This window comes from Phaethon aethereus (genome assembly GCF_964289735.1).
Source record: "Phaethon aethereus genome assembly, chromosome: 8".
NCBI classification, from domain to species: domain Eukaryota; kingdom Metazoa; phylum Chordata; class Aves; order Phaethontiformes; family Phaethontidae; genus Phaethon; species Phaethon aethereus.
In genome coordinates this window covers 17,141,054-17,285,232 of record NC_138584.1, presented here as the reverse complement: position 1 = coordinate 17,285,232, position 144,179 = coordinate 17,141,054, and the positions used below count along the sequence as shown (strand labels likewise).

At 40.8% G+C, this 144,179-nt stretch overlaps 1 protein-coding gene across 1 annotated transcript; it reads right to left on the bottom strand.

The window, feature by feature from the left end:
- Positions 1 to 39,174: 39,174 nt before the first annotated feature.
- TGFBR3 (transforming growth factor beta receptor 3) lies at positions 39,175 to 143,909 on the bottom strand. Its single transcript, XM_082003126.1, has 16 exons — positions 143,427 to 143,909; positions 108,898 to 109,082; positions 88,776 to 88,913; positions 74,328 to 74,511; positions 67,974 to 68,142; positions 65,459 to 65,606; positions 60,601 to 60,790; positions 58,990 to 59,315; positions 58,159 to 58,308; positions 56,210 to 56,341; positions 55,789 to 55,956; positions 53,026 to 53,325; positions 52,073 to 52,190; positions 47,991 to 48,026; positions 45,776 to 45,883; positions 39,175 to 39,416 (listed from the first exon to the last, which is right to left on the bottom strand). The coding sequence occupies exons 1-16, from the start codon at positions 143,485 to 143,487 to the stop codon at positions 39,298 to 39,300; spliced, it is 2,532 nt and encodes an 843-aa protein (XP_081859252.1). The 5' UTR covers positions 143,488 to 143,909; the 3' UTR covers positions 39,175 to 39,297.
- Positions 143,910 to 144,179: the final 270 nt, after the last annotated feature.

Genomic DNA, 144,179 nt, shown 5'->3' with positions numbered 1-144,179 from the left:
CTACTGTCTCAGAGATAGAAAAAAATCAGAGAGGGAGATTTTTACTTCTCTAGACATTTTCTTGCACTTCCAAAGCTGAAATCAAATAGATGTTCTGAGTTTACCAAGTCTATCTATTTCTTTAAGATACCAATAAAAAGGAGGAAAACCCAAACTCCTTCAGTATCACACTTCCATCTGTGTGCAGGCTAAATCAAATTTATCCAACAACCTCCTGACTGGGTGGAGGCAGTGGGAAATACTGTTTTTGTTCCTGACAACGGTTGCCCTGATGGAAAGTGATGTCATACTACAGAGAGAATTGTGGGTATTTTTGTGTAGGAAAAACCCCACAGAAATATAATATTTTTTCAGTACTTGGTGTTTCTAAATCTAAATTAAACAACAACAACAACAATTTAGATATTAAAAACTAGGACCTGGGCTTGTAAGCTTTTGAATATCTTTACTTCATTGGGGACTGAGGCAGTCACAGAACAAGCTTTTATTTCTATTCAACTTTGCCAGTCACTTAAAGTTAGTTTTTAAAGCACAGTATATTTGGTCATGCTTTTATTAAAAAAAACCAAAAAAGTGCAGGCCGTAGAAGAAACATGCAGAGATATTCAGACCAGAGCAGAAGCTGCACAGATTAGCCATCTCCTTCACTAGTGTAATTAAAACTATTTTGATCTAGATTAAATAGGATACCAGCATACATTAGGGAACCCATTTTGCCCATTTCTACGTGCTAGCAGCTACCACGGGAGGAACAGTCTCTATTTCCCCATTCCCCTCACAGTGACCAGCCTCCTTTACCCCATCTATAGGATGTATATAACACATGGACATTCGTCACAGAAGCCCCATCTTGCCAAAGGTGTTGTGTACAACCAGAAGACTTCAGAGGTGCAAAAATCCAGGACCACTGTCCAAACTCCACAATGCACTCTCTAAGGCCACTGAACCTGCAGTTCAGTCCAAGTTTCCTGGGCTAGGTACAGTCTCCCATATGCAAGCCATCTCCTCTTTGATGATAAAGAAGAGTCATAAGCAAAGATTTTCTGAATAAAAATCTTTCTTTGAACAAGATATTTAGGGTTTGGACATGTCAAAGCACATAGAAATCCAGCCATCATAAAGTAGTATTGCCTGACAGGACTTTTTTGATGCGAAGAACAAAGCAACAACACAACCTTCCACAAAGCGATCAGTTCCTGGCTTTGTGGGGCAACGCTGACTCCAGCATTGACTCACTTGTGCCTTCTGCTGTTGCTGCTATTAATGTATTTCTATAACTGTGCACAGTTTCATAATTCAGATGTTCCCCTTTGCAATTTCTCTATTACATATAAGGCAATATCCTCCTGGCAAGCTGGCATGACTAATCTCTTAATTTCTTTGCTCTGAAATTCTTGAATAGACTTGACTGAGCTATTTGTGGTCCTCAACAGCAGTACAGTTTCAAGTTCAAACTTAAATAAACTAGGAATTGAAAGATAATCTCTACATCCGAGGGAGAAATGCCATAGACCCTTATAGCCAGAATACAGCACATGGTTTTAAGTGAGTTTCCTCATATCACTCGTAGGATCACATAAAAAAAAAAAAAATGGTATGGACAATTGTAGGTTTTGCTACATTTTACCTTCTACATTGTGATAGTAATCTACAGACTTTAGATGCAATGCCTGAAGGATGCAGCGATAATACCTTTCCTCCAGAAACACTTGGTTTTAGAGGACCCCTCCTGCAGAGGAGCATTCCCTGTGCTCTTCATCCCCCTTCCTTTCACACTGGAACAGCTTCTTTTTTGACCTTGCTGCAAAGTGAACTGTTGAAACAAAGGAGCTCCATACTGGTGTAGAAACTTTAGTGCGTCACTTCCGAGAGGCAGATCAGCACATAACTGCACCAACAATTGCAAAAGCACAACCAAAGGGATAGTGAACTATAATGAGAGCACAGGGGGGATGAAGGGACGAGGGAATGGGAGAGCCAGGAATTTTTTCTAATAGGCTTTGCTGGAAGAGCAAAAGTATCAAGCTGTACTTTCAAGTTCATTTAATCTGAAATCACAGATAACACACAGCCATTGAAAAGGGCACATCAAAATCCCAGCCCATGCCTATATAGCACATATTTCTATGACAGTCCTAAAGTCCTGTTCGTAAATTAAAAAAAAAACAACAGATTATCTCTTCTGCTCTGCTCAATGCTTTTGAAGTCATGCTTTGCTGGAAATTTTTGTTTTGCTGGTACTACAACTGTGTTAGTGTAGAAGTTCAGATCAGAAATAGTTGATTAACAGTTTGACTTTCAGGTAACGTAACAACATTGCCAAGGTGGTTTAAAAGCAGCTCACTTTCCCATCCATGCTCACCTTTGAAAAGATAGCAAAGCAGTTTTACCTAGATCATAAAGTAAGGATTTCCCCATAAAAGTAAATACGCCAGGAGCATCTCCTCCATTGTAGGGCACAAACACGCCTAGAGTTGCTCTACTTTTTCCTGTTTGTTTCAGGCTTTTCCATCTCTGTATTTCCCTAGTATCTGTGATTTCTATCAATTTAAAATTAAAAAAGGGCATGCTGTCTCAATTCCAAATAAAGAACATAGGTTTTAGCGTGCTGCTTTGGCGTGTTTCTGCAATTTTTTGTCAAAACATATTGTGTGCCCATCAAATATTTGCATTCGTGTCCAGTAGAACACTGGGTGCAGAGGACTAATAGAACATAGAAATCAATGCTGTCTAAATAGTTTATTTATAGTGAATATTCTGGAATTTGCTTCATCGAATAGAAGTTGCTGGAGCAAATCTAGATTAAAGTAATTTGGCTGATGCTATTCTTCCCACTATTTCATTCAAGTCAGCAGATGAGCATGCTCTCTTGAGAATTTCTCTGCTTCGCAGAAATTCTGACGCTATTGTCTGGCACTTCGAGTGTTACAATCAAATGAGTCCCAGGCGTTCATTCCCCCGTCCAACATGTTCTCTCACTCAACACACCCTTTGGTTAAACAACTGATACATTTCTCCTTGCATTAATAAGTAGGCTTTGCTTTTTAGTCTGGTCTCCTACAGTAAGGAGGTTTTAGTGATTGTACTGTTTGTACAACTATCACTTGTTTACCTCCTCACAAAACCACTTTTGACCTTTTCTACAAAATCTGCTAAAGCGTAGAAGTCTTTGAGATTTGTTAATAGCTGGCCTACAGATAGAAAAGAGACCGAAATTTGTTGCCCATGAGGGGACCATCTCCAGCATGTAGGCAACTACCACATAAGACAGCAAGAAATCCCCCACGAGCACACTAGGAAACCTGTGAGCAGAAAGCCTGAAGCATTGTATCAGCGCCCAGATGGATTTCCACATGCACAACCTCAACTATTTGAGAATACCTACAGGTATAAGGCACTTTCATGCTTTAAAATTTGCTGAAGTACAGCCATATAGTACATAGTACTGGCAAACTCCCAAGCCCTTGAAATACATTAACAGAAGTGCACAATCTGGCCAGTCACTTTCTTTCCTGTTGCCTATTTTCATTTTTTTCTCCTAATTTTTCAAATATTGTAAGTTTACTACTATTGCCTGTCTCTCTCCTACTAAAAAGACAGTTCACTTTGGCATTATATTTCACACAGCATTAGCACTGGAATCACCTTTCATACAAACAGTGTCACTGGTTAAAGATTGCCATTTAATCATGATTGATTGTTCTGCAGCCGTTTGCAGAGGAAAGATCCTGTGTGATCTGTTTGCATCAGCAGTATTTTGTGTGTAAAGCACAAACTGCTAATGCTTTGAATTTTCTTTCATTGAAATGTTTTAAATGTAGAATGCATTTCATTCACAGAATTATCTATTCCCATCTTTTTACGTTGCTTGTTTGAACTGCACTGCTTTCTGCTGTATTCCTCCATAAATGGCATGGTTTACAGCAGAAAATACTGAAACTGCCTTTATCTTTTATTCTCCAACCCTTTGCATTACTTAGTTCTATTTCCAGTTAATACTAGCTTATTGTAGCCAGCAACACTGACTGTTGCTATGGTTTTGTACCCCTTATGTTTGTTTCCATTTGTACTGGTCCTTTTTCAGCTGTCTGACATGTTTTTAGTTGCTTCATCTACGGTTAATCTCTTTATTGCCTCACTTGCTTAGGTATCATTTGGACTCAAATCATCTGATCACATATCTGGAATACTTCCAGGCTTCTAAAGCAGTATTACAGGAGATTATGCTTAGAGTTAGATGGCAGTCGAGCTCTTAGCTAGCCTCATTTTCCTAATGGGTGACTGCAACACATTTTAGGAATGTAGTATGTTCCACATTTTTTATGGCCATATCAATAATCTTTTTGGTCTTCAACTGAAAATAATTTTATATCCTATTACTCCCTATGATGTGCACACAGGCAGGACTTCAGGATGGAGCCCTTTGTAAAATAAAATGAGCAGCCAGCTTTTTATTTCATGATTCTAGCTTCAGGTGGCTTGCAGCTGGGACTCCGGTTGGTTTTCTGACCTTGCCAGGGGACCACAGAGGTAGATCCTTTCTTGGACTAAGTCACTTCCGCTAGTTCCAGCACTTGCTGTGGAGTCTTGTATCCAAATCCCTTCAGAGTAGGCCATTTTTGCATCAAGAAAGAAATTAATGTCTCTATACTTGTGATTAATGTCTCAGTACAATATGCACCTACTTCCTATAGATGCTTCAAGCAAGGTTGGACAAAAATAGGAAAACTAGAAATTAGAAGTTGATAGTGTTGGTAAATCTTATACCCACGTCCACTCCAACCAGAGCCAAAGAAATGACCCACATAAATGCTCACCATCACAACTACAGATTACACAATCAGAATCCTAAAAATAGCGCAAAACTTACACAGACATAGTACTATTCTCACATCTGCAGCCAGACAGTTCAGCCTTCAAGATTTCAGGCCAAATTGCTTTTCATACACAGACATTGCTGAGTCTGTTTTAACCTCTCTCCAACATAATCCAACCTTTTTCATGTGACATTTTCTACCATAAGTAACCCTCCATTCAGCTAAGATGCACCACAGTTGCTAAACCTTGAGGTATACTACGCAGAAGACAACCAAGAAGATTTGGGTTAACCTTCTATTGAACAATCATTGCCTAACCTGTTAATCAGGGATGCTTTCTGAACCCCATCCATTCATACTTGGTAACATTTACCACTTTCCCATCCCATTTGTACTTAAAATGGATATGGGGTGTTAACATCCACGGCACTTAGACCTAATCAAGTAATTTTGCTCTTTCCCATATATTAAGAAGTGTCCAGGCTGTAATTACACTTTACTTTTCACTTTATAAGGGTTTCAATTTCCTTATGCAGGACTTCTACATTATGAGAGAGTAATTTGTATTTTCTAACTCCTTTTTGCCTTTTTCGTTTTTTAAAGGAGCTGTTGTGAATTGTACGTAACATGACTGAGCAAGCCACCAGAACAGGCACCCCCACTTCTGCGAGATCAGGGAGGCCGAAAACATGCACATTTGCTTTGACAAGTCACTCTCAATATTCATGTTGCTTTATCTTATGTATATTCTCTAATACTACCTTTTAAAATTAAATCTTTTTTGTTCTGGACATATTCTGCTCTGAAAAATAAAAGCATGCACAGACAACGTGTTTGGGCAAAAAACTGCAAGCTTTCTCTTCCACAACATTCCCCCTCCTCCCTGCATTTCTAAGTACTTTCTTATCAGGAATTCAGAACTTGCTGATTACAAGTTGCTGTACAGAAACAAAATATCTAGTCAAATCCCACAAATGGCAAAATCCTTTCTAATTAAATATTTATTTAGTGGTAAAGTTCATGTATGGAGTGTTTATAACATATCTCGTAATTTACTAACTAGTATGCTTTCTATCAAATTTTTATAGGGAAATCTAATTTGCCAGTAAAAAACATTACTTCTTTTTTACTAGTGAAAAATCACAATGGAAATCCTACTATTAAAAAAACCCTTATAAACACTATCAAAGAATCATACCAAATAAGGTTTGTAAGGATCTTTTATTTAAATAAGTAACAAACTATTTATACTTTCACAAGAATCTGTCCTATTTTAGCAAACATTTGGCAAAGTTTTTGATTAAGAGAGCAACCTGACCTCATTTAACATGATTATTTGCCATAACTTAATCTTTCATCATTTCAGCTTAACTACACAAATAATTTTTTGATATCTTTAGGTTAAGTAATACTTTTGCATAGCTTGCTTAAGACTGTATTTGCTGAGATAAGTGAACAGGGATCTTTGAAAAAAACCCTCTATACAGACATCTTAAAGCTGAAATCACTCTCAGCGACTTAGTGGTAAGTGCTACATGGAGAACAGCATGGTCACTTCTTGTTTGATCACTAGGTGCATCTTTGATTCCCATACCAAGGCTTGCTTTAGAGGTTCTTTTTTGATCTCTGAAAGCTTTTTAGAAGTTGCGATTTCTGTTCTCTGTTCCCACATTGAAGAGCACCTCGTCCCCATGGCATGCTACCTAATGTAGTGTCTCAAAGCAACTTGTACATATCAAAATCAAAGGAGAATGTCGCTCTAGTGCTGCAGAGGTGTGAGGCAATGAGGCACGATAATGCATCCTGCAGTTGTCCACGTGCTGTCTTCTGGGATTTACCAGTCAGCAGTACCTGGGCATAATGTACTCCACATTGCCCACGCTTGGGTCAGCGTAAGGCAAGCGTAAAACCACTGCCCAAACCTGCGAGAGTTTGGTGTGTGCAGCAGCAGCTGTGTGCAGCGCTTACAGATTGACTCCAGTTCCTACCACACAGCACCACTTTGCTCTCTGATATCTGGCATGGCTACAATACACCACCTAGCCATTAACATTTCTAGCTTGACTTTTCTGAAGGAATTTTAAATCGATTTCTATAGAGAGCTTCTCTTTGTAAGAATGGAAACTCAGTTCCTTGTTCTTTGCGCACGAAAATACTAGTTTCAGTGAGAACAGTGGATGCACAAGAAATGCAGCATTAGCTTTACAGCTGATTTTTGGATGGCTTGTAATGTCAAATAAGCTCGGATAAGTAAAACTGGTAGTAAGCATTAAACCCTGCACATATGGCACATCCAAAAGAACTTGGTCAGAGAATATTGAACTCTAACAAGAGCCTATGCCAGTCCATCCATATGAAATGTGGTTCATTATATTTCATGCTAATGTGGTTTCTTTTTTCAGAGTGTACAGTGGCAACCATATTACAAAATAATTTCATAAATTTGTGCTACAGTAAGAGTTGGTTCACACTGCAAACAGTGTAGTCAAGAAACTCTGCTACAACACAATTCACGTAGACAAGCTTCAGCCTTATCAAGATCCTGTTGTGATGGACTAGGCATGCTCTGCAATCATTTATGAATGCTCAATGTTTACACAGTAAACTGAAATGTTTATTTTATAAATAGATGAGGGGAAGGCAGGGTATGGTCTTCTCTGCGAACACTTGAATGCCAATAAGAGACAATTAGACCTGATGGTCCATGCATATTGGAGGTCAAAAGGATTACAGTAACTTGAAATGGACTTTCTCAAAGGAAGAAACAAACAAAGGAGCACTTGGAAAGAAGGAGAAGGAGCAGACTGACACATGACCCTGTTTCAATGCCTGTGGAAGTTAGGTCTACCATGCTACAATAGACTTAGAAGCCTTCAGATAAATAACAATGTGTGTAGACTTCAACAACCAGTCATCTCCACATCCCAAGATCTTTCCTCCTCCTGATGAACTACCTGATTTTAGGAATCCTATTTAGGAAGCTCATTACAGCTTCCAGAAAGGGATATCATATTTTCAGGACTCATTCAGGTTGCAGCAATCAGGCTTTTGTAAGTATCTGTTCATAATTTCATCTCCAGGGAGGTAAAGGGACAAGGACTTAAAAACTGCATTAAATAATCAGATAACATTTGTGGCATTTTATTTATGGCATTTCAGGGGTTTTGTGGACATATTCTAATCAGATCAGAATACAGCTATGGCCTCGGAACATGTTAGGTCCTTAGGAGATCTGAGGCTGTTTTGAATATCAGCATCTTGCATGAATTCTATACCACATTTTCTTCATAGTCACAACTAATGACAGGACAGCTTTTCATTCACTGTTTTTGACTAAGCCAGATGCTTGAAATGGCAAGCCAAAAGCTGTGGGAAACTGTGCTTCTGGTTCTCCTGCCAAATGTGAGAGTTGTACAGACTGGGGTTTGGGCAGTGGTTTTACGCTTGCCTTACGCTGACCCAAGCGTGGGCAGCTGTCAGAAGAGTCAATTTTACATTCTTCTCTTCCTTTATCAGTACCAATGACAGTGCAACCATGAGACAAATCAGGGAGATGATCTGGCTGAGAATTAACTTTTTCCTCCCATTCCTTCTGCCCCAAAAGTTTAGTTTTCATTTGTGTGTGTGCCTCTGGTCTGGTTTGCCAGGCAGTCATGTGTATGAACATCAGTCCTTGTGCAAGGGCAAGAGGTAGTACAAGGGCAGGTTTCCCCCATCGCAGCAGCCGAGCCTTTCATCTGATGAAAGCATCAGCGTTGCCATGACCCAAGCTCCACAGGGACTGATCCAGAGACTGTGCTGTTTCTGCAACCAATGACTTCCAAGAGGTGAGGAAAGAGGATCTACTTTAGACTACAAAATCTTGCCAATGCTATTATCTTTCCTGACAGAAACAGAGGTAGTCTCTTTAGAGTAATCCTGTTTCTTTCTTGTGGAGAAGGTGCAATGTGTAGAAGCACACACTTGTTTAGCTGTGGAGAGAAGCAGCCTCACCGGGTACATACAAACGTCCATTTTATCATACTGAAAGCTCCCGAAATAGAAGGCGAGACATGAAATGTGAAATTCTCCTCAAACCCTGAGCTGGTCTAATTCAGAGGGCATAAGCAATTGCTCTCTAAAAGGCTCTGTCAGCAGTAAAGAAAGTTGGTTTAGATGACACACCTCTCCAGTACTGTAGACTAATAAGATGCTAATAAGATAGAGAAAAAAAATTCAAAGTCATAACGGAGATTAGCCACCTCTGTTTTGTTTCTTGTGGCTTGTGTCTAGCAAACCCTTTTGTAGTTTCAGTTCTGTCTGGAAATCCTGCTAATTGCTGTGAAGAGGACTATTTATCAGGACTCCAAACTATTGTTGCCATCTATAAATATTTGTACATATTACCAGAGCTCTGAATGTGTAAATTTCTGACAACCGAAATAAATCAAGCCATTTAAGTAAAAAGACTCAAAAGTCAACCATAACAGCTGAAGAAAATATGAACTCTCACCCTCCGCCAGCAGAGGCTTGAAAGGAAAATGTGCTTGCTTATGAAAATGAGCTTGTCATTAATTTAGTGAAGTTTTCCACTCCAGCACTGAAAAAGCATGACAAGATGTTTTAAAGAGACCAAGTTGTCAGTGGGCATCTCCAGCACTGGGGAGAAAGGTCTTATAAAATCAGCAGCATGTGGAAGGAAAACAAGAGTCTGAAGCAAGTGGATGTCACAGCTAATAAGCAGGAGGGAGATCAGCTCCTGCTGAAAGAACAAGGCTGCTGCTGCTCCTCTGCCCCTTTAGCCACCAGAATCATCAGAATAACCTCAAAAGGTTCAACAGATTAGAGAGATCTCTAATGATGACCGATGACATCATTCTAACAAGGATTTCATGAGTCACAGGCATCTTATGAAATGGGATCTCTGTACCATAGGTCTGAAATAATGTTAAAGCTACTGAGGGGGGTATCAAAGCATGAGGCCCCATATTTTAAAGAGTGAATGTTGAAGGAGGAGTAAAGCACCAGATCAGTCCCTTTTTACCTTTCTTGGCCACAACATGAAAAACACCCTACTTTGCACTACACTAAAAGTAGTATCCATTTCTGACAGTTTATGATTCTTTAAATTAATCTTAAACTACCTATAGACAACCCAGATGAGCGTTTTCAGGGTACTTGGCCCAAATTTCAAAATTAATTATGTTTTTGCATAAACATACACAGTATTAAACCAATACATGAAAACACTGAAGTACTGCTACTGCATTTTGTGGTACCTTGCACCACTGCTGGAGAAGCACAAATTTATTAAGAATTTTAAGTTTACTGATAAAATGCTCATACTTGAGAGCTAGTCAGGAATAAAGCAAGGTAAATCCTGTGCCAATAAGTAGTAACATCCACTCTCTAACATTAACAGGAGTTATATATCTGTACTGACAGGAAGTTTTATTACCCAGAGAGATGACTTCAGCTTCAGAACACTAAAGAGAACAAGTCTATAAAGCAATTGTAATCTATTTGCTAATATACCTGTTCTTTCCAAATACAGTGGTCCACAAGTTCCTTGAGTATGCTTTATTACAACAGGAAATTCTGTTTTCTTTTAATGTCACAGAAATCCTTTGGTCTGTGTTTGGACTCCAGTTCTCACACAATAAGAGAGAGTGTTTCTTCAAAGCAGAACTTGAGTATTTGCCTTCAATAGTTCTCCAGGTGTTTTTTTTCCTGTGGTGTTTTTTTTTTGTTTGTTTTGTGTGTGTTTGGTTTGGGGTTTTTTTTGGTTTTTTGTTGATTTTTGTTTGGGGTTGGTTTTGGTGGTGGTGGGTTTGTTTATTTTTACTTTTAAAAAAGGACTGTATTGTATTCTGGTAGTTACAAGGAAGATTTTATAGATTCTACAAAACTCATGAACTTGCTGCACAGTTTTAGCACCTTCTACAGCATGTTATTTATGTACATCCACAGGTGACTAGGACAGATGTGATGTATTACCTGATTCAGTGTCCACTGAGATCAGATGGAACATTTGCACTGACTTTAGAGAGCTTTGCACAAGGCTATTAAAAGAGGCTTTCAGTGAGAGAAATGTTGCACTCTGTCAGTTCTCATTAGCATTAGCAACGTTAAACTATGAACCTGTTAACATTTTGGACATCTCAGTACAGCTGAGGGGAGCAGAGAATACACAGTCCCATGGTGCATACCTCTGCATTCAAAGCTTGATTCTGCTTTTGAAGATAAATTTGCTTCCCCTTAAAATGAGGGCAGAAAGTGTCCGTTATTTTTTAATTTTTCCTCTATGCAGTCTGCTGGTCTCATCTTGTCAAACACTCCCTTTCCCAAGAAACGTTCAAAAATCAATTTAAGCAAACATCAGATTCCCCAAGAGAGCTGCCTTACATGCAAAACAAAGTCTGTCCCTGCCCATGGAGCTTTACCATCAGGGGCAGTGGTGGCACTCTTGTCGCCTGTTTAAAACTCACTGTAGCCCTTCTGAGTGCACAGCCTTTGTACTTAACATGCGTGCATGTCTTGTTTATAAATAAGGTTTCAATTAACATCCCAGACAAAAAACAAGCCCATAAATAAAGATACAATAAAACTACACAGGAGAATACTGAATAAAGAACACGCAACAGGGACCAACTTTTCAAGCTCTATGCAACATCCATAGGGAACTGAGAGCATTCAGCAGCTATCAGTTTCAAGCTGTTGATGATTCTCGCTTTTCCTGTTCACTTTAATTTAAACTTGCAGCATGAATCATTATGCAGAACATATGTATCAGATCCATAGATTATTCACACAAAAATCACATTCCTACACACTCCACATCTTTGGGTCTATTTTGCACAACCCCTCACCGCCAGTCGCACTCCCGAGACCCAGGCAGCATCAAGCTGGCTCGGTAAGAGCCATCCCCAGCACAAACAAGCTAATTACGATGAAGCACTGACAGAGTACTTCCACATCTGAAGGAAACATGCTGCGGTAGGAGCACAAGAGAAGGAATGTCAGGGTGGAAGGTGACTCAACAGCTCATGTGTTCCCAGGCCTCGCTTCAGCTAGAGCATTTTTGCTTAAACACGCTCCTTTGAGATATTGTTGAGCTTGAGTTTTTAACTTTTTCTTTATTTTAGTAGTTTTTCAAAATTCTAGGATGCAACCGGAGGCGCCCATGCAGTACCCTGGGCACATATCCCATAGAATTAAGAATTACAGCATGAACATATCCACCTTGGCCCATACCCTCCAACAGGCTACGTGGAGAAGGGAGAAGATGCCCTTTGCAGAGCGCCCGGGGAACTAGTGTGTCCAGCATCTGGCAGGCTCCTGAAGCAGCGTGTTCCCAAAGGGAGCACCTCGTAGGGAGTAGAAGGCCCCATCGGCAGCTCCCTCCCGTTTATCTGGTGGCACTCCAACTCAAACACCTCTGCTGACCTCCAGGGAGGCAGCACTTTCTCTGCAAACAGTGTCCCAAACCATTTAAAGTTTTATGACATACAACTGAATATAACTATATAATAAGTTGTTATACTTGCCTATTCAACTATAGTATAAACAGCTAAAAGTATATATTATAAAAATTCCATGTAGAAATTCCTGGAAGACTGCAACAGCTAATTGAAGAATGGCTTCAGACACATGTCCCAGGAAGCTCTGTCCCAGCGAGCAAGCTGCGCAGACCGGCGCAGGCCCCCAGGCAGAGTGACCGCGCTGCGCTGGGTTAGACCACTTTCAGCGACCCAACCTCAGCACGGCAGAGACCTGGCCTACAGCAGTTAAGTTGACACTAGAGGAAAAAGGCATTGCTTATTTGCACTAGCACCTCTTTTTCAGGGGGTCAGGGTGGAGCAGAGCAAGCAGCGAACTCTGCTGAGCCTTTCCCTTTTCCTCCTGCCCACATGCTCCGTTAGCATTCCCAGGACCTCTTCCCAGAAGATCTCAAGTGTTTTATAAACGTTAATGGTCCTTCAGCACGAAGGGAATAGCAACGGCCTCCTATTACTGAAAGTCAAATTGGTAGGAGTGACAGATAAGAGACCTTTAAGAATTTACTGCAATGCTACCGCTGCGTATGTCTACGCCAGGCTGACAGTACTGGTTTGTGAGATGAGTCTGTATGACAGCCCTGCTTCCCCAACCCACAGCACAGCAAGGCTGGTGGTAGAGAGCACGTCCCATGCAGCTTGACTAGAAAAAATAAATAATATTGACAGCTATAAATATTTTGTTAGTCTCAGTGGGGTCCCTATGTTTACGGGTCTTTACGGGTCCCTTCCAATTTGAGATATTCTATCATTCTATAACTGGCTTCTGCCTCTCAGAGTTTTCACAGTTGTTTGATTCCAGGAAAAGGAAGCATGCTTGTTAAAGTTACTGAAGACCATAGTCAGCAATAGCAGACTCCTCTAATCTCACAAAGTTAATTAGCTTGGTCCCCCTCCCCCTCAAATTATTTTTTGTCCTTTTGCAGGATAAGTCTCTGTTATTTCTTGATATGAAAAAGTTTTGTTCTCTCTTTTGCTGGTGGCAGTTACCCTATGTGTATACAAACTTGAAATCATTTAAGAACCAGGACTACCGTCTCATATCATCCATTAGGGGTTTCTGGGTTATTATTTTTTGTAGTAAAAATCAGAAGGATTAAATAAACTGTTCTAGGTTACCTGAAAGGTCATATGGCACATGTGTGAATAAAACTGAAGTCTTCCAAATTACAGAACTGTTGCTTCCCTCAGACTTTAAAAATTGCTCCTTCTGTCACGAAAGCCTGACTGACCCGTTCAGAAAAATTGATTTTGCTCTTGAAAGTCAAAAGGATCGTATGTTTTCTTTGGAGGTAATACACATTACACAGAATTTCATATCTTGTTTTTCCTACCGTATCGTCATCTACATCTTTCTTAATCTAATCATGCATTTCTGAAGGAATCCTGAAATGTGAAAGTTTGTGCCGACACTCCATTTGAGCTGTTGTTTGTATGTTCTCCTTCAGTTTTTCCATCTACTGCACTTATTTTAGCACTCAGCATTTCAAGGAAGCCAGGAAAGATTACAGTTCCTGGTATCTGGAAAAAATGTCTTCAGACAAACCGTGGTAGTCTGCTCAGTCTCAGCTTTCCCTCCATCAGCATCCGCAGCCAGTGGGGCACCCTGCAGTGTCACCCAACTGGCACACGATGCAGCAGGGACTGGAAAATTGTCTGCTGCTTTTTGCAGACCAGAAATTCACTCCTTCTCTGGAATAACCCGAGTAGCTTCTTTCACAACCAAATGCTTATACATGACGGGATTTTAGTTGTAATAATTTTTATCCGAGAGCAGACAGACAGCTCCACTGCACTCCCCTCTGCCTTCCTGTCCCTCTAAACATGGTGGCAGTGTTCAACCAGCCCCTGCGTGCCACACTGGTGCAGCATGGCTGCTCTGTGAGTTTGCTCGTTTGAAGTAATCATCTAATAAAGGTCAGAAATGTAGTAATGACTAAAATATGTACAATAACAATTATAATCTTTCCTAAGCACTTAAGAACCCCTGTTGTCTGCTGATGCATTTGATAGGCTTCTGCTAATGGCAGCTTATATCAGCAGAAGGTGTTTACAGTGTTTTCCTCAGCACTGAATAAGGCAGACCTTCGTGAATGATGCACAGGCAGAAAAACACACATTTAAAGATCAAGTACCTTTTATAAAAAGCATCACCCTAATACGAATTGGTCCTCACAAACACAAAGCTGACCATTACCAACAAAAATCTTCCACAAAAGAATATACAAGGAGATGACAACAGCCTTCATGTTCCTATGAGACATCGGAAAACAGTATTCGGGCTAAATAAAGTAGCAGTTAAATAGTTCTGCATTTCAGAGAAACAGACACCAGAAGCCACTGCTCAAGATATAGGCTGATAGATGGCAATGCTTGGACTATTTGAATCCAAACTGTTTGGCTTTAGCAGTTCCCTGGGAGGCAGAGCGCACACACAAGGCTGGGGCACTGGTGGGTTGCAGCCGTGGGAGCCTGCGGCGCACGGAGAGCCAGGGCCTCAGCCCAGCCAGCGGCACACACCGCTGGGGACCGGGACCGGGACCAGGGCATGGCACTCGCTGGAAGGCAGGCTTGGTGTCTGAGCACAGAAATGGCATTATGCTCATTTCCAGCATTTGAGGAAAAAGGACATTGTGTACCTTTTTTTTTTTTCTGGGTGGAGGTGTGGTGCAAATAAAGCAAGTTGCACTCCTGCCAAGGAAACACACACTTCTGCCAGTGTCCCCTAACAGAGCAAACACCGACCAGTATCCTTGGGCAGAGACAAGAGTGAACAAGTGAAGGAGTCCTGGCACCGTACTCCTCCTCCCCAGCTAGCAACATTCATGAACACTCCGCACCAGTTCTTGTTTTGCCAGAAGCAGGAAAAAAGCCTGAGTGCTTAAATCGACTGAGTACATTGAGTGTAGAGGCTAATAAAGTCGTTTACTGCAGACTGAAGTCAGATTTCAGTCCAAGTGGTTAATGTGCTTTGGTCAGCTATTTGTTTTTCTCTTCAATTTGTTCCTGACCGCTTCGTTTGCAGTGAGGTATTTGTGACTTTTTATTACTGTTATTATTTATATGAGACATAAACCAAACACACTTTCCACCCTAACTAGCAAAACAGTCCAGTGGTCTGTTTCTCTTACAGAGAAATGGTCTGGATGCGTGACAGCTATCTTCACTCTCGTTATGTTAGCCCTTAAACAGGCAAGACTTTCTCCTAGGCTAACTGTCCACATCCATCATTGCAAACTGTGTCAGCAAGCTCATACCACCATAGCAACATGATGAAATACCAGTTCCTGCCTAACTTGTATTGCTTCCCGGCGTTGCTAATGGTTCAACAACCTCGGTTAACATGCAAGGTTAAGGACAACCAACAGTCTGCAAATCAATTTTTGAACAAGACATTATTCACTCAAGTAGGATATAAATCAGCAAAGGAGCAAATAAGTCACTGTCATAAACAGAGTTTATGTATTAAATTGTGTGCTATCCTGGAGATTTGACTTTGGAAATACAGTATCATGGACTATTCACACCTAAAATTGCTTTGAAAGAGCAAGCAGGGAAGATCTCCTCTTTGGAAAGCTTTTTGATAGGCAGAAAAGCCTCAGACCAGAAATCATAGAATCATACAATATAGGATGGTTTGGGTTGGAAAGGACCTTAAAGATCATCTAGTTCTAACCCCCCTGCCATGGGCAGGGACACCTTCCACTTAGACCAAGTTGCTCAAAGCCCCATCAAGCAACCTGGCCTTGCACACTTCCAGGGATGGGGCATTCACAACTTCTCTGGGCAACCTGTTCCAGCTCCTCACCACCCTCATAGTGAAGAACTTTCCCCTTATACATAATATAAATCTACCCTCTTTCAGCTTAAAGCCATTAGCCCTTGTCCTATCACTATATGCCCTTGTAAAAAGTCCCTCTCCAGCTTTCTTGTAGGCCCCCTTCAGGTACTAGAAGGCTGCTATAAGGTCTGCCCAGAGCCTTCTCTTCTCTAGGCTGAACAACCCCAACTCTCTCAGCCTGTCTTCACAGGAGAGGCACTCCAGCCCTCTGCTCATCTTCATGGCCCTTCTCTGGACTCACTCCAACAGGTCCATGTCCTTCTTATGTTGGGGGCCCCACAGCTGGACATAGTAATCCAGGTGGGGTCTCACGAGAGCGGAGTAGAGGGGGAGAATCACCTCCCTTGGCCTGCTGGCCATGCTTCTTTTGATGCAGCCCAGGATACAGTTGCCCTTCTGGGCTGCAAGCGCACATTGCTGGATCATGTTGAGCTTCTCATCAACCAACACCCCCAAGTCCTTCTGCTCAGGGCTGTTCTCAATCTATTCTCCTGTATTTGTTCTTGGGATTGCCCTGACCAATGTACAGGATCTTGCACTTGACTTGCTGGACTTCATGACTTTCACATGGGCCACCTCTCGAGCCTGTCATGGTCCCTCTGGATGGCATCTCTTCCCTGCAGCATGTTGACCACACCACACAGCTTGGTGTCATTGGCAAACTTGCTGAGGATGTACTCAATCCTAATGTCCATGTCACCGACAAAGACATTAAACAGTGCTGGTTCCAATACCGCCCCATCAGGAGTACCACTTGTCACTGGTCTCCACTTGGACATCAAGCCATTGACCACAACTCTTTGAGTGCAACCATCCAGCCAATTCCTTATCCACCGAATGGTCCATCCTTCAAATCCATGTCTCTCCAATTTAGAGACGAGGATGTTAGGCGGGACAGTGTCAAATGTTTTGCTCAAGTCCAGGTAGATGATATCATTCCCTCTTCCCTTACCTACCAAGGCTGTAACCCCATTGTAGAAGGCCACCAAATTTGTCAAGTACGATTTGCCTTTAGTGAAGCCATGTTGGCTGTCACCTCCTTATTTTCCATGTGCCTTAGCATGGTTTCCAGGAGGATCTGCTCTACGATCTTGCTGGGCACAGAGGTGAGATTGACTGGCCTGTAGTTACCTCAGTCTTCCTTTTTTCCCTTTTTAAAATGGCACCCAGCTTTACTTTCTGCTGTATAAGGGGGGCGGAAGGGGAGACTGATTAAGAGTTTCTTTTAAGTCCATGTTGGCAACTATTGTGATTTTATCTCTACTCTTCAATTCTGTCCTGGGGACCTATTTAATAAAACCCTCAGACTTCATTAAAAAAGAGTAACTTAAGTTTGTAGCTGACCTTGCAGAGAAGCCTTGGTTAATTCTATAGTAACTGCTGTGCAGATAAGAGACCAGAAATCCATGCCAAGTTTAATCCAGCTAACACGGATAACAGTAACTTCTCTTTCCTAGCATACATTTTGGCATGGGCTTCAAAACCTATTAGAGAAGCAGGGTAAGTACCTAGACTAGTTTGCTCCATCTGAGTTTCATGCTGCGAACCTTGTACCACAAAGCTGCAGCAAACCTGAGTGCATGATCTTCAACTTAATCACAAGATTTTTAATAGATGTGATTGGAAGGCCTGAAATGTGGTGTTAACTGCATGCTATATCCAATGGGGCATGAGGGTCAGCAGAAAATACAGCTGGAAGTATGGGAAAATAAGCCTAATTAAGAGTAGGAAAACCTGAGAGAAGCAGCTAGGCACAAACGAATGAGAGGGATTTGGTGCCATCGTATTAATGGTATGAAAAATCCTCACAGTAAATTCAAACAAAAGAATTTCCCCAGTTGTCTGGGCTGTTTCATTTCCACCAGGTCTTCGTGCTGGTTTTGGCTAATTCACCAACACAGAAAATGACAACTTCTCCCTGGAGCTGCAGCAGAGAGTGCATTTTGAATCTCTCCAAACCAGCACAATTTCCTTTCTTGTTAAAATAAAATCCTTTCAGCCTTCCACCCAAACACAAGCAGAGGAGGAGATGGAGGTTGGGAGGTGCACAGATTATGTCAACTTCTCACATACACAAGTGCCCACACCAAAGGAGATGACTAACATACTGTACAACATAAGGAAGCTCAGATCTGTGATCTACTTTATTTGCCAAGGTAGAGTAAATTTCAGTGCCAACAGGGATGGTATGAACATTCAGACACTGCTTCTTTAGACATTGCAATTCTGCAACGCATCTGTGCTTACACCAAATACCACCAGATGCAGGGGAAGATTCTTAAACTGTCAAACAATAATACTAATAGTACAATAAACCAAGTGCTAGGGAAAATTGCTGAACAAAATGTACTCTTTCACATCAGCACTTGTTTCTAGCAGTTATCATCTCAGGCACATTAGGAGGAGAAGTTGCTGTTAATGACTTTCTATATCTTAACTGATCTTAGCTGCCTTGTCCAAGGCCAGGTAGTGTGGTCTGCTAGTCCTTGAGTTAACAGTAACTGGACTGTTGAATATACCCTTCTCTTATCTGTGTTAGCACAGTAGAGATCTAAAAAAATCTCAGTACATAGCCTTGATTTTTATAAATCAACATGCATAAGAATCTTTCAAATTCCAATTGGATTATAAAATGCAAACCCTCCAATATAAGTTATAAAACAGACTCCTGAGAACAAGCTCAACGGCTTCAGAATCAATATTTCAGAGAGTGCTAACTGTGGCAACAAAACTGTGCTGAAATTTTTGTGTCCCTGATGGATTTCCAGCTTTCATTTTCAGCTGTAAACAGTCAAGGAAATAATTGAGTTCCCCCTTTCCCTAGAGGAGGTGATATGTAGAGTTTTCCAAAGCTTTGTGAATTCCTTTGGCACCTCCTAACTGATATCTCCCCTTGCCAAAGAATGAATATTTTACCTTGTGGTTGTTCTCAAAAATGTGATACGATGTACTAGACATTTGGTCAGTATGACATTTGTTAGTGTGTTTTCATGGGCTTGACAGCGATTCTGTCCCTAGCTGAATGGCTTGGGTTAGTAAACATTTATGCAAGGGTACATGTAAAATGGAGCTGTTGAACACAGAATCACAGCCCTGAAATATTAGTTATCCAACCTTCTGAAACTGTGGCCTTGGAGAAAGGACGTACCAAACTGACCAAAGAGGCCATTTGCCCCGTGTCTGAGAACAACATGGACTGTGACCATGACAGAAAGGTTTTGGTAGAGGCTCTGTCTCGTAGGTTAGCTACAAGTCTCAGTACAGACCAGTATAGAAGCTGTCTGGATGCCAAGTAGGATAAGCCTGGAGAAGAGGCATTTCTTGTCTTATCTTATGTTTTCTTTGTAATGTACTTCTTAGGTACATGATGTAGTCAGGGCTGGATAATCACCACCTAATCTGCTCATTACCTTGAAAGAGTAGCTCCAACTGCTGTGGGATTAAAAAGGGACTGCCAAAGCAAGTGGTGGACTGCACAAAGATTTCAGCCACGGCCTCTGGGCCATGCCTGGTGGTCACAGGTTAAGGTTCAGCCCATATGTAGGGTTAGGAGAGAGACATAGCTTAAAACTCCAGGTAGGGCCAGAATGCAAAGGGGCAGCCAAAAGAATAGGTCAGCCACACAAAAAATTAACTCCTGGCATGTCTGCCTAGGCAATAGACAGGCAAATGATCTAGATCTAGGCAAATGATCAGCCAACATCTGGGGTTAGTGTTAGGGTAAACAAGAACTCTTGTTAGGTGGAGTGGGGCACCTAATAGCTGCCAAAGGGAAGGATGGGCTATGTAACCATTTGATCCCTGGCAGCTTATTCCTTTGGGCCATAACTGGGTGTATCCTAGCCCATGACTAGGATGAAGGATTAAATCTAGTAGGCATGGGCTGAACCTTTTTCCACATCTACCAGTCATTCCCTAAACTGCCAAGGACAAAGTCCTCATGCAGCCCACCCCTTCTTCTGGTAGCCATTTTTTGCCTCTACACCACCTGGAGTCCTTGGCTTTTTCTATTTCTTACCCTAACTGTAACTCTGGGCTTGGTCTTAGCCACATCCCCTAAGATCACTGGAGCTTTTTCAAGAACTGATTCTTACTGCTCTTTTTCACTTCAATAATTAGTCTTGTCAAACCCAAGCTAGTCCCCAGCTGTGAGCATGTAGTCCTTGCTAATCTTAGGGCAGTTCTACCAACTCTGGAGTTGATTACACAGGCTGTATTTCCCTGTCTTGATTACCTGGAAAGGAGATGAGAAATTAGAATATCCATTTGCTCACATAAACAGACCAGCTTGCAGCCTGCTAGCATTGCAAGCTGTAAGCACAGTGCTGTTGTAAACCATATTTATGGCCATTTTCTTGTCTTAGCATTAGTATTTTATGACGTTAAAGCACAAATAGTAATGCTGTACTACTTGAACGCATTAACTGCTTCTATCCATCAGCCCTCATTTTGGACACTTGTCTTTGATGCTGGAGTAGGGCTCCAGAGAATAAACATCCCAGGAATCCTACACTCTTTGCTGCTGGAGTCCTAAAATAGGAAAACGGGAGAGATGGTATTTCTGTGTAACAGCAGACTACTTGCAGAAGGAAAGGGAACAAATAATATTGTTAGTGCTGTCAACAACTGCAGACCTGTAAACATTAAAATAACTAAGGCAGCTGGCAAAAACCTCATGAAGAAAAACTACGTCAAACTTCTAACTCCAAAAGCAGAAATAGAGATCAGTTGGCACAAATAACATATTGTACGTTGAGAAGTAGTCGTCAAGATTCCTTGGGGGTTAGATGCATTTTGCAACAAACACCACCTGCAAGAGCACTACAGGGCCAAGGGATATCGGGGGTAGAACAGGAAAGGGATGACGATAGAAATCTTGCTAGCCAAGCTCACCACTTTCAGGAAACATTACAATACCACATACCGAAGTGCCTGGGTTGTTTTTCTTGCTTTATAATTTGATTTTCCATATGGTTTAATAATTAGCCACCTTAGTTCATGGTACCATTTAACATCTTTAGGAAATCTGTCTTATAAAATGTATGCTCAAAACAGTTTGTAAGCAGATAATAGAAACTCCATAACACTGGTTTTGCGTGTACAGCAGTGACAGAATTAATCTGAGTCCTGGAGGTCTGCCATAAAGCAGTGTCTCTCAGGTCTCCTGAACAGGCAAAATAGTATGGAAATAGTGGCCAAGATGGCATCATTGTACCACTCTCATGTAACTCCATCAACATAAAAAAATTAGTTGGTAGAAACAGAGCATAGGTTACAAAAAAACCCCAAACCCAAACCCCTAACATCTATTGCCTCAACAAGCCAATTGGCATTAGGGCAGATGCTATACCTAGATTACTTTCCATTGTACAACAGAAATATTTAGTGAGCTCAGGCCATTGCACAACACTGTCTGCACAGAGAGGGAAGAATTAGTATTTCCAGACTTGGACCTGTATCAGAGACAGCTCAGATTCATTCACAGCTGGTTCTTTTTGGACCCAGCACTGACACGAGTGAGCACTGAGCAGCAAGTGATCTGGTGCATGTTTGTCAGTGGAACTTAGAGCAGACCAGGACACCAGAGTCATATAAAAAGTACCTCAGACACAGTTACAGACTGGTCTTTAAAAAAAAACACACAAAACAAACAAGCCAAAAAACCCACCAATATACAGATTTAGTCATCCTAAAAAGCTTAAGCAGCAATAAATAAATGTAGCAATGGCAATCATTGGCTATGCTTTCTTATTGATACCTACAGTGGAGCCCGATTTTGGCTTAGACTTTCTGCCAGCACTGTGTACCAATTCCCTTGGTTTTTATTAAAACCAAGATCATGTTGTAAATTAACCAGGTTTACGCTGCACTTCAATCACCCTTTGCCACTGTCGTCCTTTTTAAAACATGATGACTAGGCTCCCTTTGCAGGCCTGTGCCTAACCTAACAAATCTTAGGTACTTCCTAAGCATTTTGGTATGGATTATGCAGTATTCTTGATCCTGCTCTTTTTAGAAACATGGAAAAGTTTACTGAATACATTTTAATGTAGTTTCAAAGTTGCAAAATGAAAGAATTGTAGCTGTTACAGCAGAAGATATTTATTTACCTGTATTAATTTCTTTCCTCTATTTATGTTTTTTTCTTGAAACCTCATTCAATGACCAGAGTTGCTTAGATAAACAACTAAGCATATCCAAAAGAAACAACAGTGAAAGTAAAAGAAAATCCTTAGGTCAGCAACATTTAAAAATGTCATTGTTTTAAACCACCAATATTTAACACAAGCCAACATTTCTTAGATCTCAGCTTTAGCAACGCACTTGCTAAAAGTTGCATTTTTTCCTCACCGAGTTAGCAATGTATTTAATTTCCTATATATTAGCAGCGTTGCCTCTGTTAGAAAGCCAGCTATCTTTTATGCATTAAAATAAAAAAAATACATCACCGATCCAGCCTGCCACCACTTGAGGTGGATGAGAAACCACTCGCACAGGACCCTGCTCCATACTAATAAATCTACAACAAAACTCTGGTAACTCAAGCCCGCGCCTGTAAGCCTCTTGGAACCGCTTTGGCTGCTGGAAGGCGAGCACGGTCAGCACCAGCTGTACCGCGTCCTGTCCGGGCTGTCAGCGCGCTCCTGCCTTCCTCCTCCTGAGCAATGACCCCGGGGTGCTCGGGCCCCTGCTCAGGCGCTGGGGCACGGCTCTGCTGCTCTGTGATGCTCCCTGGGAATCCCTAGGAGCTTTTTGGAGCAGGAAAATACAGACTTGTGCATTAATACAAACACTGAAGTAGTATAAAACCACAGGAAAATGGAACCACACCTAAGTCTAAGCAGCTGGGCTCAGCCCTGGGAAGATGAGCTCAGTATCCAAGCCTTGCCTGCGGCTCACAGCTACGAGGGGCAAGTGCCAGCCCGCTCCCTCCGTCTGAGCTGCCACACAGTGAAGACCCTGCTGCTTTCAGTCTCCCAGACTTTTGCTCCCATGAGAAATCTCTGTGGTGTTACCTTGGTGGCCGAGGAAAGGGAGAGCAGCCTTAACTCGCCCCAGGTGCTGGCTTGTCCCGCTCCCCAGCCCGCACAGACACTCCCCGCCACCCTGAGCAGGATGAAAGTCATTGTGACGTTTTCATTTTTAATTGCAAGTTAAATGTAAGTGGACAGAAAACTGAGCCGTAACCGAAGATCCTACTCCACAACAATCAGTTTTTGCACAGACTTCAGAGGAGATATCCTGACATTTGAGTTTATTAAGGATTTTAAAACTGATGTTTCACTTTGCTTAACATGCACATTTTTCCCCAGATCAGTTTGCCCTCAAACATCGAGCCATTCCTCTCTCCCTGCTAGCAGAGGCATATATTTTTTCCTGAGTCTTAAGTGAAAATAAAGGAATGCAGTGCTTATCTGACATTCTGTTTACTCTTATATATCACCATTGTGTAAAGTCTGTAAATATTTTCCATATGTTAGCTAAAGCAATCCCTCCATTTCAGCATCTGCAAGATCTGTCCACACAGTCTTTCAAATTAACATTAATGCATTATTTCTGACAAAAGTTGAAAAAACACATTTCAAGGGCTCTTTTTTCCCCCTACTATTGGACATAACTTTATGCTCATATGCAAAATCACTGTAGGATTCATATTCACTCTACCTTTACAATTTTAGATTCAAAGGCCTTGTTTCAAAAATAAAAATCCAGCACGTTAATTTTTTGAAGCTGCCTTACCTTTCCCTGCCAAGCTCAGAGCAGGCTCTAACACCAAAGGCGGTAGGTTCCTTCCCCCTATGTCCTGTAGCAGGAAACAGTCCCCAGGCAAGAGCCTCACCTGGGACACACAACCCACACACCTGGGACACACAACCCAGGAGCCTGGTGGCAGGTGTAGGCAGTTGACCCGCTGATGCTCATGTAAAAAACCCTCCTGCTGAGCTAGGGAAGTAAGCTGTGCTCAACTGTGCTAGCTGTAATAGCAACAGAAAGCACATAGGAGAAATCCAATTTAAGTCATTTAAAAACAAAACACTACTTTTGGCACCAAAGCCTCAAGTCAATTCAATGAACCAACCTGATGAGGAAGGAAAAGTATTAGAATGATTTTATGTAATCCTATTCCACTAAAGTCACCATTCAAGTGAAGCAAAGTGGTCTCTCTTGTGGAGAGAGTCCCATCTCTGTGTACAGGTTGCTGTGCCCAGCAGATTTTTGTGGCAACAGGTTCTTACTGTCATAGTCAAAAACTGAAATAAGATTTATGAATATAATATTCTGTGTAAACAGATACTCTAGTAAAAACAGGAATGTTAGTGCATACTCAGTATGGGAGAGTTAACTAGAGTGAAAAAAACTCATGAACCATACTCTTGTGCCTACTGATTTAACTGATTAAATAGATTTCTGTCAGGATAATATCCGGATGACTACACTGTAGGAAAGTATTTATACAACCCCAAACAACCATAAATTGCAATATATTGGAAGTTCTGATTTTAATTAATCTTCCTTTGCTATTTACTCATCTCTCTTGTAGCCCTTATTCTAAGCTGGCTGCACAGACAGGAAAATGTCTTCCTCTGCAAGTGAAATCATCATTAGTCTGAGCATAGGATGAGAGGATTTCTCTGAAAAGTTAAAATGGGAATTCCTCAGAGAGTTTACTGAAGAAAACTCAAAGTTTTCTGCAAGGATACACCCAACTTCTCTTATTTCTCTTTCACCCCCCTGCACCCAAGCAATGAGTGAGTCACCTCCATAATGCACGCAGCATATGCTAATCAGATCACACAAAACAAATATCTCAAAAAGCAATCTGTGTTTCACACTGCATTCCAAGAAATATCACAAAAAGTTTGAGCTGCCCCTTGGCACTTCTTCCAATTTCTCATTCTAATTTCAGAGAAGTCATCATGGATTAAGCCCACCCCCCCAGTAAAAGTACTGCTCATGGCTTTTTCACTGTTAGGTACTCTCGTTTATTTGGATGTGCTTGCTCTCTAGTCTGAGTGGAGTGTACAGTAGGAAGAATTCAAAGTGGAGAAGAGAGTCTATAAAAGGAGCCCTTTCTGTGGGTTGGATATGTCTGGCTAGAGACAGAGGAAGATGTCGCAGAGCAGGAGCAATGTGGTTGCTGCAGGATGCTCCAGCCTGTCACAGCAGCAGGGGACGGTGGGCAGGAGTCCAATAAATCCTGAGGGGTCAGCGTACCCCCAGTTCCTAGGAAGGTGAGAGCACTGCAGTTCAAAGCCCCACAAAGGGAAAGGCAGATTTTGCTGCCAAACATTCAGACTTCCTGCAGACAAAGGCTGGGCAAAGAAAAAAGTGGTTCAGAAAAGGAAAACTGTTTAACCAAATTACAGAGCAGAGAGAGGTTAGGATCAGACCAAGGTATCTCAGCTCCCAACCTGGTGGTCAGCCTCAGCCTGGGAGCTGGGATGAGCGGTTGCAACCCTCAGCCACATCAGAGGCACCAGCTGTGGTTACACAGGTCTCTAAATAGGAGGGTACTTCGTACCGAATGTCTCATTGGATGATGTGATTCACCCAGCCGTGATACAACATTCATCCTTTCAGCACGAGGAATTTTAAAATAAACTAGCCTCAGTGGAAGTGCGGGATCCAGTGTATTTCAACATCCTTTAATCATCTATGATGATTATTAGACTAATTCTCTTGACCTACAATTCAACTTCGTTAAGCTGGGATACATTCCACGTCCATCATCTACAGAACGTTCTTCTACACAAGAGTGAAAAGCTTATTAAATAACATAGGGCATGGCATTCATCGCTCAGAGCCAAAGTAATCTCAGAACATGCAATTAGTTTTGAAATATGGAGTCAACAAAACACGGTTGTTTCAAGTTTACCCTGGACAGAAATGTTTCCTCACCACATGAATCCCTTTGTAATGCCTCCTATTCCTGGGAGTGTTTAGTTTACAGCCTGACATTTAACACTTGTGCAGATTCACTCTTCCACAAATTATGCGTGTTGTGACAGATGCACTGTGCTGTAAACACACTGGATGATAACTGGGAGCAGAAAAGAGGAAGGACTGCCTCTTACATCCTACGTACTATCCTTTAATGTAGCTTATGTATTTACAAGTGAACTGTATTTTAAAAAAGTCAGCTTTGTCAATAAAGGGATTGTGCCTGTAACTTAACAGCTCCTGAGTTCCATTTCTTCATGGACATACCTATTGTTAGTGATAAAATTGCCTCATTTATTTCTAATTCACAGTGTTATTTGCAGTAGGAAACAGTAGTGAGTATTTCACAGTTTAACCTTTGCAGGTAGCACGGGGTAAACAAATTAACAATAGGAGCAAGAAATCCATACTTTAAAATTTTAGGGAAATTTTCTTGATGTAATCCTTTAAAAATATAGTGAAGGACTACATTTTTTGCACCTGGCAAAATGTGCCTTTCAGCAAGAAAAGTTAGAAAACACTTACAGCAAAGTGTTTTAACCTTTCACATTTTACTGCAGATGCTGAAGTAGTTAAAGTAGAACAGAGACCTCCCCCCAAGAATGTCAGCTCTCAGACGTGCATCATCTTTAATGTGCTAAAGTGGATGTGAAAGCCTCATGTGAAAGAAAAGTGAGGCAGAGAAAAGTTAAATGACTTGGCAGGGTTACTGGCAGAGCTGGGTTCTCGACTGCACTGTGCCCCGCAGAGTGATTTACATCGGTCCATAGGAAATACAAGGTTATCTTTCTTGAATGGCATTTTGGCCAGGGAACGTCATTCTTCAGAACTGATGCCTAAACAAAACAGAGCAGATAAGAGCTGCCCCCAAAGGGCTTAAAGTAGACTGTATAAATCTCAAACAATATCATAATCTGTCCCCAATCCACTGGATTTAGACCTGTCAAGATCTGCTCTGAGTTTCCTGTGTCTGGGTACCAGAACCTGACTCACTCAGGTAATAATCAGGAGTTGTGTCACAGAAATCAGCACTAATTCTCTGCTATAAAATAGGCATCAAACCTCCAGATGTGTCAGACATGCAGGCAAGGTGGCCAAAATCGGTGTTTTCTGTATCTAATTTACAATGTGTGAACCTTTTCTTCTAAAAGTAACTCCACTGTATTGCAGTACCTGGAGTATGCAGAAATAACAGCAACTAACAAGAAATAGGCTGCTAAGACCTATTTGTCACTACCAGGATTTAAAAAGAAAGGAAATAAGCACAAGCTGCTTTTATTGCAAAATGAACTCAAACCGTGAGAGGAGGAAGATACATAAACAGAGATGAACAGTAAAGAGCCAATTGTTCAACTGATCTGCAGGAGAGAGATTTACGTGGGAAATGCCCACTAGGGCTCCAACAATTTATACATAAAAACCCATGTGCCTTGATTGGAAAACAGACCTGCAGTGTTAGGTACCACTGACAGCCTAGTAGGCAATACAGTCCCAGCTCTCTGGCATGTGCCTGTTTGCATTGGCCCAATAGAAACATCAAAGCAAACCACTGCCATGGGGAAATGTTTTTCTTAATTAGCATGAGAAAGGCTCTTATTACTGCGTTATGGAGAGTAAAAACTGATGTTTCTGCAAGATTTATATGCTAGCTTTGATCAACCAATCTTCCTAAAGAAAAAGGAAATGGGCAACTCTTCCATAGGGCTTGTTTTGGTTTTTGCATGTTTTTTGCGTGTTTTTACTATCCCAAAGACATCCACATGAAGTTACCAAGTACTTCAGAAGAATAAAACAAAGGTGTGAAATTTCCTTAACTGGCTTCCAGTACATGTCTGAGTTCACACCCAGAGGCATAAAGCTGTGTGACATAATTCAGTAAAGCAGTTTAAAATAGGCTTAATATTAGCACCAGAAGTCTTCAGGAAGATAAAGCAAAGTTTCAGGGAATATGGAAGATTTTGCATGAAAGACTTGGTCAAGTTTCAGTTTGAATCACACGTTGTATAAGCCGTTTGTCAGGGGTCACGTAGTGTGTACTTCTATGGCAGTCAGTCCTAGGAAAGATGAGAAGTTCACAGAACATCCCTGCGATATCTTAGTCCTGGACAATGAATCACAGAGTATGTTGAAAGTATAGCCTGTGATACATGAAGAGTGGTTTCCTTAAATGTGATGACTTTTGAAAGAACTACTCTAATTCCTTAAAAAATTCATGTGTCTCTATTTACAGAACTGGACAGTAATACCTTTCCACAAACTTAAAATCTTCCTCCAAAATTCAGCACAACTGACATACTTAGCCCACATAGTTTTTTTTGTTTTTTCCCCTACCTACTAGTTGTCTAAGAGCAGTGTGTGATTTTACTATTTTGGATGCTATTCCAAGGCATTTGATGAGCCCTGAATGCAAGTTGCAGTCCATATGTTGTTTGCAGACTGTTTTCTGGAAATACTTCTTTAATACTGAAGAGCCCAAACGCCACATGCTACTTCTTTGTCTCCAGTGAGGTGACCTAACTTACTTCCAGAAGACAAAGGCAAAAGCATCAAACTAGAGATGTGCTCGTTTTGTCCAAAAAGCATGCTCAGAAGTGTGAATGGACAGCACTTGATGCAGGAATGGCAACGAGCTCAAGGGAAAAAGAGAAAAAGACTCTCCTGAAAACCTGGATCAACGAAACAGTTTTTAAGCCTCAGTGGTCAGTGGTGAGGCTGCTAACTAACCTCACAGGCAGTGCTAACTAGCCCAGACCCGGCCAGACCATGAACACACTTTAAAGTAGTTGCCAGTTAAAAACATCTGGAAACAGGCAATGTGAATAGGGTTTAGAATGGGTGGGGTAGTTAGAGCTGATTCATATATGACTAATGCTGGCGTTTTCCTTGGAAGCCTAAGCAAGCGTTGCTTAGAAAAGAGACACAAGAGCAGCAGTGGCCCATTGACAGCTGTCTCCCTCGTCAGGAGCGAGCCCACTGGCCGCCTGGAAGCCGTTTGGCTTCACAAGTTCAGAAGTGACAGCACCTGGGAAACACAGCCCAGTGCTCTGCACATCAGCAGCATTTCTCTCCACTGACGAGACTTACATTGCCCCAGAAAAACAACACGTCAAATATACCATGGTGTACTTGTCTGGGCAAGCCCACAACCACTCTGTGAGTGAAGGGATCACAAGTGTCATCCTCTGTGTGCCGTGATCAGGTAGACAACCACCAAGGGCGTTGCAGTGTCAGATAGAACCTGTCGACTTTGCTGTAGAGTATCTCTGTGACTAATTAACATATTAACACAAAAAGATCATATGCTTGCATGTGTGCTGCCCAGAACACCTGCTTCAACCTCCTTTTGTTTTTTTTTTTTTTTATAGTAAAACCTATGCAATTCACTGAAGCCAGAACAGCTCTATTGTATTACTACCTTGCATAACCTGCTCAGAACACATATAGTTTTAAAAAATGAGTATGGCATTTTGCACTGGCTGAACTGAAATGTGAGCCTTCTTGACTTAAATGCAAACAGGAGGACTAGCACCACAGTTGTCAGAACTTCAGTTGGAAATAAGAGGTTTTAACACTGATTAGAGTTGAGGAAAAAGGCTTTACAGCTGCACAGCGAAATTCAGATGTTTGGAGAAATTGGGTAGTGTGCTGAACTGAAGTTGCAAAAAGTATGACTTGAGAGTCTGGGGAATAAGTCCTGTTTTCAATAAAAGTCTAAAGAAATGGGGAAGAGCTGGGGTTCAAGGAGTCATCTTTGGATCTGCAGTACACTGGCAGCTGTTCATACTGGCTGCTTGCCAGATTATATTTCTGTTATTCAGTGCTAAAGAACAGCTTATACACTTGAGAGATGCTCTGCTGGTGTAAACAGATAGAATTCGACTGAAGTCAAAGGACCAGGTTTATACCAGCTGAGAATCTGGCCCTTAGTTTGCTCTAAAAATGAAATATGGTCTCTGAGTAACAATAAACTCTTTTTTTCTCCAAATGTGGCACCGAGCCCGGATGCTGGCAAGTGCCTCCAGTTGTTACACACATTGATTTCTTTCAATGCTATGAAAAATCTTCTTAAAGGTTTGTAAGCAGGAGGTAACACCTGAGATATCCCACCTAGAGACAAAAGCTGCATACCTGCATGACAGTGACCCTGATCTCCTCTAGCCTCCTTCCATGGAACTGTTGTCTTCATTGATTGTGTCAAAATAAATTTACATCATCATATTTCTACACTGGCACCAGCAGCACACACAAGCTCTGAGAATTTATGAGTTCATTCCCATTCAACTACATGATTTTTGTAAGAACTGCTCCCCAGCCTGAGCAATGATGTCTAGAGAAGATGGACATCCAGATTCATCCCAGCCAACTGCAGGTGCTCAGTTAGGAATGGAATTGCTCTAGGATCTCCCCAGTGCCTGTACAGGAGACGGACAAGGTGTGCTGAGTTAGCCTCAGGGACTGCCTGCTCCCAGCGGCCATATAGAAAGCACAGGCTGGTGGCTCCCTTAACTGCCCAAACTAAACAAAGTGAATCCAGATTTTGAAAAAGAGCACAATTGAGTCATATCTTCCAGATGCAAAATGCTTGTTCGCACGAGCACTGGCTTGCATACTCTAGATGCTTTCTGCACTATTCATGTCCACGTGCATTTGTCCTCTAACATACGCATTGGCACTTTCCCTTCTTGAGTTCTCCCACTACTAGATGGAATGATGTGTGTTTGTATATATGTGTGTGTTTATATTTAAGAACATGAACGCATGATTACCTAGCTTTTTGGTATCACAGTTTTGTCTTTGCTCAATAAAAGTGCAGGAAAGCTATAAAAATGTAGCTGGGGTCCATGTAACCATACCATGAGTCATTACTCAAATATACACAGTAATTAAGATTTCTTCTTAAAGAAACCTTCTAAAATAGAGAATAGCAAATTTCTTCTTGGCTTACAGTTGTTTAACCAGATATTGACTAAGAAGCAGGCACTCTAGAAGTATGAGGTCTGACTTTTACCATCTTGTATTCTTAGCCTATGGTGTAAATTTTTATTTAAGCTTTTAGGTTTTTATTTGAACGAAAGTGCACTGCCATAAATGAAAGCTTACAAAAGCAAGCAACGGAAGACTCTTTTGGAATTAGCTTGGCATAACCCTACTCCTACTATTAACCAGAAAACAAAATTTACCATACACGATGCCTTGCCAGAGAGAGATTTCTGAAGTTCCTGATGTAACGATGGCCTCCTCGGTAGGTTATCCCCTGATGCAGGTGATGGGCACAAACTGAGCAGGAGAAACTGCTCCTTGTCCGCAGAGCGGATCATCCTGTGCGTTCCATGGCCCACAGGGACAGAAGAGGGGCCAGGCAGCTGGCCCGGCAAAAGCCTCTTTGTTTATGACAGACCCTTGTGGTCTAACATCTAGTAAAATATGACTCACTTCAGGGACACACATTTGAGGGAAGTCACAGAAAAATTAACTAAGCACTGCCAGTAAAAACACGGGTGTACTTACTCTGGCTTTGTAATGGTGCAAAGCATGTCAGCAGGGTACACACTTTCCAGTGTAATCATCCCTCAACCCTCCTCAGACAAAACCAGCACACTCTGCTTCTCATGCTACAATACTTGTAATCACAGCATTGATCCAACTTTCTCCGTCAAACAACTTGACAATAACCTTATCGTGGATTCCTTCCTTTTCCCATCCTCAATTACCAACATTGCCTCCCCACACCATCAGCCTAAGGCCACTGCCAGCTTAGCCTATGTAAAAAAAAAAACCACCAGCCTTACCTTCTTCTTCATGTAGGTGTTTGTCATCCTAAACCTGCCCCCATCTCTCTCTGCTGACCATCTTCCACACCTTTAGCACCCTTCATCACCTTGTGCTTGCAGGAGTCTGCTTTTTCCGTGCTGCCCTGTGCACCAGAGCTGCCTGACGAGCACGTTTTGTGGCTCTAAGAGAGGGTTTGAAATGTTTTGTCAGAGGACTGGGATCCAAACCCCACCTTTGGGTCTCTTTCCACTTAAATCAAAAGAGTGAGGGCAGGCCTGGCTTGTGACCAGAGCCCCAGACCACAGAGGTGCCACTTGCACGCAGAGACGCTGTACAGAGCCGTCCGTCCTCCCAGAGGTGTGGGGACCCTCGTTGCTCCCCACACAGTGGTTCAGTTAGATGGCAATTTAACTATCGGGCTAAAACCGTGAGCCACCCACCCTCTCCATCAAAACCCGTGTGCATTTTTCAGCAAAAGCGATATTTGCCACAAAAGGTTCACAACAGCTCCGCCTTTCACCTCACATGCTCCCACCAGCCGTACACAGACTGTCATGGCAGTCCTCTTTCAAATCCATGCCTGAACACCCCCTTCCCCTGAGGAGCCACTGCCAAACGCTGCCATGCACCCCCCAGCTGTCCTCCCAGCACCCCTGTGCTGGCAGCCATCTCTGGTCTCACTTCGCCTGAGCTCCACCGCAAAACCCTCTTGGGACAGTGCCAGGCCCCATGCTGCCATTTTGAGCCTGCTTGAAAAGCCAAAGGTCTCACCCTGACCCGCGGTGGGGCTGCCCCTCCACCTGCCTGCCCACCCCCCGGCTCCTGCAGGAGCTGGATGTGGAAAGGCAGAAGTTTGCTCCCCTTCCTGACGGAGATTTTTATTTCTAACTCCTAAGCATGGTTTTAGCAGTGGAGGAGTTCCCCAGAAGGCAGGACTAGCGCTTTACCTGTTCTCCTCCTCGCAACGCGAGCACGCGCCATCCCAAGGGCCAGCGCTGCCGTTTGTCGTTTGGTTCAGTGGCTCCTGACCGGAGCCTTTTGTATTTCACGGCCCTTCTTCCTGAAGCAAAAGCCGGAGAGGGCTGCGCAGCTGACACAAAAGCCTTATTTGTCTGAAAAAGTCTGTCAGTAAAGGGCCTATCTCATACCCCAAAGTTAGTATCACGAGTCTCGCCAAAAATGATACCGCTCGGTTTGCCGACGCCCGACGCCCAGTAGGGGCGAGCCCCTGGCGACAGGTAACGTGCCCCCCGCAGGCCCTCGGGCCTGGCAGCCTGCCAGCGCCGGCTCCTTTCAGGCCGAAGCGTGGCGCGCGTCGTCAGCCTCCCCTTTCCAGACGCGTCCTAACTGCTTCCTTCATGCTATTTTACAGTTTTCCTTCCGGTGATTTAAATTTTCTGTGACATGTTTTGGCACCTAAAAATTTTGTGAAAACCTAAATATTCCTGCTGCAAATGCCCTGTGTGTATGATCCTCTTAAATCTTCCTGTTTATTTTATTTTCCGTTCTTAACAGCTAATGTTACTAATCACTTTTAGGATCACGGACCAATAAAAATACTGCGTAGAGCAACGATTTTCCCTACATCCCAAGCTCTTACGACCCCAGGGGATATGGCTGCTTGCAGTAAAGGGCAGACTGAGAACTTTTTGATCCTTTCACCCCATTTACAAAGCAAATCTGGAAGTTAAATGCCGAGAGAACTGGGAACACCACAGCCGCTCGCAGGGATTGCACTTTGATTTTAGCAGGCATACCATAAAAAATTTACATGGCTGACAAAAACCAGAGTGAGTTTGCCGAGCCACTTAGAGCGTCTTTAAATACCATCAGCTTTCTCTGCTTAAGACTCAACATTCCGATTTTTAAAATACTGATTTAATTTTTTGTCAGTACAGCATGTTCTTTAGTAGAGCTGGCGGTTTACGAGCTGCAGTAACAGCAGAGCAAAAAAGAGACTCCACCCAAATATTTTTTAACCAATTTTTCAGATATACGTGCCAAAATAATTGGATGGAAAAAAAATCTGTCATTTTAAAAAACTGCAAGACTAACACTTTTGTGCTGCTTTTCCTCCTCAGCTATCTGTAAACCAATGCCTCTCTCTACTTTTCCTAAACACAGTAAAACTGCAGCGGAGCACAGAACTAGATGCCAGGCAGGCGAGACTGGCTGCACAGCAGGCCTGGAGCCACCTCGGTGCACATCATCTTCTGGACATGTTGCAGTGAGTCCCTGAAGGCTTCTAGGAAATGAGAGATTGCAAAAATGCAATTTAAGTCATAACCTTCTTTGGGTAGGTGAAGTGATGTAATTTGATCTTTCTTATGCAAAGAATTCAAATAGTGTAAATGCACACAGGTTCACAAGGCCAGGTCTAGGGCCAGAGATCTGGGAATACAGTACAAAAAACAAGCTGCAAACAGACTTCCAGCCTCATAAATATCTGCTTTACAATTACAAAGTGACAGCTGTGAAAATTTATCAAAATATTGGCTCCTTTTCCTTTTATATTGTCTTGGAGGGAATGCTGTGACAAATTTAATTCTGTCTAAATTAGAAGGGCTCTGGATTATGTTTTTCCAGAAACGGGCACTTGGTATTTTTTGACTCTCCAAAATGCTCCCTTCACTCACAAATGCTTGACAGAAACGAACACACACAACATTAATGCTTAGTCTGTAACATGGTAAGACTCTTACTTTTTAATGTCTAAAAATACTCTTGCAAATATATCACAATTTGTTGGCTAGTAATTGCATTTTAAAATTATGAGACACTGATCATGCTTTCACAGCACGTTTCAGTCAAAATACAAATCTTAAAGGTGAAGGTGTAGAACAGGTCTAGTATCTTTATGCTGAGAGTCAGCTCTATGGAGCTCATTTCCCAAGGAAAGAAAATTGTCTTAATGCAGAAACTGAAATATGGTTGTTATGAAGCAATAGATCTATTGCACCTCTGTGAGTTCTAAGTCACAGGCAACAGGAAAGCTCCCAATTGCTTCTAATTACTAGCCTTTTCTGTACCGAAGGAATCTTGATATTTAAACGTGATCATTAAACATTTTAGATCCCTTTCTTAGGGAACGCTTTTGTGAGTTAATAACCATAACCTTTGAATAACCCAGGGAAATACCACGGATGCTGGCTCCCCCAGAGTGCCCATAAAGAATATTTTGCACATGAAATACAGGAAACAAAGCAATAAGCAGGATAGTAAACACCCAAGTCCTTGCCCTGCTGATACATGGCCAAGCTATCTGCTCTAGCACAGGAAGACCCTTCAGTAATGAAAACACATCTCAGCCTTGCTCACACGTCTCCAGTGTACTTGCAAGTCAAGGGTACAACAGCCCAAGGGAGCTCTGCTGCTTCAGCTAGAGGACTGACAGCAGACCCTTAGGCTTGACTATGCTCAAGCCAAGCTTTGTGCAGGATGGGACTGAGGCTGTGTCAAGGACAGCAGCAATTAACTAAATACATCTACTGTTGTCTGTGAGAAGCCATGATATTGAGAAGCCAGCCAAAACCAGTGGACAAAAGAACACAGAAAGGAGAAATCAAGTGGTCGCACAAAATCAGATCCTGCCAGAACACCCACAATTCCCACTGAAGTTTAGAGGAGATGAAGACATGGCAGTGAGACAGAACTTGATCTACTGCTGTTGGCTCTGTACAACTTCAATAAGTGAATCACGGCATCAATTATTAATAAATTGATATATTTTTTATTATGCACAAGAGACTAAGATGACATGACACTGTGGTTATAAAAACTGTACAACTATGCATTTCCATGAGTCTCTGAAATACTGAACGCAATATGAAATACTAATGGGGTGTTCAGACTGGCCACAGGTATTAGCAAGTAAATCTCTCCCATTCTTCGATTTAAAAAAACATCTGGCATTTAGGTCTTAAAGAAATTTACTTATTTGAAAGTAAGACTTGCATTTGGAACCGGTAGGAACATGGCAGCGAAGATCCGATAACATCCCCATGAATGACAAACGACAACAGGGCAGAACAGTCACCTCACATGAAGGGCTGTCAGCACAACCAACAGTACAGTCTTCTTGCGAGGCATGAGGTAGATATACATAACAGAAAGAATGGTACATATAGGAGAAATGGTTAGAGAAGGGCAGGGGGAGAGTTACAATCATCAACATCTACAGACATTTTGCAAAATCCATTTCCATGTGGAAAATGCTACAAAAATAGCCTAACACAGAAAGATCTGACTTCTTGAAACATGAATATAGTAATGTTCAAAACCAAATGCTGTAAAGGGTTAGAGTTAGTGATTAGACGACGCATGACACAACGAGCAGTCTACTTCAGAGTTTAAGTACATTACTAATAGCTTTTACAGACAGAAGGTGTCCCTTTTAAGCCCAATCCTCCCCTTCTTACATAAGAAGTTCCTTCACAGTCGATTCCCTCATGCTGAAATTTACCACCGAGCCTGCCCCTCCGAAGCCCTGCCTTAGAGCCCAGCGCGGGGACAGGGCTGTCTTGCTGGCCTTCCACACCCCACGGGTATCTGGCCATGTGAAGTCCAGCACGGTGAGGCCAGGTTTAACAGAGGTGGGAACCAGTGGCTTTGCGGTTACGCATTCGGGAGCTCAGCACACCACACACAGCAACTTGCAGTAGAGACGAACGGCTGCTATAAAAGTAGAGCTTATAGGTGTATCAGTACTCTGAACTGCAGGCAGTTTAACAGCTGCTGGAAAGTACTATACATTTTTGTAATAAAGCTATTAACTGGGAATGCCCAGGTTTGGTTCTCTCTCTCCCTCTCCCTTGAAGCAGAAATGGCTGTTCCATCTACTGAGAAATTATATGTAGTTTTCGTAACCTCCAACAGACAATTAATTCAGATTGATTAAAATTTCTGAATTAAATAGCTGAGTACACCAAGTTCAGTGAATTAACTTAAACTGTATTTCAAATACAAGTCAACAAATCGAATCTTTGATCTCTACATATTTTTGGTTTATCCAACGGTAAATATAAATCTGTAAATTACTTAAAAATTATAGGAAATTTTTGATAAAAAACATTGACAATGCAGCATGTTTCTCTCAAAAATATACAATTATCTATTTTACAGAAAAGTTTTCAACCTGTCCATCCCAACAACCAAATCTAATACTTTCTTTGAGAAACTACTTCATAAAGTATCTGAGGAAGGAAAGGGTTAAAACAGGGAAAAGAATTTACAAAATATGTAAATTTCACAGTAATTGAAATTAAACATTTCATATAGAGTAACTTACATTTATCTAAAACATTTAAATATATCTTTATACAGAGATTTAATGTAGTAAAATATAGCTATGATTGAAGTTAAAAGACTCTAGTCTTCTTTGAAGACATCTTTAAAGACTTTACACATAGAATATGCTTATACAATACATTCTGCTGAAGGTTAGGCAAAGCGCTTTCTTTTCAACCACACAGGTAGCACATTCATCCTCCCGACACCTCGTAACAGCCAATCCTGCACACCCTTACGCATGACAATAACTACGCTTCCGTGACAATCCTGTTGATGTTACCAGGACTACTCACTGGCCTGGTAGCAGAAAACACTTTTCATATGTGTAACTCTACACACCAACTATCTCCATGGCCTCTGAGAATAGCCATAACGTGTGGAGTTGAGCATGTTCTTGTACGAGCAAGGATGAGGCGCGTAGTTACTTACATGCATAAATGTTTGCAGGATTAGTAACAGATTTTATTTAATGTGAGTAATATTCCATCTGATCCTGGGCACATCTTATTGCGTATCTTGCACTTTGACCATCCTGGCATCAGCAAGGTATAAGTGTAGAATCAGCAAAAGAAATCTGCAGCTCAGACTTCAGAGCAGACTATCACTCTAGTGTAATGAATTCCTTTCTCCTCTTGCAGAACACAGGTAACCTTCACTAAAATTAAAGTTACACATCTCAGTTTTAGAGGAAAACAATGCTCATTTTTCCTCCAAGGAGAAGGATCAGTAGAATGCATTACATTTACAAAGTGGCAACATAACAGTCAAACAGTTACACATTAAAAGTGTCTTTTTTCTTCTAATTTGGCATCGATTTGAAGGTCAAGATATGGCAACGACACTAAAAAAATACCATGACAATTAGTACCTTTCTGCCATTCCCATGTTCTGACACTACTTTGGGACTGTCCAATTGCAATGTTCATACAACAGGTTGGCACAAACAACTGCACAACTATCTTAAGAGAATAGCTTCATTCTGATAGGCAGTATTCTGCACAAACAATAGGCTCTACTGTACATTCTTTATGCCCTCAAAACCATCTCTTATTTCGAAGGAAATTTGGGCTAGCTAAAGGATTAGAACCAAATCAGCTTTTTTATCTTTATCTACCTATTATAAACTGATGAGACAGGGTTTTTATTTTTATATATATATGCGCATTATATACTTTATGTACGCAAGAAACACTGAGCTAATTTCCCAGTTGTTAAAGTGGTAAGTTAGGCTCTGTATACTTAGGTATACATCTATTTGCATAAAGACACTGCCATTAAAGGTAGACACACATCTACATTAGTGCACATGAACATTATTTGTCTTAACTTTTGTGTGTGCCTGTATTTGGTATAGCAGATTAAAAAAAAAAATCTCTTAGTAAAGAGCTTTGGCCCAGAGAACAAGAAAGGGAATGTTACAGTGTGCTCTTCTCCAATTAGCAAATCAATGCATATTAAAACAAAAATACCTGGAACAAACCTGAAGCTGCAAACACAACAGGAAAGCAAATGAGATGCTGTAGCTGTAAGCTTAACAAAACAAAGGTTAGTTACTCAAAAGTGGATAAACATAGCTGAAGTAATAAAATGTTATTAACCAAAGAGATCTGACCTTAAGGCTTTCTTGCTTAGACAAATAGAAATCCTTTGACCCAAGACCATTTTTGTTCTGCTTATCTTGTTGAATTCCCTTAATGAATACCTTGTGTCAATGAGAAGGTTTAGGGAAAGAAAGAAGTTGTATAGACAAAGCAGCATTTCTCCAAACTGGCATAGATTTCACATTGAGGGCCCATGGACCTCTAGAACAGGTTGCAGTACTGTAAAATGAGTAGCTTTGTCACACGTAGCACAACATGCCATAGAAGATCCAACAGGCTGCGTTTACCCATGCATTGTGTGCACATAGACACACTCACACACACAGTGGCTTCCCCAAAAGAAAATCAGTCTTTTTTTTTTTTTTCCTGTAGAAAAATCCCTCCTCATTTTTTTCAAAAGCAACCAAACCAATCCTTTCAACTTTAAAAAGCTTGTGTCCACACACAGTCCGTTGAACCTCTACACTCCTATGCTGCTCCTCAGCCGCCTTCCCCGGGAGCTAGGTTGCACTGCTGCTAGAACACGGGGTGCTCTGCGTGCTGCCAATGCTGTGTGCTGCACTGCTGTTCTCCGAGGCTGGTGGGGACGTGGGGACCTGCTGTCTTCCCGCTGTTTCCCCTGAGGGAAAGGGGAGAGAAAAAGGGGGGTTGGGAGAAGGGAATTGAAAATGTTAGTCATCACAGAAAGCAATAACCCATTCGTCCCCAGTCTTCCTCTGCTGGTGGCCTGTATTTCCATGCAATGAACGTCTTGGGTGACAGACCTCAAACAGAGCACTGTTAAAAAGTGCTACTAGACTTTGGCACCTTAGCATTGCTATGCACATGGGGAAAATAATGCTGCTATCTTCTTACATATTTTAAAAGCAGCTGATGGAAACTGCCAAGATAGACACTGTCCATCTTCTGTTGTAAGCTGTCACTCACATGGGTCCCGTTACATGACTCAGACCCCTTTATAGCTTTGCTGTTTTCATGGAAAAAAGCAAATAGAATGTAGGCTTTAGTTTAAATGTCAGTTTATGGGACAGCATATTTACTAAAAGTGGAGCTGAAGACAATGTTCTTCAGTCAGCTGGATACCACATATCCTGAGACATAGCCAGTTTTTCTTCATGTAGAAAAACAACAGGCCACCCTGCAAGCTTGACTTGATTTACTCAGAATACAACATGCAAGAAGTTCCCCTATAGCTACTGCAGTATGTGTAGCACTTATAACCTGTAGTGAGAACAAGACTTACAGTTTCTTGTTAATTGTTTACAAATGATAAATTAAAAGCCCTTTGCTATTTGGATTGCCAAATCAAGCACTCAGGAGTTAAAGCCAGATTTATGGCTCCTGATAAAACCTAGATTTTTGTCTGCTCTCCTCACACTCCTTCTGCACCTGTGAGCTGGGTTCCTATGGAAAAAATCCAGCTCTCAACTAGCATGGAAGTAAAAATGGCATCATTATGTGAATGCCCAAAAGATCACATTGAGACCATGTAGGAAACTGTTAACTGTGGCAATTTTTAAGTTACAGCACCCAAATCCGCAACCTTAGTAATATTACAAAATAGTCTCTTTCAAGATGGCAGGACTAAGTTTATATAACGTGCAGTGTAGCTGCCTCCTCCCTTGAGCTCCTCTCTCAGGATGTGAACCTCTGATCTCAGCACGGTGACACAGGCAGACTGCTGCTGCTTGAGCTGCAGACCCAATGTGGCAGCCAGCACCAGCACGCCTGCTCTCCCAGCAAAGGAGCAAGATGGAAATGTTTTGCCGGATTGTGGGCAGGAACGACTGGGGAACATCAAAGGCTGGTACACCTCCTGCCTCATGAGCTTACACGGTGCAGATCTCCTGCTTCACATTGCCCGAGGTCATCCGAAACCTGACGCCACGGGCCAGATCTGCTGAGGCCAATTTTTCGTCCCTGCTCAGGATTTGGTAGAGCTCCCGTTTCCCAGCGATTGCTTCAGTGACAGGTTGAAGGCCAGAGGCACAGCCTGCATCCAGAGGGTTACAGCACCGGGACGAGCCAGCTTCCTCCCACAGGAGCTGCTCTGGCACATCCCCATGCCCCGTGTGCTGCTGCCCAGCTGCCAGAGCCCCCAGCTCCTCTGGAATGCAGCCGTGGAGGAAGCGTGCCTTTAACGCTTTGCGTCTCGGGCCAGAAAATGTCCTTCTGCAGGCTGCTTGGTATTCAGAGGTCTGCTACAAACAAGGGAGGTCTGAGGATTTCTCACAGCAGAGGTTGCAAGTGCTCTTTGTAATAGAAATGCTAGCTCTTGCCACAGCCACAGCTGTAAGTGCACGTAAGGCCCCAGAACGCACAGCTCTTGCCTTACACCCCACTGGTTGTGGAATGGGGAGGAAAGGAGGGACGGGACAGGACAGAAAAACAACAAACTAAACCACTAAACCACATTGCCCAGGAGGCCAGTGAAATGGTTAAAAAGAGGGTCAGGATCACGCTCTTGAATTCAGCGCTAAGGCCAGCATTTACTTTTGTGAGCAGATTTTGACTCTCTTTTTCCCAGTGTAAGAAAGCACTACATAACTTGTCTACGAGCGGCAGATTTCTGCTCACATGCAGCAGGTCATCTGCCCACAAAATGTGTTTCAGCTCGAATTTGCATTGGAAACAGCTTTGCAACCCATCAGAATAAGCTGTATAAAATCGATGTCTGTGTCATGGAGCTGTAAAAGCTTTCATAAGCCTTGTTTGGATGTTTTCCTCTCCCGACTTGCTCCCTTCTCCTCCAGTTGTTTGTGTACAAGTCTTCCTTCCTTTTGTACTACAGGATATATTTATAAAGGCAGCGATAAGCAAACTCCCTTTCGTTACAACAAAACAAGAGAACACAGGCATCCGAAAGCAGCGAGCCAGCGAAGCCGGATCCCCGGCAGCAGGAGGAGAAGCCACGACAGCCACGCAGAGGAAGGGCGGCCGCCCGCTCCCCCGGCCGGGCCCCCACGCCCTCCCGCTCCGCTGTCACCCATTTTACAAACCACACGATCGCACACAGCTTTGCGTCAGCCTCGGCATGTCAATACAATCTGCACGCGTTTAACCATAAATTCATTTATAAGCTAAACAGATGTTGTTTTTATGTTATGGCAAAGTGACAGGCGCAGTGACCGAGTCCCCACGCGAGCCCAACAGCTCGCTCTACTCCTCCCAGCTCCTCTGGAAAGCCTCTTAGGAGGCAACTTCCCGTCGGTTTGGGATGGCAGCCCCCTTCCCTCCGCTGCAATTCAATTGTCTCTGCAGCACCTCATTTCTAGAGCGCAATCAGCAGCTCTGATACACCACAATCACTCGCTGAACAGTAACAAATTCTCAGTGTCCTCACGGAAAAAAATCCAAATCACAGTGACATTACGAACACAGGCTAGCAACGACATCTGGTCTGGCTGATTTTTCCTGCATTTTATTTCCTCAACACCTAGCTAATCTGTAGCAAAGTTTTTTTAAAGAATATTCATGAAAAGGACGTAAAGAAACCTAAACTATCTCTGAAGGGGCATTCCCCATCTGTCTTTTTCGTGTAAACAGCTTCATGTATCTCATGTTACTGAACCAGAACTGCTCAAAACGGACATGTCTCATCTATTGACAGTAAACAAGCTTTTACCCATCTGACTGCGACAACATGCACTTTATTATTCACACTTAGGAAAGCTGCCAGTTGTACTCCCTGTCCAGGAAGTCTGAATGTTTGCTTTTCTATCTCCATTTGCCAAATATAATTGGTTGCTATGTCAGTTTATTTTAAATCAGATCCCATAAAAAAGGGAGAAGTGGGGGAGGAGGGACGCTTTTAACTTCTCAGATTTTGGAACATTTTATCCTCTTAACTTGCAACATTGCCTGGAGGAGAAAAGCACGCTTTCTAAGAGAATGGAGCGACTGATGTTCTCTGTAACACAGTTTACTTGGTTTAGCAGTCTCATTACCTAATCAGACTTCTGCATGTCCCTTCCTGAACATAGGCAGTTACCCCTATTGGGACAGCTGTTACATTGATAGATACCTATATGGTTAAATTTTAAAAGGTTTCTGCACCCATGCACACTACAAAACCTTTGCTTCTTCATAACAGGTAACTTGGGTTAATTGTGGCAATTCTCTGCTACTTGCCCCGTTTGCTTGGGTCCTTTCCAGGCAGGATCAAGACCACTGTGGAAAGCTTTCAGCCACCTTTCACGTCCTTTAACTGACTGGAGAAAGGATCAGAAGTATGGAGTCCTTTTGCAGAAAAATCGGCTAAAATTCCTCCTCTGTTCCCATAACCCTAGCTTCCGCTCTCTTTTCCCCTACTACCCGTGTATCTCAGGACATCTGTACTCCATGTTGAATTGTTTCAGAGAATCTAGAGTATTCTGAAGCACAGAATACTTTTATGCTTTGGCAGAAATTTTTCATGACTGAAATCAGCAAAAGCCCTACATGAAAAAAACTCAACAAAACAATCCTTGTTCAATATTTGGAGATGAAATTCTACTTATTTTGTAGTTCTTTTCTACTATCAATTGTTTGAGGTTTTAATGTTAATGGCCTACCAAGATGAATAAAAGAGCTCATTCATGTAAAGCTTTCTCCATGCTAGAATAGTCTGCCAGTAGAGACATAGCAGTAAAAGTGTATCAGCAAGCCTTCTTACTAGTAGCAAAAAGGTCACCTTTTGCTGTATGGCATATAGAGCTACAGCAACAAAAATACCTTACTCCACACATCCCAAGCTGCCATTCTCCACCAGCAGTAGCTTTTGTCCATCCTCTGAGTATCACCAAAACACAGTTTCAGAATGAACTCATATTTTACAACCTTTGGTCTAAATCATGTGTTAGAAACCCAGTACTACTTGCAACAAAAGATGAGATTTCAGAACACAATTCAATAATGCATCAATTCTCTAATGGCAAAAGACAGCCACTCTGTAGATGAAATTTAGATTTTTTTTTTCCTGATTTTAATAAAAGCCTGCAGCCAGCTCTAAAACATTTCCATCACAGCAGGATTATTTTGTCTGCCACAGCAGTCATCCTCTAAGAGGCTGTCCCTGCTACAACCTTCACTGCACTCTCTGCTGCAAGTTGGGCTTTGTAGATACAAGATATGCACGGAACAACTATGTGCACAGGAACATAGGTTCACTTTCACAATCCTTTGAAAATCTGAACCAGATAACTTCCGAGGTACTTTTCATAATTTCAGTAATTCTCTGATCTGATGAGTTACAATGTCCTCTTCCTTTCTTTTCTTCTCATTTATTACTTTTTGTCTGGACTTTTTCTCCCTTATTTTCATCTCTCAAACACAAAGCCAGAGCAGCTGCCCTTTCCACTACTTGCATGTGGTCACTATGACTGATGTAATTTGTTAATGTAATTCTTTTAATGGGATTGATCCAAGTCCTATTGTTGCCGGAGGATTTATCATGTTGGCTTCCCAGTGTTCCTTGACTACTGACACACAACATGTGACACACAACATGTATCTATAGTGGTTCTATATAAGAATGGAGATTGAATTGCCACAGATGCAGGACCAACAATATTAATTTATCAATTGTTTTAATTTTTTGTTAATAAAGGCTACTGTTTGGAAATTACCTTAACTTACACATTTACTCATTGAACTTGCACTTACTTTTCTTCCACAATGTTTCATTTGTGTATGAGGCAGGATTATACTATTTATACATATTATCACAACCTTTAAATTTTCCACATTTGCCTCAATTCCAAACAAGCTTCATACACAGCTGATGCATTGAGAGTATTAAACTGCTTATACAAATTTGTTGTACTGCCAACTGGAAAAAAAACCACAGAGCTTTTTTTTTTTTCCTAAATTAACATAAGCTCCTGGGTCATAATATTTACAGAAGCTCTGACCTGACAGGGACAGATTCTCACTTCTAAACAGCTCCCATGAGATTTTAGATGCCCAGAACACCCTGCAGTGGGCTACAGCAGAATTGCAGTGCTCCAGAGCCGCACAGGTTTGGGGTAATTGACTTCACATTCTCTCCAGCTCCCAGAGATCTTGGTAAAGTCTTGTGAGGTCAAAAGTAGAAGTAGCTGGGAGTCCAGCATGCTGCAGGGATCCTGAGATACCCCGTAATCCACAAGCAGCCAAGGTCAGATGCTGCAAATCAAAGCACCAGTGTCCACTCTTTGTCTGTACCACCTTACAGATTACATGCAGCAGAAAGCTCCCCAAACCCCCTCTTCTTCCAATACAGGAGATACTCAATAATTATCTGTGCATAAAGGCTGCATAATTCAGGCGCATTCCTGGTTATTTGGTTGGACACAATTAAGTGAGATTACACGTGACTTCCACCAATTACACCTAACAGTTGAAGAATGGAGGAATAAATAATTGGGGCAAAAATTCTATGTAATCAAGGCCCAAGAAACATTTTCAAGTCTGGTAACATTCAGAATACATCTATGTAACTAAAGCATTCTCTTAGCCATTTGGCCCACTCCTTTTACTGATCACATCACATTCCCAGTCACATCAGCCTAATTTAGTAACTGCAAAAAAAAAAAAAAAAAATTTAAAAAGGAGTACGGGAAGCAAAAGGGATCCATTAACTGAAATGTTAACTAAATCTGAAATACAGAGATGCTACTAATAATAATGCACAAGCCTGGAATACTCAGTTTTACTCATGTCCCAGGTGAGTTTTCAAGATTTGCGTTTAAAATTATTTTAGCAAATTTTAAATCATGCTCATAACATGTAACACCTCCCTTTAGGGAAGGGCGGGTATCGATCTGCTGATATGCACCAACAGGCTCACGTGAGCAGTTGCTGGAAAACACCCTACTAAGAACAGAGAACAAGGAAAGAAGTCCAGGATGGCCACTGCTGGCCCCCCTCCTCTTTCCTCCCACCTTGCAGGAGTTCAGACCACACCGCCTTTCCTGCGGCGTGATCTGCACAGAGGTCTGTAAGAGCCCTCACACTTACCTGTGTGAGAGTAGATAAACCAGAGTGCTCCGGTTAGCAGGGCTCCAATTACAAACGCCGCAAAGGCAATGCCCACGACAGTCAGCGTGTCCAGACCGTAGAACACAGCTACGAAGGTAAACACACATAAATAAAGACTTTTTATTTTCAGTCGCAAATACCATTTTACAAAAATTCATCCTTGCACTTTCATGGAAATTAAAAAAAAAAAAAATCATAGTTAATTAAGCACCATTTTAAGGAACAGACTAGCAGATTTGCATCAAGGAAATAAAAGTGATGTTTTCAGAGGCTGGCTTCAGTCCAACCAACTGTTCCACATCACAAAGCAAAACCCCAGCTCAGCACACCCAAATCTGGAAAACGTTGCAAAAATTAAGTATTTTCAGTTGGCTGTTAATAACTTTCTTTCAATTATATATCCATTTATCTTAGAAATGTGTTTTAAAAAGGATGAGATTTTTGTCCAAAAGTGCTTTTCATGTAAATGCCCTAACATTCAAGCAAACTTTTCCCTACGTCTGCTGCAAGTTTGGTCTGACATGTAGGTGGAGAACGGAACTGCTGTTAAGAAGGAAGAGATGCCAGCAAAAAGTCAGCGAAAACATAAATAGAAACAATTGTTTTTCACATTTGGCAATGCTTTCAATAACTGAAATTAATTCCAGAACACAAAAATAGAACCACACACACATGCAAATCACTTTCCAGGGGAGAGGTCCTTTTGCAGTACCATTTCACGGGTAATAGCCCCTGGTTCCTGGATGTATTGCCCCCCAATGTTAACCATCGAAACAGAAAAAAACTTTTGGCTTTTGTGTTTTTCTTTTTGGTGATTAGAAATACTTAAAAAAAACCCAAACAAACCCAAAACCACTCTTAGCAATCATTTGGGAAAATCTCTTCTTACAAAATTAATTTCTAGTTTCAGTATTTTTAATGTCTCCCAGTGCACAAAATGGCTTAGTCAGTAAAATGCTATTCGCTGGCCTAAGCTGGCCAGGAAATGAGCTGACTGGATCTTCTCAGTAGTATCCTTCCGTGAAATTTCAGCTCTCAAAATGCAACCAACACCCTCACTTCACATGTTCCTGCATCCAGCAGATGTCCCTATTGACATCCCCCTGCCCAACAGCTCCTGAGAGCCTCAGGGCCATTCTCCTTTCCCCTTTTGAAAAATGTCTTCTCCAGCAGTTCCTGTTGTCAAAGGCCTTCAGGACCCATTTCTGGGTGCCTGAGACCAAGTTTGCATGCCCAACACCTGACAGATAGTGGCTTAGAAGGTTTTTCTCCCATTTCTTCTACAAGACTATTTCTGATTCCTTTGGCCACCTCTGGTCATTTTAAATGCAAACAGAAAAGACTCTCCTAAACTCAACTGGTTTCTGCACAAGGCACCAGCCAGTGTCCTCTCCTGTTAGGATGAAACTTAGTGAAGAGGAGAAAGTCACATGGAGGCTGAAGTTACAGAAGCATAATTTCTCATTCCCCTCGCTATTTTGAGCAAATTTAGTCCCAAAGACACAGGGACTGGAGCAGAGGAAAAAACCTTCTTTGCACTTCCTCTTCTAATCTTCCCTTTTCTCCATTCATTCTTGTTTTTGGCTACAAATCATCTTCACCTTCCTGTTTATTACTTGTCTTCTGGTGCTGCTTCTCTCCTTTTCTTCCCTTCCTGAGTCAGTAATTGACCCTGGTTAATTCACTACGCCAAGACAACAGAAAAATCAAAGCAAGTAATCCATATCCAGTCAGTGATAGCATCTGCAGCATGACCTGTAAGTGCTGGTGCCAGAGTAACTGGGGATGTGGCCAGCTGCAGTGCAGGTAGGAGTGAGGCTTGGATTAGGACACAGGAGCTCAGTAAGATGGCATTGGTGCTGAAACCCTGTTTTGGGAAGCAGTGGCATCAGCAGAGAAGGGTGAAATACATACACACATCAGCAAATGAACTCGCTCAGGCTGAGACTCTCAGTGGGGTTTTCCCAAATTTGATTTTCACATACACAAAAGGTCACAGCCCTTCTCTCTAAACCCTGATGGGAATCTCGCAATCAGCAACACAGTCAGAATTCTGTTCTGACCCAGAATTTAAATACACACACACTCTCAGAAAGCTTGAAGATAATTTTCTTCATTAATCTAATACTTTCTAGACTGTAAACTAGGGTTTAAAGAGTTAAGGGTTAAAAGAGATTTGTTAAGAGTTACTTACGTGGCTGTCTCACATTTGGCTTTGGAAGGGAAGGATCTAATTTTTTAAAAAAAGCAAAAACAAAAACCACAAAACGTTAATCAGAGAGAGTTCCACATACAGCCTACAAACTATGTAAGCAACCTTCAGGATCTGATCTGACAGAAAGACATTAATCGTAATTTTTAAAAACCAGGAATTTCATGAAAACTAGCCTGAATTCTATAATCTTGCTCAGATCAGAAAAATTCTATTCATATATTGATCATTCCTCGGGGGAACATATCTACAGTATAGTTCATGCATCACATATTTTGCTGGCAAGTACGCTGCAACCTTTCCCACCCAGATGTCATCAGATCTGACCCACAGTAACTCTGGTTATCCCTATGTGGAGCTCTTAAAGAGCACAGATTGCAAAGGCTGTTTTAAGGTGCTTACATTCATCTGACTACTCACTAATCACAAACATGAGATACCAGCATGCTAAATCACCAAAAAAACCCAAACATCGAACACTAGCTATCACCTCTAAAGAAAAGTCAGTAGTATGGCATGATACACACTGCCTTGTCCAAACTGCATGAATATGTGTTGATTCACACATTTTACTAAGTCCTACTTGGTATTCTGTCTTGGAAGTTGGGTGCTTTTTTTGTTTTGTTTTTTAATTACATATGGGAAATAAAAGATCATAGCTATTATATCAAAGCTATTATTCTTGGCATGAATATCAAATATCATCATCATTATCAGCACGTAACAGAAAGAGACAAGTAAACATGTTAAAAAATGAAGAATTTTCCCTTCTTTTGCTTAACTGGCTTCTCTTATCTCCCTCCAAGAATGCCACCTCAAGCAGAAGAGACAGAAATTCTGGCTTCAGACCCGAGGACCTGTTTGGTTAGCTGCAGTTTGTTTCTAGATTGCCCAGTAACCTAGGGATCTCATTTAAATTCTGGCATATCTGAGTGTGTTCAGTGCAACAGCTGTAAAAGGATTTGATAAGACACAGTCCTAATACTCGTTTTTGTATCTTTAGCAACTGAAAAAAAGTTTAATTGCTATGTCAACACAGCAGCTCAAAAATACTGAAAATAAATATATTTAAAGTATTTTTAAACCAAGACTATGCTTTTAACTTCTGAAACCCAAATGACAGCCTAAACTACCAGCAATATCCCATAAGATCCTTAGGCTCTGAGACACACATACCTACAATATCCAAAAAAGCATTTTATTCTTAAACTGCATTATTGTAATTTCTTCTAACACACAAGTATCTCTTCCAGATCACTCTTGGCAGGTTGGTAGGAAACAGGTGGAACAGTAGCAGGAAACAGGTGAGAACATAGAGGGGTTTGTGTGTGCACACACAAATAAGCTGGAAAGTTGTTGAGCGCACATAACAGCGAAAGCATAACTGAATGTAAGATTTGTGAGGAGAGCTGGACTGAAACCAAGGAGCACTGAACAGTACAAACATGGGTAAGGGCACTATCAGATTGTTCAAACACTCCACTAGCATATCCCAAGAGCCAAGAAAATGCCTTCTGAGCTGAGGGGAGAATGAATTTTCTGTGCTTGTTCTGTCATTGGCCTCTCTGCAGAGAATATAAAATCTGCTAATTAATGATAGGCTGTGTAGCCCATTATCAATTCTTCCCAGTCATCCAGTTCTTACATGTATTTTAGTGTGGGTTGCTCAGAGCAACACAGAAGCAGTGGGGAACCCTTGAGGTTGAGGAAAAGCATTTAATTTAAAAATATCAGCAGCCAGCCTTTAGAAATTATCATTATTATACCTCTGTAGGATAGAGGCACTTCTTAGCTGCTCACTTGACCTCCTTCCTATGACCTGTCTCCTTTCACTGTAGAAATAATAACATAAAGTTTCCACACTTAGCAAAAATCTGAACAATGACATCGGTAGATTATTTCAACAAAAGAACACGTATTTCCTAGCATTTAAATGGCCTTCCATATGCCTTCCATTGAAGTGGGGGAGAACATGAGTGTGAAATGGAGGAATGCAAAGGGAAAGAATGTGGCGTGGAGTTAGGTTTCAGGCACTTCTATTGGAATCTACTGCAATAATATAAGCAACTGAGTTTGTAAATAACTAACAAAATTAGAAGGGGAGGAAGACTTATTCTCATTTAGATATACAGTTGTGACTTCTGTTACAGTCAATGACAGTCACAAGTTCATGGCTGAAGAAAAAAAGACAACACCTTTGCAACGACCAGTTTGTTCTGTCAAACGCATGGCTTCTCCATTTGGCTTGGAGAGCAGATCCAATGGCAGTAACTCGCATAACATGGTTTACAACAATGAAAGCTGGCCTGTTCACATGAAAGAAAATGAAGAACACCAACTCTGACATGTAAATTCTCCCATTCAGTAATGTGATATATATTTCACTCTGAATCTCAGGTTCACATATTGGCCAACAATGGCATTTGGCTTTTAGAAAGGGCTTGCTTGATTCACGGCAGAGCAACTGCGTACCAACAAAGCTATGTTGTTAATGTGCCGCTTTGTATTATGTCTGAAAGCTGGATATGCTGGGGACATTTCCACCAAACATCCCACAATTAGACTAAATACCCACAATGCAACAAAATACTCTATCACACTGCTGTCTTGTAACTAATCTTTATAAATTTAGCTCATCTTTGCACACTAAGACCTTGTGCCTCTGACAAAGACAACATTCTGAGCAGAGCCCAAGACGGGAGCTGCGTACAATGCTCCACACATCAGAAGGGCAAGAGAGCTCAGAGTACGAGTCTGTTTATTGAAAGCTGATCTTCAGTTGCAGGATTTACTCATTCCCAATAGAATAACCACTGCAGAGAAGAAAAAAAAAAAAAAGAAAAAAAAGAAAAGAGCTTTGCAAAAAGAAAGAGTGCAGAATCAGGCCCAAAGCACAGTTGTAATTGTACCACACCGACAGATCAAATACTTGCCTTTAATTCACAGTGGATTTGATCTGTATTAACTAATTTGTAAAAAACCCCCAAAATTAGACATGAACTGACTTGCAGAGTTAAACAGAAACAGTTGTTGCTTGTGTCCCCTAGCAATGCTGTATGGTACTTTAAATTGTTGGAAGACTAAAACACTGTACAACAGAGGTTAAGGGACTTCTGATCACCATCCTTTTGACACTCCCCAAAAGGCATTCCAAAGGCCAAAGAGCCTTTGAACACAATTGGAAGATTTTGATGTGCACATGAAGCCACTGAAGCTTGTGATTAAACTCACATGCTAAAACAAAAAGAAAAGATAACACACATATATTTTCTTCTACGAATGCATCAGAACAGGACTGGTGCTGTTGTCAGAGGGATTCACTAAGAAAAACTTTCAAATTAAATGAAAGCGTGAAAACAGTTATTTCCCATCACTCACAGAGCATAATCTTCAGCTACAGTACAGTCTGATCATGCTGTTTGGCATTGTCTCAGTGCTCTTCGGCATTTCCAACTCCTTCAACCAGTTACTAGCCACATGTGTCTCTTTTCCATAAATCGTACATAAACAAACAAGCCCCACCAAAGTGGAGCTAAAATACCTTCGTGCATCTGATCTTTTGCTCTTAATAGTTTAACAGTCTAATGAGTCTCTCCTCAGTGGCCACCCCTTTGCTTTACAAACTTATCACACTTTAGCATACTCAATACTTCATAATTCCGTTGTTGTTATTCCTAAATATATATTTACAAGCACAGTAAAGAAATGATACAGCAGCAAGCAGAGCACTGCCTTTGATCTCTGGGCAACAAGAAGCTGCTGGAAGCACTACCCATATGTTCATACTTCTGAAACCCATATTGTTGTGTACTGTAGTATTCCTTTCTCAATGCCTAGCAAAACCACGTGTCCAGAGATCAATAAAGACAGTTAAAAAACAGCAATGAACTGCCACGATAATTGCTGCCAGAGAAATGTCTAAACAAGTAACATCTTACAAACACAGTATCACCACAAGATTATATAATGCCACATACTTGGAGTACTCCCTCATTTCAAGCAGCTGTATGTTACACAATATAATATACATAGTTTTATTAAACAGTTCAAGCTCATTTTCATACCTTCTGGTTTTCCTTCATGTGTTACTACAAGGGGCTTGGTGAAGGTTTTCTTGTTGTGCATCATGGCCAAGATCATATCCACATTGAGAGAGGTGCAAGCTTCATCGGGAGGAATGCACTATGAGTGGAAAAAACACTGTGTGAGGTCAGAGTCACCCATCTGCACAGTTGCCTCATTATCAGTTTTCTCTTATATTATTTACCAAAACAAGAGGAGTACCTCCAAACAACCCCCGTGCAAAGTACTGGCAAAGGTAAATCTTAGCTGTGCTTCAGGACACAACCTTTGCCTTCATTAAGGATCCTCCAACCTTTATGAGAGTGTTACTATTGAACTTAAATGGTGGCAACATTTTATACTAGGTTAAATGTTTTTTAAACATCTGGTAGCCAAAACTGTAGCCACAAACAAGTTTGTTGATCAACACTGACAAATCATCTCTAAAAAAAAAAAATACATTTTAAGGACATTATGCATAAACCTCAAAGTAAAAATAAATTCCAAATTCTTAGAACACATTTCTTAACAACTAATTTACAACTGTTTTGACTAGTTATAAAACAAAATCTGGCAATTCTCTTTTGTAACAATTGGATTGCACTATTATCTGATATTATGCATGTCTTTGGAAATTAAAGCTAACATTGTTTGCTCTTTGGATATGGATGTGATATGGATAGCAAAGATAAATCTGAACCACTTGCGCAAGAAAAAGCAATTTCTATTTAACCCACATAACCACCTAATGAAATTTAATCAGAAACCGTAAATTATGCAGTCAAAATGTACAGCATCACAACTCTTATCTATTAAAATCTAGAGCCTAGAGATATCACGTTCATTACATCAATTCCATGGAAAACCATTTATTCACTTCAAAGTTCAGATGAAAAAAAAAAATAAATCTTATTTTCACATAAATCAGAAGTTTAGACTTCGATAAATTACTGACCTTTGGCAGTCCTTGAGTATCTTTGTCTTTATTTGTACACAAAGTCAACTCGCAGTGAAGAAAGAGCAGTGAGATGTTGAACATTGGTTTAAACACAAAGCTAAATCTTTTTTTGTCCTTCTGTGCATGTGGTATTGGAAAGTTCACCTTTTCAATGCTGTAGAATTTAACAGATTCATCTTTAGGACAAATGTTTTCTATAATGGTGTAGTCAGACATTCTATCTGGATTCGAAAATGGGGAAACAAAGCATGTTTGAATAGCAAAGCCCAAGGATCTGTCAGCTTTAGTCACAGACACCTGCATTAAAAAGAAAGAGATGGTAAGATCTCAGAAATGACATTTTTAGTTCACATTTCATTAACATTTTCAACAATTTTTAAAGCAGTTTTCCAGTGCCACTTCCAATCTGAGCTATTTTGAAGGCTAAATGTTAAGGGTAGACTGTCAAACTGAGAGACAGAAAATCTGCGGTTTCAAAACCGGCAGCTGTTTAATAGCATAACCATGCATAAATACAGCAATCCCTTATCTTTCCGAAAGTAGATGAAAAACCCTGTCCAGATCAGACACGTAGTTAACGACTGCAACTGCCACCTGAGATGGCACTGCTTCCCTTAGACACAGAGACTATAAGAGAGTTGTATGGAAGTCAATTACTAATTCCTTGTCTTCGAAACTTTAATGAAAAAGAAAAAAAAATAAAAGCAACAGATACAACAGCAAACCCACCCCCAGCCAAGAGAGGAATGCAGAGGCAGAGAGGAGGTCATGGTCTGACGTGTGGGTGGCATTCCTGGACTGGGGGACAAGGGAGCCTCCTAAAAAGCTGTAATTCCTTGTGAAATGATCCTTTTAGTTTATTGTAAGTCTACAATTCATATTCTTTTATGAAAAATAATGAAGACTGCAAACTTCCAGGGCACTGATGTTATTCAATTGCACTGGAATGCAGACAACAAATACTAAAGAATAATTGGGAAAAAAAATTAAATTGAATTTGTAACAAATTAAGCATGTAGCCCTTAATAAACAACATAAGTTTTGTGCCTAAACATTAGCACTGCCTGATGAAAACAATTCCACAAGAAATAAGTTCCTTCTTAGAAGAAATGTGCCTTAAATGTATACTTAATCCATATGTGCTGCACATATAATTTAAGGAAATGCCTGTCGAATTTACCTGTGGTCTATACAGAAATTTTTGCATGCTGTAGTTGTGCAGTGAATAAAGGCATTTCTCACTTTTTCTCTCCCTTATGTGAGCAGCAATCAAATTAGAGATGAAGGAATGTGCTGAAGCATCTAAGCAAGACAGACCATCTTATAAAAAGAAGAGAAATAAAGACTGATGAACGGAAGTCAAGACACAGATACTGACAGGTAAACAAGCTGATGGTGTGAACTAGTTAGAAATTATGGCAAAGAGGACAGGCATACTACAGCTTCATGAAAAACTATCATAAGTAAAAGGATGAATGATATCTCAAGAAAAGAAGAGAACTACAGGAGGAAGGTAAGACCAAAATATGGTAAGAAAATGACAGTAGAGAACAAAGGAAAAAAAGCCAAAGATTCAAATACAAAAAATATTTTTAGCAGGGAAAGAAATGGGAGATATAGAGTTCTTACAGATTATGACCTAAGCAATTTATTGACCAAAAAACCAAAATATATTTGGTAATCACAAAAGCAAAAGAGAAACAAAAATTAAAACAAAAAAAAAATTCTGTGACAGCTAAAAATGGAGTCACAGAAGTTCAAAACTGATACAGATTTTCCACTGTGCAAGAAGAAGAAACAGAAAAAAAAAGGCTGCTGCCAGGACAGGTGATGAAGAAATCAGAACATCTGTCTGAATAAACAACTCCAGAGCCAGACAAATCCAGAGGGCTTGGAGCCAGGGGGATTCATCCCAGATCGCTGAAGGAAGCAGCCGGTTTTATCCAAATGAAAAAAAATAATGTGTCTTTTATAAACATATTAACTGAGCATGACATACTTTCTTTTTGCTTCAACTGTCTTAAGCACTCTTCACTGGGTAGAGAATGAGGAAGAGACACAACACACTGAAACAATGATTCTATGATTAATGCCTACCATTATTTGAAAAATTTAAAATTCTGTTCACATTACCATCTTTAGAAACACTGACTGTGTTGGTTTGAAATTCCCCAGATTTCATAAGCAACTTACTAACACATGGAAATACTACCACATCCAAAATGCACCTGAAGTCGAGGGTATCTGACTGTTAATTTTGCTGGTCTTATTTATTTAAAGCTGTTAGATCTCTTGAGTGATTCAAAGGATTGTAACTTGTGTTTCTAAGTGGATCGGAGAGAGATCAGAATCTGTATTAACTTTGTAACCCAAGAACACTAGCATATGTAATGATTGTTTGCATGTCTACATGCAAGCTGTATTACCCAATAAAGGAACCCTGAAGTCTTCATCAGGAAATGCCAGTTCAGAGCAAGAGCTCAGAGACCACCTTTAAATTCTGCACAGAAAAGCAGACTTGGCAAGAATGACCAATTTACCTTGTAGTTAAATTAATCCATTTTTCAGGAATCCTTTGGTTTTGACCCAAAACATCGTCCTACTTCTTACCCAACAGTTTCTGTTCTCTGCAGCCACCAAAGTGCCTACCTGGCTGCCTAAAGCAACTGCACAACGAGACCTTTCAACTGACATGAACAGATTTGGCTAACTTGCACGGCCTTGTTTCCATTAGTTTAAAAGCCTTTTTCAGTTTGTTACCTCTACATATATTGGTCCATTCTCAGCAACAGAGAAGAGTCCTTGGGAGGGAGCAAGGAACAGATCTGTTTTGTACAGCTCCATGTTGAAGGTCACATTGGTGATGTGTGGTTCAGGAGGCCAGAACATGCCTCTGTCATCCTCTGGCTGGTGCAGCGTGCAATTGAACTGAAATGAAAAAAACAATAATATCCTGAGTCAGGAGTGGTAGCTGGATAAGGACAAATTTGGAATATACAATACAGGCCCACCCACATTCCATCTATTTAGTGCAAATCTTCAACAGGGTCACGAGAAATAGAAGTGAAAAGAAATGTGTTAAAAGACAAATTAATTGCTATACAATTAATGTAATTTATGTAAAGCACCTATTACAATAGACATTTCTCTATTGTCAGGTGCAAACCCAAGAGTAACATACCGCTATTTCAGGCCAGCTTGAGAAAGCAACATCTCCCTCATCAGCATCCCCTGGAAATCCATTATCACCCGATTCCATGTCATCATCATCAAAGCCGCTGCTTTCAGCTGGTGATGACAGCTGAATGACAATCTGCACAAAAGGCATTGCAAACGCATAAAATTAGGTGGTACCTGAGCACTCTCTTTTCATGATTATTATTTTCTTCTCTCTTCAGAACAATGCAAAGGCCAGAAGAAGCGCACCAGCTAAGGAGATGGTGAAAGCACATCTTAAACAGATGTGCTTAAACAAAGCCTTGTGCTGGGCATGTCAGATATGTAGGTTATATTTAGAGAACGCCCCTTAGTTTTTTTCCGGAATTCAGAACCAGCGAAGACACCAGTCTGGGTGCTGGTGTCTGAATAAGCAGCCTAGCATTTCCATTCTATTTCTGGTATTTCTATAACTAACACTGAAAAAAGAAATGGCTTTCTAAAGTGATTTTTTGCAACTTACAGTTTTCCTTAATGCGCTCATGGAAAAGTCACTGAAAGTATTTGGGTCATTAAAGGATTTTCTCTTCTGTCATTTGCATATTTTTTTCAGAGATGTACATGCAAAAATATTATGTCCCTTTCTTCATTTCCCCCTTGTTTTTCTCTGAATTTCTACTGAATTCCCCCCCTCTTTCTTCCCTCCTTTGCACACTTCTCCATTTCTTCACCTGAAAATTCCTCGTTTTGTTTTCCCATGTTCTGCACTCTGCTTCTGTATGCCCTACAGCTCCTCAGCTAGTCCCTCCCCTCCTTCCAGGACTTCATCTTTGTTTTCTTGGACATAGAGCAACTGCTAAGAAGTGACATATACACTCTTTGAGATTCCACTCCACGGTGTTTATTTTTTAGCAGAAATGCTCCCAAATTCTGAAAGATTCCATACATGATTCAGAGTTTAAATGAGTAGCCAAGACTATTAAAAGACATCATGGAGAAAGGAGAGGAGGCAAATATCCACTTTAGTTTGGGCCATAATAGAATATAGGGACAATGATAGTATTTAGCTCCAGACACGTGCTATTCTGAACATGGAGATGTTTCTATCCACAGTCTCGGTTTTGGACTGTTTCTAAAGTTAGGTGCTACACACTTGCCAGTATAGAACAGTTTTAACCAGGCAAGGTCAGATCAGATTGCCTTAGCTGTGTTTGGGTTGGACCACAGGCTTTCCATCATTTGCCAAGGTTACTTCTCTGTACTGGAAAGCTCAGCAAGAGAAACGTGTCTTTACTTTCCAACCCAGATTAGCTGGACTGTACTCAAGCTCATAAGCTGAGCCAGTCTGGAAGCAGTCGCTTAGAACCTAACCGGGCTCCTTAGCATTATCACTCATATACAAGTACTCAAGAGTCCCTTCATCATGTACATCAACTGATAGCAAATATGAAACCAAACTGTAAGAGAGGAGCATGCACAGATCACGTCTTTTCTTCGCATTTTGAAAGTCTTTTTCACACACAATTTTGGAAGAAAACATTTCACTTAAAGTAATTCAGCATATTAATTAAATGTACTGCTTTGTGCAATCACAAAACTTAACTCCTATTCCTCCTTATAGCTACATAGTAGTGCTTATGTATGGGTACATCAAAGCTGCATAGGGAAAGCTCATGCAACTTCCCTGAGACTGGTACAGATGGTCCCCAAAGTGCAACCATGCAGTTTTTTAAAGAGTATTTAACTCCACCTCCTCCTTTTTCCTTTGGGATACTATCTGACCACAGAAGCACATTGGATGTGCAGCATTCATATCTCCTTGAATACAGGGACTGTAGCTGCAGCTAGGTTTGAGCTAGACAGGAAAAGATCAGGATGCCTACTTTTTGCTAAGGCTAATGCTAACTACAATGGCTTCCTTGTACCACTATGATGTGCAGTGCAGAAGGTGGCTCCTCTTTGTAAAATACTCACAGAATTAAAATAAACAATCTTGTTCAAGATATATGCTGTCCGAGTCCCACATTTGTTCAGCAAAGACTCCAAAATGAAATGGGTACCATTCATCCTGGCTTTGCAAGAGTGATCCAGCAGCGAGAGTTCTGTCCTTGTGTAGCCACTAGCCTGAAACAAAGGCACTTTGTAAGTGGCTGACACAAAACTGTGTTAAGCTCTTGCTTAAAGTGCAGCTCAGAATACTGTTCATGACTGCTGATAAGAGGAAGTGAAGTTCATTGTACTGACATCCAGGGAAGGTCACTCTCAAAATGCTGTTACACATGACAGACAGGGAATAAATGTAACATGGAACAAAAAAAACAACAGGTTCATTATTAATCTGGTGATTAATAATGCTGACTCTGTTTGGTCTGAAATGAGCTAAAAATGCTGTCTGTATCAGGCTCTTTTCCGCAACGCAAATGGCCGCAAGCAACCTGTCAGCTGGTAGATGGTAAAGACAGATCTATTCAGGTCTCACACAGCTATCAAAAGCAGCTTCTTTGTACTTTGGAGATTAAAAACTCAGCCGGATGGTTGAGTACAGCAATTTTTTGACAGAACCAACCCTGCAAAGCTTTAATCAGAAATCCCTCTACAAACTACTGGATTGTTGGGAAGAGGAAACATGACCCTGAGTTATGGCAAAGAATATCTACAGTATAGTCTCCTCACCAAATTATTTTTTAGGGGGTTGGGTGGTGATGGCTGTAGATCTTAGAATGTTTATTCTTTCAATCAAAATACAAATAAAATGGTGTGCCCAAAAAAGCCTGCCAAAATTTGAGAATAAGAGATCACACCAACCTGCAGAGAGTCTTTTTCTACAGCTACTGTCATGACTTTGTCATCACACTTTATTGACAGGGCTACATCAGCACTGCCCTGAACCTCTTCAGGTTCTTTGTGTTTTGAGAGGGAATGCTCAAAGTCATGATTTATTAATGCATCCACTGAATCCCTGGACGGGAAGATTCCATCTCCCACTGTGTCATGTCTTCCTCTGTTAATGTGAAAAGGAAAAGTCAGGCCATCACTTAATGCAGGATTCTTTGGGGCAGGCAGTGGGTTAGCACCCAGCAATTCTGTCAGCTCTGGAGGAAGGGAATGGTCTTCTTCATCATTCATCTCTTCTAAAAAGAAAAGAAGGAAAAAAAGAACATTAGGTTATTAGATATTTTTCTTAAGTGTCCAGAACTAACCATTTTCATACAAAAAAAAAAATTATCCAGAAAGGATGCTTCAGAAGCACATCCAAAGCAGCATCTTCATACTTTTCAGGTAACTAGCCGCAATTACTCCACTAAGGGCTTAGTTGTTAGAGGCATCTAAATTTAGTCCCTGCTAGAAATCTATCTCACTAAAAGCTGAAAACAAGGAGTGGGCCTATTATACACAAAAGGCAAGCACAGAGGTAAAAGAAACATCACATTCAGCAAATACACTATTTTAGTGCTGCTGAAATAGCCTAAGTGCAAATCACTGGGTGAAATTCTTCCATTACCTGCCCCATCACAAATTCAGTCACTCCACTGTTGTGGAACTACTTATATAACCAGAGTGAAGTTAAACAAGAGTTAACTTTATACTGAGTAAATGAGAACACTATCCATCCCCCAGCTTATACACACTTTTTTGGGCAGACCATTTTATTTGTATCGTGACCAGATTTGTGTATGTTGAAGAATAAAAGCTCAGGACAGAAATCTCAACATCTGGCCCAAGCAGATGATTATCTGTAACCCATGAGAGTGCAACTGATAAAATTAACGGGAACATAAGGTTTATCAAAACAGCTGTACAATATTTTTAGTGGTTGAAATTCAGAATTAGTGAAGAAGCAGATGCAACTCCACTAGCTTCAATGGACCCAGATATCTTTATATCAGCAATGACTTTGGCCAAATAATTATTTTTTTTTTAAATGGTTGTATTTATTCTGTTTGCTCAGACTTCTTTAGCAAGCCAGATTTGTCTGTAAACAATTTAAAAGTTTATTTACTTGTCTCAAGGAAACACTATGCTTATACTTTTGAAAAAAAAAAAAAAATCAAAGCTGGATGTATTAACTAACAAGATAAGCAGTTGCTGAAGTCCATTGCAGTAAACATTAAGCATGGTCAGCTATAATGACTTGTGAGTTAGATAAACTATAACCATTTAATTCCATCAACATTTCAGGCAATAACACAATTTGCCTGGACTGTTCTAATCAACAAGCCACAGATTTTTTTTAAATTTTTTTTTTTTAACTAGCATTCATAGATATTACCAGCATTCTTGATGATAACCAGTGAAAGTAGTGCAACCCCCAATAACAAAGCTTCAAAACTGAAAAAGCACCTTTAAAATTGTCACATTCCTGGAAATACAAGATTGGGGTTTTTTCTATATGCTAAAAGTCCATCTCAAGCTTACCTGTATCTTCAAGTTGCAGATGAAATCTGTTAGCAACAGGGGCTTTTGTGTAGGAAGTAACTGGGCTATAGTTATGCTCATAAGCCCACTTGATCAAACTCTCATGTGATGAGGGTATATCAGGTATTACTGACTTACTCATAGTCATGGATCGTTCTGTTTCCTTTCCAAAACCAATACTGTTTGATGTCTGAAAACAAAGAAAAACATGGTTAATGGTTTACCATTTAAGGATACTTAAAATGGAACATGTTTTTTACTCTATTAAATAACAGCAAACTGAGAACACCTGGGAAATAAACCAAATTGCCACCTTAGGCACAGAAGTGCTGCACACATGGAGAAAAGCTCCCTCTTCCTCCCAGTCGCTGCCTGGAGTACAATAAATCAGGATAGTCAGAAACCGTTAATCCCTAAACAAGACAAAGACATATTTACAGCCATTTGTATAATGCCGTATTTTCTTCAAAACTGAGTTGAAATGACTTCTGAGGTAAACTCAGATGACAACTTATTTTTCAAATGTCTCCTTCATTTCTCTGATGAGGGAATTATTTAAGCTACATATAGGAAAACCTTTGTTCAAATGAGCATTACTGAAAAAGGCAAAACATAGTGTGCTCATGAAGTAGAGCTGATACCAGCTAATGCGTTTAAGTCAGCTGGCACTGAGGATAGTCTGTGCCTCTCTGAACGAGCTTCATACTAGAAATGTTGTGTGCCTCCTGCAAAACGCTGAGTATGTTAAACAGGACTGAATTAAATGCTTAATTGAGAGATAAGTGAGAGCATGCACGTTTATGCAAGACCAAACTACTTAAAAGACAACTATACTTTCTGCACATAAATAAAATTTAAAATTTAATTAACAACATAAGTTTTACACAAATACATCAATATAGTGAACTCATAAATGCACTTGGCTGACCTCTTAGTTTTATTACTAAATAATCACAAATAATGGATCCTTAAAGGTGGCCATACAATACAGATGAGTCACACAGTCAGTTAGCTTTCATTTTACTGTAAACATTTTGCAAAATTGCAAGTTTTCTTGTCCAAATGGGCAAGCCAAAGGAATATAAAAAGCATCTCCAGCTGTTAGAGGGGCAGTTTGAAAATACTCACTAGTATTACACTTTAACTTGCTTTTAATGGCTTGGCATCTTAAACTTAAACACGTATTCACACAAAGCTAAACACATATTTATTTATTTTTACATTCACCACATTACTATTATCGCTGTAACAATCACATCAACAACTACAGAACAAGCCAAACATATATAATATACAGCAGGAAAGGCATGACGACCCGCTTTTCAACAATTTCTGCAATGTGACTGAATTGCACTTTCTATATGCAGATGATACCATTGAATGCTCTACAATAAACACTTTCATTTCCATGCCCGATTACCTTCTCCATCATATAAACCGCATTTTTTTTAAAAATCCCCATTGGTTTCCCTCAATGTGAACAAATCTGAATTCTCTTTCACTCTGGAACATCAAAAGATTGACTGCACTGATCTCTTTTGCCCAGATCGCTTTTAGACAGTGGTCATACGGACCTGCTACCCAGCGTCACAGAGCTTGGTTGCACTTCTCCAATTGGCCTCCAAAACGGAGCTTTTGAACAAAGTGAATGAAGCTCGTAGAGGGTCCGGACGGAATGGCATAGTTTACCTTTAGCTCCCACCTCATTTCTTCCTAATGACCCAGTTCTGCATCCTTTAAACACTCACAGCTTCACAAGTGAAGTCAAAGCGAATTTTACGTGCAGAGTGTCTGGTTTGAGGATACTGTTACCCGTACAGTTATCAATGCCCAGCAAAGGCCACTGAAGAGAAGAAACAAAAAGGAAGCAACAGGTATCATAGTTTTAGCGCCCCACTACTGTTTTGGATCAAATACTCGTTTATTCTTCAACAGATACAAATCTGGTCATGATTTATCACACATTTTCATATTACGACACAGCTTTGACTGGGGTGGAATTATTATGGTACCCTAACTTTGCTGGATCTCACTCTCTGCTTTCCTTTTCCTTTTTGTCACGAGGAGACAGCTGAACAAATATTATCTCAGAATTTTACTGTCCTTGCTGGCACCTGACCATTTCCAGGGCTTGTTTATACCTCTGCACTCCACGCTGAGCCTGTAAATGTTCAGTTCTGCACCGCCTCAATGAAACAAGACTGAGCACAAGGGCTTGCAGGAGTAGACATAGCTTCCTTCACTTGCCTGCCCTGCCAACACCTTCACACGCAGTGTACGAAACCAGGCAGAGCCAGCTACCAACCTACTCAGAATAGAGGGAGGCCATTTCAGAAACTGGTGGGCTCTCATGTAAAGAACAGCCCCTGCAAGCCTTTGAAACCCTCACAGGTTTGTTCTGCGCAGTTCACCTCTCTGCCTCTCACCACGCTTATTTTCTTTCTGCAATTTCCCTTCCTTGTCCCCTGTGCGACCCACAGCTTTGTGAAAGGACGCCGAATCCAAAGGAAGCAATGTGAGCGGCAGACAGTCCACAAGCGCAGAAACACACCAGCACTGCACAGGCGTCGATGTAAGGACAGACTGCAAACAGGAGTTAAATGCAGCACTGCATGCATACTATGTACAGTTACTTTACCTGAAGTTATTCCCATTTTACTTGGTTTTGTGTCCATCCTCTTTCAGAGTTTCGAGAAACACAGCAAGCTGCGAGATGAGCTAGACGACCTAGAATGTCTTTTTCATTTTTTGTCTTTGAACTTAGACCTTAATAACTCACAATCCTGGGTCTGAGGCAGCTTAGCACTAACCTCTCCCTCTCAGTTTGCCAATCCCCTCAAGACAATTCTGATTTGTACTGAGGGCAAGAAGTTAGGAAAATTGAAGTGCATGGAACTGCTTCAACTAATAAAAAGAACATTGTGAAACATTACCTAATTGTTTAGTAATGTTTTTATGCGTTGTCTAAATTTGGGCTTGGGAAAGGCCTTCAGCTTAATAGATATACAAACAGGTCCTAAATGCTGGAGGTACAGGCTTTTTAATGACATGGGGGTGTTTAGTTCCCTCCCACACCCCCCTCTAAATAAGGAGAACACGCACATTCAGAAAATGAAGCATCTATATAAATGAAACAGTATAGCAAACAGTTACTCACAAATCCTAACATAAATATAAAAAGTCTTTTATATACTGACATTTCCATATATAGTATTACTTTCTCTTTTTGTTAATCTAAATAAACTGTTACCTTCTGCCACTCATTACAGAAAGATTTTTTGCTTATACATTTTACTTATACTTTCAATAATTAATAAAGAAGAACTTTAAAAAAAAACAAGAGCCTTGCTTTCCTATACTCAAGTGCAGCACTTTAGACATTTTAAAATCCTCTAGAACTTCTCTCCCTGAAAATTCATCATCCATAAAGAGGTACCTTCACGGATATGAAATATGGTACTTTGCCTACCTCCAAGCATCAAGTGAACTAATGCACCATTCTCTATCCTGTGAAAGTAGACCTATATAGGCCTGAATATGGAGTGGTAAATTTTATGTAACAACCCAGAATGAAACTTTCAAGTCAAGCACTCCTTTTTTCCCTTATGCTTACAAGTGTGGTAACCCCAGGCAATTAACCTTGACCTTTCTCTTTAAGGGCTGATTATTTAGGACCTACAGAATGACCAGAATATCCTTTCCTGTCTGTAAGATAAAGATGCGTCAGGGATCAAAAGGGAATTTCATCATCCACCCTAGATAATTTTTCCATTCAATTTTCTGAGCAACACAGTAATTTATTTCCTTTTATTTCTCTCACTCTCAAAATCTAGCATGAAATCCTGCCTACCAATCTGTCCTATTAGAAGACTTAGATAAAGCAGTGTTTGGATCCTGTCAGAATTGCCCTTGCACACATTAAAAGGAGAAAGCTACTAAGCAAAGTAAAATTCTTATACATACAGATAGTTTGCGTTTGAAAATGTATCTGAGTTACTGTATCGGGACACCACTGGCTGGTCCTGAGCAAACATTCAGCTCAACTGTACAATGTGCTCCTAACTGATCACTTAAGACAGAAATAGGTCACACATTTATAGGCTGCAAGATCAGTCCAATTTGATTGATTTATTTCAGAGAAAGGGAAAACACATTTTCTTAGTAGAAATGGTGCTGAGCCAGAAAGCCTGTACCAAAAAAAAAAAAATCACTCCGAATCAGAACCTCCAATTATGCATAAGTATAGTTTCAGAAGTTTAGCTTTTAGAGATCCTGGTCTTAATTTTTTTTTTAAAACTTATTATTTGTGGTCTGAGGAGAGGTGAGTGCGATTTGACCAAACGTTTGCTGGGGACAGAAGTACTGGCACGGAAGAGGGATAGAGACTACTACAACCACAAGTGGAAGGAGTAAAAAAGTTTCCAGCTCTAAAGGGACGTGGGTGTGTGCCGCATATCTAGGATTATCCATTCTGCACTCACAGGCGTCTTTCCAACTTGAGATGAACCTGTAGGTCCACTCACCAAAGTAATAGCAAAAAGGGAGATGAACTTCCAACACAGTGTTCAGGGTACTTCAACAGAAGTCGAAAAGACATAGATCCTAAATCCTTGCACTAACCACCTGGCTTCTGTGATGTGCTGGTCAGTTTAAGAGCCCATATATTAAAAGTTAATGAGAAAACCATATATAGTTTCTGTATTTACTCCTTGAAATGCAGTAATAATTAAAAAAAGCGGCTAAGAGAGAAAACATTCAGAAATCAATATGGTCTAGCACTATATCACATTAAAATGGATTTTATACTGTTGCAGTATGAGTATGAAACCGCTCAAAAAACAAAGGTGCCTTAACTTACAATCACTTCCAGCTTTCCCTGGACATCATGCGACTTGATAACCCAATTGACAGACTTTTTACACTTGAGGATAAGTACGATGTCTCTGACAAGTTTGGCACCTGGTTGAGATGGTTTAATGTCAACGATTATATCCACCTGGAAAGCACTGTATGTGGAAAATAAGAGAGAAAGTTAGATGTGAATGCCAGAAATTTTCAGCTATCACCCTTCTTCCAATCCATCATGTTTCCACTGTCTGGCCAGCTGATTAAAATGCTGGAGATTATCCCAGGCAACACAACATGTGCAAAACAGATTGTTATTCCACATACACTTAAATGATTTTGCATAATAGAAACAAATATTTTTTAGACAAATAATATTTTTGTCTCTTGTTCACAAGAAGTGTGCTACTCATTTCAGCTATTATTTAGGATAGGTTACTTATATAACTAGCAGTGTGCTTTATAAAGTAAATAGTGTTTTCTTATTTCACTGCATCAGTGCCTAAATATAGCTGTTTCAGTTTCCTCTGGCTATAACTGTATTAAAGCTCAAAATACCACCTTAAAAAAAGCAAAAAGTCAAATTAAGCAGGTTTATTCCAAAAAAATCCACAAATACTATATTGGGGAGTGTCTCTGCCTAGGCAGTTAAATTGTGGAAATTACTTTGCTTAGGATCTTGCGTGCATTGAGGAATTAAGCTGTGTATTCAGTTTCCAATACTTCTGGATAGATACTTACTTTAAAAAAAAAGAGAGAAGAAAACAGATGTCCAGCCTACTGCTTGCTGGAAAATAGATGAACACTATCCAAACTTTCAAGACTTCAGTAAAATAAGTAAAGCAAATGGGTTTGTACCCATCAATAACATCTTGTCATGCAAAATATTAATTCAACAGAAAAACTTTTACTTCCATATCATCTCATGGGGCTAAATGTCACAAGAACATGCTCATCCCCAAGTCACAGGTTTCAACTAATACAAGTAACAGGTTTCAACTAATACTCTGCGCTGAAACTTAATGTATCTTGGGAACGTTGTTTCACCTCCTGCAGTTTTACACATGCCCGGCTCAGCTTCTGTATGTTTCTTTGTGGATATAAACTTTGTAAAGATAGTTGTGGATAATACATAAAACTAAGAACGAAGCATGAGGAATTTAACTTACTACTTTTTTACTTTTAATAACAAAACATTTAAACATTTTGCCCGAAAAACAAATTCCTATTGTACTATCAGCCAAAGCCAAAAGCCCAGAGGGCTTGGAGACCAAGCCGTCATTGCGTAACACTGCAAGGGACTTGCAACGATGTTGATGCTAAAGAACAGCTCTGTCCAGGATGGGGCTGCAACTCAAGCCACACAGAGGCGGATCATTTGGGCTTGCCTACTCCACTTCCACTACATCTCAGCACTTTCTTACTCTCTCAAGGTTGCTAGGCAAGAATATTCTCAGGCTCCAGGTTCACCATCTTGCAATGAGATAATTACCCTCTTGCAAAGACCCCTCCTCCCACCTCTATCTCCCTGTGTGATTTTCTCATTAGGGACGGGATGTGCTCAAATGTAACTGCATGAGGAGCACAATTGGACGATGCTGGATATCCAGTGCCTGCAGTACGCAGACAGGATTTTAATTCTACCTTATCTCCGATTAAATTGTACTATTCTTCCTGCAAAAGGGAAAACCGTCTAAGTTTCATAGTAAATTTCTGTTCTGGCATCCCTACTCAGCACTTATGAAGAGCTTTTCCAGGTAGGACTATCTGAAGCAAACCCCATTCATGTCGTCCCACTAAGATCTAGGAGAGATCAGCAAAGGATGAATGTTTTAAATGTCTTACCTCCCAAAGGTACTTTTGACAATTTAGATAATCCTCATAACATGTACAGAGAGTTAAGTACTTTTCCCTAACTGCTAGTTACAAACTTTTTTGGTCAGTGGACCACTGTCAACCCTTAACATTTCTTGCAATTATCAAACTAGCCCTTAAACTCAACTGGAAGCTTGACAGAAAATACTGTAATGATTCTGCAGACCAGCTGTGGATCAATTACCATGGACCACAGATCACCTGAAATCTCTGGACCACTGTTTGGTAGCCACTGCCCTAGGCCTTGCTGCCAGATGTCGCTACCTGTGACAGCTCAAAATTACTTTTAACCTCTCTCTCACCTCCTCATACAGTGGTCCCATCTTAAACCCTGTCTGTCAGATGCTGCCCTTATTCATATTCCCTTATTCACCTTATTGTTGGAAAAAATTTTACTGATTGAGCAAGAAGGAAGGCAGGATACAGTCCATAAAAACTGTGCTTTGCAGTCTTGTCCAGAAAAATCCTGGGATTGGGAAGCAGAATCCAAAATTTTTATATACTGAAGGACTAATTTCTATTTAAGGCAAAGTACTAAGGTCCAAGCTCTTCTTGTAAGGACAAAATGGCTACTTTCAGTTGATTTTCAAGAGACAGATGACATCTTTAGGTATGATTTCAAACAGACTTAGTCTATTTAGATGATACTTTACCTGTATGGATTGGAATTTGGAGTGATTAGTTCAATGATATGAACTTCTCTTTCTTGGACTAAGTTAGACATAAGGCACCCCTCTGCTGTTTTTGGTTGCAGGTATCCCGCAAGGTAATTTAAAGAGAGAAAATTCTTTTCTATGTTGCACGAGGGAGGAAAAACTTGGTCTGGAGAGGGGAAAAAAAAAAGAAAGTATATGCACCTTTACACATAGATATCAGCTTACATGCATGTATGTACCACATCTACTTCAGTGCGGCACTGTGTTTTATAACATAGGTCCTTAGGCTAAAAGGTATATCTATTACCTATCATAAGCACTTACAACAAATCAACGTAATATTGAAAGGGAGATCACTGTTGCAACAACACAGCACACCTCTGATGTAAAATATACACTTCTAAACTGAACAGTTTCTATTTACAGATTTAAATATTTAATGAAAGAAAATACCTACAGAGAGAAATCTGAAAACAATACTGAAGCAAAATATGTGAGCATTTTCCAAAATGAATAAAATACATTTAATTTGTTCCTTGCACCTTTAAAAAATTCTTTCTTTTGAAATCAACTCCTAGAAAACTTCTGCAATCAATTCCTTCTCCCTTTAGAAAATGTTTTATTCTTGTTATTATAAGTTTACCATATTTTAAAAATCACAGAAGGTATTTTCCATTTCCTTACTCAATATATTTTCCTATATATTGTGTAGTCAGAGTCAGTGTTGTCTAGAAATACTGCAGTTCTCTTGTGCATGGAAAATTGAACATAGCAAGAAGAGGACGAAATCAGTTGTTGATATTAAGGAAATTTGACCATAATATCCATAACTGAAATGAAGACATTCTAGAGTAGATACTCAATCTCTCTTTTGGTTTTAACTGTCTACCTGATCATGAGCATTAACTACGGTACAATGCAAAACATAAAAAAATAGTCACTTGGTATGAAGTTCTCATGCACAGCCTACATTGCTGTACCCCAGGAAGCAGTATTTCCATTGAAAAATAGGAATAGTTTGTATTTCTGCAATAGTTTTACATATGAATTGTCACAATACAAAGAAGGACTAAGTATCACGTTCAAAGACACAAAGTCCTCTAAGAACAGAATTCTAAATGGCTGGCTCTTTGACCTTTGCTTTACAAAGAAGGCTTTCCTATGAAGGTCAGTAGCAAGACAGAAAAAAAAAAAGAAAAAATATAATGCATTATGCATGCAAAACTATGGACGAACTCAGCTGGGCTGAGCCCACTGTTCGCCTTTGCTCCCTAGAGGAGAGCTGAAATGTCACCCCAAAGCACATCTGTGTGTCGTACACAACTTTGCAGGGAGACCAGAGACTCCTGTGACCCCTGCACTGCAGAAACAATTAGGGGAGTTTCTCCTCCCGATCTTACACAAAGTAGTCTTTGAATATTAACTTTGCTGTCTTCCCTACAGAATCTACGAGAGCTGTACGAGGCTGTAACTATTCACACTGCCCAAGGAAAGCACTCCTCTAACATCTGGTACGTGCCCTGCCAGATTGGCCTTGAATGCAGCAGCAGTTCTGCCAGCTCCTCCCACAACAGCACAGAATGGAAAACGATCCCAAATGGTCTACACTGAGCTTGATTTTATATATATACACACACAGATACTAGGTATTTGCTTCTCAGCTGCCGTACAATACAATTCAAGCCATAAAACAACAGCCCCTGAGCAGTCTGTGGATAATTACCACACGTGCTATCGTTTGCCATCGCAAAGAACTTGGTTCCTGCTCCTGGCACTTCCATTAAACACCTCTGGAGCTCTCAAGAACCACTGCTCTCGCCACCACCAGCACAGGGGCTCCCCAGCCTGGGCCTCTGCTCGATAGCACGCTTTCCTCTGCGGCAAATTTTAACTCTGTCACTGGCTACTTGACGTACACGTTTACTTCCCCCCCTTCCGCAAAGTGTATATACTCCCGTCCGTACCAGCTACCAAGACCTGGGCTGGAACAGAAAAGAAAAGGGGATCCATTTCATCTTTTCTCGCTACGCTTCTTTTTTAGTTTCAGGGCTGTCTACTTACTTTGGAAAGGGACTGCAGGTGCCTGCAATTAATTTAGAACCTTACTAAACCAGCCAGCAAACAGTCTTGCCTCTCTAACCTCCACAGGCACAATATGGAATCTGACATGAGGTTCGCCTGCAACACCCTCAGCGGAGGGTCTCCGGCCGGCACACCCGGGTGTGGTGGGGCCCTGCTCGCCAGCGGGCACACAGCGGAGCTGTGCACAGCGGCCGGCAGCCGCCTCCCCGCCAGCATGCGCCAGGGTGCTCGGATGGAGGATTGCACACTGGGATCTGTAGTTTCTGCGGGCAGCACCTCCATTTTACAGACGAGGACAGACACCGTCTGCTCTGTTCTGCACAAATTAGGTGTCATCCATGGGTTCATTGGCTAAGTTGGATAAAAGTTGAGTATCCCACCTTAAAATCACGAGGCGGTTTTCATGAAAATGAGTGCTGTTAACCAGCTGTCACTCTCCAAGACAGGTACCCTGGGCAGCAGCTTAATTCAGCAATAAAAATCCCATCCAAGCAGAGCTCGCCATTCAAAGTCTGAGCTGGGGATAAGCGAGGCGTTTGGGATTTTCCTCAGCCATTCTGAGGCGGAGGCAGAGGGGGGAGTTGTGTGCATTTTGCAGTATACTAGCCCTTAGCACGACGGAGATCAGAACCTCGACTGACATTTAATAGCAGGTATAAACTGAGCAGGGAAGGGGCAGCAGCCATCTTTGGAGGGAGAGTAGAAACTCCGGGCAGTGCCCCCCAGCAGGAGGCACAGCAAAAGCCTGAAACCAACGCAGTCACCTACAAGTATTCAGAGAATCATTAAGGTTGAAAAAGACCTTCAAGATCATCAAGTCCAACCGTTAACCCAACACCACCATGCCCACTAAACCATGTCCCAAAGTGCCACATCCACACATTTTTTGAACACTTCCAGTGGTGGTGACTCCACCACCTCCCTGGGCAGCCTGTTCCAATGCTTGACCACTCTCTCGGTGAAGAAATTTTTCCTAATATCCAATCTAAACCTCCCCTGGCACAACTTGAGGCCATTTCCTCTCGTCCTATCACTAGTTACTTGGGAGAAGAGACCAACACTCTTGTCGCCACAACCCCCTTTCAGGTAGTTGTAGAGAGCGATAAGGTCTCCCCTCAGCCTCCTCTTCTCCAGGCTGAACGATTCCAGTTCCCTCAGCCGCTCCTCATAAGACTTGTGCTCCAGACCCCTCACCAGCTTCGTTGCCCTTTGTAAACCAAGCAAGTCCGGTGTGCAGGATACGCACACTAGTGTCTACAGGCTACAAATTCAGAGTCAGGACCAAAGTTTCAGCTTCTGCCAGGACAGAAGCACAGTGTTACCGTCTGTAAACAGACTGTACACTTTCCAGCATAGTTATTGTTATGGTTGACTACTATTTTTTTTTTTTTTTTTTTTTTAGCTAAGAAATGTGTTGAAATTAGGCTCCCTCCAGGCTAGCACATCTGCCCTGGATTTACACTGGTGGTCCTGGATGAGTTAGGTAACATTTAGCTAACTGATAAGTCTTCCTAACTTGTACAATCATATCTTATTGAAGCACGAGGAATTAAACTGACTTCTGCTGAAAAACCTGTACTAAGATCACTTTCACCATAAGCAGTCCCTCTTTCTAGAATCTGATAATGATTATCACAGCAATCTCTTTGCCTTCTCCTTCACTGCACAAGTCAAAGCAAGAACGAGAACCCCACTTCTTGTGCCCGCGTCCTCCACACCCTCATTCTGGCCCCTTTAAGTTCTCACTGTGCTCACCACCCCTGCAGTATTTGATCAGCCACTCTTTTGCATTGACAGGATTCAGATGCACTTAGCCCTGACCCAGTTTGCTAGTTCACTCTGCTGCCTTTCATTTGCAGCTTCAAAAGTGATTTCAGAGACCCATGGCGTGAGAAGCAGTTTTATTCTAGGAAAGATCACCCTCCTTCAGATCTTTTTGTCCTCTGGCTTGCATTTTCTGTCTGCTGTATTCAGCTAAAATGTTACATCTTCCATTTTCAGACTTTTTTAACTTGAGTGAAGCTGAAATGTAGACAATTACATGAATACTGCCATTAAATTCTGCATCAGTCACATAGCAAGGAACTGCTTCATATCACCACCTATAGATTATGAGTAATAATAGCTGTGATTCACAGACTGGCAGCTGCGGGTACCTGACTAAAGCACTTGAGGACTGTGAGTTTTGTATGAAAAGCCTGAAATGTCCATCAGCATACACTGTGGTTTTGTGGAATCCAGTGGTTCCATTGTTCACTCTGCAGAGAAGCAGACCAGGTCCACGTCCCATGTGGTTTCCATAGAACTCCTCGCACGATGGCTGCAGTTGGAGAACTGACCCTCTCCCCACCCCTGAACACATGCAAAACCCCCACACATAACACGCATATTCATTCTTCTGCCAAGAATTTAAATCAAAATCAAGTATGGTTACAGCTGAGCTAGTTTGCAGGAGCCTTCTCAGAAACTATTTTGGTTGCCTGCCAAGTTCCATTTTGTGTACTTACTCCTAATTAAATTGTGTTTTAACACATTCTAAAGATGATGCAAAGCTCTCCTACTTAGCTGCTTAGTTTGACTGGAGACACGCAAATCAACAAGCAACATTTTATCTGTTTTTTGACATATCTAATTAAATGTTCGTCTCTGCAACGCAGAGACCACTACTCCCATGTATACGTTCCAGGAGCACTTTAATAAGCTAATAAATGTATTTCTGAATGATTTTTTGGCATTAAAATCTAAGACTGGTGCCAAGTAGAACAAAAATCATGCAGGGGAATCCTGTACAAATTTGGCAGGATTGGGATAAAACCACCACAGGCATGTTCCGATTTTGGGGGGCAAGCCTCATGCTTTAGGAAATCCAATGATCAGATACAGGTGGTGAGGAAAGAATGTTTTCTCCACAGAAGGGTTTTGGGGTTTTTTTTGTAGCCAACTAGTTCAGCTATGCAGGAGTTCCTCTGGAAAAATTGCTGAAGTGCTACTAAATTAGGCTGCTGGTGCTAGTAAATGCTAAGCCCACAAGCACTCATTGGATGTTGATAAAACATTCTATTGATTTCTACTTTTCTCATCACTGAACTTTGAGAGACAACAATTATTGAGAGACAACAATTAGTTTCAAAATATCTGGACCACTAGCTGCAATGCAAATCAGTTCCAGTTCATTTTTACCAGCCTTTATTCTTTCTGGTTTTGGTTTAGCCTAAACCTGGATGTTTGTGTTAGCCTGAACTTGGATGACATCTTCACAGAAGAAAAACAACAGTGAATTGCAGGCCATTAGGTAAAGGACACCGACAGCTTACAACATCCCATACCTGTGAAAAAAGAAAATTTCACCCCCAATCATACTGCAGAGGAAAGTCTGTTCTCCCTGCAAAGTTCCTTTTACTAATTATAGTTTTTCCAGAAAATGAACTTGAATAGAGATAAGTAGGGCATAAACCCTCCTGAACAGACTGCCTTGCTCCAAGAACGTAGTGAAGAGAAAAGCTGTGGCTCTTGTGTTATCCACAGTTTATGACCAGCTCAGGTGGAACTCCCCTGCAGAAGACGTGCTACGTGAACGGCAGCCAGCTGAGGGAAAGCATGAGCCAGAAGGTGCTGCAAAGGCTCATATTCTTAAGTTTTTCCAACACTGCTCAGCTACAGAGCTACAGCCCAAATCCTACCCTAATATGGGCCTGTGAAATCCCCGAGGAACTGACCTGCCCTAGGCCACCTGATGAATTTGGCATGCGGCTCACAGGGACAGGAAATCTTGCTCCTTGGGATGAAAATACATGAGGACATCAGACTGATGCAACTTATCTTGGTGAGGAAAGCAATAATTCTTTGTCCAAAGTAGCGTGGATCCTTGTACGAGCAAATACTGAAAAAAATATAACTCAGGTCTTTCTAGAAATTACCCATACCTCAGGTTCTCTTCTTCAGTCCTTGAGATGAAGACACCCAAGCAATCACTATGAGTACTTTATTCCTTTTAAAAGGTGAAGTTTGACTCCTGTAATATTCTGGCCAATTGCATCCACATTTCTGAGCATAAAATTATGGCACCAGAATCCATTACAAGTTACCTAAATCCAAGGTCTGATCTTTAGACTTGCTTATTTCTCTGCCTTCCCCTTTCATATCGCATCTCTTGGAAAATGAGAGGTATGCTTAACAGTTAAAATAAAAAATGTGAAATAATACTACAGCAAGACTTATTCTCACCATCTAGAAGTGCCTATCAATTCTGTTGGTTTTGCTTTGTTTTACCTTCTCCTACTTTAATATAGATGTTTCTTGATATTTTGAGTTCAGTGAAAGATGTTACTGCTCCGTATTCCTTCTGGGCCCACTGTAGCAGATGTTCATTTTTCTCAGGAAAAAGCTTTTCTTCCGTTTCCGCTGACAAGGAGAAATTTCCCTTCTCAAACTGAACAACGGAACCTAAAGACACCTGATGGGAATAAAACCATATTTTTAATGTGGTACATTAATCCGCACAGACAGGTAGCATGTTTAAGCAATGTAATATGTCACATCCAAATGCATCCACTGAAGGCAATTACAGTTTATTTCCAACAATGCCTAAACTTCACGTGTTTTAACATCTGCATAATGATTCTTTTTTCAGAGATGTTTTTAAAAAATGGAGCACCCATCAGCCTGGCTGGGATGCACGTGGCAGCTGACTAATGGAGGGCTCTCCGAGAGCCACTCTCTGAAGTTGTATGGCTGCAGAAGTGGTACGACAGTGCTGCAACAGGAACCGAACTGTGGGGGCGAGGGAAGGGCTGAAAAAGAAAACTAAGACAGGAGAGAGTAAGAGAATGGTCTGAGGAACTGAAGGGAGAGAAGGATGGGAAGCTCAATGAAACTGGGAACTACCGAGGTAACTCCCAAATCAGAAAGAACATGAGTCCAAGCTCAGTGACAGATAAAGACCAACAGAGAAACACAGAGTAAGGAAAGAGAAAGGCTAACGGAAAGGGATGATATATCCTGTTGCTTTATTTGCAGGAAGCGAGGAAATGCTTTAGTCTAATACATAAAGCAGATGAGTTACACATCTTTAAAAAAATCCTTATAAATAGGTTATATTAACTCAGATCCTGACTGGAAAAAATAAAATGTTGTTTAAAATAGTCAAAATGGAAAAACAGTGAGTAGAAGTGTAACGGGTTCTGTGGAATAGCCTAAGATTTTCAAATACAACTTTACTGGAGTGGCAATAGCATCATTCAAGAAAAGAAGAGGGTCACAAGGTCAGACTCTCTTTCAGACTGGGACCTGCTTCAACTTGCATTGGTCTTGAGAGACAAATAAGTCATTCCAGGTTTACTGCAAAGCAAGATCATCCCAACAGCAACATTTTGGCTCTCCTGTCCCTACACAGGGATATGGCCAACACTTCCCAGAGCATTTGTCAGCTCTCAAAGAGGTCCCTACAGCAAGTGGTGAAAGAAGGGCATTCCTTCATCTGCCCAACCTCAGGAGCCATCACCCACCCATACACTTCATTGTCTCTTCCTTCAAAGTCCGCAAGGACTAGGGCCTGCGTGCCCTGCCTGGGCTGGTCCTTCCATACACACTTTCACTAAGATCTAAAATGTCAAGTCAAAAATAACATATGCTTGAGTGAGAAAGCACAACAAGATCAGTAAGCTTTCAGGTTTGAATGCAGCAGGGAAGACTTCTTTGGACATATTCCCTGTAGTAGTGTGCAAGCAGTGCCTGCTCAGATAGAACACACAACCCCTACTTCCAGTCTGCTGCAGCAGACAAGGCTTCAGGAAAGAAGTGCCATTTTCTTGTGCTGTCCCCAGGCAGCCCGGGAAGAAGTCTGAGTCAGTCTGCTGCTCTTCTCCCCCTTCTCTTCCCCTGTCTTTTTGCTAACCCAGATTTCTTTGGTGGAACAAAAGTATTTTTTTTTTCTCCAGCTGAAAATCCAAACTACTAACGATGGTGATTGGAAGAATGAAAAAACATCATAACAATTTCTAACCTGTCTTGAGTATTATGTAAATAATTATTTACATCTTATAGCAGGATAATGGTCATAAGTACCTCTCTAACCTTTTAAACAACAAAATACATCAACAGCAAATATTTAACAGAGATTATCTGAAGTCATGTTCCAATTACAGAAATTAACTAACGGCATCCAACTATTACCTTCCCTGGAGCGGTTGTTCACAGCACTATTTCAGGATGTTATGTATCAGTTTGTTTAGCACCTGCAAATATTTGTCAAAGTAGACACATAAATTACACCCTTTGGTACACGGAAAGTATTTCAAAGTTCTTCCCTGTGCTCTAGCTATTACATTAGCATTTATTATGCACATAGCACATACTCTCCTTTAAGATAAGGCCCATGTAATTCAGAGTTCAAGACCCATCACAAAAACCAGCTTAGGAATCCTTTTGCCAGAAAAGTTTTCAAAGTTTAAACTAACATCTCTTTCAATTCTGAATGATCTTCCTTATTTGTTGTTTTTCACATGACTACCATAAAGCATCTCTTTTAAAGAAAAACGTCTTTATTCAGCGTAACATACACCATGTTCTCTCAATACTCTCCTACTCACATAAGAAAGCAAACTCTGCCATTAGAGAAAAACCACTGCCCCCAAATCTACAACAGTAGGAAAAGAGCGCAACAGAGTTACCTTTAAAACGTATTTAGCAAATATCATTCACTTTGTACTTCCACCACTTAAAAGCAGCTACACCATGGGCTGGTGTTATGGGGCATCTCTACCATGCTCCTAATACATTACATTTTAGAGTGCGCACAGTCTCATAGGATGACACTGACACAGCACAAGACAGGTCACACAGGGATCACACAGCGAGTGCCTCTTAGCAATGCTGTCTTTTAGAGCCGAGACATGTGGGCCGTCTAGGTACAGCCTTGGCCTAACTAGAAAAATCGCCCATGTATAAAAATTGCAGAATTTAAGGACTTCACTAGTGATTATTTTGCATGGATATTGAAAAGATGCTGGCATTCCACTCTCAGGAACAAACCTCCTTAACTACCGCAAAAATACTAGTTTATCCGACAAGTACAGTAACTGCTTTTCATCTTCGCTGTTTCACAATGGTTTTGGTATTTTTTATGGTCAGTATCAGAGTAAAGAACTGTCAGTGTAACCTTTTAAGACCTTTAAAGGTCCCTTCCAACCCAAAGATTCTATGATTCTATGATCTGAGGAAAGTGTGAGAGAAAATATTATTCCTTCTAAATACTGACCAAGGAAACACATTAGCTTGCAACAATGCATTTTCACTGTATTTTTCATTTGGTATTTGAGATGTTTAAATGTCTGCTAACACAACAGCTTTCTGCCTCAGAATAGACTTGGTTTTCCATTTATTACTAATTAAAACTTGAAAACCTGCTGCATCATCCCGCGGCATGACAAATGTCTTCCTGTGAGACAGATCCTATCAATGAACCCCAAAGTTACCAAGTCCTACTAGGGAGGAACCAACAGACAGAAAGCAGAGCAACTAAAAAGTCTGGCATAAGCATCCTCACTAAATGATCATACAGTAAACATCTTTAAATAAACACAAAGCTTATCATAATTTATTTTTTTAATCACGTACTAGTGATTAAAGTCTATTTGAAACGCTGGTTCCACTACCAGGTTTTAGAAAGGAGTGCAGAGTTCTGCTGTGCCTGCCAGTGTTGGGATTTTTACTACACAGACCTAAGGCAAGCTTAAGTGAGCCAAGCACGTTATTTTTTCTGGAAAGAATTCAACAGACTCTTCCAAAAAAGGCAACCATCACTGTTTCAACACCTGCCCTGAACATTAACTACTTACTCTTCAGAACAAACCAAAAGCAGCACTCTAACGCACTTAGGATAAGCCAGAGCTTTAAAACCAAAGAATCTTTTAAATATTTGGGAATATATCAACAATTTTTGTCTGAGCACTCATTACACAGCCGACTGGGTGATTAAAAAACTGCCGCCACATGTATTTTTATCTCCTCACTTCATCTCCTTCAATGGTTACTTTCAGAGGTTGCAGAGTGGAAAAAGTGCCCCAGCTCTATTTCTTCCTGTTGTTGCGAGGCATTAAAAGTGACTGCACCAGAAACTGGTGGGTTCAACTACATGCCCTGTCACATTTCTGAGCCTAAATTAGGAACCTTCCAAGCTTGATGTGGAAAATCAGTTTGCAAGACCAAGAGATACTGGCGATGGCCACTAGCCACAGCAAGGACCCAGTTCAAATGGCTCTTCTGCAGTCAGAAAAAACAAGGATCAAGTACAGTACTTTGAAAATCTGCTACCAGAACCCAAGTATTCCATCACAGAACCAAATATTGTTTAGGAGCATATTTTGATTACATGCACTACTACCCTGCTGACCATTGAGGGAAATAGGGACTGTAATTTTCTTTGCCCTGTACAGAGGCAAGGAACCATAGACTCCTCATTCTGGGGAAAAAAAAGCCTTTATATGTCCCTTAAGAAAACTTTCCAGTCTTAGAAACAGTGCCCTTGCAAGGCTGCCAGGGTAGTTCAAGACATCAGCTACCTGGCAGAAGTGCCAAATAGCATAAGTTACTATTCCCCAGAAGCAACAACTCTCAGAACCAACCCTGAGTCGTCTCAAATATATACACTGGTGAGCGTGAACACTGCACACACTCAAAATAGCATCTTCTGTTTCTTATTTTACCTATTTCCTTCTCCCCTTTTAAATGTTTATTGCTTTTTTTTATTTCCTTTGAACCTGATCCAGGGAGGGATATTTACTTTTTTTGCTTTATGACATTTTAAATATTTAATGTAGTTGTAATTCAGAACTCCCAAGTAGGAAGCGAGTTCATAATTTAGCCTTGAGAGAGAGGTAGGCACCTTTGGGAGATGACTCAGAAAACAAAGTTAAGAGTCCACAGCTACAGAGAATGAACCAAGCCCTCCCCTCACAGCAAGAGCTACACCACTACCCACCAAGGGCCCTCCAGCACAAGTGACCAACAAAGCCACTCACAAAGCCAAGACTGAGGCAAATATACTAGCAGAAGAAAAGCAGCATCCTTCGTATTTTTATCTGAGCTATACATTATGAGACCTGTGGTGGAATGTGTAGAAGAGGAGTAAATCTGCTCAGAGCAAAATTCAAAAACTTGAACTAACTTTCAGAGCAGCCCGCATAGGGTTCAGACTCAGCTGGTGTTTTTCATAATGTACTTTGATGTGCTTTGGTCCCCTTACAGACTAAAAGTAAAGCCATGGATGGAAAAATACCAGGTATTTGGAAACTCAAAAAAGTATCTTCAGTTGTTCATAAATCCACATACAACATACAGTAATCACCAAGAGAACAATTCTTTTTGGTAAGTGACTAAGAAACATGCTGCTTTTGAAATGACATGCAACATTTGTGAATCATTTATCCGTTTGTATAGTCCTTACCAGCCACAGAGGTGCGATGCTTTCAGGAAGTAGCAAAATTTTTCATTTTCAGTTTAGTGTTCTCAAGACCACTTACAGTCATCACAAAATTCCACTACCAGCTTTCATGTTTTCAAAAACACACACATAAAAGAACCAGCATTTTCTTAACTACATTTTAGATTTCAATTCTACTTCCTAGGAGATGCTCAGTGTGCCAACCACCAAAGATCTTGATAGGAATTAAGGCTGCTCAACACTTTCTCAGGATGAAAGCAGAACCTTGTGGGATCAGACTCTTGCATGTCTTTATGTATCTAGAAAGAAGATCCTGGGATTTTCCATCAAAGCTGAAACTGTGTCCAAGCAAGCGCAACTTTCAAAACCCTGATCGAACAGTTACTAGAATGATAAAAAGGAAAGGAAACAAACAAAAAAAAAATTGTGTAAAGGGGAAATCTCTTCCCAAAGTTTAGGGCTCAGCAGGGGTTTATTAATCACACACAGGTAATTGTCCGCTCATCTCACAATCTGACATCATCTTAATAGACTCAACATAACAGTCGTTTAATCTGAACAAAATAAGGTAGCAGAAGCTTTTCCAGGGATTCTGTTTCAAGTTAGATTCAGTTTAGTGGAAGAAGAGAAGGGGAGAATTAAAGCATATCTTATGCAACTGCAGCTATAGTTTCCACTGGAATCGATGACTCAGTAACACAACCTGTTGTGATTTATTATCTCCACGTCACTAACACCAATAGCCTGCCAAAATCCACTGCCTGCTTCTGTAAACTTCCACTAGCGAAACCCCCTGTTTACTGAGGCAAGCAAAGGAGGGAAGGAGCCGTGGCCATACAGAGGGAAAAGACTGTTGCAGACGCCTGTTTCAGGCCCTTCAGCGTCTTGCAAGATGGGTCTGGGAACGCACCTCAACCACTAAATGCCAGAACGGTGTTTCTTTCCTTACTCTTGCAGTTTAACATAGAGCCCAAGTCTGCCTAACTATCAGCTCCCTTTTCTCCGAAAGTGATGGGTCTGGGCTCCTAGAGGGTGTGAGAAGAAGGAGCACTCAGCACCAGTCAGCAGCAGCAACGAGAAAGGCCAGCACCAAATCCAAAAGGCAGCAGCATCCAGACCTGGCCCATCCACACTCTCAACACTAAGTTTTGGTTGGAGCGGTGACCCATGAAGACAGCCTGCTGTTGAAGCTGAAAGAAACACCAAGCAATAAAGCCTGAGTTTTGAAAGATGGCTTAAATCACCTGGGATGGGAGAAGATCGAGTATGAACCGTGTGATACTCTTAGCAAACCAGGCTCCAAAAAATCGCAGGACTTGAACATCCCATGAAAGGAGAAACGGAAGCACATTGATCCGCCTGGCTTCCTCTGAAATCTACTGGCAAATTGGTATTTTTGAAATATTTCTGCCCAAACCAAAGTGCTTACAGTAAAAGCAGAGGACACCTATATATCATAAAATTTCCCTATTTTGGGACATCACACTACTACATACAGGCATTTTTTACTATAAACTGCATATTTGCTTCATATACTGTATCTTGCTTCCTAAGCCAAAAATATCACTTCTCTTCTGTAATGCCTTCATGAAGCAAGCTTTGAATGAAAAAAACCCGAACCCCTAGATATTTAAAGATGCCTTACTAGGGTTATTGTACTCAAACTCCTTTTACTGAATGCAGACAATGCATCACTTTCAGATATGTATGTACCACCTTGTTGTTTTCTGCCATCTGTACTTCTGACAAAATCCTTCCACTCTATTGCCAAGAACATAAGAACAACCACCATACGTAGCCTGAGGTCGCCCTGATATTTCTGGAAGTGAACCAGTTACATAGACTTTAGAAAAGCAGGATTTTGCAGGGGGTTGAATCAGGCCACAAGACAAAGTCTCCAGGGAAATTTGCTATTGTGAAAGGCATAGTAAGAGCCACTGTTTACTAAATATTGCTTTTAATTAGACACTTAATGTTATTTTCACGTTCTTTCAAAAGGCAAGGAAATGGTGTGGGGAAGGGAAGGGGGAATATGAACTCTGCCAAGTGGAAAAGGGCAACTATAGGATTATTTCAAGCTCCTGAGTAGAAGACTGATGAAGATTTACCAAAAAAATCCAAACACAGGATTCTATAGAAATGTAAACATCCTTTTAAATTCCTCTTCACACTGTTATACAACACTGAAAATCTACTGTTTTTACTTTGAATAGTGAAAGGTCACTATTTATACCAAATTTATCACTAGTCATGCATTTCCTATCCTTTCTCACTCTTCTCCTAGCAGAGCACTCTGTTCACATCTGGGTCTGTTTAACCAGTGATTGGAAATTTAGCCTCCTGATTTCCCGTTAAATACTAGGCACAGGAAAACAAATAGCACTTGTTTTTCAGTGAGTTTTGACAGTCATCCAAAATCTAGTGCAAACCATAGAACAGCCTGTGGTTTGGTGGCAAAGGCCCAAAATATCTGAACCATATTTTCATGAAGTGAAAGGAATAAACCAGCTATTGGCTGAAATAAGAACATGGCTTTTTTCTTCTTAGACATAGAGAAATTACTAATAATTAAACTCCTCATTCTATCACATATTCTTCTTTAAAGCTTTTCTTTTCTCTTTTCAAATCTCAAACCAAGACCATATGATCTGGTTTTGTATTTATCATTACTTTTGTTTCTTCCTCCATTTTACTAACTTAACACATACATTCAGTCCTATTAAAGGGGTTGTTCTGAGTAAGGTTATTTGCTTGCATAAGTGCTTTCTCATCCATAACTCTTATTCAATCACGCAAATAACTAACTCAGAGAGAGCTGAAGCATCACATCTCAAATCAAATATTATATAAAATCACATGTGTAGATATTTAAGAGTTTCTTGGATCTATTCTAATAGTGGTTTCTGACATGAAGTCACAAAGGACTGGGTCCCTTCTTTCATTGATTTAATTCTCACTACTTTCACTTGCTCAGTAAAGACATTCCTAAGCTATAAAAGCAATTGAGAAAGTTACCAAATCTAAAGAAAAAATTCACTTGCTGAGTAGCACCTATAAAACCTGCTTTCTGGGCAGTTTCATAAAACTTCTGGTTTTCTGCCAAGACATATTCGCAATAAACTTCTTTTAGGGAAGGAGAGAATAACTTGATGGAAAGGGAAGAAATTATTTTGTTACATGAAAACTTGAAAGTGAGGTGGTGGGAGAGGTCTGGTAAGGTTTTTCTGCAAGATTGATCTGCAACAAGATCACAGGTAAAAGCGTTTTCTACAGGTGTTGCATAGCTTATGTAAAATTGTGATCTGTTGTAATCTAACCAGCCTAATCACCAATGAAGATGTCCTTCAACTTCCTCTCCCGCTCCCCCTTTATGATATAATTTTGGCATTTATTTCCTGCTGAGGAAAAAAAAAAAATAATATTTAGCACAGGTGCTAAGCATTCCCCTGAATTCCGCTGAACTGAGCAGACCTTCCCACCCATGCACTGCTCTTCTGAGTGATGAGGGGGCTGATGGTCCCTCCCAGGAACACTCGAACAGAAAATGCCCGTTCCCAAACCATTCTATTTTTGTGACACGTAAAAACATCTGATCAGATTAATATGACTAGATACACCAGTAATCAAAGTGGAGATTTTCAATTACTTAGGTCAGGCAGAGTACACACACTAACCCATCTTGGGTGTTTTCAGATTGAAATGCCATGATACTTTGGTATATTTATTTTTAACACGATGAGAATAAACTCAAGACTTATTTGACTAAAATCACAATAATTTCCCCAGCACCATAATTTTTCCCTGCTTAACCCATCAACATATACATGACTCATGCAGGGTCTGAAAATAACCCCATCTATGCCAAATGTATGGTTAACACCGCACTATGTGGTCACCATATCTTCATTTTTCTCTAACACACAGAGAAATTTATATCAGGTTTTTATCAAGATGCCAAAATCTTTTCTTAAGACTACTCACTAGTGTTCTCTCTGGTTTACAGATGGGAAAAGATGCCCTGAGAAGCAAAATGACAACACAATAAGGCACTAGAGCAGTAAAGAACAACTCCTTTTAGCACCTGTGCTCCATCTCAGATGGCTTCCTCCAAAGTACTGTTGCTCTAAAAGCATTACTTGTGCTTCTATGTGGTGCCATGGGTTTGGGAAAAAGTCTTCAAAACGTGACATTAAAAAAGCGCCTGATGTTAACACAACACAATCTTTGGTTTGGTTGGGGCATGCTATTTAATTTTAATGATAATTTATTCCACTGCGAGGTTTAGCCACCAGTAGACGTTTTGTGAAAGTGAAATTGTGAGCTGCCTCCATGAAGATAAAGCACATGATGAGTCACTGTGCTGAGTGAAGCTATGTGCATCACATGATAAAAATATGTGCAAAACCACATGTATACACCAAATAAACATTTTTAAAGTATGAAAATGTATATCAAGAAGGTACTTTTTGCCTCCCTCTATACTATAACCATATACGCAAAGGCTGGATTTTCTCCCCCATTCATTTTAATTTTCTGCCTAATGGAGGACCAGGCCCAAGGAAAAAAATCCAAGCTTGAACTATACGATAAGAACTTAAACTCCAGCCCAACTGAGTAGTACTGTATTTTCCTGGTCTTTTGGATATATGCTGACACAAGCTTTAAATCTTTTAATCTTTTCCTTTAAATAAAGCAATCTGGGGCGGCTCAGCTTTAGTGGAAACTCAAACAATGAATTCACAGAGCAAAGGTAGCAGACCATCTTCCTAATGAGGACACTGAGAACGCATAGCCTCAACTCTACCCTCTGCTCCAACATAAACATCATTTAAGCTCAGTGTGTCTTAGTTTCTCCACCTGTACAATGGTACTAACAGCACTTTACAGAGTTCTCTGATTCATTATCTGCTCATATCCTGGATTTATCTTCTTTGTTAGAAATAAAGTTGGATCTTTTAATACAATTAATTTGTAATTTTTATTTATTTATTCAAACACGCTTCCCTGTAACAGTTTAATAACTTTATTATGATGCTTTACAGAGAAAAAATAATCGCTAGTAATAAAAAGAGATAAACAGCTAGGACTTGACTAATGGCTACACGATCCTTTAACTACAAACTTTGACCTGGCTCTAGGGGTGTTGTCTTTATCGGCAGTAAGTCCCACAAGTTGCCATTCCAACTTCTTTACACTACTTACCTTTCTAAGTAGGGATCAATCAATGAAACAGTGCAATTCATATTTTACATACGGTATATTAACAAAATTGTGAATGAATGTATTGTATGAAAAGTCAGAAGGAGAAGCTGGAAAGTCAATGATTATCCTGTCCGAGGCTTCCATAGAGACAGACACAATAGTTATGACACTCCTATGGTATGCGTGACACAGATTTCTGTTTTGAGCATAGAATTCATGGGCATTAAAAAGGTTTTTTAAATATGAAATCTTTTCTGATTCAAAATACTCTGCTTTCTGGCTTGGCTATACATTTAAGGAGAATGAACAAGACAGAGCTGCAGAAGTACACGGATAAGCCAAGTATTTTCAAAGAAGAGCCAAGGAAGCAAGCTCTGCACTCAGCTCTGCTGGAACTGCTATTTACAATCCTAGGCTCAGTTCTCTAAAACTTGCTGAAGGCTCTGGCAAGGAGGCAGGGAGTCTCTCCACTAACTAGAGTAGAAGCAATATGTCTATCTGCCCCACAACCCACCTGAAACAAGAACTCTTGATTCCGCAAAGGGACAGGCTCCTCTAGGCCAGAGGCAGTCCCAGGGATTGCAGCCTGGCATGGCACAACACAGGCAAACAGCTCTGCTGCAAAACGAGAGCCCCTCAGTTTCTTGCCAGCGCACTGCACTAGCCCACACGTGCCGCTAGGACTTAGCCAGGACTTCCCACGTTTTCTGTGCTGCATGATTCTGTGCTCTTTTTTTCAGAAAGCTTTTGGGAAAACAATGCATTTGTCCTTGAGAGCAGAGTGGAACTATGGAAAAGCAATGGATGACCACCACAGTTTAAGTTGATCAGCCTGTAACCTCATGGCCTATCGCCCCAAACCACAGTAGCTACTGCGAAACTGGCACATAAAAAGTGGGAAGGCTGATGAACCCCTGATAAGAGATTGAAGTTAGCTTATGTTTCCAGCAAAAATATTGCCTTAGAGAGAGAACACAGAGAATGAAGTTCTGGAGTGAGAGGGACTGCAGGGACTGAACTGGGAGAAGTCATGGTGGATTAGCTCCCTGGTGCTTGCTGTTCTGCAATTACATTCTTCAACCTCTTCACAGAAAAGCAAAATAGAAACCTTAACGTGGTGGAAGGAAGAATACATAAATTATATGCACCTGAAGAGATCCAAAATTGTTATGGAGAGCTATTCATATGTTTAAACACGATTAGAAATGTGTCAACACTGAGAGCTAGTTCACTCCCTGCAATGGAAAGGTGAGCTCTCGTATCTGCACAGCTTACAGGGAGCAGCGTCATCCCAGTGCCAGAGGCACGTGCTGGGAGGATGGTGTGAGGCACCACAACGTTCAGCCCTTACTGTGACCAGCAGAGCCTTAGAGAGGCTGAGGTACTGAAAGGAGGTATTTTTTTTGAGTCCCACCAATGGAGAACTGAACCTGTAGCACCTGTCAGGTTCTCCTCCCCACCTGAGCTCAGTCCATCCCTTCCTGCAGCACCAGGGCCCAGGTTTACCATGGCACTTCCTGAGGTCAGACAACTTGTTTGGCACAAATCATGAGTGCTGCTGCTCACATTTTCAAGTCTGTTTTTGTAAACAGGAGAGCTTGAAACAGTTTTCTGAAGCAAACACTTAGCTAATCATACAGTTTTGGCAGCCGAGGCCTTAAGCACATTCCTATTGTTCCTATGCCTTAAGGCAGCCTGCTGAAGCCCCGCTGAGACAAACTAGTCTGAACACCAGTGCAGTCTGCTCTAAGGAAATGGATGGCGCTCAGCCAAGCACCTCTTTGCTCCCAGAGGCAAGGTGAGGGGAGAGGGAAAAGCCTGGAGGAGGAGGAAGAAGAGAAGGGAAGAGATTTAATGAGGTTTAATAAGGCCAAGTGCCGGGTCCTGCACTTGGGTCACAAAAACCCCATGCAACGCTACAGGCTTGGGAAGGAGTGGCTGGAGAGCTGCCCAGCAGAAAAGGACCTGGGGTGCTGGTTGACAGCCAGCTGAACATGAGCCAGCAGCATGCCCAGGTGGCCAAGAAGGCCAAGAGCATCCTGGCCTGTATCAGCAATTGTGTGGCCAGCAGGAGTAGGGAAGTGATCATGCCCCTGTACTTGGCACCGGTGAGGCCGCACCTTGAATACTGTATTCAGTTTTGGGCCCCTCACTACAAGAAGGATGTTGAGGTGCTGGAGCATGTCCAAAGGGCAACGAAGCTGGTGAGGGGTCTGGAGCACAAGTCTTACAAGGAGCGGCTGAGGGAACTGGGGTTGTTCAGTCTGGAGAAGAGGAGGCTGAGGGGAGACATTATCGCTCTCTACAACTACCTGAAAGGGGGTTGTGGCGACGAGGGTGTTGGTCTCTTCTCCCAAGTAACTAGCGATAGGACGAGAGGAAATGGCCTCAAGCTGTGACAGGGGAGGTTTAGACTGGGTATTAGGAAACATTTCTTTACTGAGAGAGTGATCAAACATTGAAACATGCTGCCCAGGGAAGTGGTGGAGTCACCGTCACTGGAAGTATTCAAAGAACGTGTAGACGTGGCACTTCAGGATATGGTTTAGTGGGCATGGTGGTGTTGGGTTGATGCTTGGACCTGATGATCTTGAAGGTCTTTTCCAACCTGAATGATTCTGTAGATGGCCAAACACAAACTAGCTGATATGGAATGGGAGCGATGATATAGCAATTGTAGGAGATGAAAACGAAACTGAAAGAAGGTCCAAGACTTGGTTAATTGATGAAAGGTGCTGTTACTTTTGGTCAGAAGAGGAGTGAGGAATCTTACCACACTGTTGCTCAACATGTTGTTCCTCACTCATTTTCAGAGCAGACCTGAAGTGTACTGGTTGCAGTAAGCACATGTAATACCAGGAAGATAACAATTAAGAGTCTCTAACACAGTAATGAGAAAACCTGAGATTATAAATAGAATCAAATTAGAATACAAACAAGCCCAGGTTCTTTGCACCAGTCAGTAACACACTGCACTGGAAACAGGATGGACTTCTTCAAAGTTCAAAATATCAAGAGTACTCCTACTCTTGTACCCTGATGACAGGAAAAAGAAAAACAACCCTTGAAAACTTTTGGTGTCCATCAAGTTATAGGACTCTTGGTGCACTTAATGGTGCCACCACCATATCAGGTCAAGTGAGAGAGCGGCGTCCCTTCCCAGTGCACTAATGCTGCAGCACTGTCCATCCTCCCCTTCTGCTGATGCACAGTGACACCACCAAGTTCCCATCCAGTACTGCAGAAGCAGTCCTGCCTACCACTGTCAGCTGTGCTGGAGGAGTAAAATTAAACCCTATAAGGATACAGCTAAAAATAATCAAGTTTAGTTCTGCAATTAGAGTTGAATATAGTAAAAGCTGCAACTTTAATAAAGACGACTCATGATTAGACATGATGTCACGCATTAAAAATTTAATCCAAACAACTTGTCTGTTTCACTACAAATAGCAAACTTGAATGTCCTGGCAAACTGTAAGGACATGATTTACAAATACTAGGTAATATTTGGATCCTACATTATAAGCAGTGCTCCAGTCTTTCTGAGAAATAAAAATGACTTCATTCTAGGCTTAGCTCGGTCATTTCAATAGACCAAGCTTCATTAGAGACATAAACCATAATTGTACATATTGAGCTCAATACATACAGATTTTTGTTTTTGTCAGAGACCACACAACTAGGGTCCACCCATAGTATTTCCCATTGCTTTGAGGTTTTTTTGCACTGTGGTACTATTAAACTTCTAATCAGGACCAGCAATCTGTTATACCGTCACAGCTTTTTGAACTGGAATGGCTGCTAGTGTAAATAACTACATGATATGCAGACTCTGAAAAAGCAATTTTGGTTTCTTTTCCTTGAATTCACATAACAAGTAATTGGGTGCTTTTTCCAAACTGCTTTGCCCTGCCACCTAACTGTTCCCCAGAGCCCTACATTGAAACTTGACCTCCTGTTAACTTGTTTTTTTTTAATGTATGTTTAAAATCTTTCCAAATGAATGCCATTAACTCTATGCCTCGTACAACAAGTAGCTATGATATAGAGCAGGCCAGAGGACTGTGTATACTTACAAAGAAAACTCTTCGGATTCCAGGTGCCAGTCTTTCTGTTTTTAGCTTCCAGACCAGAGGCAAAGGAGAGTTGAGAAGAAACACCAGAGGCTTCTGGTGAACATGCACTGATGAAATTGGATTCAAATGTAACGTGACCTACAGAGAAACACAGAAATACATGAATACTCCCTTATAAGTTTCAAAACAAAAGTGGAATTTGAAACAATTAATCAAAGGTCATATATATATATGTGTATATATACATGGCTTCCAGCTTTCAGACCTCTTGACCCAAGATCATAGACTAATCTACTTCCAAAAAAAAAAAAAAAAATCAGTCAACAGAGCACAGATAATATAAAGAATGGAATAGTTAACATTTGAGCTCTATGCTTGAAAGGCACTGCTAAAGTGTTTAAGAAAACCTTGGCAAATGCTGATGAAAAATAGCTTATGCAAAAGGTCAAACCACTAAGCTGAGAGTTGGAGAACAAGGAGATAAAAAGAATTGCAAAGCAAACTCTGATTTCTGGTTTCGAGATGGTAACCTACAAAGCTGGCTTAGAGTACAAACCTCATCTGCTGATGCTATCAGGGCATAAATCTAACCTGCAAAACAAATAAAACTAAATAAACAAAAAACAGGAGGAACAAATCCAGAAACACAAGCGAGCTCTACACTAGTTTATGGAAGGAATTCCAACAGAAATTTTAACATACACTAGCAAAAGAAAATGCCTGTCTTCAGGGACTAAAGGGATACATGGGGAAAACGATCCCAGGAAAGTGGGCATCACAGAAGTGAGGCACCCTGTTAGAGGTGATTTTTAAGCACCAGATTGTGGTTGCTGGAAGCCCCTCCTGCCCAGCAACTCATATCCCAGTGTTGCCCTTCTAGAAAGGGGCTGATGCAGGGCAAAACTCTGCCCAAACGCATGACAGAGAACAGCCCGTCGGTTTTTAGCTTAGGTTTGAAAGTTCATCCTGCTTTGTAGGAAAAAAGCTTTAGTGCACAATTGAGACATGACACATCACACAGACTAAGCAGGCAAGCTGATGTCTCACAACAGCAGGTGGCAGGTGGGTTCCCTGACAGAGAATCACAACTCTTTCTAGAAAAGGTATAGAGGGAGCAAACATGAATACAACAACCAATTTGAGTGGTGGCTTAGACATGAGCATACAGGTAATTCAGAATGAATTTTGTCTCCTGCTAAAGAATTTGAAAGGAAATCTGAGACACAGAAGCCTCTACGTATAGTTTATTGCATTATTCTTATACAGTGGTAAGCATCAGTTAGCTTACCATTAAAGTAAACGTAGATTCATCTGGCAAACTAACTAGATGAAAGCTAGAGACCAAACTGAGTATTAGTTGTTGCTGTCAAAAATCTTTCCAAAAGAAAAAGTTAGAATTCTTTTATTTGTAATCCCTCCCCCAAAGTGAGAAGTTCATCATCACTGCAAAGTGAAAGACAAACCTAGGTCTCAGGTCTGACAGACACCCGGAGGACAGCAGAAAGATCTTTTTCTGCTCCTTAAGAACTTGCAAAAAAGCTAGCAAACTACTGTCTGTGTTACTTACCATGCCAATCGGTAAGCAGACGCTTACATGCAGAATTCACTAGACTCTTAAACCCTGCTGAATGAATGTGTTTCATGTCCCTGCAGTGAAAAGCACACCTCTGGGGGCACTGAGGACAGCTGTATCTTCATCGCGGTTATGCTTGATTAAAACTTGTTGGAAAACTGATATTAAAAGAATACGTCCGTATTTGTATGAAAACCAAACTGCTGGAGAAGGAGCACCTCCTCTCTCCAGCAGCCGGGGCAGTGCTCGCTCTATCTGCGGGAAGGCTGGGCATCACCACCTTCCACCCAAAGGCAGCCACCTTTCTCGCTGCTTGGCCTCTCCTGGCAGGAGGCCGAGTTGCATTTATGCATTTCCAAAAGAAAACATTGAGTACCACAGATTACCACGTCTCCCAGGGACTGCATTTCTCTCCATTTTCTGCCTCAAAAGAATAAAATACCTCCTTTTAGGAAACTGAAGTGTGTTAGCGCTCAATGCTAACAGGATGACAGAGACTTCAAATGCCAAGCAGTCATGATCTTAGCTATAAAAACTGCTTTACAGCATCAGGCTATAGAGCCAAAATAATTCTGTTAGCTGAAAATAAGAGAGAAGATAAATTTATTTGTTTTACAAGGCTCTCACTTTGTCGTTCTGTCTAGAAATGGAAAGGTGAGAGTGGAAAGAAAAAGGTGTTTGGAACTTCTATTAAGTTCACTGCTACCAAAAAGCTTTCATTAATTCTTGTGGTTTTTCAGCTGTAATCACAGCTAATTAGTAATAAGATGTTTAAACTATTAAATATAATTACCTTATTCTGGGGTTACGTTTTCTTACAAAGCAATAAAAATACTGTAATCTAAGTTTACCAACGTAGCCCAGTCGTACCTTTTGCAGTCCTGATCTGGCAAGCATGACTTCAAATTTTACGCCGATTTTTCTTCTTCTCCAAATGGCATAAAGCACATTCAATTTTAAACTCTCTCAAATTCAAAGTGTCAAAGTGAAAAATCTACTGCATTAAATGGAGTAAATATTAAACGCGTCCACTCTTATCATATGCCTCCATAGCCACATTTTCACACCCAGTCGTAACTGGTTTCTTCTGATCCCAAGGGAAGTAAAGACTAATGTAAATATTGATGAAATGAGCTACAGAATAGGTTTATGTACTTAAATAACCAAGAATAGAAAAACAGTAACAATCCTCTCACACTGGCTAACAGGGGCACTCAGTTTGGGTTTGCACCCTGGTTGTGTCTTTATCAGAATGTCACACCAATGCAGAGAGGTGGCTCCTATTAGAAATTTTAAAATTTTTTGTAGTTTAAAACCTCTGGTGTTTATTAAAACCAGAAATGATACAAGAAATATAACACACTCTGAAAACTTCACCTCAGAAATAGCTAGGCCAAGTCCTTTGGGTAATAAGGAAATGGAGAATCATCTCTGTTTCAACTGATCTCAGGCAAGTTTATTTAAAGCCAACATCTATCAGACAAGACAGATGTTTTAGACTCATGAAGATTTCTGCCCGTTGGTTTGGTCATATGAGAGAGCATACAGAACAATCCACTACCTTAGTGAGAAAATCAGAGACTCTCTGCAACTGGATCTACTATCAGGTTTCGTAGTTATTTCTTTAGGCTTTAGAAATTAAATATCACATATATGATTATTTCCATATATGTATGGAAATAATCAACAAAGTTTGAGCTCTATTCAGAAGTGGCGATGTATCTATCCGTGCCTTTGGCTGGAACTGTAGGATAAGTTATATCACATACTGGAATTTTCCTACATTTCTGCCTGAAAAGCGCAGACTGATCCTTAAGAAAAGCTACAGGACTTTAACATAAAACCAATTATTTTTCATAAGTAAATTAAGTGTTCCTGTGAACGTTTTCAGAATACATGTAGTTTTGCATTACTGCACTCCTCAGTTTGCTCATGAGTAAGAGAACAACAAAACACATAATGTGGAATTCATATTCCTAGTCCTAAACTTGAGAAAGAATGGAGTTAACGTGAGCATGCTTCTGCAGCAGCCTCTGTCACTACATTCCTTGGCATATATATTCCCTGTCACTATACTTCTTGGCATGGAGTCCTCAGCACCAGCTTGGTTTTCCAGAATAACAAAAAACCCCCACAAAGCTGCTCAACAACTGTTCAGGACCATCTTGGTCATCGTATTTTTCATAATTCATTTTTGCTTCAGAGCTAGCTCTGCTGAGGGGCAGCTGGGTAGCCTAGCCTGAATGTGACCACTCCCACTGAGAAGTCGTACAAAACTAACAGTGTCCTCATAGCGTAACTACATCCCCCCTAATATTTGTAATTGCTCCCATCATCGTCTGTGCTTGATGATACACAACAGTGGTATCTATTACGGGAGACTTTTTGCTCGTCCTTGGAAAGATTTTCAAGCAAACTGCTGGGGAGTTACCAGCATTCGAGAGCTTTTTGCCAACAACCTAGCTGCCAAGCATATGGGTTTTACCTTGCATAACAGCAGTCAGTGGGCTATCACACAGTAATTTCAGCCCAAGTAAGGTAGGCATAGACAAAACACCTCACCAGTGAGGTTAGAGGTGTTTCTGTGTGGAAGACAGTGGTTTGAACTGTGGTGTCCAGGTAAGAGCCTAGACTCAACTATGCAACAGAGGTACCCAAAGACCTCTTCCACTCCTGCTTTAGAGAGTGAAAGGCTTAATGGGACTTTAAGATGTTATGAGCTTATGACATTAAGACAAGACAAATTCCAAGCTTCAGCTGTACCAGCACCTCCAGTGTGACGCTGTCCCTCTCTCTAGCTCAGCCTTGTTAAGCTTTCTGCTGTCACAGCAGTGCTCCCACCTTCTTGCCCCTCTGCTAACTTCTGCCATGGCTGCCTCCAACCACAGCAGTGGAAGACCCTCATCCCTACTGTCTACAGCAGTATCTCTCACCAAAAAGTACCTTCAGCTAGACTGCCTCCTCTGTGGCTCTAGTTAAACTGTATATTGGCCGAATCCTAAGTGGTGCTCCCCTTCCCCAGCCACCCTTCTCTGCCATCTCAGCTCGTGAGCTTTTCAAGGCACATCCTTTCTCAAATGTCTAGACAATTCACAGCACCTTCTAAACGCTTCACAGATTAATAGAAAGGTACTGGATCAGTACCACCAAACGGAATGTTTCTAATTAATAGCAGAAGAGCTAACTAGAAAATTTCCCTTTCTTTTTATATTTTCACTGACAGAATCCATATATCTTAAATATTTATGTGAAGCATTGCCCAGAAACCCCATCAGAAACCAGTCCTACACATGTTCAGCACTGTACAGCTACATACGAAGACATGGTGTGAAATTCTGAATTAATTGAACTCTGTGGTAAAAGTCATTGTTTTTCTGGAACTGCCATATAAGGGGTTTTGTTCTGTTTTGTTTTTAAATGCGGTATCTAAAAAGAGATACTCTCCATCTGGTCTTACTGGTTCAAACAAGCTTATAAAATACACACATTTTGTACTTGTCAGCAACATACTACCTCAGTCAAAGTCTTCTGCATCTCGCCCGGCTCTCTGAGCAGTTTGGTCAAACAATACCAAAAGAAAATTAAACCAGAATCATTAAATGGACTGAAGCACTTTTAGGTCACCTAGTCCATTTAACAAGCAGCTGTTATTGCTCTGCCCATGTTATTTTTAAAACATGTTAAGAGACATCACGTTAACCAAGCAGTCAGCAGCATAACAACAGTACAGGAAAATAAGTCAATGCGGTCCAACACATCCCTCGCTCCCAGTGAAGGGCTCATTTGATCACTGAGCTGTTGCATAGCCAGCATGTTCATTGTGCAATCAATAGCTAGGCCAGACCTTCTGGACATGTGTCAGCAATGGTCCTCTCAGTAAGGCTCAGCTTCAGCAGCTGTTTATCAGAGCAAGCTGCTCTTCCGGACTCACATCTGCCCTTCATGACCTTCTTTGGCACACACTCCTCCAAATAATACATGACTAACTTGTGAGGAATACAACAACTTGGTCATAGGTGAAAATTAAAGATTAAGGCTATTCTAAAAAACTTACAACAAAACCTAGAAATTAATTTTTAAAAAGCATACCAACAACAAAGCATACAACTGGGACTAGGACATGAACCACAGAGAAGTTCTGTCATTTTTGCCAGAATGAATCTTTCTATGTATGTTATAAAAACTGTAAAAAATTGAAGACATCTTTTAAAAGATACCATGTTTCATAGGTGCCATGTCTACCAAACTTACGCTGGCATCACTTCGCCAGCTGTATTTGCAGGTACTTGTGCTCATCACTACTGGCTGCACAGTCTGCAAAAAGTTCCTTTAAGGTCTCTAGCAGCAGGAAGGTTGCGGCAGCTGCAGAGGCTCCTCTGTCCCCAGAGATCACAGTTACATGGAAGGCTGAGTATCACCACAGAAACCAACTACAAAAACAGTCTACGGGCTCCTGCCCCATTGCTCTGGTAAAGCAATTTGTACTACGTGAAAGGCAAGGGCACAAATGCCGAAAACTGATCAAAGTAAACACTGCTGTTAAAGTACCATTTTGTTTTGCATCAAATCGCAGACTCTGTGTTTTGTTCTAAAAAGATGAAAGTCAAGTGCCAAGGATTTGTAAGGTTGAATTAACTATTCCAGTGTGAAGGCCTTGAGATAAATTCATAGCACATTTTCCAAAACAGCCATTATGAATTTGTGCTAATAAACCAGGACAAAATATGCTGTATTGTATTGAATTACAGTGCCCAGACTACAATTACAGCTGTTCTCTAAAAGAGAAGAAGAGAAATTAATTAGCTCTCGGATCATATAAACACATTTTCTGGCTTACAAATGATGCAATAAAGATGAATTTATGACATCTTAACTCATTCCTCAGCTGCAAAATTTAAGTTAATTAGTACAAAGCAGGCAAAATTTAGAATAGAAATTTGAAATTCTATACTTATCACTGCCCTCTAACTGTTTTCACTCTTTTCGTTACTATATATTTATAGGACATACATTATTCTGGTATTGCAACAGTCAAAGAAACTAATATGAAGAAACTTATCTTTACAGTTCATGAGTGTACATGACCCAATATAAGAGGTTTAGGATTCCTGCTGAAATCACTTGAAAAATACAATGCCAATACATTGGCTGTAAAAGAATTCAGTCAAGGATTAATCATGAATCCACCTCAAGTGGTAGGATCTAGTACTGCACCACTTTCTAAAAGTTTATCAATTGCTTTGGGAAGGTTCTCCAGGCCATTTTTTTCCTTTTTCAGATGAAAGTAAAGGTGTATTCTTTAGGCAGGGACACTGAATTCAAAATGGAACACTTCTCCCCTCCCCCCCCCTTCATATTTTTGCTATGCTCTTTGAATATCGTGTTACAGATTTGATACCAAGCCAGCCATAGTAGATTGCAGTGTCCAGCTTTCAGGAGCCAATGGTTTCCAGGAGAGAGTGTTCGCCGATTTTTCCAAGAAACGCAAAATATGTTCACATGGTGTTACTGCTTATAGGTAATTTTGCTCAAAGGGTTACATATTTGCACTCAAGTCAAACAACTGTAAAAGCAAGTTCCTATAAGCATGTGAGACACCACCGGTTCCTTTCTGGGAAGGTTCTCCAATGCCGACTCTTTTATTCGTACAGGGCAAGCACCTATTTTTTGAAAACTCACCCCAGCAATGAGACAGAAGATCTTCAGAACAGCAACAGAAAATAAATGTCTCCAGGAAAATTGAAATGCCATTAAAAACAAGCACTCATACCCACACACTGTTACTTTTTCTACTGCAGAACTGAAAGCCATGCCATCCTCACAGCCCTTGCCAAAGACGCACCACACCTTCTCTCTGCCAGGCCAGCGCTAAAGGATGTTGCTGGGGGCAGGGCCCTGCCCTTGCGGGAGAGAGCCGGGGGACTGCGATCCATGAGGCACACGTGGGGATGGAAAGCCCTCTTCTTTATTTCAGTCAGTCCTTGGGGAACAGGTCTGAGTGCCTGGTAGCTGTGGCAGCACTTACCAGGTGTGTGGAGGACTGAAGTTTATTTCCAAGCCTCAGGTAACACTCTAAAAATCAACCTTCTGCTTATTTTATCCTAAATACATGGTTGCAAATGGATTGGCATTGCCTGGACCTTCTCACCCACACTCTACAGAGAGATTCAGATTGACTAAACAGCAGTTATAGGCCAACTGTGGAAAATCATGGGAAAGATTCACCCCGGTATAATTCCACTGAAGCTGCTGGCACATAAGAGACTGATGTGGTCCCATATGTTACCTTATTAAAAAAGAATACTCGTGCACAATCTGCTGACCCTTATGATCTACCACCCAGACTGGAAAACTGGGCTCCATTGAAAAGAAGGCAAGAGAACAGAAAGGTTGATAAGGACTACCCAGCTACGATCATACTGCACAGTATCTGGCAGCACTGTTGTTTGTATCTGGTTCATAACTGATGTTTTACTGCACCCGTGATACTTTCTCCTCAAAAGTGTAAGAGTAGGCAACCATGCTGGTAAGTTTTTACTGGAAATGCAGTGACTTGAAGTGCCCACTCAGAAAGCACCACAGCTCGCATAGCATCAGAAAGTTCTGACACAAGGAGACGTTACAAAACAGTCCTTCTAACTTCATTAAAATATTGGACAGTTTCTGCCCACAGCTCAGTCACATAATTTATCTTCAGACAAAAATGTAGTCAGTTAATTTCTAGTGTTCCAAAGTTGCTATTTTAAGCTGGAGCTGCCAAATGTGATCACGTTATGTTAGATGCTAGTCATTTATGCAAATACCGAGTATTGCATAAATTAACCAAAAAATTAGGACCAAAGCTATTCCTGACACAAATAAGTTGGCAAATAGGCAGGACAGCTATGGAAGTCCTATTTGCACTAGAAAGTGGTATTGCTTTGACAGTGCAAGGACAAAAAAAGTGAAAAATCTTGAGGCTTTATATAAGGAGAGGGGTAATAACTGTATTAACCTAAGTCATACTTACACTGATAGAGTTAATTCTCTGACAACGATCTTAAAAGCATAACCCCAAGAGTGTAGTGATAAATTTTATGTAGAGATCATACACACGTGTAAACTGCCTACTTTAGCTTCATTTACCTGAAAAATTTAAGATCCACCTTTCCCTGTGCATATATATTTCAATCCATTTTTATGTCCTCAGTGTTATCTCCTGCATTATATAGTTTGGAGAACCAAAGTTCTCCTGAAAAATAAGATCTTTCAAAAACTTCTGGCTGCAGCAAAGCAAGCCGACAGTCTCTGCACAGGCACCTCTGCTCAGCTCTGCCAACCAAATCTGATCTTCGCATACTTATCCCTGCTTTGGGCATCTACAGAGCAAGGGCTGCCCACAGCAACCAGCCCCACGATTCGTTCAGTGGAAAGCCCGTGCCCACCAGTGCAAGACTGGGACCACTTTGCCCATTCCTCCTGTGACCTGAACTAGGCGCTCAGGCTCCCAAAGATTAAGTGAAACCATTTGTGCCATCTGCCCTTCCACAAAGCAGCCAAGCTTCCCAGCACTTGAGACCTAAAAACACGATGTTTCGCTCAGCTTTGCATAAATAAGTAGATGTCAATACTGTTCACATGCTGTATAATGAATCCTAAGGGGAAAGTCTTCTTTTTATACATTTTGTGGGAAAATTTCTTGCTGGCTTTAGATCTGTTTAAGGGCACAGGATCCATTCCTGTAAGTCACAAGTACAGCATCTCCCCGGCTGTTGTTAAGTGGCCTGTTCCCAAAATGGTATCACATTAGACTACATTTTACTTTAACAATTAAGGTAGAAGACTCATATAAAAAGGAAACATTTTCCCAGATGCTATTCTATTCTGCAGTTACTTGTACATATATTGCAGATCTAAGCTTTTCTCTGGTGAATTAGCTGGGCTGCAAAGTAAGTTTAATTTTATACTCCTCATCCCTTCTCCCATCCCTATACTATTGGCAGGTAGTTGTGTAACATAGTGCCCAATACCCTGAAAAAAACAAAGGTGTGGGATCACTACTATGTTAGAGGGTATTGCTAAAAAGCAACTCCTGTCCCAAAGAAAATGCTGACAGATAAAAGACAGATGACAAACTTCTGCCAGGACCATTTTCCCTAAATGTGTTTGGGGCATTCTGAGCAACTCTACACAGGCTTTTCCAGGTAAACACCAGTTTCCACTGCCTGTATTTTCAGCAAGTTACATAGGTGCTAGCCACCCAACCAGAAATTACATAGCTGCATTAATGTATCACTACAGTGTAGATAGATCTTGCCTCTCAACAGGTCTCATCAGTCATAGCTCAGTATGATACTAATGGTGGGTTGAGAGATCAGCGTTTGTCCCATCTCTGCCAGGCTCTGATGAATAGAGTTGAGACAGAACAAGTTCATCTCAACTGCAAAACACCACGCAGATGTAACATAGCACACAGTGTCATAAGAACATCATGGCGAAACTGGAGTCTGAATACAGAATTTCCAAGTCTCAGGGTAAATCCTGAGCAGATGAACACCCTACTTCCACTGTTTCAAAAGCTGCAGGTGGGGAAGGGGAAGCAGCCAAGACAATGAGGCTTCACAAAGCCAGAAAAGATTACAAACAAACATGAAACAGGTGATGGAAAGACTGCAGGACAAAGGGCTATGCCATTTGAAAGCCCTCACATACAAAACAATTTGCTCCTCAAAGGTCTTGCAGCCAGACCACACATAGATCCAGATGAGTGGAAGAAAGAAACACACTACAGGTGTCTTTTGGAGAGGCACAGTCACATAGGGAAGTGTAAAATGTGGAGTTCACATTTTTATTGGACATGTAAAACTAAATTCTTGCTTTCCAAGCCAGGGTAAAGAACGGCGTGTGTGCATGAGTCATAAAAAAATTAAAATCTAAGCAGCAGCACCAGATTTAGGAAACAGCTTTGTTTACTTTGTCAGTAACCCACCAGCCTGAGTAAGAGTTGGTACAAGTGTGTGTTGGTAATACATACGCTCACAAATAGTATTAGACATTAAGTACAAAGGAGACTGCTTTCAGAACATGAAGAGTAACTGTAACCAATGCATTGTTTCTCTACTCCCCTGGGGCAGGTCTTTATTCTTCCCAAATTTTTTCTATTCTCAAACTTCAAAAAAATAATCAGAACTTTTATTCCCTGTACAAACAAAACTTTTTTTTTTTAATATTTCAAAGAATGAATTTGTGATGCTGACTACAAGGAAAAAAACAAAACCCACTAAACGCCTAAGGAACCAAATTTTCTATTTAATCAGGCCTACTCATATAAGTAAGACTACTCACATCTGTATACACTTGCAAAATCAAAGCCATGACAACAGACAAAATCCTCCAGAAGACATTACTGAGACTGTCATGCAAGTACCTTCTTGCACAATGATGCTATTCCATGCACTTCTTATCTGCACTGTTTTGTTGATTCTTGCTTGAAAACAGATTTACTGAAGAAAGTAGTGGCTTGCTTTCCAGCTAACAGTGTAAAAATGGACTGCTGCTCCTTACGTGCATTATTTTTCCATGCAGCTTCATGTGCATTTTCAGTGTCCAATTTACCTGACTGCAAGCGCCACTCAAAACCCAAGTAGTGGATGAAAGAAGACATGTTCCAAAGGTCTATTCTGAAAAGATATCTACAAAGCAAGTGCCACTGTGCATCTCTGCAAAACTAATGTCATAGAGAGTCACATTAACCTGTGTGAAAGGGAAAGGCCTGAAAACTTCACTTATGTATTTGCATGCACTGGCAGGTCATGTCTGTGCAGAAGAAATGAAGACTCTGCTTCCTTGGGTGATGACAGAAGAGCGAGCCAGACTTCAACCAGTCTTGAAGGTTAGAGAATGCCGGTTATCTCTGGAAAGGTGACAGATTTTGATGCTTTTCCCTCACTAATGAGATTTCACCAAATATTACCTCCTATTACACCAGCTACCAGCACCATCATGTCTATCACCTATGGCATGAGCTCCAACCACAATAAGAATATTTCTGTATTATAAATTGCCATGGCAATTGCTAAAAAGACACTATCAGCTATAAATTACCTACAATTTCTTCATACTTTTTCAAGCAATTTAAGTTTCAGATGTTTGTACCTCACGGTGGTGCTATTTTCGCATCTTCTCCTTTAAGTAACAAATTTTACTACTGTAGAAGTACTCTGTTTATGTTTCACAGGGAAAATAAGAGACTCTTCTAGAGAAACATAAACTTAAGTATATGATAAATGTTACCAAAAGCATGATCGACATTAAAACCAAAACAATTAAAACATTTGTTGTTGTTATTCTCATCTTGCCACTGCAAGGTTTTACTTTTTCAGCTGACACAGGAGCATGGCTGTCAGGCACAGAAAGCTCCACACAGTTTATGTTGGAAACTTTCCCCGATGCTGGGAGGCTGGAGGAGAACGACTTCATTAATTCCAGCTTTTGGTTCAAACAGACACTCCAGAGAACAACATAAACACGACCACTCATGACAAGTGTTGCTCCAACATCTCTCACACACACACACATATATATGAGCCCAAAGCTGGACTGGAACCTGCCCATCGAGTTTGGGATATAAACGGGCTCCTGGAAATGTCATCACTTCCTTAATTATCTTTTCTTGGGGAAAGTACCTAGAGACAAAGCAGTAATTTAGAAATACTCCACGGCATGTCAGATAGAAGCTTTGAGGAGGGAACTGGAGATCAAGAATGTGAATCACAGTTTATGATCAAAAATCAAAACACATGCATCTGTCTGAAAGAACGTGTGAGTGCATGTGCACAGCGTGCTTACACACACGTGAGCAACAGAGAGGGAGGAAGAAGAGTCCACCTAGTAAAGACAGCAGCAGCAGCCCCATTTTCTTCTACGATCCTGCACCAGCACACCAGTACCTGTGGGCACTCACAACACAGGAAAACAAGAGAGTCCAATTTTCAGCTTCCAAGACGTCATTTTAAATTGCACTCAGCAAAACCGAAAAATTTGAGCAATCAGAAAAGTCATTCTGACATTTTTCCTTCTGAACCTTTTAGCCTTCTGTGGTGGCCTTGGCATGGTTTCAGACACCATTCCACGCAGCTCTCAAACTGAGAGCAGGTCTCACTTTCTGCACACAGCAAACAGTCCCATGTCTAAAAACAGAAAATACCAAGGGTTTGCAGAGCAATTTCCAAGTCACGAGAAGTCACTGCTGCCTCTTGAGGGCAGATACGCATTAAGCCATGCTCCTGCAGGACAGCAGGCTCTGCGCAAACAGGCTGCTCTGGCTGACACATGACTTCCTCTGGCACTTACAGTGGGCACAACTTGAAACAACTGCCAAATCCAATGACCAGCAAATCCTGAGCTGGCTAAAAACAACCCACAAAGACTGCAGTCCAGAGCAAACAAGATGAAAAGGCACATTAAAAAAGGCTGGATTTTATGCAAGCACAGATGCTTCAAAGTGCTAACGAAAAGAAGAGAGGGAAAGGGGTTGTGAGGGCTCTTTAATAAATGGAGGCTGGGGTGGCTGTTGGTTTGGTTGGTTTTTAAAAACATGGCAATGCAGTGTCTATCAACTGAGGCAATTAAGACAGTGTCGTTTTAGTGCATTAGCTGCATGGGACTTGCGGCTTTCAGTAGACATGGCATCATCTGAGAAAGACATCGAATGACTACAATTTCTGTGGAGCACGCTGCCAGTATCTTCAAGGCTTTACAAGGTCTACCGTTTGCTTCACTTCTGAAGTCCAGTAGTCCAGTGGCCCAGATAGGGCTCTTGAGCCAGGCTGTGGGGAAAGGGAGTAACAGCAGCCTCTGAAACCACACTGGTGAGCCAGTGGAGCTACCACAGGCTGTGGGTAAACTTTGAAAAACACCCATGATCAAGAGATGCATGTGATGAGGGACTACTGCTTTCCAAGCAACAAATACAGGGTGTTCCTGGAGTACGTCTGCCACAGCGCTGCCCATCTTGACTCTGAGACCTCACTGGTATGGAGCACTGGTGGAAGCAGTAATTCACCTGGGCTCTCGTTCTCAGTCTGATGGGGGCCCCTTCCCTCGCTCTTACAAGTGATATGCAAAACACCATGAAAGAAGATTGTGATAAAAAGCGCCAGTCAACCTCAAGCTTGACAGAGAGGTTTCCAGGTGGCCAAACTAATTTTTCAGGTCCTGGCTGGACTGACAACATTGCCTCTGCATGAGTTTGTGAGCCACAGATCAAAGAACAAGCAGTACCAGGGTAAAAGTGATCAAGTTGATCTTGATGGGCTCAGCATAACGGGAGAAGTGGCCTGCACATATGAGGTTGAAACCAACCAAGCGTTGTGGAAAATTTGAGTATCACTCACTCTACCCAGAGACAGTATCTTAAAATGTCCACAGCGGCCCACAAAAACATGTAGTACAAAAGTAAATACCGCTTTTTGGTAATATTAGACCAGGAAAGATCTACAGCCCCACTGAATCCCTGACAGCTGGGGAAGCCGGTGTGCGTAAAGCATAGCATATATGTCATAGCAAAATTGCGAAGTAAAGCACAGGAAGCACGGGGCAAGAACTTCCCCAACGGCAACAGTCACTTCCCAAACTATTCTGGAGTCTGTCAACTCCCAGCACTGAACTGGCTAGCTACATGACTTAGGGTGTCGACTCTGAGTGACAAAGACAATCTTTCCTGAAAGACACACTCTTGTTGGTTGACTCATGAAGCTGGATGAGATCAGCCCAGACTTTCGCCAAACCTCTCCCCCATTGTAGTCTTCTTTTTAGGGTTACCTTCTCATATTTGAAACAAGATCCTTTACCAACAAGTTACTGGTCCTCTCATATGAAGTCTCACCTCAGACACCTCCATCCCCAGAAAGCCTAAGCATCTCCACTACTTCCATCTCCTCTTCTTCAGCCCCAGAGTGGGCAGCAACATAGCTACTTGTACCACTCTTCTCTCAAGCCATCTCACTATAGGTCGTTCATGCCACTCCTGGTTCAGAAACCCTGCGTATACTTGCACCGCCATTTGTAAGTCTGCTGCAGTAGTTAGATATCCATTATTGCTGCCAAGCAAAGGTGGTCAGAAAGTGCAAAGGTAAGAACAGCAAGATACCCTTGAAATGTTCAGATGCGGTCTATACCTTGACAGAGGCACAGGCACGGTGCTTTCTTCTAAAGCAGCAACTACTTTTCTTCAAAACAAAGGCCTTCTGCCAACCAGAAGTACCAAACATACCCACATGCAGCAGTGTGGGCTTCCCACCATACTGCAGTAAACGAGCAGAGAGCGGATGCAATGCAGCCTGGCAAACCAAGCAACGTGTCCTTTATTTCCCAGCCTAATTCTGCACCAGATATTCTGGTCAGCTCACCAGAAACATCAAATTTGTACAGCCAAGTGATCTGGCAGTGCACAGTCAGTGGCCTTACTCACAAGTTTAATCTCACAGGAGTAATGAACTCTTTATTCTTCAGCCTCTTATTTTAGTATGAGTTTAGGACTGATTAGGATAATTGGTAACTATTTTAATTTGGATTATTAAGCCCAAGCTGCAGGGTACTTCAAAAATTCAAATCAAACTAGCCTGTCTTGCCAGTTTTAGAGCAGCTGGTCAAGCTGACGTGAAATGCTCGGTGCTAAAAAGCCACAGTAGAAAAAGACGCTGACCTTATTTTTACTACATGTGAGATCCTGAAGTTTCAGAAAACAGCCTAAGTGGACATTTGGTTGGTACTAAATGGAAAGTTGTTTTGACAAATGCACTTTCAGAGGAAGAAATAAACAAAATGGAATTGAACACACAACTAGGTAACAAAAACCTCACTAACTTCAGCCGTCAAATAACAAACCTTGAATTCCCTTCCTGCCTGCTGTCGGCACAAGACCTCCAGGCCCCCTCTGACCATGGCTCTGGTGCAGCAGGTCAGCATGTTTAACCCACGCCCAGAAAGCAGCCCCTTTATCACAGCCAAATCTCAAGGCTATCCCCAGATCTCTGGAAGCCCGAGCATGAAACAAAATATTTTTCCCTGACATAGCCTTGGGTAACGCTGTTGTGGTGTTAAACTTCTGAAACAGTTAAAATGAACACACTGGGAAATACAGTCAACGTGTATAAAAATAGGCAAAATGAACGAGGTTTCATCACCCTCATTGTCCACATCTTCACAGTCCTAAAACACAGAAACATTGTGACACAGAAGAATTATCCTGAATTCAGGATGAACTGCAAAGGTCAGGATGTAGACATACATTATCAGGTGACTGTTTCAGAGTCTTTTCCTGTCCCATTTTTATAGCTTGGAGGATCTCTTCAGAAAGTACTTCAATATTGGAATGAGATAATTTTGCCCATCATTTTAATGACTTTTAAGGGGGTTGGCTCAGGAACCTGAGATACATCACTACTAAGTACCTGGCTATTATAATTAGCCTGCTCCACAGGAACTAACAGGCATTTTAGTATTAGGTTTGCTCTCAACAGAAAATATTGTTTTAATTAAGAAATTGTTGCCAAGTAACACTGATTAAACAGTGGGGAAAAAGTCTGTCGAATTATTACAGCCTAAGTGGCGTTACTCAAAATTGTAAAAATAAAGATGAGTCCTTTATTTTCCTGCCTTCATTTCACATAACACATGTTAAACAGCTGTATCAGGCATAACATCTTAAAGCTATTGAGGATGAGGATGTCAACAAAAACAATAGTGAATCCATTGCCAGGAACTATGACTCCATGCATTCATATGTATTCAATCCTAAGTATTCACATGAGATTAATTTTATATTCCCCTGCTCCTCTTTTAGCTATTTCAATTGTGGCTGTGTGCCTGAAGCAGCTCAGGCAAACTCAACTTACAGGTATAACAAAAGAATCCTCCATTAATTTAGGACTTCATAATATACCTACCTAAGGAGTGACTTTCATCTGAAAATAATTTTTATGTTTTTCTGTGCACATTTTTCTGGTGCAAATCTCTAGAGTTTCCAAGTGTCTCTGCAAACAGCAGTACTTTCTCGTAACAGAACAAGCAGCTCCATGAGAAAGCAACTACCTCCTTTCTTAAAACTGGGAAACTGAAGCAGTGAAAATACCCAAAGCCAAAGAGAAAGTTACTGCAAGAGTTCAGTAGTTCCTGGCTTTCAGCTGAGACCCAAATCAGTACAGAAATGCACACATGCACTCACTTCCCCAGGAATATTTGATCAAATAAACAAAAAAGGCTTGCCTTTTTCATGCCAAGTTCAATATAAACACTTGTGGCTATTACATGCACCCATATTCTATTTCCTATGATAAAGCGTGGCCAATATGAATTGTGATAAAAGACATTTCTAAGAAATACTTGAAAAAGATTGGAACTTTTGAGGTTCTTACTTGAAGAGTCTCAACAAATGAGATAGATGAGATAGTTAATCCCTGTTGGGGTGATAAATAAAATACAAACAAATTCCTTGAAGATCAGAGATACGATTACAGCATTTCACGATATGACCTTATATTTACCACATTTCAGCCTTAACCTGGAAGTGCTAAATTACTGATTGAGTTTTGCAAAGTTTGTTCAGAATACATAATCCCATACACTTCCAGTTGACCTATTTTTTTTCTTTTAGTTTACAGGGAAGAAAAAGCACCCAAACCTCACTTAATCTTTACAGAAAAGCCTGCACAGGAAGAACACGTGCCCCTGCCATGCCCTCCCCCTGCATCAGCCACCCCTCCTACATTTAAATTTGCAAACACTTGTTGTCTGCATATTCTACACAAGTGTCAAAGTGAGTTAAATTAATGCATACGTGTATGCTGCATATTTATGAGGACCAGGATAACTGCACAAGTATGTTTAATGCATGAGCCCTCCAAGGAATTTGCTAGGCTAAGTTTACACTCCTCCCAGCAAGTAAGGAATGTGTAATTTAGCAGCATCTAGCACAGGGCAGGTTAAAAACAAAACAAAACCCGACCTCCTCCCCCAAAGCAAGCTTTCACTTAAAGATCTTCAGATCTTGGCATTCCGTATTATCAGAACCTCAACCAACCTCCGAATGAATGCATAGTTTGTTTCAAGGATGTTTGCGACGCTGCTGAATCCAACTAACGTACTGTCAAACAAAAATACTGTTTTTATTCTGGAATATACTGGAAATACTGTATGACAAACAGATCTCTACCTTTGCTATCAGCATTTGCAGGCAACAGGAAATACCTCAGCTGGTAAATCAAACTAATGTAACTTGAGGCGATGGGTACATTCTACTTTTAGACAAAAGGCCACTTGGAGTTGGTTTTTACAATAGTGGAAAAGATAACATTTGCTCTGCTTTGTTTTCAGAGTCTGATCCTATAAGTAAAATCCGATTTTTCCAAGTTGTTTACACTCTTTTGCTCAACACTGTCGCCAGCAAGCCTTGCTCCAGCTTCCTGTGCATTTTTAGAGGAGCCATCTCCAAGGGCTGTGACTGGAAACTGGCTGGGAGATGGGAAAAGGGGGCTACAAATTGTGAAATATATTCTGTGCCCTACACTTTGGTGTACCGCAGAAGTACACAGAAAAGACAGTGTGGGGAAAATTGCTTTCTTACCATCAGCACATTAGAGGAGGCACAAGCAGCGTCTTTCTACTAGACAGCAACTATTTTTATTCAAAGCCAAATCTTCTATTTAAAGAAGATTTAAATCTTCTTTATTTAAATCTTCTATTGTTCTGTCAAAATTAGACAGTAGTGGCACAGCCCGCAACCTTGTGCATGCGTGACTCTCGACTACGTTGTGTGTACACGATTGGAGAAACTGCACTGTTACACAACAAGTGCTACGAGCATCAAACCAGAGGGAAATCTGGTTTTATGCAAATGTGAGCTGTGCAGTTGATTCATTCTGGTCTCTCGGGAGGTACAAGCTCCAGCTGTAGCCTGCTTCGTCCTATCCCCAGGCACCCTTTAGTAACTAAGAAGTTACAAGTTCCCACTACACCATGTCCTCACAGCAAGGGCACTCTTCTGCACGTTTTCAACAAAATTTGTGATTACCTTGCGAGATCTACGCCTCATACCAAATTTGTCTATGACTTGCCCATGGTTTTAAATGTTCCTGGGTGATCAGAGAGGCACTGACAAACACATAGTAGAATCACATAAAGCTGTTAAGTTTTCATAAGAAACTATGTTACAACAACAACAAAAAAATGGAGATTCCAACTACAATTTGGTTCTTCACATGTTTCACCTACACTTTTTTTCAGGCATTCACAGTGCATTCATCAGGCTGATAACCCAGTGCCTGGCAAACTAAGAAATGCTTTAAAAAACCAAAACCAAAGCAAACAAAACCTCTGTTCCTCAGCCCTCCCCCCCCATCCCCACAGTGTAATTTTTCTATTCATTTTGTGACAGTTGAACTGAAGAAAACCTAACATTTTTTACTAAGGGGAGCCAATGAGATGCCTACTGAAAAAAAGAGTGAACAACTTTATCATATACTTTACATTTCAGATGGGGTATATACTGAAAACAAACACAACAGCCTAAGTTTCACGGATGCATACAATCCATATTGAGGTGAACATACCACATACCCAACAAGGCTGCTCTTGAAGTCAGTGGAAAAACTTTGATTATGGCCAAGAGTATCTGCTTTTATTTAAATCACTATAAAAGACTCCACTTAAAAGTTCTCTCAGAACTTATTTAGACCCTCTTCTTCTAAGCTTCTACCAGCTAGATCATCATATTTGTTCTCTCATTTTGAATTCTGCTAATTGTGTACACGCACGTTGCTCTCACAGGACACCGTTCTATGGATTTGTGTGTGTAATGCTGTAAGAACACGAACTAAGAAGCTCAGCTGTCACGGCATGCAATGTTTTCTTTTCAATTCAGTACTCTGTTTTGATGTGTTTTGAGGGTAAACAACAGTACTGCACAACTCAACATGAAAAAATTTTCTTCTTGTGCTGTTGCTTTCAGAGCAGCTGAAGTTCTTGCCAGTCCCTCTGAGTGCAACATACATAAATAAGTAACTGGACTGTACTTAAGTACTACCATAGTCAGCAACACTTGCTTTCTGTATGACAGTCCCCCCTCAGTGAAGCATTAAGGATGTATTACAGAGGTAAAAGAATCTGAACTTAAATATTTGTTTATAGCGGTCATGGCAGGGATCCAAAGGTATTCATGTTAATTTACAACACATTTAAGTAAACGATCTGCCTTTGAAGACAGCCAATTCTGTAAAGGCCTCTTGTAGATCTAAATCTGTTTCTTATTTCCTTTGCCCACCCCGTCACCTTTTTTAAGTATACTTTGTGGCTGTGAAAGGTGATGGAGAGAGTGGCTGGGTATGGAAGTGGTTTACTCATGTGACACACAAAGCATAGGTGAACAGTATCCACCCAAATTGCATGTGCTTCTTTATAGTCTTTCTGGTCATAATTCAGAAATAACTTTATTCAGTAAATTAATGTAGAACAATCCCATTTGCAGATACACCTGTAGTCAGGGATATAAACAAAAAGTAATTTCCCCTTTACCTCTCTTTCATGATGGCCAAGACCCTCCTCGGGATTTCTGAGATTGAGGATGTGCACCTCTTGCGGCAGGCCTGTTGTGCCTCGGCTTGCACAGCCAGATAAGACTGTAAAACTCTCCAATAAGGCATGAACTGGGTGTGAATTGTTAACAGGCGATAAGACACATTCACTCCTAGGCACAGGACCTGCAGAGGAAGACACAGATGCACATCATTTGGAGAAAAAAAGCAATACATAAATTACAACTGTCAAATAACGATCATCCTTTTGGTCACAAAACTCACAGGAACACAAGAAGAGGCTTTGTGTTCATTATCCACAAAATGAAGACATTTATTTCCGCTGCCCTTTTAGGTTTTACTGGATATGCTAACTCATTGGTTCATTTCTCTCTGAAAGTCTAAATTTAAAGTATGAATTCCAAAATTGAAGGTAGTCTTGTCTTTACCAGGGAGGAAACCAAGAATAAAAGAGAGAAAAAGCCAAAAAAAAAAGCCCCAAAGGAGAAAAAAACCCCAAACACAACAGTGATAATGGTAGGAGGAATGGGTTAGTCTTAGATGTGAATTATTTGTTTATGTCAAACATTGTTATCTCCAAACATTGAAAAATGCAATCATGTATATAACAATGAAAAGTTAATCTCTAGTATAAAGTAATTATATCAGGAAGGATTTGGGTGAGTTGGATTTGTTGCTTTTGAAGCAGTGCTGATTTATAGTGAACATTGTTCAAATACATTGTACAAAACAGCAGGCATCTGTCACATGATAAAATGAAATGTTTGTTTACTGAGCCTATTTTGTGTCTGACAGCAATTATCTACACTGATAACAGATATCTAGTCCAAAACAGAGTGTACGCCCTTTCAAATAATCACCACAGCATGATGTAGTGCCATACTTTAATATAGTACGTGAGACAGTGCGATGTGATGTAGCAAGATAGCACAAAAGCTGAAACATACGGAGCAGTTTACATTTAAACTATATCTCAGGAAACTAAAGCAAGACAAATATTTATGAAAAGCAGCCCTGCTTTTCCAAAATGGCTCAAACCCACCCCTGACAGTAACAGATACAGTATGTTTTTGATTCAGAAGGTCACAGGAGAACGCAATTGAGTTAACCCCTCATTTGCACCAAAGTCACTCAGATAAGAATGAGACTCACATGAACCAGTCAGTTCAGAGGCTCCAAGGCATAAGAGAAAAATATAAGCTAGAAGCATCCCCCCACCCCAGATCGTGTACATCTGCAACTGAAGTAAAATGCTTCTTTCAAAAAAAGTTCAAAATAAAAGAAAATCCTCAGCTGATCAAATGGCAGAGCTCTGTCTGGTTTTGTGAAGTCTGCATCCAGCTATTGTAGCACTAGAGAGTATTAGATCATTTGACTTTGGTGTACACAGATGTTTCATTATATTAGCACCGACTTTGCTAGTTAAAAAGACAGTTCACTCAAGATACAGTTAGCAGCTGGCCATTTAGAAGTCAGAGAGTCCATCTTAAAACAGACTTTATCTGGAAAAAGCAAAGCCCCTGAGCACAGGGAGATTTCCACTGTGCCTCGGGCCATGCGTGCCTGGCCCTGCCAAAGGGGCCATTCCTGAAACCCACCAGTGCATAATACATATCCTGCCAGCTCCCACAGAACTGGAATATTTGTTAAAGGCAATGCTCAAGGCATAAATTACACATGCCTCTGCTTGGGGTACAGAGGATAAACTTTCTGCTCTCTGTATGAGGAGCTTGGTAGTAGCACTGACCACCAGAGCTTGAAGGATTTGAGGTTTATTTGGGGTTGTTTTTTTTTTTTTTAATTCCTTTTTAAGACTATGCATACAAAATTGGACCAGTCCAAGCAGATACTCGGTTTAAAAAAACCCCAAAATTATGAAAAAGTTGCCCTTTCTAATGATTCAAGAAATACTTAGAATTTGTAACAGTTACACAACCCACAGAGAGGCCTCATTCTCCTGATGTACAAGTGCAGATCAGAGAACCTACTAATCAATTAGCCCATCCACTGATGTGTAAGTCCTGCAGCAGATCACGTTATACAACCTGCACAAAAAGCACTTCCAAACTCCACAAGCATTTCTTGGGCTGGGGAACAGAGCGCCGAGGAGCACTTGTTCATTGAATTGTTTCTTGCGGACCCAAATGAAGTAGGCATTTGTTAAGATGCTTCTATCATAACTCACACATGAAGAACAAGGTGCAAAACTCAGACCAAGACAGAAATGGTCTTGCACTTGCACAAAACCTTGCACTTTCCTTAGCAAAGTTTCAGGAGAAGGAGCTAGTACCTCCCTCTCAGCAGGGATTCCCTTGTGAACACCTACTTCCATGCAGTACATCTACCAATCCCCCCCTCCAGCCTTAATCTGGTCTTTATTCTGTACAGATTTGCCACGTTAGAGAAGACATCTGGATTTTCCCCTCACTTCCCACAAGGGCTCATCCACATGAAGTAGACAGTGACTGGTACGTTCAGGTTGTCTGTAACTGCCTCCCTTGACGACACCATAAGTGCACACTATGCAAGCCCTTCTCTCAAGGCTCTCTGCTCTGCTCAATGTGCAAGATGGAAATACTCCCGGAGGGAGCAGAAGTTCACATCCTGAATAACCATGCGCATCTGAGCTTATCTGCACAGCAAAGGGCAGACCGAGGCATGCCCGCTCTGCCTGCGCTCCGTCCCGGCTGGACGGGGGCCAGACCTCCGGCAGAAACCCCGTCACCCTGCTGGCAGCAAGCCCGAGTGGCTGTACCAGTCTTAAGCAGGGCTTCTTAAGCAGGGATTACTGGTGTAGACCCATTCTTACACCAGTACAGCTGTGTGGCGTCTGGACATGCGCTGGCTCGCACCCCACCAGCCTAGGGCACACCACTTCTGTCAGCTCTCTTTGGAGGGAAGGGGTGCACAGAGTTGCTCTGAGCTGCTCAGAATAAGAAACCAACATTTTGAGGGAGTTCCTGCATTTGGCAGAGCTGTTTTCAGAGCAGCCTCATGTGTGACCGAGATACAGCCCTTGAAATTTGAACCGAAGATCAGAGTATCTCCTGGAGGCTAGCTCCACTGCATTCAGATCATATACGCTGTAGGACATACAAGGAACGATGGTGGGGTAAATAAGAGAGGTTAGTCCAGATGTTGCATTTTTGCCGAGTTTCACACAGGTGCCTGTGTAGCTATGTCCCAGGCCCATACTACCCTTCCTAGGAACCCAAGACTCTCATGAACATTCTTAAATGTGCTGGCAGTACCAAACAGCAATCTTCATGCACCGAAATTTGTGTATTTGCTCAACCACTAAAGCGGGTGTAATGCCATGCCCAGCATACACTTGCATGCCTGGAAGTATTGCCAAGCAAAAGGAAGACTTATTTCTAGATCACAAAGTCCACTGATGCTCAGCCTGTACATGGCACAAGACAGTTCCTTCTGACACCTTCTCTCCATTTATGCCGTATTTCATCTATTATTATGTCTGTTCTTACACTGCACGCACCCCAGCACTGCCTGAGCTATTTGCTAAACATTCATTAACAACATTTCTTTCCAACACTTCCTACTGCACCTGCAGATCTGTCCCAGTTGCAGACAGGTACTCTGAGGCATTGTCACTCCAGTGGGAGCAGCAAGAGCTCTTCTCTTTCCAAATTAGCTGCTCTTGCTCTTCTTGGCACCCTCAAAAACCCCTCCTGCCACCTTCCTCTGACCGAAAAGCTAGTTACTTCCCCTAGGTAGTTTAAATCCTATGAAGTGCATATTTACCACTCTGAAAAAAACAAACAGAAAGCCCTTTCTAGGACACTACTACTGTGATTGTTTACCACCTCCACACCGCCTGCTCGTATTTGAAAGCCAACATGAAACCACAACCTCATCCTGCCTGGGCTTTACTGTTCTGCTGCTCAGCCCTGCACAAGCACCAGGATTGGGCTCTGCCAGCTTCCCGCTCCAGCCCCACACCCCGCTCCTGCTGACCTCACCTGCATCAGCAACAACGACATCCTGCCAAAATTCACTATCGTCAGTGCTTAAGGGCCAGTCCATCCAATTAACGCAGCAAGATGGCCTTGTCAGCTCCAAACACGTACAGATACTCTCTCGCATCTCATCCCCTCCCTTCGAAGAGTCAGAAGTACCTTCTAGGTTATACAATCTAGTGCAGCTACAAGCCTTTAGTCCCTTCTCTGCTGAGAAAGTAAGCGTGCACACGCAGCCATCCGTGGGCTTTTGTTTAACTTTGGAGCATGTATCCATTTAACCTTGTTAGCAAATCCTGGCTCTTATCACAATCAAATTTTAGTTGTCTAATGCCTGCAAAGCCTTTTGAAGATGGAAAGCAGGTTAGGCAGTTTTATAAGAACTGCTTATTACGTATGTGTTTTATGATGGCAAATGTTTAGTGAATTTGGAATTCTAGAGAATCATTTAGTATTGAATTATTTTCCATTTCCAACTAATAAGAATATTTTAAAGGAAATCTTAATGCAGACCCAACCTTGTTTGATACTAACATCTGGAACATATTCAATACAATTTCAACATTCTTGTTTCCCATATCATCCATGCTACTAATGAGTAACATGTGTTCTACTGTAAGAAAGTAGCAGAAATGGGAGTAAGGCACTAAGGGGGATAAATGCAACAACCCAAGACCAACTCATAACTGTGATGGATTTTATTCCAATAGTAAAGGATAATATATTTTCTGTTGGATTTCCATGGAGATTTCTACAGTGTTGTCAACTGAAAAGTGTGACCAGCTCCTGCAAATTGCGTGAATCTCTGCTGGGGGCTCCAGGGCATGGTAGCATGGCTCCCATACACCACACCAGAGGATACATGCCACACCAATGGGATATAACACTCCTTAGAAGAATGACAGATTTATTTCTAATTGATTTCTGAATGAAGGAATGACACAAATCTAGTCATTATACATAAAGACAAAAAATTCAAAATACGGACTTGAGGAACACCAGGGATCTCTGTGCTGTCAGGTACAAAATAATACAAATTACTGCAGATCCTGCTAGAATTCATCACTTAATATGCTGAAAAGCAAGTCTTAGAGGAGGCTAACTATTCAAGCAGAGATTTCAGTATGCCCAAATGACAGACACTCAGAAAAGTTCTTTTGGAGAAGGTTAATTTAAGGGCTTTTTTTTTTACATGAGCTAGTGACAATGATGACTGGAACAAGAAGGAAGAAAAGAGACAGGATTCTCAAACCTACTTTTGAATCACAACAGGGTTTTGTAAAAACAAGAGGAGGAGAAGCCATTTTCTCTTGAACTGAAAAGCTTAAGATCCACTGTGGAGCACTTGAGTAGACTTAGTAATAACTTCTTCCTATGACCTTCACCACTCATTTCTGAAGATACAAGTGCATGGGCAAAGGGCCACTGTTCCACGTGGAGTAGTTGTTACCACCTACGCAACTTTCTCGTAAAGAGTTTCTCACTGAGGGAAGCATTTATAACTTATACTCAAGGATTGAGGCAAATAAGGATCTACAGAAAGAAGCAATGCCTGTCACTCAAAGAGAAAACGTAAGTCATTACTGCTTATTTAGTATGGTGGTGGCTCTATAACAACAACTAAATTCCTTCCTGCGCACCCCTTCATAGAAGACCACCTGGGAAGTCAAATTCCTGGTGATTCAGAGGATAATGGACAACCTTCACTACTAATATAGAGAGCAGCTTTTACTATGCCCATGAAAAAACAGATTCATACTCCTAAACAAGCACTCGAGTAAGGCATCCCTGCTCAGGATCAGTCAATTCTGGCAAGTAGCCTTAAGTCCTGAGAGATGGAAAAGACAAAATGAGATGGCAGGAAATATCACAGCTGCTGTGTGATGAGAGGCAGTGGCATAGAGGAAACTGCAGTGTTTCTCCTCATGGAAAAGGAGAAGCATTTCCACCACGATCACCAGCAACAAGGAGCTGGGCTGTCCAAGACTCTTCCTGGATTATGTGATTTTTCTTTCTGAATAAGTGTGACCACCATAAAAAAAGATGCAGGGGAGAGAAGCAAGATATTGAAAGGAAGATTTGTATGTTGCACCTTCATACAGGCCAGTGTGAAGACTAAAGGAGACAATTACTGTCCAAAGCATTTCATATTTGTATAAATCTACTGCTGATTTACGTTTGTGTCTTCTAGACTGGTCAGCTGGGGAGGGGAGGAGAGCGTTACGGTTTTCTTGTTCTATACAGCTCATGGCAGCAGTTCCAACTCTGACGGAACACAGCACATGTAACGCAGAATGATACTGCTGCCATGACTTTGGTAAAGGAGCAGAAGGCAATTCAATGACAAAAGAAAATTTTGGTGTGTTTCAGTGTCATTTTTCTGCTTTAGTATCTAGCCACAAGTGCACGGGAGTAACAAATGTTGTAGGTCCGTTCTGACAAAAAAAAAAGGCAATTCCTGGGTAATTTAATAAATTTTAGAGTGTGGGGTGTTTTTTTTTTTAGTTGGTTTTTACTTACACTGTGCACATCGGAATTTAACCTTAAGTTTCAAAAAAGATAGCAGTTATAATTAGGTATGCTCAATATTGCAAGAAAAGCTTTGATATTTATAGAGAGCTGGGGAATGAGAAAAAAGAAATAAGCTTACAGTATTAAATAAATTTCATTCTAATCTGAATATTCTCTCCTCTTTGTCATTTTTATGTTTTTACCCAATACCAAGGAAAAGAAAGTTTTGTGTTTTTATAATATGTCCCAACATATTATAATTACATAATTACTTATGTACTTATTTTACTATTGCTACTACATATTAGGTCTTAGAAGCTTTTCCTCATGCTACTATGGACTGCATTGAAATGCAGCAGGTATCTCCCTTCAATTAAGACTGTTTACATAAACTAGGAATTCCCCAGGAAAAGTATTTTAGAACTTCTTAAAAGCTCACATTTTCCACATTTGTTGAATAACTCTGATGAGAGTTTCTTCAATCACTACACCATAACCACTGGCAGCTATCAATGAATTTAAAGCAGATTCTACTTTAGCAGAAGGAAGAGCAGACCCCTTGTGAACTGCAACCGAAGCAGAACTGAAATCGAGTAACTGCTCATGAAAGCCCTTGAATGCATTTTTGGGCTTCAGCAGAAATGGACAGAAGGAGCAAAGAAAGTCTGCGGGAAAATTACATGCACAGAAAAATCAAGTGGGGACATATGAAAAGAGTAGGCAGAAGTATTGTACTGAAAACACAAACACAGCATAGCTGTTGTACACAGAGCTAGGTAAGTTTCCTTTCATAGCCTTAATTTTCAGGGAGTTCTTTTACCACCACATCTAGCATAGGCATCATGTCAGCAAGAAAAGAGTATTTTTCATGGTGGAATACTTTTGACTGAATTACCATAGGGGCAAGGGGGAGAGGTTTAAAATTACAGAGGAAAAGATTCATGGACTGATTTTGGCTATTTTAAAAAAACAAACCAAACTAACAAAACACCCAAAATCTCAGGCTCCACATATGACTATTTGAAATGAATGAGCTATAAAACTAAAACTGAGAAGAAGAAAAATATTCAGTACACATGGCAAGATTTGGTTGTAGGAGGAGTTAAAACATACAAGCGGTACTAACTAAAAACATGTGCTTATGCAAAAACACAGCAGAGGTTCCCCATTCCAGTGCGCAAAGCCCACTAATCTTCAGCAGCTCCACTTCATGACACCATCCCTGCTCCCTCCCCTTTTCTCCAAGGAAAAAAAAACCCAACACTATCCTCTGGAACTATGCATTAACCTACATAGTTCGCATTTATGTTGGTTTCTACTGTTAATGCTACGTGCAGTCAGACCCTTACTCTATGTGCTCTCGATCCCCAACTATCAACCCCCTGTTAATTCTCTTTCTGCTATCATCAGCTCTGTCCAGACCTATTCCACATAGGGGCCAAACTATTCAGATGTTTCAATATATTAGATTACACTTAACCTGCAATTTATTTTGATCCTTTATTTTCTGCAGTCTTTCTAGACATTTCTGTTACGCACAGTAAAGTCTATCTAGCACCTGCTGCCTGCTCACTGGGAATCATTCAGACCTACCATGACATGCTCCATACCTATTTCGTGTTGCTGTTATGTTTGATACGAACGCCTGATGCTGGTTTCTCCTTCTAAGCAAAATAATCTTTTATGCCTCTCTGGAAGATGTGTTGCAAAATATCCATTCCCACTGTTTATCTCATCTATTTAGCAGAGATGATTTAACCTCAACTGTTGCCTGCACATATTGCACTTGGTTTTTTCCATGCAGGAAAAAACCTCAAACTACATTCTGAAAGCAGAAATGCTTTCTTCCACTCTTAAAAGTAAGCTTCTATTGATGTTTTGTCCTTACCAGGATGTAAAAATCAATGCAAGTTCAACTGGAAAAGTTAACAATCAAATAAAACTCAACTTCTGTAGCAAAGTACTGCTACTTAGAAATGATGAATTATACCTAAACTATCCATTTTATGAAAAATTGTAAATAGCAAAGTCAAATTCATCCATTATACAGCAAAACTCATTTCAATACCTGAGCAAGCAAGGCAAAGCTAGGCAATGTCTATCAGTTAGTATCTTGTTTAACAAAAGACACTCCAGCTGTCTTGTTTATACACCTATTAAGCTAATTAAACAGAAAAGGCAATGAATGAAAAACCTGTTTGGTTTAACATCCGCTGAGCACAATTTTAAGACATTGCTACACATGAGGCATAATCTTAGAAAACAAACATCTGTACCTGGAAAACAAAGAAGTCTTTCAAAGCAGATGTACTGTACCACAGAGCTACATTTTATGTAACCTCTGCTGTACTTCATTCTGACCAGAAGTACCGTCAGAGCCCTACCTTCTCTTGAGGTTTGCAGCAAAATGCTGCTTACAGGCAACTCTTCTCTAGTACTTTTCCATGCCTAAATGTGCACACTCGTCCATACATGGGCCCTCTCTCTCCCCATCCCTTCTCCCAAGCAAGTATTTGGAAAACACTCCAATAACATAAGAGCATCTATTTAATCTGTATAAACAGAACAGCATGAATGTGTTGACTTTCATGTAAATAAACCCAGAAAACACAACTTCTGTTTTCCATGCCAAAGAACTGAAAACAAAAGTAGTCCACCAACATTTCAGAAAGGGTCGCTGCGTTTTTCCTGTTGTTATCCTCAAGTAGTAAAAACCAGACAAGTTTCTTTACAGCAATTGCTCTAAAATTCAAATGTAGGTGATCCTCTTGCACAAATCTCAGGTCCCATGGAGCACCTATCCTTTTTTAAACGGTGGCCAACATTACTCAGAGCGAGTGCTTCCCCCCCAGCCCAGAAATGGCTGTATTTCAGAAATGCCTGACTTCCATGACAAACCTGTATCAAGATAGTAAAAGATATGTAATTATTTCAGATAACAAGCAGTACCTAAAATGCAAGTAATCATTGGGCCTTAACAGAAGAACCAAATGTAGCATTCAGTTTTCATCACTGTTAATGGATGAAGTTGTCTTCAGAACCATGATTGTACAAAGAGGAAGAAATGAAACTATTTCTAATGTTCCTTGTTCACAATTCCAAACAACAGTCAAACTTTTTGTTGTGAGTCTCTTTTCCCCAGAGATAGCCCATAAATTGTCTCCAATTTATCCCTCTTCACAGTAGAAAGGATAGGAAGTTGCATGGAAACAATGAATGGAAATGCACTTTTTATCACAACGACAGGAAGCATTCTGCTTGGTTTACATGAGAGCTCTGTATTGAAGCCAAAAGGAAAAAAAAAGCCTATAAAAATTAAATGCCTGCGTAGAGCACAAATAACCAAAACAGGTTTCAAAACCCATTGTATTTTTCATAAATCAGTGTTGAAACTCCTCAAAACATCCTACCCACACTACTGTTACTGTACTCCTGAAAACGAGTAAATTAAAGATGACAGAGAAGGAAATTCCAGGCTTCATAAAATCAGTTTCAGGCGGCAAAGAGAGAGAACGACACTTACTTTCACGATCAGCCACACAGGAATTCATGCCTCAAAGAGTATGCACAAAAACACACATGTAAACATAGATCAGACCTCAGCAGTCTATGTTTATCCAAGAAAACAAGTCTTCTGAGTCTCTCTCAGCAAAATCTTACCTATTTAATCTGCAAATCTATACTTCAGTTCTTTGTATACTTATGGGTACTTTTGAAAGTGCTGATCCAAGTTCTAATGAATTTTAAACCAACAGAGGAAGTGTTGGTATCCCATCTCAGGCAGCATCAATAGGTATAGATAAAGGTACCAAAATACACAGTAAGATTATAGGATCATAGAATAGTTTGGGTTGGAAGGGACCTTTAAAGGTCATCTAGTCCAACCCCCAATACAGAACATATTCACTAGATTGGGGGAGGGGTAGGATTTTTGGTTTAGGTGGATTTTGTTGTTGCTTGCTTGTTGGGTTTTTTTCTTTCTTAAAGTTTAGTTCAGAATTATTTAAAAATAAAAAAATCCTATGGCAGTTTTTCAGAACCACAAGTAGCTGTCACATGCTTGATCCCCACTGACTTCTATTTGGAGCTACATACACAGCCATCTTTTGCCCAAAAATACGTGGTGCTACATTGGTTGTCCAAGGGGCACTACCATGCGGTGAAAAGAGTTTATATCCAAACTCTTATCTGATGGCTAACGAGAGCAACCGCAAGGAGATCAGGAGAGATTAAAGGTGCCTCATTAACTGATTCAAGGTGCATACTAAGCACAGAGTTGACAGCTACTCTTCCAATTTAGAAAATTTTATCATTGCTGTTATGGAAACTATTAGATACTCAAACATTTCTAAATGATTACAGTATTACAGACTTCTACAAACCATTAGCAGATCTTACTTTAATTCATACCATTAGCACCATTTTTGATGCATCATCCAAGCTCCAAAATAAAAGCATAGCCAAAGTTTTCCTTTTTATTTAATTTCTTTCACTTGGGCCCAAATTGCTTCCTTTTCTTCACATACATAGACACCTTGAACTTACAGGGGCTCTGTCAGTGCCTTTTTTTCTTCTATGCGCTGCTCTCCACAACTCTTTTAAACTTCACTGTAATTTGTTTTCTTTCCTATCCAATGCTTATTATTCCATTAAATAGTTCCTATGCAGTCCACTCAGCTTCACCAGCTCTTGTCATTCACTACACCTTCATACAAAGGGCTTTTTCAACAAGATGTCTTGCTTTTATCTGTCAGTTGGATTACTGGCAGGTCATTTTTTGGTCTTCAGAGAGGAAATAATGAATTCTTGATGTTGGTACATATGGATGCATGCACATCTGGAGAGAGTGAGGGTTGACTTCCTTTCAAAGATATCTTCTTTTTGACAGCCACAGAGATGCACAATACCAGACGGTGCAGCTTTCAGCTCAACAGCAACTTGTGTGCAATCTTCTTCTGCTTTAACTTTGCCACTACACCCAGGGGCACACGGGAGACTTGCCATTCGTGTCTAACCCATCTGAAAAACAGGCTAGCAGTCACCGCCTCTAATTGTTGGCCAGTACTGAAGCATGTGGACCCTGCTTGCAATACCAGGCATTCAGTGAAAAGCAGATGGAGAGAGCTTTTTTTCTTTTGGGTTTGGACCTCTGTCCCCCCTGCTTGGTTTTTCCTGTCAGAAGCCCTTATGTGCTGACGTATAGGTGCTTCACTTGAGCATGAAACTTGAAGCCTCCCCCTCCCTAATCTCAGCTAGCATGTCAGGAACATCACTTTATACTAAAAAAGGGAACATCTGCTCAGTGCCAAGTGTCAGGAAGATCTGATAAACACGCCGCTGGCTGCGGAGTCAGAACGAGAGCAGAGGCTTTGAAACGTGCAATTCGCATGCTGCCAGCCAGGCCAGGGCTGGGGCTGCCTTTCCCCCCTCCTCAGCTGCAAACGGATTGAAAATGCTCACCAGCAGGCAGGCCCCTTCATGAAGTGAGGAAATGTTGCTCTGTTACTCCAGCTGCGGCAGTTGGCAATTGCTTGCCTCAGTCTCATCAAATGCAATGGACCGCAGAAGCAGCAAAAGCCAAAGGGAAGGGAACAGTCCTGGGGGAAGATGGCTCCATAACTGAAAGAGTACCAGGCCTTTCCTAATTAAAAATAACAAGATTATAATTTCAATTGAAGGCTGAATTCCTGTAATGGACCCTTTAAGGATGAATTCACTATCACTAAATGTCTCATTGCACAAACCTTGAAAACTGATCTGTGTCAAGTGCTTAAGCAAAATAAATCTTCCCTCCTCAAAACACTAAAATTTCAGTCTTGTCTTGAAAAATTAAAAAAAAAAACAAAAAAAACCCCAAACAAACAAAAAAAAGACAAAAACTACTGTACTCTTCCCCAGCTACCACTTGATTAACCAACTGCTCAGCCTCTGTTGAAGGATCAGCAAGGAAATCAATTCTGGAATATGTCCTGCTACAGGTTTTCTCTTTAGACTTGGGAATTTTATTATCTGGTTTGTTTTTATTTAACTAGGAAGGACCTTGTGCACAAAATTGTTCAAGGCTCTGTGCCTAAAGGAGAGGAGGAAACACCAGGTCGGACCCAGTGCTGAGGAACGCTTGTAAAGTCCTCGCGCTGTCCTGAACTCAAGGACAGCATGCCCTTGGACAGGGGAACAGTGTCCACACTCCCCTGTTTGCAAGCCATACAGCTAAGTGCTGGCAAATATTTTTCCAAGTTCATCAGGGTATGTCAGACAACCTGGCTGGACCGGGCTGGTGCTACAGCTCAAGCCACAGCTGAACCTCCAACAAGGGCTATAAACATAAAAGAGCAGTGGTCCTAGAACTGTGGTCCACAGGTCACTGCTGGCTCAGCTGCTCACAAGTGGCCTGTGTAAACACATTTTCTGTATCCCAAATTCAGTTTAAAAGTCTGATGGATAAGGTGCACGACAGTCCTTGCAAAATTCTGAGGGTTGACTACACACTTAGATATTGCGGCAGAAGACAAAAAACCCCACACTTCTGAGTCATTATGAACAAAAGTCAATCAGAACGGCCTTCAGTCAGCACCAACAATAAAAAAGTTTCACCAAGTACGCAAAGATAAAATATTTGGAGAGCTCTAGGCACATTTGGTGTTAAGCAAAGGGACAGAAATTAGCACAATGTCTAGCAGGCCACAGACAGCCCAAATACAGTGCATCCCACCTGACATCAAGTTTTTCAATAATGTAACTTGAAAAATTTTTACTTGGGTACCTTTCCCCTGCTTTTTATTTAAACACAAAATGATCACACAAAGTCACTCTTTATTCTGGCTCAAAATTTCCCCTCGATTTCATTTAAAGTAATAGTACACCAAAAATCCAGAAACACAGGAAAAAAACTTGGGGAGCAAAGAAAATACATCCAGACACATTCTAGAGTAACATCAGCAGCTGACCTAATTTAGGCTTTTAGAAGCATTTATCTTCACTATTTCCATATATATACCAATTATTCCTCAGAAATCTCTTCTACGGTGACATTTTTGTTTAAAATAATAAAAAATCCTTTATCATGTTAGTTTTCAAGCTCCTTGGTAAAGATACACGTTATACTATAAGTCCCATATAGACCCAATTATCTTAAGCTAAATAGTAAGCTTATATAATATGTTGGTACAGATTCACCAGCATCTGCCTATGTTTTACAAACAGTGTCAAACAACATATTGTAGCACAAGACAAAAAAAAAAAAAGAGTATTCTAAAGTCCATACGTTGGGATCTTTAAAACATTATTTAAAACACTTATTACCAAATATTCAATTCCCTGCTGTGTTACAAGGTCAGCTACAAAATTACTTTAACCCTCAAGGCACGCAAATAACTGCAAAAATAAAAAAGCAAGGCCCGCTGAACTTGCAGCTGCATTTTCTGTTTAAAACAGAAGCATCATTACAGCAGAGATACAACCTGCCTTTAAGTTATCATGGTAACAGGCATTACCCATACAGTTTACCATTAGCGCATCTAAGCGCCATCAGTGTTGGCTGACTGTAGCCATGGTGGCTCACGTAGTTCAGCAAAACCATGAATATTCCTAAAGCCAGCAACTAGCAAGGACTTGACTCAGCATATTCAAAAGCGCGCACACACACACAAAAAACTACCAAATGTAAGAAATCCTCTCAAAGGATGTCCCCCACTGAAAATCAAGGAATTCCATTTTTGCACATGCTGTACAATTACGATCTCCTTCCTTTATATCTACTCTTAATTTGTATGCGAGACTCAAAACACCTCAGTCCATTAGAGCAGACCATCCTCCGTGGTGAAAAAATCAGAGGACAGCCGGTAGGGTAAGTTAAACTCGGTCTGCAGAAAGCGCAGCACTGCTGCATGGAGATGGGAGCCCCTGTGCCAGGGAACGGCACAGGTAGACGAGTGGGGACGTGCAGCAGTTTGGTCATGAAGACCCAAGCCAAGGCAGGATCTGGACGCTGTGACTCGGTGCCAGGGTGTTACCTGACGCTCGCTAGGCAGCACCGGCCCGGAGGCAGGACAGGCCCCAGGCACCCGCCAGCCGGTGACAAATGCTGTGCCTGGCATCCAGGGCATGGCTTGTAAGGGGTGGCAGGTTTGACAGACCTATACATATACAGCTAATTCTACAGGCAGAGGAACGAAAAGCCACTGAAACCTAAAGCTGCAGGTTTACAAGACAGGATGAATCATCCAACATCTTACCACAGCCAAAACCAGGATGTCTCATTCCCTCCACCTCTCTTCTTCCCACCAACACTTCCCAGCTACCTTATGCCTATTTTGATGCTCATCAAACCTGCCTTCCCCAGGAGCTGATTCAACTCACTAACCTGACAGGAAGCTAACCCAGCAATAAAGAGACTACGCAGGTTTCCGTTGGTCTTTGGTGTGCTGAATGGCAAGGAGGAAGGCTTGAGGAGCACGTAGGCTGGCTCCCACCAAGCGCAGTGGGGTAACCTGCACCCCTGTCCTCACTGTGGGCAGCAGGGAGCCATCAGACTCGATTGCGCTCATGAAACCACAGACTGAATCTGAAAAAGACCTTCCTAGAAAGATATACTGCTGATTTTAGAAAATGTGCTGACTGTGCGAATACATTTTCCTTCCAATCCATGATCAGCACAAGAGTGACACAAACTACAATTTTCAAAAACCCCACATTTTCACTTTGACTAAATCTTTCCATGGTGGACAACACAAATAATCACAGCTTAGCAACTGCTCTGATTACCAAAAAGGCTTCATGCAATACCTCACTAAGTTCCACGTATATAAGTGCATGTGTAAATATATATACACATATATTCTCCGAAGCTATTTGATCACTATCTTGACAAAAATTCAGCAGAAATGAGAAGAATCAGTCACACTTAAGTCATATAAAAGTATTTGTTCCACTTTTGAAAAGCACACAGGAGAGTTGTTTTTGAGCATAAAAGCTTTTCCTGAAGCGATTTAATTTCTTTTCCTCAGCATTATCAAAATCACCATTTACAGTGACAGGACATTGCAGTCATCACACAAGGTCTCTTAAAATTGCTTCCCTAACCAGCGTTCTCGTAAGCCCACTATTAATACCTCATATGCTAGGCAAGACTGGGGCTACCTCCTTTTTAAGCAGTAACTAAATCACATTTCAGCACACCCCTCTCCTCATCTTCACTTTCAGTGTTAAAGCTCCTGTAAACTGTGTTTACAGCTACACTGTGAAGATTGTCTTTGATGTAGCAGTATTAGACCTGATCTGGGAGAAGTCTGAAGTTTGAATTGTTTTAATAATTTATTAAATGGATACGTTGTAGCCTTGATAAATTTCCGTATTTTGGATCCCATGGCATAGTCCTTCAGATACCGTAAAGTTACTTACTCTTCTACATGAGACTTCAAGTTAACCCTCTTCACCTACCTCTTTACTTTCTGATAGTCTTGGGTAACCTGCTGCAGCTGGGCAACACCTAACTCAAGCCACTAGCCATACTTACAGAGATTGAATCTTAAACACAGATGCAGACCCAAGTGGTCAAAAGTAGCTCAAAGTAGGATTAAAACATGTTGTTTCTGGGAATTGCATGTATTTCAACATCTGCGTCCATTCCACCCAACTGGCTATTGGGTTTATGCCAAAATGACCACCTGCTGCCAGGTACCTGTCTTAAAGACACCAGCCTCTCCAGTACAGAGAGACAATCAGTCATACCCACCATACACAGAGCCGGGAACCAGAAAGTCTGAATCATCAACACAGAATTTCGATGACAAAATTCAAAACCCTTTCCATTATTGGTTTTTATTCTGCAGGATAACTTGATGCACAGTTTGTTACCTCAAAGGAGGAGAAAGCTTTCTATAGGAGGAAAAGCACCTCTGATTCAGACCAGCTCTGAAATCATCTAATCATAAACAGCTGTATCTATGGTCTTTAACTATAAAAAGGCTTTTAAAAAAAACACAGCAAACAAAAACAAAATAAAAACCACCTTCTCATCAACAACATGCAGAGGTTTGTTTGCTGGGCACAGTATCTGGCCAGAGCAAGTGCATGCTTTTTCTCATCTGCTGCTGCTGCTTCTATAATACTGTCAATATTCAGACAATTAAATAAATAGATCTGTTCTTCAAGCAAACTGCTTTTGGATTATAGCTATGAAAAGCAGAAAGTTTTTTCCTCCCAAAACTGGAAGAAGTTGAACTCTGTCCTCTTAATAAGGCTGACTCAACAGGATGAGTGGAGTACAAGTGCAGAGGTCAAGTAGCCTAAGAAATCTCTGCTTGGAACCTCCACACAAAAAGGTTGACCAGAAGCAACAGAAACAATACCTGAACATTAACAAGCTCAATGCTTACACCACACTCTGAGAACAGGCTCTGTTTAAAGTGTGATGTTATATATTAAACTCAGCTGTTAAGTTAATACTGAGGTGTGAAAAAACAACCAACCAAGCCTCCAGTAGTCCACAGGCAGTTCCATCACAGCTGTGTTGCCATCATCACAGTGAAGTTATCTCAAAATAAGATGACCTAAAGCAGAAATGCTAGGTCCATCTCTAAGCCTAGACAAATATTTTTCAGAGTATTTGCAAAAAGTGGAACATCTGAGATTTGTGAAATGCTTGGACTCAGCAAAATAGATGTAGGTTTCCTAAATACATAACTATCATTTAAAGGGCAGCTTAGCACTTAAGATAAATGCTTTGCACTAATGTGACTCCAAGGCTGTATTTTCCCCTTTTATAACCTGTTAACATTAATACCTCTAATTTATAGGGCAAAGGAAATTTAAGCAGTTGAAAAAGTGAGCTTGTCCTTACTCAAATAACTTGGTGGCATTTAAATGAGACTTCAAATTAACCCTCTTTAGCTAACACAGCATGTTCTCATTGAATGCTTTACACAAAAAATGCTTCACATTGAATGCTTTACACCACTTAGCTGTTAATCACATCTTCCTTTTAAAAAAAGAAAAAGGATGTATTGTTAAATACACTTAATGGAAAAGAAGCTGACAGTGGGAGTATGTTATCATACAGCACCTGGCCAGTGTGCCAATGAACAGTGAATGGCCCATGTCCTGCCTGATCTTCTACTCCCCTGAACATACTAGTCCAGCCATGAAACACAATTCCAGCCATAAATGAGAAATGCCAGAGACTCACAAACTCTACTGAAATTAAAATTTGACGATTATTTAATGAAAATTGGGACTGGGATGATTATTTTGTATCAGTTGTCAGGAGAAGCAGGGCACAAAGGCACATGCTCCCTCCTCTTCCAGGCACTGCACCCTACCAGCTCCTTTCCACACAGGCTGGGGGACAGGGAGGACTTCCCCAGCTGAAGCCACCCAAAGGCATTGACAGGTGAGGGGGAAGCCCTAATGCCTCCTCCTTCCTGCTCTCCCCCATGTATCAGCGATATCCATGAACTGTACAACAGAGATTTGATAACAGAAGTTATGCTTCACTTCCTCCAATTATTTCCTTCACAGTCTTTGCCTTCTACTCTTTCTTTTCACAGCTTCTCGCTTCTCTTCTCAGTCAAACCACATATTTACTTCCTCAAGCCTCTACAATAAAAGTTAAATGACCATAAATGTATTGGTTGATATCATCATTTTGTACATCCTGCTGCATGTTCAAGAATGCCTTTGCCAGCCTTTGTTTCATACCTTTTTTAATGGTAATCTCTTTGGGGCAGGCATCACTTGGGCCTTAGCAAAAGGATATCCATTCTCCTTGACTTACAAGTATCCAAGCTTGGCTTTTCCTATCTGCACAAACACTATGTGTCACTAGGTCATCACAACAGAAGTCCATGTTGCAGGAAGATAACAAGTGGGATGTGTTTTAACACACAAGTGTTATCTTGTTTGACCAGACACCACCACGTGTCCAATCACAGTGTAACCCAGCCCCATGAACCTTGTATGAAGCCAACTGGGGCGGGGGGGGAGATAATACACCCCAAAAAATGTTTTTATGAAAACAGAAATGCCAGTCTTGAAAAACTGCAAGAGCTTTACCACCAAAAAGCTACCTAGTTCTTTACATGACAAATATATCTATGTTTTCAACAAATGTTGCTTTAATTAAATACTACCTATGTTTGTGGTTTGCTCTTCAATACAAAGAGATTTTCTTGGTAGGCATCCTGTAACCATGCTGTAAGCCTTCAAGAAACTTTTGTCTTTTAAGGGTTATCCCTTCAACCTAAATTTGAGTTTCAGGCCCCTCCTTATACCTAGGTACAGTAGCGTTCAGAGAGAAACCTATAAGCAGTATTACAACATTAAAGAATAATTTTCTTTTTTATGTCAGAAATTATGTGCAAGTTGAACTGCATTACACATTTACCAGCTTTTTAATTAAAAGCTAATTTGGGGATTGTGTGAGAATTTCATTACTTCTTTCCCCCTTCTAAACTGTGAGATTCTGTGGGAGTTCTGTTGTGTTGGATTCTTTTGGGGGTTTTTTTGTTTGTCTGTTTGTTTTTTTAAACAAGAAGCCTTGGGTTTGGGTAGTCTGCTCTGTTAAAATAAATAAAGTCTAAAGGGCATTATCCACACAAACAGCTGAAGGTCACTACCCAACGTGCTCATTATCTCATTATATGGCATAATTCTGTAATGTGTTTTCTTCCAGGATGTGATAATTAGCTTTGTGTTTCTTTGTTTTTAACAAAAACTTGGAGATACCGGAATCTTTTAAGGAAACGGTGAATCATTTTGCAAGGCTGTGCGCAATAAGAGTCAAAGTTACAACCCTTCCTAGATCTTACAATTTCATGGCCTCCACTTCCCAATACGAGTACGAATAAACTGGAATTTTCTGGTGAGGAACATCTCAATACACACATTCAGAAAATGAAAATTCATTCTAAACAAGCCACAAAATCCACAGAGAAGCCATGTGTTTTCCTTCCCATAGAGGATTCAAATCATGGTAATATACTTGGAGCTTAATCAAGTTAGGGCCAGCAAGTATGTATGCTGTAACACAGCCAAGTCCTGAAATCATTACCTTAAACCCAGCATACATGCTGAACACTTTAGCAGCACAGACTGCTTTCAGCTCCCATTGAAATCTGTAGATTCTTGTGGGGATGCTGGATTTTTATTATCTCACAGGGTCAAGCTCTTAGTCCTTAATCAGGCAAGAATCCAGATGAGGTCCATGGGAGATTTGCCAGAGAAAGGACTAAATGCAGAGTGAGAAAGGATGACTCTAAACAACTTGGGAGCAGATCTTTACACAGAACAGAGAGCATGCATATTGTACGCCTGATTCATAGGGAGTAATTTAGCTCACACAGATGGCAGCCACATGTAAAAAGATTTGGCCGTATATATCCTATAGTTGCACCTCCTCTTCATTGAAGAGACACAGGCTCATCACTGGACAGGCATGATTTCAATTATCTAAAACATAAATTTTGACAGAATGAGTCCACTAATAAGATTTTCAAAACTGCTGAAGTAACCATAAAAGACTATAAATTCAATTGTAAAATAAAACACTAACTAGTACCCTTGAGGTTCTTCTCTGCCCTCCAGACCTCCACCAGAAATTAAACAAACCCCACACCAAAACAAAATCATTCTCAATGAACAAGTAAAATTGCTCACTTAAGAAATATCTCTCAAAAGGCTATCTGTAATATCAGCCAGAGCTCTTAAATGAATTACTAACTAATGTCTCTCTTTCCATCTCCCTTGAGGTAAAGGTAAAGTTTTAAGTAGTTTCTTACTAAGTTGTACCACTCACTCACCTTCTTTCTATCTTGAAAAGAACTCGCGCCCTGCTCATTGCACCCCTTCTTCCCTTCCAAAATACAAAAAGTATTTTCTCTTCCTTGACTTCCCTCTGCTCATTTCTTCCCTTATTAAGCATGTGCCCTTTGCTTTATCCTACCGGATTTCTCCACGTGTAGTTCTGACAAGGGCATTTGAATAAATGCAGAGATGTGGTTCTACAAGAGTTAACCAAGTCTACATTTTGTTAATGTACTGACCAGCTGTTTGTTAGCTGTAACCAAAAAGAGCATGCACATTGGCAGTTAACTGTTAAACACATTTTGAAAACTATTAATAAGTTGAAAACAATTCAAGCCCAGTACATGAGTACAGCTTATACTCCCAGGCGAGCATCAGATATAAAAAGAGAACTGAGATGGCCTCCATATGAAATCACAATGGCTCTTCTCCTCAAATAATCTTTTATTGACTTTTTTTTTTTAAAGGGAAGTTGGGGAAAGGAGCTTTAACTCAGGAAATAAGTCATTTATGCCCAATGCTAACATAACCTTTATAAGGCATGTATCTTACTATCACTGTTGCCTGCAAATAGTCTCAGGGAACTTCAGAGCCAATTCTTTGGGTTTCACAAAAATATAAAATGTTCACACGCCCATCTAAGGTACTTCCCCTGCAGAGGGCCCGCAGGTGCCAAAACCCATCTCCCTGTATGTCAAAGGTTCAACTCCTGTTTAAGGGCTTGCCTGAAGAAGGTAAGAGCCCCCTTGACACTACAGATGGCAGGGACTTGCACAGGGAACCCGACCACCGGCAGTGGAATACAATTCTTTGTCTTTTCCAGTACACAAAAAACTCTAGATGTTCCTTCTTGAACAATCAGAAAAAAAACCCATGCAGGTAGATTCTGTAAAAACTAACCACAAAATATTAACCAAGTGTAAAAGCCTGAGGATGTTCATGCTGCAAGACCACAGAAGCTTTCTGGCCATGTGACTTAACTGAAAGCAGATACCTCAGTGAGGCAGGGTGGCTTTTCCCTTACAACAAAACACAAACCAATGGCCCAGCCCTACATATGGGGTGAGCAGTGAGAAACCTTAGAGTGAGACTTTCAAAGTGACTTGGCAAAACTTAGAACAGCTTAACTTTGTTTTCAAGTACTATCAGTAAAGGATAGTGTTATTTAGAAAACAGTCACAATATCCTGGAACTTACTAGATGTAAAATAACTTCGCAGTGGAGTCAGCAGTCTGTGGGGCCTCATACACGCTTTGCAAGCTTTGAAACAGTCTCCCAGAAAGGGCATTAAATAAAATGAGTAATATCTCTTCCTGCTAAACATTAGAGACACACGTAAAAGCTATCATTGAGTCAGCACTTGGTGGTGGCAGTTCGTACAGTAAAATCTGTTTTGTTGGAATTTATAACAGTCTGAAGGTGGCCACTGCTATACATCTCACATACTTAAGATTTTTTTTTTTAAACTGTTACTATTATTTTTGCAGAAGAAAATAACATTCAAACGACCCATTCCAACATATCCATAATTAGGGGGTAACATCAGGTTTTGATTTTGGGGGAAAAACAAGAGCTAGGGACTGTCTTTCCCAGCTGACACAAGTTGGCTATTAAATAAATAGCATTTTAATACAAACAAAAAACAAGCAGACAAAGGATCTAATACAGGGTTAAGTCACTAAGTTTTTTTCATATTGCTTGGTATGGTTTAGATAAGCTCAGATGTTTCAGGCTTTCATGTGCTAGCACCGTAGCGTGACGCACTGAGTGTGAAGGATTCCAGCTCAGAACCCTGAAAAGGACTGCAGACTCATTTATTTAACAATGTTAATAGGAAAAACATGCAAGTTTCAAGACTACATTGTACAATGGTGCATTTCCTTTCCATTATGCATCATATATCACTGTTAGAAACCATGCTAGGTTGGCAAATCCTTCTTATAGGTACAGTTACATCTGTTACATGAACAAAAAGGTGTTTCTGTCAGCTTTTCATGTACTTTTGGGTCAGGAGGTGTAGCTATGCCCCTAAATCAAATTGCTTTGTTGCCATATGCTCCACTTCTGACAGGACACATTTTACTTGGTGGTTGATGTCTAACTGTGCCACCAGTTGAACCATGGATCAAGTTACTCAACATACTTGAACAATACTTTGATACTCGACTTCTGTAAGAAGAAATTCAGTTTTGATCTAGTACAAACATGAGTTGCTGCAAAAAAGGGAGGCTCCACTACCCCTGCCACCCACCTTCAAGGGTCCCTGTGTTTGCTCTAGCAGTCATGAAGGTACAGGGAAAACGGATCGCCTTTCTAGGACTTCAAAAGCTCTCATGTAAGCACACAGGAGCCAGGCTGAAATTTGTTTTTCCTGTCAGTGAACTGGGAGTTAAACTTCCATTCCCTTCAATGAAGTTAAAGCCCATTATTTTACAAACATCTTATGAGATTCATGATAATTTACTGGCTGTACAATGCAGCAGGAGTCTTAACATTACACTGCAACGGACGCTACTTGGTTAAGCATAAGTCTGACTGTAAACCTGCTTTAAAAAAGCCACCCCCTACTGATCAACTGAAGAGTGGTACCAACATTTTCTAATGGGATGCAAACAATTGAATAAGCAGATGCGCGCACACACACATACCCCCCTGCGAGGTCAGCACAGACCTGGCTCCACAAGATGGGGAAACGACTGCTCCACGAGTCGGGGGAACACACGCACACTGCCTTGGCACGGGCCCCCACTGCGATGATGGCTCCACGAGACAGGGAAACGGCATAGCGGGGGCCCGTGCCGAGGCGGCACACGTGCATTTCCCCAGGAGACCACAAGGATAGTTGTTTAAAAAGTCTGTGCCAGCTGCTCTGTGTGTATATTAGGAGCATTACAAAGGCATTAAATACTCATTGGTGATGAGATCACCCTAACTAAGAAAACATACTAATACGCATCATCTTGGATACAGACAATTACAGTGAGGTATTAGATACAAGAGGAAGAACATACCCACAAGGAAAGAGGGGCGCGGAGAGCATCACACAACATTGCAGGGTCCCTCTGAAGGTGAGCAATAGCTTGAGTCACTTCATTGGCACTACAGCCCTTGCACAGCAGGTTCCCACTAAATCTCTAACTGTACCAGCCATGGCCTATTTAACAAAATAGCACTAAGTACATAACTAAAGTGGATGGGAAAAAAGCAAACCAACCTACGTATCAGAAATGGAGGAGGAATGTCAAAAGACTTCAGACAAGGACAACTGTATTGTTACCAGCTCAGGACATGAACCCTAGGATTAATTCTATTAAAGAAAAAGGAGCTGCACTACGCTGCTCTGAAACTTCTGCCATAAATCTGTCCTAGAGACATGATGTTATACAATCATATCAGGATCGGACACCTACTGCTGAGTTTAGAATGGGATTAAAGCGCAGAAGATATAGCAACTCTGTGCAGAAAGTTACAGTCTAAACATGCACCCTTTCCAGGTGTGGGGGCTTGTAACCCACAAAGCAGCAAACTGAATCCCCAGAGAAGCATTCCAGCAAGGGACCCCAGCAGGTAGCACTGGGACAGCAGCACACAGGCTGGCACCAAGGAGCACTAGAGATAAATCATATTGCTTCTACTGGAACAGAACATTGCTGCTTTCAAAAAGGTAATGAAAACAACTGGAACAAGGGGAGAACATGGGTATCAGAACTGAAGCAACTTAATTAGTTCAGTCAACTAGAACAAAAAAATGTTTATTGCTCTAATTACATTAATCCAGTCTGCTAGGCCAAAAAGCATTGATTTATTGCTCAGAAATCCTCCCTACTAAATCCCAACTTCACTCTACTTTTTCTTTGAGCAATCCTGTCAAATCATAAACAGATACATGAATACTCGACCTATAAAACCATCTTAAGTACATTATTGTTTCTCTGGAGAAAGAGGGAAGCTACATTCTAGGACTTCTAAGGGCAGGGGGTGGGAGGAAGAGTCCTTTGTTAGCAACCTTTACTTGAAAGGTCTTAGACAATTTTTTTGCTGAATACTGGTGTGATGTCAAAACAAACAGAAGAATTAGCTGATTAGGTTTTCTCCGCACACAGGAAGATTTTAACACCACCATTAAGCAGCTCAATACTCAAGAGCTCTTTAATTCGAATTCTTTTCTCCTGAATCATATCAATGAAGTTGAAGTTCAGACTGGTATTCATAAGAGCTGACTTACAGGCTTCTTGATACAAATAAATTTACTGGATCTCAAAAGTACAACGGGAACCTAGAATTACATAACTTTAGCTTTAAAGATTCTTTTATTCAAAATCAACCATCACAGAGAGTCTTTATTTACTATTTTACTTTGAGCATGACATCGCTTTAAAAACCTAGCTTTCCCCCCCCAAAAAAAAAGTAAAAGAGAACAGAGACTTCAAGAGAATTCACAAGCAAGAGAACAGGGTCTTTATCATGATTGCTTTTATTTTTCTGCTACTGGCATGAAGTATTCCTTATTCTAAGCATTTTAGTTACATTATTTTTTTTTCTTGCTATAGTAACTATTACGAAAGTCAGCTAGCTGGCCTTTTAACAGGAGACACTGGAGAAGCATTTGCCTAGGTGTTACATTTTAGACAACTGTAATCTTAAAAAAACCCTCAAAGAGTCCTTCCTGTGATGCATATTCTCTCTTACTTCCACCTGTGATGATACAAGTTATTACAAGAGATCAAACATGAGTGCTGGGAGAAGGAAAGCAAATGCAGGGAACAGTGTGTCCACGAGCACTCTTTCCGAAGAGAAACAACTACTACTGGCCTAGTTCCAAAAAGCAACTGAGACAAGTAACACCCAAGGTAATCTCTGAACGGTTTTCTTCCCAATTTTCTCAAATATCCATTACTTTTTCAGCTTGAAAGTGAAAATATCCCATAAAACAATAATTACTGCTTTGAATTCATTAGCACTATAAAAGAAAATTTTGCTAGACTGATGTAGCATTTCAAAGCAGAAAATGTGGAAAACCAGCAACTTTTACAAAGTCTGTATTTTAACAAATCATCTCCAAAGATGAAGTTTGCCCTAACGTGAGAAACTGAAGCCATGTATTAAACTTCTAACATGTTGCACAAACTATGCGTGGGATGTAATGTAGTCCTACCTGCTGTTGTAAGTTTTCTTCTAATGATGCAAGAGAAGAGTCACATTTCACCTGAAAATTCTTTTGCTTACAGCAAAGTGTCTTACATTTCCCACCCCCATGCTTCAAGCGTGACTGATTCTACTTCCTGTAAAAATAGTGATTTTTAAAAAATAAAAACAAAAATAAAAGTAGGGGTTGGCATGGCAGGAGAAGAAAGAGAAAAGAGAAGCAGCTCCATCAGTTAAGACACTCCTCGGGACATCATAACCAATTTATGACTTGCCAAAACTTCAACCAGCTTATTCCTTATTTGAGATCACAAAGGACTTCTGCTGTTCAGCATCCATTAGTCTAAACACAAGCAAGGCAGGCAAAAAGTCTGACAGACCTTTAAATAAAATCTTTGGCATTTTCATGCCTCCAAAAAAGAGCAGAGAGGAGGGTTTGAAGAATTAATGAGATAACAGCAGTTAGCACAGATGTGATCCAAGTACTTTAAAGCTATTACATTAGCCCTTCAAACAGTCCTGCATGGAAGGCGAAGGGGCAGAACACATTTGTTTTACATATCAAGAGACCAAGATTGAGAGATGAAATAACTTCTGGCAAGATCAGAGAAAGTCACTAGTGCAGATACAAGCCTTTGATCTTTCAGTCAAAAGCCGAGGCTCATAAGTTAGTCCTATGCATTTAATACACCTGTGGCCATCAGGCCATGGGGACTCCAGAAGAACCAATCGAGCCAGCGCCCCAGCCGTTGGCTACGCTCATCTCCAGGAGTCCCTGCTGATGGCTGAGGCCAGGCCACAGCTGGAGAGAGTTGCTCTGACAGCCCATAACTCACTCCAGCCTCTCACAAAGGGCATTTACATTTAGTTAGCACACAGGATGAACATACACACGTCAAGTCGCACAGGGCTGCTGTGTGTTGGCTGTATGAAAAGCGGATGTCAGTCAACAGGCAGGAGAAGATGCCACCACGGTCCTCAGACACAGAGAGCAGGCAGCACACCTGCCCAGCAGTGCCCTGAGCCACGTGGAGGTTTTGTGCTTCAGAGAAGATATTTCCCAAGAGTAACGAGGAATTGCCCATTTGGACTAAACAAACACACAAATATATACAACATAAGAAACTCTTACAGCAATAGTCACATCTTCTACAGATTTCCTTAAAGCAAGTCCAAACGTGCAAAATGAACTATGTTAAGCTACTTCAGCAATAGCTAGATTTTCAAGTAGCCTTTTCACTTTTACTCACTTTCATACCATTGCTGAAGCCTAAGGAACCACCATGACATTGTGATGCTCAGCGGCCATTTACCCCCACTGATTTTTTTTTTTTTTTTTTTTTCACATTAATGAAAGGCATACAATCCTGTGAAGTAAAAAATGGCAGCTTGACTTAGTTGCTTGAATCAAGATAGCTTGAGGAGAATCTCTAATAGGACATAAGTTTTACTGCTCCATTTAAATGGAAATTAATAATATAAAGGAAAATTCTATTTATTCCAAAATAAATTGCATCAACAACCCTTTCCAGACACAAGGCAAATTTGGTGTTTCAGGGTGTGAAGAAAGAAAAGAAGTGGTGAAGATAACCACAAAAATCAATTCTCCACCCACTCTTGGCTCTAAGTGTTAAGTAAAATAAATACATTAAAAAATTAAAAACAACAACAAAAAAACCCCACACCAACACACCAAAGGTGTTCCAGAGGAAAGCAAACTTTTTGCTGAAGAGGTAAAACAGCAACAAAGCATACAAATGTTTCCATCACCTAACCCTGAATTCCTTTATTTGTTACTTCTTCTATGCACTGCTTCCAATAATGAGAGTAATGACATTTTCAGTTTAGTTCTTTCCATCCCTGACAGGTAAAATCCCTTTTTTATTAACTGTCTATTAGTAAGTCCCACAGCATAGCAGTCGCCAAATAAGGGAACAATAGCTCCATCTTTTATAAAGTACACTTAAAAAGCATGAAGAAAAGCACACTGTGCTTGAAGCAGCTGCACTTTATGGAATTATAAAAAACCTTTGCTTTTGTCAACTGGGGTAAAAAATTTATCCTTGGTGAAATTCCGTTGACTTAAAACAAGTTTACACTAAAGAGGAATCCAACTCAATGCCTTCAGGTAATGAAACATGGCACAGAGTCTTTGTACTAAATATATTTTTTCCACTCCAAATCCACATCTCCTATGACTTACAACCTGAGGGCCTTCAGTTCCTTTTACTGTCATTAGCTACAGAGGATGAAATTATTTCTCTTCTTTGGAAAGGAATGTATCTGGTCCCTATATTCTCTCTATACTATAACTTAACCAGTAGTGAAACAACAGTGTTGATACATACAAATGCATTTCTGTGGAAAAGCTTATCAAAGAAAAAGACTTGCAGAAACTCAATACATTTTTCATATGAAAGTAACAACTGTTTTTCTAATAGCAGATGCTCCATTTCTTGTTGAGACACCTTAGGATTGCATCTGGAAATGCTGGGTTTGGGGTCCTACAGTCCTTGGAGTCTAATTCTTCCTGTGGCAACAAGTAAAACTGTGCTGTTTGATGCTTGCGCAGGCCCTGCTTAATCCATATGACAGAATTTATATTATTTTGCAGCAAAAGAAACAAGCAAGCACAAAATAAAGTTATAATTCTGTAGAGACAAGGTAAGCATGTTCAACACAACAACGTCTGTGATACTTTTGATGGGAGAATAATTTTAAAACATGGAAGAAAGTTAAATGGCAAATACATACTAATTAGAAGACAATTTTTAGGTATGTCCCAGAGTACCTACCACTTCACTCTGCAGACCCTTGGGTTCAGAAATCTTCTGTGCCTCTCCTTAATATAAGACAAGACAAAAATGCCACCTTTAGCTAACTAAAGATGCCCTTTTAATTAATAAAAAAGTAAGAGATCAAGGGTTTGTGTTAGTTTTAAGATAAATGACAAATGGAGAAGCTAAGAAAGCGTTAACAAGTGCCTACAGTAGAGAAAGGATATTAAAAGATCTACAAGCAAAATCCTAAATCCCAATTCCCTTCAGAAAACAAAAGAATTATTTTTAGCATGGTATTTATAAAATAATTTTGCGATGCTTGAAGACTAGTTTCTCTTTTAAAAAAAGTTAATAATTTTCCTTAGAAAGACAAGGATTAATGCCATTCACCATTCCATGCCATAAAATTTTTCGCAAAACTGTTTTTCATCAGTTGAGTACTTCCCTCCAGAGACACTTGGTAATGCTGCCATTTGCGTGCATCAATACAAATCAAGTACTGCATTATGAACTAGATATTTCTTAGAATTCCTTTGGCATTGTCTAGAGTCAGTTTTAATCAAAGAACCAGGCCTTCATGTTTACTGATAAATGCTCTGGTTCAGCAAAGCACTCAGATGTATGCTCAGTTGTTTTGCTGAATCAGGACCCACAACCCCACATCCTACTGCTCCACGTGGGTGCAGAACTCTGCCTGAAAGCCAACTGTTTATAGCTTCAGTGCTTTGCTGATACAGGAAAAATACAGTCTGCTGAGTTCAAGCCATTCCAAGTCTGTGATAAAATTACCTCTTCTAAAATACACAACCTTTCTCGGTATCCCGACACTCAAAAGCTCTTCAGAATTTTTTCTGTGGTTTTGGAAGATAAAAGTACTATTTATGCATAAACCACACAAAAATGACACAGGAGCTGACTCAATTCAGTTGGTTGAGAGACAGACAGAAAACCAGATTAAAAACTTAATTTACATAGGAAGAGATCACCAAGCAGCAGTGCTGAAGAAACATTAATTCAGAGGACCTACAGATTTAGTCGTGCTTCCCAAGTTTGATCAGTCTTTGTATTTAAATTGCTCACTTAAGAATGTAATTGACTGCTTGAAAGGTATTACTACTTTTTGTGTGAAATTAACTATCAGGTTTTTATGTATCTCTTGGCTTCTCATAGTTGTCTCACCAAGCTCCCTGACATGAACTTAGGAAATCATCATTTGGTTCCCTATCAGATGAACATCTGACATTAAGATACTTCAAATCACCATCAGGATACTGAAAGGATTTAAAAAAAAAAAAAAAAAAAAAAAAACACACCACCCCAAAACCAATTTCCACGTTTAAAATCAAGTCAATGGTTCCTAATTAGTATTTCTTAGAACTGAGAGCATGACAGTCTCTCATTAAAAGAGTGTGGTCATTCCCTTACAGGCACTACAGGAGGGCTCCAAGCCTTTCCAACCAGAGGTGTGGCAGCAGCAGATACAAGGTGCACAAGGCACAGCACACGAAACAGCCTTCTGCTCCTCTACCTCTTCTCTGAGCTTGCAAGTCTTTAAACGCTCCGAGTACGTGGCACTCCAGGACATGGTATAGTGGGCATGGTGTTGGGTTGATGGTTGGACTTGGTGATCTTACAGACTTTTCCAACCTTGATGATTCTATGAGTACTGGTTAATCTCATCCTCTGAAAGGCTTGCTATTCAGACCATGAAGGGACAGGTGTTACTGGGTGGTTTTTCAAGGGAGGCAGAGGTTGGCTGGCTATGAGAAAGAAATGAAGGAAAAGGGAGGTTCATTCAAAAGTTATAACCAGACTGTGCTTTACTTCAGCCCTAGTTATTCAAGAGCCAACTTCTGTCCCTTGGTTCTCATCCTCTAACCACAACTTAAACAAACACACACCCCCAATTTTGACAACAAACATTTTGAGGAAAATTAAAACTTACAATTTAATTACATCTGGGAAATACCCAGCAAACACTGTTTAAAATGGAAGGAAACTTGTGAGTCACTCCCAGCATTTTTTTTTTTTTCCTCCAGTGGAAGGACTTTTTATTATACTTTGAAGGATCCTATATTAGTTTTGGAAACATAGTGTTCAAGGTCAGGGGAAGTTCTTCTTTAAAAAAAAAGCATCATGACAAGGCCTGTTTCTTCCTGTTATGGTTATTAACATGGCACCCATCACCACCATATCTGGAGGGCACGGATCCAAAAGATACATTAGCTTACAAGCAAACAGCCTTATTGAAAATGAAGCACACATGCTCTGAACAACGTAAGATTACTTATAAGAACAAGTATGTAGAAAGGAAAAAAAAAAGTTAGGGTAACAATACAGCAGAGAACCAGGATATAAAGAGCTGTTGAAAGAAAACCAGACAGACCTAATGTGAGCAGATAAACCAGTAAGTTCAATATTACAGAAAATGGGCAAATTCTTCAATATATCAAATTCTTACACTCTCTCCATCAGACTGACCATAACCATGAAACTCTGCCACAAGGAGAGGGGTGTCTACAAGGCAAGCACAGGAAACACCAAATGTCAGAGGGGTTGAGGGAAAGAGAACATAGCTGCATGGGCAATTTCTGGTTGGTATCAGATGCCATGGCTGTGCTGCTTTGGTGGCAGCGGGAATGATTTGCAACACCAGAGAATCTACCCCAGAAGGCTGGAGTGAGACCCTTGGTCAGTGCAGATCCACAGGCTCTATTTCACCCTTCTTGTGAAAAAGGTAAAAAAGAAGTTTGATTTACAAAAATTTTCCTATTCCTTCATGGGAGAACCTTCCTGTTGAAGGTTTGGCCTTCAGAGTCTAGGGCAGATACGCTTTTCAGCTTTTCTCCAAAACATTTTATCAAGACATACATCATGCACCCAACTGCACAAATTTGCAAGCAAGTAAAATAAATATGTTTCAGCCTTTGATTTAAGCCACATTAGTACAGAATATTTTTGCTCCAAAGACTACAAAGCCAGACTTGCTTATGAGGTTATTCAAGGCTGTAGCGTGTGCAGTTCTGAGGGTTCATGTGGAGTTGCTACTGCAGGTTGCCAGACCTTAGCTTAAGCCCCCTTCAAAAACATAATTCCTTCAGACAGGCAGGTAGTTTGCCAGCAATTCTCCTCTCCATCCTGCCTTGGACTGTCCATGGGGAAGAAAAATCTCACAGTAATCCAGGTTTTCTTTGCAGTCTGTTTTGATACAATTGAAGCTGCATAAATAGGAGCTTACAAGAAACCTGTGTTCAAGCTCAAAGTAAACTAGATTCAGATAAGCATTTACCTGCATACATCTGGGCAGTAAGAGGAGGTGGAGAAATAGATAAATATTCTTTGAATATTTATACAGACTATTTTCAATGCACAGTTAGTGAGGTGTATTCTTTAAGCTATCAACATGAAAAACATGCAGTTTTGTGGCTCAGGTTTGAATATGCATCTCTATGCATCACGTCATCTAAGTTAGCTTTTTTTAAAAATATAGTTAACACATTAGTACCTTAAAAAAGCAAGAATGGAAAGAAAAAAGCAAAACACAGATTCTGTCTAGAAGATTGCCTATATCTGAAAAGATAATAATGCTGATTATATTGGAAAGTTAGCAACCTAAACCAATAGCAGCAGCATCAGTGTAGGACTGGCAAACAAAAGAAAGGTGTGCTCTCCTGCAGCAGCCTCACTACTTCAGAAACAAAGAATGAGCTGGAAAAAGGCTCAGTATACAAAAATCAACACCCTAGGGAGGTGGCATGCTGCCCCCTGCCTCCCCCAGGCTTCACCACAGGCACGCAGGGATTTTATTTATACTACTTAGTTTTATTTATACTAGTACGTTAATGGTTCAAGCCTGAAAAAGTGAGGGTTCTGTACCCTGGCAATTAAGAGCCAAGCCTGCAGTACCCTCGCCATCACGCTGACAATAGCTCATGGACACCTGCCATGGCTTTTTCCACACATAACTGGAAAACGTTGCTTGCTCCCACCCTTATTTCACCTATAGCCACAAACTCCCTTCATTTAAAGCATAACTGTTTGGGTTAACAGGACTCTCTGACTACGAGCAGAAAAACGTTGCAAAAGCTCCATCTAGATAACCTTCAGAGCGCTGTCCTTTTTCAGTTGCAGTTACCTCTGCCTGAGATCTCTCTCTCTCCCCTTCATCACAGTCCATCAGTTCCTTATTGCTCTTTTCTTACGGTACTCATGACACTCTGTAAAGGATATTAACTAGTTGTTCTCATGAAGAATTTATTGCAAAAATAAAAACCATGGAAGAAAAATAAAACCCACAGGATGGGCACAGCTAGAAACCACAATGATAGTGCTTCCTCACCTCTCCCTAACAGACCATGACCCTTTCTACTCCCTTTTGTTCTCTTCTTCCCATGCAGATAGTGGAAAGACTCAGTCTCAAAGAAAGAAATAACTTTGAAGTTAGCCCTGCTCTGAGAAGGGGGCTGGACTAGACTTCCAGAGGTCCTTCCAGCCAAAATAATTCTATGACTCTACTTATGAATAAGCATCTGATCCAGTCCAAGGCCATTGTGCTTTTTAAGAGTTTGTTTCAAGAACAGCTGCCAGAGGAAAACACAGAATTGGGGAGTAAAACCAAGAAAACCACAATAAACTTCAGGACAGATGTGCTAAGTTTCTGAACTTTCTAATAGTAGTGGTATGTTTAATAACACTTTTAAGTTAGTAGGTTTTAATTAAAGCTGGTATTAACAGGTAAGCTGATTTCTTAGGCAAGCAATCTCCTCAGCAGCAAACTGGAATTGTGGTTGTGATCAGTTGAAACAGTTTTCATTTTCTACACTGGCACTTTCATTTAAAGTAGATTTTTACACATCCATAATGATTCAGATTCACTCCAAGTAATCCCTCTTCTCAGCTAAGACCAGCATTCATATACTCAGCTCACGCTGCAGACACTCAGACACGCCCTGCATTGCTGAAAGTTCATCTTAGTGAAGCTATTGCAAAATGTTAGCATCACGTGTTATTAAATAATCAAAGTTACTAATGTTGGGCGGGTGCCTTCAGGAGGTCAACCCCAGAGAAAGTCCCACAAGGCTTGAGGGCTTGAAACAACATAATTTTCCATGCTGACGATGAAAGGAAGCCAAATTGTAACACATTTAATTGCTCAGCCCTGTCTCTTCCAAAGCTGGTCATCCTTTCCACAGTGAGGACATCTCAGATTTAAGCAAGCCATCTGTCCACTGTCCATTTTTCCCACTACCTCATTTTGACTGACTCTGTATCCAATTGGCCTCCCAACAACCCACACTGTATGCAAGCTGGACACATAAGACACTTCTCCTTGCAGCCACAGGAAGAACTTTGACAAACAAACATACCGAGAAGAATCACTTCAGCACTTGAAGAAACGATAACGTGATCTAGGTACTTGAACACTACAGATCTTTTCTTTCTCTGTCACAAGTTACTGCACCACACTGTTTTAAAAACCCCTATCTAGGACAAAACATGGGACAAGAACAACCCCCATAAGTGGCAATGCATCTTCCTAACCTATGAGACCCACAAAACCACTGACAACTGTTATTAAAAAGTCTTTGCCATCATCATTGACAGTTAACATTATAAACAGATTAGACAACTGTCAGGAATGAGATGAGGTTTATCCCAAAGGGGTAGGAAGGATGGACGAACTCGGTGACCTATTACAAACCTTTCTAGGATTTCATCAGAAATTTCTTTTTACGAACTGAAAAAAAAAAAAAATCAGGACTTAATTCCAGATTATAGACCTTGAAGTCAGCACTGAGCTGCATTGGCACACCCTTTCAGCCCAGCTCTGTAAAGAGACCCTCGCTCAGCTTCACCAGCACAATCCTGCACCCAGGGTAATAAAGCCAGCCTCTTGACAGAGCGAACAGTTCAGCCTCAGCATCATGCTGGCAGAGCTACCCTGCTTCCGCTCCCAAAGGCTTCCATAGCAACCTCCCCCTTTATAATATACATGCACTTTGCAATTTCCTTTTTTAAAAATAAATATATATAACTCAAATAATTTATGTTACTACTGCAGTTCTTTAATGATTTTAAGGAGGAACATAGGTGTAAGAAAATGCTGTCACAGGAGCAGCATTTTTTCTCACATTACCATACCAGCAGTTAGGATCACAATAGTTTTATATCAAACATAGACATAAATATAAACTTCAGCTGACCTACACTTATCCAACACGAAAAAGTATTTTTGATCAATAATTCTGAATATATACAAGTTACACTGAATGCATGATTTACATAATGCCACTTACCTGCAGCTGCAAAGCACAAAATCATCAAAGCAAACACTGAAGTCACACAACCTGAAGACATTTTTGCAAACGCTGTATCTTCTCAAATCAACTCCCTTTGTAGCTCTTCATGTAGATTTACTTCCTTTGCAATTTGTGGTATGTTTTGAAATCAAATCTTCCAGACTTTTAATTGCCTACAGAAAGAAGTAAAAAAAAAAAAATTTCAATACAAATAGAACTTAGAGAAACGTTACTAGAGATTTAAAATTATCTCTCTTGTTACAAGAGAAACAGAATTCTTTCTTAAAGGACTACTAGAGGAATGCATTTTATACTGCCAGATACCCTAGGTACTGACAGCTTAGTACTCTTCCCCCCTGTATTTCAGCACTTCTTTGCAGCTTTTGCTCTTTCATATTATACATTGTGCAAGCTGTGATCTACTTGGAACTGAAATCCCACAGTCCTTTCTGTGAACCAATACTGAAGTCCTGCTGAAGCCTGCCAATGGTACTCATAGCCTCAGATATGTTTATTTTAAAAGTATTCAGGTTTTCTCTGGGACCTATAAACATTTGTTTATTTATTTATCTGCTGTTACCTTTATTATACCATGGAGAAATGTTTCACATGTGCTCTATCTGGTTTATGGGTAACACGATAAACTTAACTCATAATTTCTCAGTATCAAAAATTCTGAAAGCTTTTCAAGGCCACTTGATGCTAAACATAAACATCAAGCTGTTTAGAATCTTTATTTTAAGATATTTC

Coding starts and splice junctions, on each gene's coding strand:
- TGFBR3 (XM_082003126.1), bottom strand. CDS start 143,487: ATGTCTTCAGGTTGTGTGACTTCAGTGTTTGCTTTGATGATTTTGTGC. Junction 45,884..47,990: donor GCCAAATGTGAGACAGCCAC/GTAAGTAACTCT, acceptor TTACCTTCGTAG/CTGTGTTCTACGGTCTGGAC. Junction 39,417..45,775: donor GTTTATCTACTCTCACACAG/GTAAGTGTGAGG, acceptor CCTTTCCCTCAG/GGGAAACAGCGGGAAGACAG.